The 142,864-nt window shown below is 45.2% G+C and overlaps 4 protein-coding genes, 1 long non-coding RNA gene and 1 pseudogene across 5 annotated transcripts in view; all 6 read left to right on the top strand.

The window, feature by feature from the left end:
- Window positions 1-2,060, top strand: part of LOC115318384 — a 9,923-nt gene extending 7,863 nt beyond the window's left edge. Inside the window, exons 4-5 of the mRNA XM_040219849.3 lie at window positions 347-424; window positions 1,933-2,060. Coding sequence (XP_040075783.2) covers window positions 347-424; window positions 1,933-2,060 — 206 coding nt within the window. The remainder of the gene's footprint in view (window positions 1-346; window positions 425-1,932) is intronic.
- Window positions 2,061-43,639: 41,579 nt separating this feature from the next.
- LOC115318409 lies at window positions 43,640-44,918 on the top strand (annotated as a pseudogene).
- Window positions 44,919-54,961: 10,043 nt separating this feature from the next.
- LOC115318431 lies at window positions 54,962-59,709 on the top strand. Its single transcript, XM_029978147.4, has 5 exons — window positions 54,962-55,078; window positions 55,243-55,400; window positions 57,300-57,373; window positions 58,057-58,134; window positions 59,582-59,709. The coding sequence occupies exons 1-5, from the start codon at window positions 54,965-54,967 to the stop codon at window positions 59,707-59,709; spliced, it is 552 nt and encodes a 183-aa protein (XP_029834007.3). The 5' UTR covers window positions 54,962-54,964.
- Window positions 59,710-81,070: 21,361 nt separating this feature from the next.
- LOC115318432 lies at window positions 81,071-95,324 on the top strand. Its single transcript, XM_029978148.4, has 5 exons — window positions 81,071-81,187; window positions 81,351-81,508; window positions 83,685-83,758; window positions 93,769-93,846; window positions 95,197-95,324. The coding sequence occupies exons 1-5, from the start codon at window positions 81,074-81,076 to the stop codon at window positions 95,322-95,324; spliced, it is 552 nt and encodes a 183-aa protein (XP_029834008.3). The 5' UTR covers window positions 81,071-81,073.
- A 5,119-nt stretch (window positions 95,325-100,443) lies between these two features.
- On the top strand, window positions 100,444-104,786 carry LOC121836161. Its single transcript, XR_006077808.1, has 3 exons — window positions 100,444-100,530; window positions 103,913-104,011; window positions 104,716-104,786. It is a non-coding gene; the product is annotated as an uncharacterized LOC121836161 (long non-coding RNA).
- Window positions 104,787-107,515: 2,729 nt separating this feature from the next.
- LOC121835842 lies at window positions 107,516-108,595 on the top strand. The gene has a single exon (XM_042290356.1). It carries the CDS (start codon window positions 107,516-107,518, stop codon window positions 108,593-108,595), a length of 1,080 nt encoding a protein of 359 aa, XP_042146290.1.
- Window positions 108,596-142,864: the final 34,269 nt, after the last annotated feature.

A 142,864-nucleotide genomic window follows, 5' to 3' on the forward strand; every position in this document is an offset into this window, starting at 1 on the left:
TTACTTTATTAAAATTATTCATGACGATTTAGCAAAATATTGATTGGGTAGTCCTCTCACTTCATTATGAATCGCCTGGCAAAAAATAAAACAAAATATTTGGGGGATGTCAGTGTCCCTTTAATGTCCATTCCTAACCTGGCAGAGGGCTGTCGAACGTTTACCTTGAAGTTTACGTAAATAAGAAAGATTGAATATCCAACTATAGTTATATATCACATAGTTTACTTGGCATGTTTCTAACAACATTTCCTTTCTTTATTTTATTCAGCGATCCAGGTGAATAGAAATACCTTATTAAGGGGAACTTGTGATGACATATTTCCTTTTTTTTGTAATTTCGCAGAGGATATCTCGGTGCCGGCTTACTCAGCGTACACAGACGTCAAGAAGTGCGAAATACTCCGTCTGCCATACGCAGGCGGTAAGACTCTTTCTTCCTTTCTTTTATTCAGCAGTACAAACCCCTGTTATAAATCTCCTTTTGCGCACGGCATTATGCTGCCAGCATAACACTGTCTTTCATCTTCATAGTCGTCCCTGCAGGGTGCTCAGATATCTGTAATACACTTTGCTTGCATAGTTCACATGATCAGTTGACGAAGTTTTGGGAATTTAGAAAATACAGAACGCGCTTGACGCAGCTCACAGTTTAATTCAGCGTGATTATTAAGCATTTTCTTGTACTAGTGCAATCCTGTGCTAATTATTGTGCACTTGAAGCGGTCATACGCCGCCAGGCTGTTGAGCCCGACTCGAAGCCGAACGAGTGACCAGATCAGCACCTACATATGAAAAGAACCAGCACAAGAGAGAAACTCAAATTTGATATTTCATACTAAACCAAAACCTGATGAAATCGCACCTGTAAATCGCGGTTACCGGTTCACACTGAAAATCGGTTCGAAAATAAGTGTTGACTGAGAAGTTACGGGCTACCAAAGTACAACGTACACAGTCAGATAACTATTCGCAAGTACACCTGTCTGCGTAGCGTTCAAAGGCGGCGGAAATATTTGGGAGATGTCGGAGGGGGAAAAGGGGGAGGGGGGGGGGGGGGGGGCAACGGGGTGGTAGGGGGTGAGAACGATTTTCCGCTCCCTTCACCTTATTGTTTGCATACCATTTTTGAAATACCTGGACGTAAAGGGCGGGCTGCCACGTCCCTCCCCCTCCCACTTTGTTCTGACGCTACTGCTAGCGGTACCTTTTAATTCATGTGCGGTCTCTTAATGGGTATTTAGCTTTAAAACCGCTCTGCTATTATTCGCTCAATGGACTTCTGTCTCCAAGATGAGGCGAACGCGCCACTTCAGGTAGACATGCGCATCTCTTGATGTGCTCTGATGCTTCGGCACCCAGACAGTTCTGATGGTTGATGCCGTGATGGCGGTATGAGATTTCAGGAGAAGACGAAAACAGACGTGAATGATGAACTTCATAAACCAATGAATGAATGTTGCCACTGGACATCCGCGTGTTCATTGGTATACCTTAGGTCCTACTGAGCGCAGTGCGCCTCTGATGGCTATGTTTCTCACTAAGGAAATCTCTCACACAACGCGATGGATGACTTCTTTCTAGGGCTATCAAGGAACCATTCTTTAAATATGAACTAACTAAAAACGACTCTGAATAATTGTACTATAATTAGTAGAAATGTATTGCGATTAATGAGACAAAGAGGTAATTGTGACAGGATTTGCTTCAGTTTCTACATTTGCTGACATTCCTATTTTTTGTGATGTGTAAATAAGCCTCATTATATTTTTTTTGCATTAAGTATAATTGATCAGATATCTTTCAGATGATGTACTTTAGAACTGTAAGGCTCGTTGATTCTAATATTTTTATTACGCATGATGGAATTTCATGCAACACAGTAGTGGTATACCGAACGTTCACAAGCTGACCCATTTTTGAACCCTGCAGATGGGGCATGTGCTCTCTTCGTCCCCAAAAGTCAACTGGGAAATCACGCGGTATGCTGTGATTTCATCTTTGATCTCCTCTGCGGTGCCACCCCGAAGTTCGACATCTCCGACACCAGCTGCCCTTAGAGGGCTTGGTGCCGCCTTATACACCTTCTAACAGTTCAGTTGAGCGCTGTTTATACGTGGGTATAACAAATGCTAATAAAAACGGTTATTAAAAAAAAAATCCACTCTTTTCTTTGTTTTCTTTGCTTTCTCGCTTTATGATCTTTTTTTTTTTTTTTTTTTTTGAAGAATCTGAGATAGAAAGTAGATCTTGGTAACAGCTACAACTTAGAACTCCTTGGGATTGTCTCGTCTTCGGTTAGCAGCCTAGACTCGCACAGGAGTTTTTTCACTTGCATAGCTATGATTAATGCAGAATTCAATGTTAGTTTTGGTTTATAAATAGACTCTGGCACATACTTGATGGTGCGTTTTACAGCGATAGCTGTTATCGGCTCTTTGGACCACTGAAAATGACGTTGCTTGTTGGTATTGCAGTTGTAGTTGTACAAGTAGTTGGTTGTGGATGTATTAGCTGGAGTTGTCGTTGCTGTTGTAGTTGGCGAGGTTGGGCGTCGGTCGCCGAGGGTGCCAACTCCTTGAAAAATATCACCCGCCGCCCGCGGGAGTAGAATCTGAGTCCACTGCGTGCGAAGCGGGGTCTTAACCACTAAGCTAGACCTGAGCTTTTCTTACTTTTTTATATCCGGTTGTTTTTCTATCTCAACACGTAACGTGGTAATTACAGAATGGCATAAAAAGGGGCTCTGGCCAAATGAGGGAATAAACTACCGATTAATCATTTAAAGCTTTAATCGCGATTAATTTTTAAAAGGTTAATCGGTAAAATCTTGACGAATCAGAATGATGTAAAAATTAAACGGTTTCACCACGCAGACGTGCACGAAAGCCTACACCCCTATGAAGGGCAAACGTTAGGTGAAATTTTAATCTAAAGTAAAGTGCAGGGGTGTGATTTGTAACTCCGGACAAGGGCAAAATGTTACGCGTGTCTCGGCTACTTCAACGCCGCGCGAGTGTTTGTTTAGAGCCGTAGCAGATATTGTGAAGAATCAAAGGAGATCACTCTTGGCCGGAGAACATCTAAGATCACCTTTGCCTCATGCAGATGAAGTAAGAATCTGTGAACGTGAGTATTTTGGAAAAGTTGTCAACTACACATCGATGCTGATTCATAATCGAAATTGTATATGGCGCCGTATATCAAAATTTCAGCAAAGGCAAAAAAAGAAAAAACGCTGCAAACAAATTATGCGTAGAAATTAACAAGAACCAATACTCGATTAATTAATCTTTTAAGTGACGGCGTATATACGGTTTAACATTTGTATTCGACGCTTAAAAAAGCAATTAGTTACTTTTAAAGAATAAGCTACGTAGTGCTTTTTAAAGGACTACATATACAGTGACCCCTAGCGAATTACTGGTGTTACGGGATCATTGTCAAGATATAGTTTTTTAATAGTGATGGGGCCGAACTTTTGCCGAATCGGAAGTCCGGCGCCGAATCTTGGGATTCGGCAAAGCCGAACCTTTGCCGAACTTTTTTAGAGATTCGGCAAAGATTCGGCAAAAATACATTGTTACCAGAATTAACGTTGAAATTTAGTTTTTTCTGGCGAAAAAAAGGTTTTATGTTGTGTTTTTTAACTTGAATGCAACATGTAATGCATGTTGACACAGTTATTACTAAATAAGGTGATATTCTATAATATAATTGTATCGGTGTCGTTTTTGTGTGTTTACTGTCAATTTGAGTGACACCTTGCAGAAGTGGTGTGGTTTGGTTGGGTAGAAGCGAGCGTGGCGCAGTCACAAATCACGCTACGAGAGTTTCGGTTTGGGGCATTATTAGAGCAAGCCTGCATGTGTGTGTACATTGTTAAAATGAGGGAAATAACGCTGCGTTCTTGCTTTCTCTGAGATTCACCGTTCTGTGTGCGAAAACGAATGCAACGGTTGCCGAGCCTTCACCAGAAGAGATAATAATATTATTGTAAATATGCACGCTTTTGCACTCTCTTGCTTCGGTGCAGCCTTGAAAAAGTCGTGCCCTCATACGTTTTCTGAGAGCTTCGGGACACAGGTGCAAAGGTTACGAGCAGCGGGGTTTCCACCGGCGTTACTGTCTGATGTTGCAAGCGCATTATTGAAGCGGACTAAAGGATCCCAGGTGGATAAGTCCAGCGTAGAAAAGAAAAGGCCTGTGGTGATCCCGTATATCCACAAAATCTCCCATAGGCTAAAGAAGGTCTGAAGCCGATATAACATACCGGTGGTGTTTTCAGCCCCCCTCAGACTTAGACAGGTCTGCTCTAGGATTGAAGCAAGAGCGGAAGGGCACCCAAAACAAGAGTGCAGAAAGAAACATGCGAAACCGTTCGTGAGATGCTGTGAGGGGGTTGTTTATAAGATCGCCCTGTCGTGTAATAAGTGTTACGTCGGACAGACAGGACCTTCTTTAAACGATCGGCTTACAGAGCATAATTACTCCCTTAGTGCCACGGTTGGAGGGCACCTCTCGTTGCACTGCAACGTATGCAAGTGTAAACCGTCCTTCCCTGACACTGCAGTATTAGGACGAAACAAAGATAGATTGGCGAGAGAAGTGCTCGAGGCCTTTCACATTGTCACTCTGGGGATCGGTGCGTGAGTGAGGCCTCAATAACGCTTTCACAAAAAGAATTTGAATTTATGCGCGAGAGGGTGAAAGTTGGCCACGCGGTGATGTGATGGTGCTGATAGGGGAAGAGGCTGACACGTACATGTTTGAGTGAGAGTGCTGATTTGGGGTCTTCCTGGTGTGTGTGTGTGTGTTTATCTTATTTTCTCCTTTTTCCTTTTTTAAGTACTAAAGTTTCTGTTGCGAGTCAGCGCTTGTCCCGTCTGCGTGTTTCTTCTCCTTCGCCCGTGTTTGTTTGCGCTCTTTTTACATTATGATCAAAGTTAGGAACGTCGGATGTGCAGCCTACGATCATTATTGATCTGTGTTTAGTTTTATGCAGCTAAAGGAAAATCGCGCAATAACGCTAATTGAAAAAGCAATATTATGTTGTTTTGGCACACACCACTTCTGAGCCGAAAACAGAATTGTCATGTTTGCGAGGAGTGCTTTAAAGTAATTGTCGGCCAATGTTTCAACTAACTCGTTGCATCACTAGAAATGTCAAATGAAAATCACGTCATCCAGAATGTACCGCATCATTTGTTACTTGCGGAGTGTACTGCGTAAATTACTGGTCGATCTACTACTCTTGAGGCAGAAGATACTGAAGAGAACCACGTTCGCTCACAAACGCAGTTACCGTGTTGCCTGCTCAGTCCACACCTCGCCGAAACCACTGGTTGTACTACGCTGCACCACCGTGCACTGCACGATAGCAACTGCACGACTGCACGGCGTCCATTTGCAATCCACGGCCCCGTCGCGTTCTCGCGCGCGCAGACATTTGCCGAATTTTAGCCGAATATTTGCCGAACTTTCCTTCAAAAGTTCGGCATCTGCTGAACTTTCCCGAATCTGAAGCTCGGCAGATTCGGCCCATCACTATTTTTTAAGGAACGGATTAATGTCCAAGACTAGTGCTAGGCCATTTACGGGCTCTACATTGCTTTAAATATTTACAACCTTTGGAGACGATCATCCTACCAAATACCGTTGAGAATAATACAGGAAACTCCGGGCTAAAATGGGAGACGGAAGTAGAAAGCGATCCTGGCGGTGTGGAGTGGACAACTCGCTACTTTCCCCGGAAATGAATCAAGTGGGTCTGACTCACTAGAGAAATTGATAGTCTATGAAATATTCCCATTTTTTGATGCAGCATAGACAGCATAAGCTCGTGATATTGGACCTCTTGGTATTTTGATGTCAAAATGCAGTGTGTTGTATAGACCAGTCAGGACTTGTATGGCGATTTTTTACAATCTAAATAATTATTAACCTTTTCTGAGCTTGTTGATTTATTAGTTTTATTCCAACCGAAACATGTCTTATTAGATGCCCATGGCACCAAGTGACCATAATTGGCAATAGGCATCAATTTTTGATGAGACCGACTTAAAAAGACTCCAAGTGACTAGAAGTGATCGTTATTGATAATTATGTGATTTTTTTTGTGCTTACTCTTATGACCGGCTTCAAGTAGCTTTTGTTGGCTATTAGCATCTTCTTTGACCAGATTGACCTTAAATGGCTGCCAATAGCTATTGATGAGATAATTGACAATTACCCATTTCGGCGTTCGTGAATGCACATGGTTTCAACTCGCTATTATTGGCTATCAGCCTCAACTTTTATATATATTTGATAGATATGGCTATAAATATTAATGAGTAATGAAAACTGAGCTATTTCTGTTTATAAACTGGAATGACTTCATGTGGCTATTGTTGGCGATTGGAATATATTTCTGACCAGATTGGCTCAATGGCTACTAATGGCTGTTAGTCAGTATAATAGCAATAATCTGCTGTCAAGGTGTTTATGTATGAGAATGGCTTCAAGTGGCTATTATTGGCTATAATCACCTATTTTCGAATAGATTGGCTGTAAATGGCGGCAAACCGCTATTAGTAAATAACTATTGCCTGAGCTATTTTTATATTTACAAAATGGAGTGGCTTCAAGTGGATAATGTTGGCTATTTGTAATTATTTTTGACCAGATTGAATTGAAATGACTGCTGATGGATATTGATGAGATCATTAAACAATTACGTGCTGTTTCGGCACTTAAAAATGAGTATGGCTTCAAGCGGCTATTATTGGCTTATGCATCAAATTTTAGATCCATTTGATTGAATTGGCTACAAATGGCTATTAGTGACTAGTGTTGATATTTATGGGTGTTTTAGTGTTTACTAACTGGAATGACTTTAAGGGGCCATTTTTGGCTATTAGCATATATTTCTGACCAGGTTGGCTTCAAATGGCTAGCAATGGCTATTTGTAAGTATAATTGACAATTATGGGCTATTTCAGTGTTTATGGATGAAAATGGCCACAAGTGGCTATTACTGGCTATAAACATTTATTTTTATTGCAATGGCTTAATTTGCCTACAAATGGCTATTAATGACTACTGTTGATAGTTATGAGTAATTTTTGTGTTCACCAACTGGACTGGGTTTAAGTGGCTATTGTTGGCTTTTATCATCTATTTCTGACCAGATTGGCTTTAAATGGCTATTAAAAACTATTTCTGGCCAGATTTGCCTCAACTGGCTTGCAATGGCTATTAGTGAGTATAATTGACAATTATGTGCCATTTCAGTGTTTTTTAATGAAACTGGCTTCAAGTGCTTATTGACTATAAGCATTTATTCTTTATCAAATTGGCTTGAAATAGCTACAAATGGTTATTAGTGGCTAGTCTTGATAGTTGTGAGCAATTTTAGTGTTTACTAACCGGACTTGCTTTTAGTAGCTGTTGTCTATTATCATTCATTTTAACCAGATTGGCTTCAATGGGCTAGCAATGGCTATAGCAAGTATAATTCTGGATATTCATGAATAACCATTCATAGCCATTCAATTGATATTCACAAATAGCCATGCATAGCCATTAAATAGATATTCACGAATAGCCATTCATAGCCATTTGAAGCCATTCTGGTAAATATAGATGGTAATAGCCAAAACTAGCCACATGAAGCCATACTCGTCACTTTAAGCCGTTTGTAGTCAATTCAAGCCAGCGAGGTCAGGAACAGATGATTATAGCCAATAATAGCCAATCCAAGCAACCAAGTCAAGAATAGATGCATATAGCCAATAATATCCAGTTGAAGTCATTCAAATCTATACACACTCCAATTGCATAAATTGTAAATAATAGTTGCTGATAGCCATGTATAGCCATTTCAAGCCAATCTAGTAAAAATAGATACTAATAGCCACTAATAGCCATTTGAAGTCAGTTTTCATCATAATCACCGAAATAGCAAGAATCATCAACTATACTCATCAATAGCCATTTGTAGCCATTTGAAGCCAATCTGGTAAAAAAATGATGATAATAGCCAAAACTAGCCGCATGAAGCTATTTCAGTTTGTAGACAAAGAAATAGTTGCTAATTATAAGTACTAGTCAATTTAAGCCATTTGTAGCCAATTCAAGCCGACCAGGTTATGAACAGATCATTTTAGCCAATAATAGCCAATACAAGCCAACCAAGTCTAGAATAGATGCCTATAGCCAATAATATCCAGTTGAAGTCACTCGAATCTATATAGACCAATTGCATAAATTGTAAATAATAGTTGCTGATAGCCATGTATAGCCATTTTAAGCAAATCTAACAAAAATACATGCTAATAGCCAATAATAGCCATTTTTAGTAATTTTCAGTCACAATCACTGAAATAGCATAGAATTGTCAACTATATCCACGAATAGCCATTCATAGCCATTTGAAGCCAGTCTGGTAAAAAATATGTGGTAATAGCCAAAACTAGCCATATGAAGCCATTTCAGTTTGTAGACGAAGAAATAGATGCTAATTATAAATACTAGTCACTTTAAGCCATTTGTAGCCAATTCAAGCCACCCAAGTGAAGAAGAGATGATTATAGCCAATAATAGCCAATCCAATCCAACCGTCTAGAATAGATGCCTATAGCCAATACTATCCAGTTGAAGTCATTCAAATCTAGACTCAATCCAATTGCAGAAATTGCCAATAATAGTCACTGATAGACATGTATAGCCATTTCAAGCCGATTTGGCCAAGAACTGCCCATAGCCAATAATAGCAGACATTTGAATCCATTCCTATTCAAAACATCATGAGTACTATGTCACTAAATGTCACTAATGTTCATTCTGAAGCAATTTAAGGTGATATATTGTTAAGATGATACACAATAGCTAAAATAGCCACTGGAAGCCATTTTCATTCATAAGTAGAGAACAGCAGAATATTGCGACCAATAAGCACTAATAGTCATTTTTTGGCAATTCGAGCCAACAAGGTCAATAACAGATGCCTATAGCCAATAATAGCCATTGGAAGCCAACTCAGCCTGCATAAAACCAAATAAGTCAAAATAGTGACTGATCATCATTGATAGTCAAAGTCATTTGGACCCCAAATCCGCCATATAATTTATTAACATGATAATATAGCCAATATTAGCCATATGAAGCCAAATCAGTCTGCACACAACCAGGTAAGTCGAAATCGTGACAAATGGTCATTGAAAGTCTCTAGAAGTCATTTAGACCCCGAATCTGCTGTATAAATAAAAAATTATGATTTTATAGCCAATAGTAGCCATTAGAAGTCAACTAGCCTGCATAAAATCAAATAAGTCGAATTAGTGACTGATAGTGATTGATAGTCACTAGAAGTCATTTGGACTCCAAGCCCACCTTATAATTTATAAACATAATCATATAGCAATAACAGCCATATTAGGCCAGCTCAGTCTGCACAAAACCAGGTAAGTCGAAATAGTGACTAATAGCCACTGGTAGTCAGTAGAAGTTATTTGAACCTCGAATCTGCCATATAAATAAAAAATATTATTGTATAGCCAATAATAGCCATTGGAAGCGAACTCAGCCCGCACACAATTAAATAACTCAAAATTGTGACCAATAGTAATTAATAGTCAGTATAAGTCATCTGAACTCCGAATCTGCCATATAATCTATAAATATAATCATATAGTCAATAATAGCCATATGAAGCCAACGTAGTATTTACACAATCAAATAACTCGAAATAGGGACTGATAATCATGGACAATCACTAGAAGTCATTTGAACCCTAAATCTGCCATATAATTATAAATATTAATGTATAGCCAATTGTAGCCATTGCAAGCCAAGTCAGTCTGCACACAACAAATAAGTTGAAAAAGTGACCGATAATGATCGATAGTCACTGAAGTAATTTGGACCCCAAATCTGCCATGTAATTTATAAGCATGATCACATAGCCAATAATAGCCATATGAAGCCAGCTCAGTCTGCACACAATCAAATAACTCAGAATAGTGGCCAAAGCTCGTTAAAGGTAACTAGAAGTCATTTGAAGTACATATCTATCATGTCAAATTTTGATTAAAAAGCCAAAATTAACCATTGAAAGCCAACTCAGTCTGCGCGCAATCAAATAACTCAAAATAGTTACAAATAGTCATTGCTAGTCATTAAATGTCAATTGGAACCGAAATCCGCCATGTAATCAGGAGATAAAATCAAATGCCAAATAATAGTCATGCAAATCCAATCTGAGACATAACCTCACAAATATCACGAAATGATCACTGATGGTCATTAAAGTCTATCAAAAGTGGAACTACCTAAAAACAGCTGCTTGGTTTATATGCCCCGAAATAGCTTAGGATATTGGCCCAGAGCCATTAATAGCCTTTGGAAGGCAATCTAGTTTATACTCGTTCAAATAACTTAGAAATATAATCAAATAGTAATTGCAGTCATTAGAGGCTAACCAGGCCCCCAAAACGACAGATAAACCTGAACCGGACACTATTTCTACTTCCTTATAAATACTGACTCTTCGTTAAACAGCCAGTGTAGCATTTACTGGCTGTAATAACTACGTCGTGTAGCATTTCCAGACTCATTGGAAGTGAATCTCATACAATTTAAGATAATGACCCATGGAGCAATTACATATTTGAATTGCTGTGCTTTATTTCTAACTGCAAAGAGCCAGTCACTGCAGCTCCAGAAACTGTCAATTTACTAGAAAGTCACTAATTGCCGGTAGGTCATTGCACCAGGTGTAATACATAGGTCTATATAATCTAAATACTTAGTGCCAATATGAAGCGCACCTCATTATCAGAAATACAGTGTATCAGCTCTTGCTCAATTGAAATCGGCACACCGATTTGCCATATGTTAACAATTCCTGATAGTGTGAAGAGAAGAAATAGTGTAGTGAATGACTGTTTCCCTTTAAGTTTCGAGCGCATAGTTTACCATCCCACACCGAGAGATGGCAGCACTTCTGCGTCTCCCGACAACCCCATGCATTTTGGCACGAGTTTCCAGTATAGGTAGTCAATGGTATTTGGTCCTACCTTGCAGTGCTTACACTAACGAGGTTCGATCAAGAATAATGCTAGGATCAGGTGAAGACTTGCACCTTTATTAACAATAGACTTATATTCCTCAAACCTCGATCTTAACACATAGTTTTAATACTGTGTTGCCGCCCTTATTTACGTAAGCCCAATATTGTGTATTTCTGGCGACCATCTCGAATATGCAAGTTCGCGTGCATATGTCGGCGAAGGTTTTATGGCAGGTAAATATTATTGAACGAAATTCAAAAAATATTCTAATGTCGTGATTATCTTGATAGCTTGTTGAAAAATATAATGCTTTTTTGACGCTTAATAGTTTTGTTTAAAACAGGTCATGAAGGTTACACTTATGCGGTTTGTGCAGGAGGGTAATACATCGAGTTGGACATAGTATAAAAGGCAAATTAATTATCAGTTTGTTAATTAAATTAAGTTTGCTTAGTAACTTTTCTATTAGTGAAAATAGACATATGTTTAAAATTAGAAACTTGGTGAGCGTCATGAAAAACCACTCAATCTGTAATTTTTAGAAAGAGTGAACCCATGAGAAACGCAGTAATGGGTTAAAATTTCACCTCATGCAGCAGGAGTAAAAGGCTATCTGTGCGATAACGCGCCGGCACTGTTTTTCCGTCTCTTATGAAAGGTCCAGCCTTGCAGCTGCTGCACGAGCGGTGCCTTCAGCGCAATACCACGCTTCCCTACCGGCTCCTAGTATTCCTAGAAAAATATCGATTTAGTGGTTTTGAAGCAAGTGTATAATGGACCTTTTCCGAGAAGCGTTCTGCGCACGCGCGAGCGCCCGATGCCAAGCGGTGGAAGTCGGCACGAAAAAATCGAGGAAATTCGGAATGAGGCTGTAAATCGACGAGTAAAACACGTAATTGCAGCATATATATAATTGTGTTACACAAAAAAAAGAAAGTGGACGGAAAGAAAAACACGACGTTTGGGTGGACGCTACGGATTTCCTTCTTTAAAGTCGCGCTAGGCCTACCTCGTTGCGTTGGGCACGCGACGCTGCTCAGAGAGCGAAGCAACTGGTAACGTAGCTCCCATTATCGATGGTAGCGCAGGTAGGTCACTTCCTTGATTTTTAGTTCGTGCAGCCACCGCCTGGTGCCGTCGGTATTTGGAAAAGGTCCATTGGAAGAAGATCACTATGTAGAAGTTAATGAATATATTCTACCTTATTAGCTGACAGATCGTTACGATTAGTCCCATCTACTGTATCTCCTGGCCGTATACCTCACCTGCAGAAACTGCATAAGTGTAGCCTTTCACCCTGTATTTTAATTACTATACTCACAATTTTTCGCACAATATTTTATAAATTCTCAGTGGGTTGTGCGGCCCTTATCAAGAAACCCGGTAAAAACGTCCAGTGACATATGGTGAAAACTGGTAAAATTTGACCCGTTTTCGTCCGAAACCAGCATAGTTTAGCAGTCTTTGCTGAAAGCTTGGCCGGCAGTCACTGGCGGTTAATAGATTTTGTTGGAAGTTTCATCAGCAACCACCCTCGTTCACAAGATTTCGCTGGAAGTTTGACCGGCTGTCACTCGTTTCCCCGTTTACCGAACTTCACTGTAAGCCTACACGAGGGGAACGACTAAATCCGAGACGAGCCGGGGACTGGGTGTGTAATTATACGGACGCGTCCCCACGCATTCTCTCCCTCGCGATGGGTGCGTGTGGAAAACGTGGGGGGTTCTTTCTGTTGTTTCTTTTGAAGAAAACAGTCTTTTCTTTTCGTCAATGAGCGCAAACTGAAAGCACGGCAACGAACGGACGCTCAGTGTCATCATCGCGTTTCATGTGTGCTACCTGTATCTTCCAGAAAAAAATGGGTGTGCGGATAAAAAAAAAAGAAGATATTTCAGTGCCCCGCTGCTTGTGACCCTTCGTCCGTCCGGCTTCAGAAGCATCCAGCGAGCGAAGAAGACACCGGAGACGCGGCTGTGACGGTATCAGGGTCGACACCGCGATTGTGCTCAGAATTTCTCAACGGCGGCAGATGTTGGTTGCGCATTCGTGGTTTTCGCCAAAGGTGCTACTGACAGTTTGTGAGTGTGAGTCCGTGCGGTGCACCTGGTAGGTTTTATTAGTTGAACTACCGTCCATCTAGGAATTTACCCAGACGGCATTTTGATTACCCTGGAAGATATTTTTCTTCTGCGATAAAGAACTTGGTTCTTCCTACTTTGTCTGGTTACTTTTGTCTACAGCTGTGCAAATTGTTTCACTGGTATCGATCCTGTGAAATAAAGACATGGAACTTTCAGGTCTATAAGACTAATCGTTTTAAGTGTTACCGAATCGACTAGCATCAGGTAAATATATTTTTCCCACGTTTCACAGGCTTCTTCCTAAATGTCTTCCGCTGACGTCCGAAAAAAAAAAGAAACACAGTAAGTTCCGGTGAAAATGCAATAACATATTTCTATGTTTGATATATAATGTGTCAAAAACACATAGTTACTTACGTCTGTTCCAAAATAAGAAATTTGTTTAAGGCTCTCCCAAATCACTTATACACGTCCATCAAGAATTAAAACGCCGTAGACGATTTGCAAACGGCATTTAAGATAATTTGTGGGTGCACTTACTTTGAATTTATACTTTTAAGGTGATCAGCCCTTTATTTATGTTGACAAATTTTCAGCCTGTTATTAAATATATCTTTTATTACCATCAATAAATTTGTCTGTGCGTAGTTCACATAACTACTTGACACCAACACAGAACTGCGATACTCGAAAATACGCCAGCTGTTGACATTGTCTGAGGAAACGTGCTTTTTTGTTTGCTGTTTGGCAGTGTGAAATCCGTGGTATGCCAAAATAAATGTGTCAAATTATACATCTGAAGGCAAATGCACAAAATGCGCAGAAAGAGAAAGGTAATGCATGGGGTATTCATCATTCATCATTAATTAAAACCTTGAAGGCCATTGCTGGCATTACACAAGGTGGGAGTAACTGCCGAAGAAACATTATGTAAAGGAACAAAAAAAAAAGTGGATTACATGCTGGAAAACATTGTTATATGAAGCAGCAAAAACAGGAAAAAAAACACTTAAAACATTTTTAGGGAAAAACAGCTGATGAAACAGAAAAATACCCAAATAAAACATTTCTATAAACACGAGTTGACTTTGCTATTAGTGCAAATGCAGATGGATGGTGAGTTGGGATATGAATGAATTATAATCTGTCTGGGTCACGATGCTGTTAGGCAGGCTATTCCAGTCCGTTATTGTGAATGGCAGGGTGGAGTTAAGAAACGAAACTGACGAGGCAAAAATTGGACGAACTTTACAGACGTTATCAATTCGAGGAAATATACGAGTGTCTGGGAATAATAGCTAAGTTCTGATGGCATGGTTATGACAGTAAATTTTGTGAAAAAGAGACACGCGTGATAATTTCCTTCTGGTTGAGGGGAGATCAAGGTTAGCTTTCATTCGTAAAGAAGTGATGCTGGTGTCTCGTGAGTAATCTGAAAAAATGAATCTGATTGCGCGGTTTTGAAGTGCCTCTATCTTTTTATCAATGAATGTTGCCAAGGGGACCAGATGGATGACGCGTATTCAAGTTGCGATCTTACGAGTGTAGTGTAGGCTAGTTGTTTAACTGATGATGGTGCTAGTTTCAGATTCCGTCGAAGATAGCCAAGAGAGCAGTTAGCATTAGACAGGACGCGTGTTATATGCGTGTTCAATGGGAAATCGTCAGATAAGTGAACACCCAGATATTTGTAAGATGGACACTTGGTAATTACCTGGCTGGACATGGTGTAAGTGAAAGAGAGAGGACTATGAGCACGCGTGAAGGAAACGAGATTTCTTTTAGAAAAGTTAATTGTCATTTTCCACTGTTTACACCAGTCGGCTATATGTTAAGGTCAGCTTGTAGGGTTATGTTATCGTTCAGGTTAGATACAGATCGGTAAATTATGCAGTCATCAGCAAAAAGTCAAATGCAGGATGTTATGCGATCTGGTAAGTCGTTTACAAATGTTAAAAAAGCAGAGGTCCGAGAACACTGCCCTGGGGGACTCTGGATGACAGATGAGAATAAGCTGACGACTGGTTGTTAATCACAGTATGCTGAGCACGATTGGTTAAAAATTGTCCTATCCATGATGTTACCAGTGGATGAATGTGAAGTTGGTTTATCTTGAGCATGAGTAAACTGTGGGATACCTTATCGAATGCTTTAGAAAAATCAATGAATATGGCGTCTGTCTGTATGTTATTATCGATGTTACTGTGTATTTCATGAACAAGTTGTACAAGTAGCGTTTCGCAACAATATGATTGTCTGAACCCGTGTTGGATTGGAAAGAGGATGAGGTTATTTTCGAAATGCTTCATGACATTTGAATATATTATGTGCTCAAGTAGCTTGCAGGGGACACTTTTTAAAGATATAGGACGATAATTTGATGGTGAAGTTCGATCCCCCGATTTGTGTATGGGAACCACTCTGCCAAGTTTTCAATCTGTAGCAAGCTCGCCGGAAGACAAAGATTGTTGGAAGATTATTAACAAAAAACGAGCTGAGTGTAATTTAGTGTTTTTCAGTAATTTAGAATTAATTTTGTCGTCCCCAGAACTCGACGACAACTGTAACCTTTCTATAGAGCTTATGATACCTTCATACGTTATTTCAATGGCAGCCATGAGAGTGTAATATGCGTTGTTAAGATGAGGCATGCTACTGTGGTCATCTGTGGTGAAGACTGAGGTGAAATAGTCGTTAAGACAGTTGGCGCTTTCTTCATCAGATAATGGCAACCGATCATCGCTCATTAGTTGTACAGGTCTAGACGTTTTTGGATTAATTACCTCCCAGAAATTTTACGTTTATTGCGAAGAATGTTTACTAAGTCATTGTTAAAGAATCTTGCCTTCGCCTCTGTAATAGATTTCTTATGAATTTTAGCAGTATCATTGTACTGTTTACAAGCGAGATCGGTAGTCAGTTGTTTGGCACTGCTAAATAGTCTTTTCTTTTTTCTGTTTAGTTGGTTAAGCGATTTTCTGAAACAGGGATTTGATTTGTCACATGTTATGTTTATTGATGGGATGTAAGTGTCGGCAAGGTGTGCAAGTCTATTTCTGAAGAGAATCCAGTTTTCATCGACTGTCCTGCTCATACAGCCATGCTGAAAACAATCGAAAAATATTTCAAGCTCATTGTTAATTGCGGAGTGATTAGCTTTATTATAGTCGTTAATGGTTTTAAAATATGGTGATTTCTGCTGAGCTTCAAATTCAATGTTGAAATGAATTACGTCATGGTCACTAATGGGTGGGTGGTATGTTATATTTTTAACAAGTGTAGTGTCAGTAGTGAGGCATAGATCTAAAATATGACTTGTTCTTTGGGTTGATCTGGTAGGTTGAGTAATCAGCTGCGATAGATTAAATGTAAAACATCTGTCTATGAGTTCTCCTGAAATATGAGTCGAGAACGAAAGAGTATCCCAAATGATGTCAGGACAATTGAGGTCGCCTAAAAGAATGCATGATGCGTTTCGGGATTGGTTGAAGATGAAAGAGAGCGCGTCATGAAGCTTATCAAAAAAACATTAACAAAGTCGGGCGGTCTATATCACACCCCAAGGAAGATACACGCGGAAGGGGGAATGTAGCTGTAGCTATACCATTTCAACGCAAGTAGGAATTTGAACAAAAGAAACTACAATATGATTCCGTACAGCAATTAGTACTCCACCCCCACCTCGGAACTCTCTATCACACCTATAAATATTGTAATTAAAATTCGTGGGAAACACTTCAGAATTCAAACGAATCCGATAAACAATGATTTACTGCAAAAAGCACTGCATAGCGATGTAATTATATTCCTACTCACACATAAATTACACGAAAAACAGGCGAAGATTCTTTTAATCCTTACATAAGTCACATTTGGGCATCAGCGTGCCTGAATTCGAAACTTCGCTAAGTACTGCCGCGGGAGGCTGATGGTATATTCGGTTTTACATGCCCTTGTTTCAAGACCTCAATTTACAACTCAGTGCTTGGTCGGTCATCCAGTTCAACATTTTATTAGGCTGTCGTATATTATCTCGAGACTGCTAATATATTATGCACAACCTTTCCTAGTGTTGCGAACATCGCATTTCACCAGAAAACTGAACTGCTTTACATAATTTGCACGTTAAGTGACTGCAGTATATGCCAGTGGTCATTTGGATCTTTTTTCTTTTTTTTTTTGCTGAAAGAATAAAATTTGGTGGTGAAAAATTCACGTTGCAGTAGATTGGCGCTTAGCGCAAACCATGTATTTGAGAGGTATGAATTATTCTTGGTTGGTGCACCGTCGTGAAGTAAGGCGTGAGCGTTTGGTACCGTGATAACGCGCTTTCTGGCCAGAGCATTTTTGCAAACGAAGTAGTTTCCGGAACCACGCTTGCTGGTCTGTGCTGAAGATGCGGGGAGTAGAGGAACATTTGCAACCCAATATGTTTCTTCAATAACCCCCCTCTCCCCCACTCTCCACACACACACACATTCTTTTTTTGTTGCTCCTCCAGATAGTACGTCTTAATCCCGAGGGAGTCCCTCGTGCATTTTGGGGTGTTAATTCGAAAACTGTGTTTAACTTAATAATAGTAATGTTCCGTTGATTTTATGTTGCACACAAAAACTGTGAAGTTTGAACAAAATACAGAGGCGGTCGAAGCGTGGGGAAAAACTTGAGAACGACACACCTGTGAGACCTAAATAGGCTGCCAACTTTTGGCGATCACTCTGAGGACACTGGGATCTTTCTTTTTCATATATCTTTCCCCTACACAATTGTAGTACTGTGTAACGCCAGATTCATAAGAGACATGTTTATCCTTTCAATGCTTTTATTACTGGAGAAAGCTTTGTGAGGCACTTAAGCAACATTGAAAACATGTTTGAGTGCCCCAACGGCGTGTAGATGTGAAATGGATCGCGCAACATTTTCTTAATTTCACTAAATACTGCTAATAACTAATCCCTACCGTCTATAACTTGCAAAAACACCGATTACGTTTCCTCTTCGTGCAAGGAGGGGAAAGCTGCAAATGAAACAACTTTCCCCTCCTTAACTCGCAATTAAGACAAGCGATCAGGTGATCTCATGCTAATTATATACCGTCACTGTTCATCCACGGGCGGGCTAGAGAGCGGCATTCCTTACGGCATTTGTTTTAAATTTAGAAGCAATGTCAGTCCTTCTACCCCGGGGAGGTGCGACAACGTCGCCCTTCTGAGTACAGCCTGAACCACCCTGAACAACTGCTCCGACCACCGTGAATGAAACTGGGTGTCAATGTACTGATACGAAAATCTGTAGTCCGCTGATAGAAACACGTCTGGCTTCACAATAAGTAGACGTTCTTTTGTGGACATTTCTTTTTGAGAAAACGAAGAATTGTTTTGCGTAAGTCCCTGCAGGCAGGCGACCTCGATGAGCGTAGCTCTAACTAGTCGTGAAATCTCTCCAATTCAACACCGGAGCCAAGCGGCCAACACAGTAAGATTATGGTGTCTTGTTAGAACGAATTAAAGCGCTGTGGGAGGGGTGAGGTCGTAGGGAATCTACCGAGCTGCGGTAGCAGAGACAAACTACCCCCGTTGTGAGGGCCGTAATAAAGCGTGCCTTTTCATTCTAGCCCTACTGCGGTTCATCATAATCACGCGCTGGACTAGCAAAGCATAAAACATGGGCAGAGGTTCAGACATCTCATCTTTGATTGAACACGAACCTTTACCGGAATGTTTGCCCATGCCGCTTGTCATGAACACGAGCGGTTGACTCGGGCTCGTGACAATAGAATACATCATGGTGTCATGTGACAGGCGGAGCAAAGTCGTGATGTCACGTGGCGTCAGGGTGTCAACAACGCTAATGAATCTGGTGACATTTTTAATTAAAATGGACGATGCAGTGAGTCCCGTGACTACGTGACGCGACGTGAAGGGGCCACGTGATGTTACATTACTTGACAGCATGTTCTGTCATCATGACGTCACGTGATCAAGCGACACATATTTAAATATATTGCATATTTAAATATATTTAAATAAGAAGCGCCGCGAAACCTAACAATTTATCGTATATTGCAATTCTGTGTATGACGGTTGGCTTAATGCGTACAGCAAGTAGTCTGCTTCTTGGGCAGGAGTTGCGGTAACCTCAGAATGACGCTGAGCTACGACCGGCTCTCATTGAAAGGAGAGTGGGTAGATCTCAAGGCATCCAGCGTTGAGGTCTACCAATATAGTTTGCAAACAAGCCATAAGAAAGAGCTCGGCGTCCTCACATCATAGCAACCCCTGTGCAAGAAACAGACGAACTTGCGTTGCGCATACACAGAAATACAGGTGTCTATTTTTTGTCCTCAAATATTAATTTTTTTTATACTGACAAAAGTGAAAAAAAAAAAAATACCTTGAACCGCTTTGAACTGGATATCGTTATATTTTTTTCCGGTTCAGTTCCGGTTCAGTTTGGAAATGGCGGCAATGATTTCGGTTCGCGCTTTCGACATTCCGCGCTTTCGACATACAGAATTCAGGATAAAAATAAAGTAATAATGAACTAGAATTAAAAAAAATAACAGCTATGATTAATCGATTACTAAAAAAACATACAGTGATAAGTAATTTCTTTGCATTTGAAAGTAATTGTTCTGGTTTTCCACTTTGATCTTAATTGTACATATCTTAAACACCCGACCTCAAAACCAAGGTCGTAACACATTATTTTTTCCCTGTTGCTACGCTTCTGAAAAGAACGAGTTTCTGAAAGGAAGAACGCGCATGTGCGGCGTGGTCATAACAAAAATAAACTTGTTATGTCCTGTTTCTACGCTACTGAAAAGAGATAGATACTGAAGTGAAGGTCGCCCATGTACTGCGCTGCGACAGCGAAAACAAGCTCATACCTACTGCAACTTTTTTTTTTATCAATTTGAACAGATCCCACGTGTGCTCAGTCTTACAAAACTGGAATACCGATATTTTCCACCGAACCATCTGTGTTCGGCTTGAGTGCAGCCTGCTCGACTACACAAGGCGTACGTCACCTGTTTGTTTTTCATACCCCGGGGGACTGGAGTTGTCTCCCTTATGTCGCCACTCTTTCAGAGCCGATCTTGGGCTAAGGAGGTTGTTAATTAAGAGCTGATTTCCTAATATGAAGTTAATTTGGGGACTTTTGTATCTGTAATACTTGTTTTTGCGGTGCTAGTTGACTTATTGAGTTTGAAAAATAACATTTAATTAACCTGAGCGTTTCACTTTTTTGTAGGGGTGTGCGAGTATTGAAATTTTCGAATACGAATCGAATACGAATAAGGCAAATAACAAGCTTCAAATATCGAATCGAATATCGAATATGTGTCTAGTAAGAAAAATACAGCAAAACACGAGGTAACAGCAGGTTTCCTTGCGTTTTTAAAATATATCAATGCAACTACATTTTACTAGGCAGCAGCAGGTTAAACTTACTTCTAGTAATGCACTCATTACAAACTATCGTGTAGGAAAATTAACTGCTGAATGTGTCCATTTCCGCCAGTAGAAAGCCCCTTTTACTCGGGAAACCTGCAAAATTTCACTGAAGTTCGAAGAAGTTCGACGTATGGACAGTGTTGCCCGGCTGCTACACGAATATTTCGAATTTTAATAAACAAATGATTGAGAAAGTACTTTATTTTATAATTCATAAAATGGTTACCAATGTTTACACCATATAAAAGCGAAATATGATATTTTAATGCTTTCATTAGTTATTAATGTGAATCAGTGATGCCAATAAACCGAACAAATATTGCACTTTTCCTCCGCCAGATGGACTCAACTAATTTCTTTTTTTATTGTTTCGCATGCGTACAAAAATCGGATTTCAGTCGAACCTTCGTCGAACATCCCGTTGAAATTTCGAAAAAGTTGAAATTAGTCAACCTCGAACCTGGACAGGTTCGTGACATCCCAAGTTTTGATTATGGTGCCTGGAGCGCATCTCCGACTGGTGTGTTTAGCGTCCTATCCCGCCCATACATCAAAAGTGGTCCCAAAGTGGCAACAAATGACGTCACAGAAGCCGGAGTGTCATGCTGCTGCATGTCGCGATCCTGGCGCTTGGTCGTAGAAATGCTGGCGAAAACCCCAGGCGAACGTGAGTGTCGCTGTCGTCTCGGCGTTCCAGGCGTCCCAACTTTCGGCTGCTTTAGCTTCCGTGGACTGCCGCATTGGAGAGCGACCTGCAGCAGAACTGGCGTCTGCCACATAGACCACAGCTATTGTGACACCGCCAGGATCGCGACCAGCGACACCATGACACTTTTATGACGTTATCAGGTAGAAATTCAGGGACTACTCTTTTGGACCCGGTAAACACACCAGTCGGAGACGCGTTCCAGGCACCGTAGTTTTCATTACACCGGTGTTGAAGAAGTTGTTGTCAATGGCGATGCAATGTTCTGCTCGCACCTACCCTCTTTTTTTTTGTTTTTACTTTCTAGACAGTTATTTTAGACAACACTCTCGAGATTTATTTTACGTTTATATTTCACTCTCGAGGTTTATTTTATTGTATCAATTTATAAAACATGTCGTTACATCACACATTGCTATAACAGTGCCACACAACGAAGGCCTTGGTGAAAAAGAAACCAAAACTGACTTTGTCTTGCTGCCATCGGACAGACAGAAACGAAGCAGACCGATAACGCACGCATCATACGCCTTTCTCAGTGAATATATATACTCATAGGGGAACGTGTGGGAGGCAGATTATTTGTTACTTGCACGAATATTCGCAGTTTGTGCGAATATTCGCCATTTTTCCCGAAAATGCAATTTTCGAATCGAATGCGTTTCCAATAAGGCAAATAGTCGATTCGTGTTCGAAATTTCGAATATTCGCCCACCCCTACTTTTTTTGCAATTTTTACTGTGGTTTTATTTCAAGTATTGAGAGCTCATTTCGTATTATGATTGGTTAAATATATATATATATATATATATATATATATATATTATTGCGTGTCTTATTACTTGTTACACCTTCCGTGTACATGCAGTTGCATATTACAGCTTTTTCTAGCTTTTTGCTTCTGACCTTATTCAATGATGCATTAATATAATGGCTTTGTCATGAATAAAGCAAAACGGCACGAGTAAAAATTGAGACTATTCCGGTGCTTTTATCAAACATATGATTACTTTTGTTCGTGGCGTATGTCAATGGTATGATAATGCGGGTTATTGTATTGGTGTTCCAAAACAACACTGGAGTCGGTCATCAACTCTCTGGGTATTACGCGTTGTGGACTTCATCGTTGCACGCCCTACAACAGTTTTCTAGTCCTCGGGTTTAGCACAAAATGGAACATTGTATTTATATCTTTAAGCCGATTACTCTTGCGCAGTAGCGCTTGAGTTGTACGGATCCAACCTATTTTCGACCTTAGATGCCAATTTGCTTATTCAAAGTGTGTAAGTTATTCAATTGCTTACAATTTATAGCACGAAATTATTTCTAAATCAGTGGACTTTTATTAACTCTAAGTGTAACCTAGCTAAGTTTTTCGAGTAAATTTTAACTTACGTTAGCTGCACTTGTCAAGATTGCATTCACAAATACAGAAGTTTATTATTTTTATCACAATATTACATCTACTTGTTGCCATTGCTTTAACAAGTAATACCAACAAGGGGTCCAATAAAAAACAAACCGGTCGATATCTTCTCGCTACATTCAATGGTCGGTCATCCCCAGCATTCCAGGACACGGTCTCCTTGCGCCCTCTCTTGGCTATTCTCAGCAAAACGCAGTAAAATTATAATTTCAACCAAACTGCTGCAGAAATCCTTAAGTTCCCCGGCATATATATAGAGCGCACTAATGCACTCTTATTTAATACCTACTTGAACATCACGATTGTATTCTTTTTATTCCTGGGCCCGATATTGTCACGGGTGGTGACCAAAAAAACAGGAAATAAAAAGGAAGAAATAAACGTTTAATATGGCGAACTTGTGCCAAAAATAAAAGGGTACAAAAGATAATAACAGAGCATCGCGGGCGTCGAAGTCGGCGTAGCAGCAGAGTCGAACGCTGGGCGAAAACTGACTCCGCTCGCCTGGCGGAATCCCTTATGTACCCTCGTGGGTTTCTAGATAGTTCGGCGTAGAAGGTTCGGCGAGTAGAACATTCTAACCTGGAATCAGCAAGATGGTTCTCGAATTCGCCAGAACATCACATTACAGCGTTAACAAAAATGTGTAGCCGCGGCCAGCATTTGAACCCTGGCCTTCCGCGTGGAAGGCAAGCGCGATAATCGTTAGGCCACGCACGCGCTGCCTACTTGACCAGCTGCGCGCGCGGCAATTTAATGTAGTGGCATTGGGTCCTATGGGGCCACTTTGACAAAATTTTAAATTTATTCTCGCTGAAATGAAGAATCGTAAAGGTCCCGAGGAATACAGTAGCTGCCGACGCATAGCACACACCACAGTTAAAATTTCGGTATTTCCATTAATACTTTTTATTCCTCGAGACTTTCAAAGTCGGCCCGCTTTTTGCCACTGTAAAGTTAGCACTCTGCCGTGCACCAAGAAGCTTACGGCCAAGCTACATTTACATAGGCTTATTAAAAAAAAAAAGAAAAAAAAAAAGATTTGTACGATGCGTTTGTGACAGCATATTGACTAAGAATGTTGCGGTTATAATATGGCTATATAATAATTAGATGTTTACAATCAAAATTTGTGCCCTGGATTTCAAATATAAGCAATTGTTACGTAGAGTCAGAAACACCTGCATTGTATATATTTTGCTTTGAATTTGCCTGTGTACGTAAAGTTCTAGCTCGGTTACAGACACAAACTGAACAAAATTCTTTCAGGCGTGTATAACTAGAAATAACTAGAAATTTAACTAGAACGGCGCGCCGCTGGCCCTTTGATTGTGTCTTTTTATCCATCTTATTTTATTTATACATATCTACGCGCATAAACAAAGAACAGAACGACGACGACGTTGAGAGGATGACGCACCGGGCGACGGCGGTGCCTCAATCTGAGCCCAGGTTGAGCCCAGGCGGCGACTTGATCGAGTCTCGATCTGGTCTTCGTTGGGTCCTCGGGAGCTTGGGTTCGGACTTGTACTGCGGGAACTCGGAGGGCTGCTCTGCACGTACATGCGGTACCCCGCACCTCCACCAAAATGTCACGGGTGGTGACCAAAAAAACAGGAAATAAAAAGGAAGAAATAAACTTTTAATGTGGCGAACTTGTGCCAAAAATAAAAGGGTACAAAAGATAATAACAGAGCGTCGCGGGCGTCGAAGTCGGCGTAGCAGCAGAGTCGAACGCTGGGCGAAAACTGACTCCGCTCGCCTGGCGGAATCCCTTATGTACCCTCGTGGGTTTCCAGATAGTTCGGCGTAGAAGGTTCGGCGAGTAGAACATTCTAACCTGGAATCAGCAAGATGGTTCTCGAATTCGCCAGAACATCACATTACAGTGTTAACAAAAATGTGTAGCCGCGGCCAGGATTCGAACCCTGGCCTTCCGCGGGGAAGGCAAGCGCGATAACCGTTAGGCCACGCGCGCGCTGCCTGCTTGACGAGCTGCGCGCGCGGCATTACTCCCCCCTTTAAAAAGTGCATCGTCCCGATGCAACCCAAAAACAAAACAAAGCAAATAAAAAGAACGGTAAACTAAAGAATCATTTGGAATACGTAAGGTCCACTGTCCTATCGAGCGTAGTACGGCTTCATGCGCACGACGTGGACGACTTCTGGTCGTGGAGGGCGGCGTGATGAAGTCCGTGTTCCGTGGGGCATCACCTCGTAGTTCAGATCCCCGAGTCGACGAAGCGCTTTGTAGGGTCCAAAGTAGCGCTTCAGGAGTTCCTCGCTGAGACCACGGCGGCGGATCGGTGTCCACACCCACACCCTGTCTCCGGGCTGGAAGTGGACGTCCCGGCGACGAAGGTTGTAACGGCCAGTGTCGATACGTTGTTGGGCTTGAATCCGGAGTCTGGCGAGCTGACGGACTTCTTCTGCCCGTTGGGCAACCACCTGCGCGTCGTCGCTTCCGTCGACAGTCGGTTTGTGGGGTAACATTGCGTCCAGCATTGTCGTCACTTTGCGACCATGAACCAGTTGAAAGGGTGTAACCCCGGTGGTTTCTTGCACGGCCGTATTGTAGGCAAAGGTGACGTACGGCAACACCTCGTCCCATGTCTTGTGCTCCACGTCGACGTACATGCAAATAATATCGGCGATGGTCTTGTTGAGTGTTTCCGTCAGCGCGTTGGTCTGAGGGTGGTACGCCGTGGTGCGACGGTGGCTGGTGTGGCCGAGACGAAGGACTTCTTGTGTCAGCTGGGCCATGAACGAGGATCCACGGTCGGAGATCAGGACTTCGGGAGCGCCGTGCCGGAGGACGATGGATTCAATGAAAAACTTGGCAACTTCCACAGCAATCCCGGAAGAAAGGGCTTTCGTTTCGGCGTACCGCGTGAGATAATCTGTGGCGACGATGATCCAGCGATTTCCCGATGTTGGCGGCGGAAAAGGGCCAAGTAGATCCATTCCGATCTGCTGGAAAGGTGCCGTTCGCGGAGGAATTGACTGCAAGAGTCCGGCCGGCCTCGTTGGAGGTTTCTTTCGTCGCTGGCATTCATGGCATGATCGTGTGTATAGGTGGACGGTTTTGGGGAGCTTGGGCCGGTAATACTTTTCACGAATACGGGCCAGTGTCCGGCTGTAACCAAGGTGTCCGGACGTCAGGTCGTCGTGGCACGCTTGGAAGATCTCCTCTCGAAGGTCGGTCGGGATTACCAGCAGCCACGTCGAGCTGTTGTTGCCGAAGTTCTCTTTGTAGAGAACTCCTTGTCTAATGGCGAAGGTCGGCAGGACTCGTGAAAAAACAGGTGGTATGGCACTCCCACGCCCTTCCAGGTGCTCTATTAGTGCGCGGAGCTCAAGATCGTCTCGTTGACGTCGGGCCATGTCGTCGGTGTTCACTGCGCCGAGTTTACACTCGTCGTCATCGTCGTCGCTGCTGTCGGAAGGTGTTTCGACGGGAGCTCTGGACAGGCAGTCGCCGTCGCTGTGCTTGCGGCCTGACTTGTAGACTACGGTCATGTTGAACTCATGTAGTCGGAGACTCCATCGCGCAAGGCGTCCTGACGGGTCCTTGATGTTCGCAAGCCAGCAGAGCGAATGGTGGTCCGTGACTACGCGGAACGGGCTTCCCTATAAGTACGGATGAAACTTCGTGATCACCCAGACGACCGCAAGGCATTCCTTTTCAGTCGTGGAGTAATTTCGCTCCGCCTTGGACAATGTCCGACTTGCGTAGGCGATGACTCGCTCGGTGCCTTCTTGTACTTGAACCAGTACCGCGCCAAGTCCTGTGTTACTTGCGTCCGTGTGAATCTCGGTTTCCGCATCCTGGTCGAAATGTCCAAGAACAGGAGGCGTGTGCAGTCGTCGCTTCAGCTCGTCGAATGCCTGCTGCTGCTCCTCGGCCCATTCGAACTTCTCGACGTCCTTCGTGAGGTTTGTGAGCGGTGCGGAAATCCTTGCGAAATCTCGAACGAAGCGCCGATAGTAGGCACATAGCCCAAGGAACCTTCGCACGGTCTTCTTGTCTCTTGGCACTGGAAATGCTGCGACGGCGCGAGTCTTCTCTGGGTCTGGACGAATGCCTTCGTTACTAACCACGTGACCTAAGAACTTCAGTTCGTCATATGCGAACCGACACTTTGACGGCTTGAGGGTGAGTCCGGCGGTCCGTATGGCTTGGAGAACAGCTCGGAGTCGTCGCAACTGCTCGTCGAAGTCGCCGGAAAACACTACGACGTCGTCGAGGTAGACGAGACAGCTCTGCCACTTCAGTCCTGCCAGTACGGTGTCCATGACACGCTGGAACGTTGCTGGCGCCGTGCACAGTCCGAAGGGCATCACCTTAAAATCGTACAGCCCATCCGGTGTGACGAAGGCTGTCTTCTCTCGGTCCCGTTCGTCGACTTCGATCTGCCAGTAGCCGCTCTTCAGGTCCATCGATGAAAAGTATCGAGAATGGCGCAGCCGGTCTAACGTGTCGTCGATGCGGGGGAGTGGATAGACGTCTTTCTTCGTCACTGCGTTTAGCTGCCGGTAGTCCACGCAGAACCTAAGCGTCTTGTCTTTCTTCTTAACCAGTACAACTGGGGAGGCCCAAGGACTGCTTGAAGGTTCGATTATGTTGTCGTTCAGCATCTTTTGAACTTGCTCCTGGATCACCTCCCTTTTTTTAACGGAGACTCTGTACGGCGATCGATGCACAGTGCGCGTCGTCCTCGGTAACGATGCGGTGTTTCGCGATGGCGGTTTGGCGCACCCTCGACGACGTCGCGAAGCAGTCACTGTATTCGGCGAGGAGGTCACTTAGCTGCCGTCGTTTCGGGCCTGGAAGCTTGGGGTCAATGTCGAGCTGCGCTGGCGCCGTAATGTGTTGCTGAGTTGGGAATGATTCTTCAGCAATCGCGGCGATTTCGGCGGAGTTCCGAATTTCCTCGAGGTGGCCCACAGCGGCACCTTTCGTGAGGTGTTGCGCTTCTTGTCGAAAGTTTGTCACGAAGACCACGGTGCGCCCATCCTGAAGTTCAGCCACTCTTCTTGCGACGCCTATTCCTCTTTCGAGGAGTAATTGAAAGTTGCCTTCAAGAGCAACTTCGCTGCAGGTAGCTGCATCAGCCACTACGGGTACGACAACACTTGATCGCGGCGGCAGGTTCACGTGGTCGGCAGCGACTCGGACGGCGGCTGACGCTGTTTGAGGTTTCTCTGAAGACGGAACAGGCTTGCGTAGCGTCAATCTGTTCTCACCAAGGTCGATAACGGCGCCGTATTCACACAGAAAGTCCATGCCGAGAATAACGTCTCTGGAACAGTCTTGTAGAACGATGAACTTCACAGGCCACGTCTCACCGCGGATCTCGACGCGAGCAGTGCATCTCCCGATGGGTGTGATGAGGTGCCCTCCGGCGGTTCGTATTTGAGGTCCATCCCACGGCGTCGTGACTTTTCGAAGGCGGCGGGAGAGCCTCCCACTCAAGACTGAGTAGTCTGCTCCGGTGTCCACGAGTGCAGATGCGTCGTGGCCGTCGATGACGACGTTTATGTTATTGGACACCACTGCAGCGGCGTCGTTTTGGTCTCTGGTAGCGTTCGAGTGGGGGCCCCCCGACGCTCGTGGAGGATCTTGGCGTCGGTCGTCTTCAGCAACTCCACCTCCAGGGGTTGCCGCGCCTAGTTTCCCCGTCGAGGAGCGAGGGGGGACAGGCTTTCACGTCGTGGTCGGTGCATCGGCGAAGCTGGACGTCGTGGCGAAGGCGACCGGAAGTCTCGGCGGAACGCAGGCTCGGGAGACTGAGGTCGTCGCAGGTACTCGTCGATTTCCTGAGGGCGTTCACCATGACGGGGGCGCGGGTCGTTCGGGTGGAACCCGCGTAGCCCGAGTCGTCGGTATGGGCATCGGCGGTAGGTATGGTCCGCTTCCCCGCAATGGAAGCACAGAGGGCGTCGGTCGGGCGTTCGCCACACGCCGGTCTTGCGGGGTGCGCGAGGCTCCGGGCAGGCGTATTGGACCTGGTCGTCGTGGCGTCGGTCGTGCTGCGGCGCAGGAGACTGACGTCGGGGCGGCGTGACATAGGTGCGAGTAGGAGGCGGTGGCCGTCGGGCCACTGCGGCGTAAGTTAGCGTGGGTTCTTCGGGGACTGCCCCGCAGATGGGAGCCCCTGGTTGGATGGCTCTCTGCACTTCTTCCCGCACGACCTCGGCGATGGAGATCGAGGCGGGGCGATCAGTGTCGGGTAGAATTTTTCGGAGCTCTTCCCGGGCGATGTCCCGGACAATTTCACGAAGGTTGTCAGCGCGGATGCGGCCCTTGTCGATTCGGGAAGATGCCAGCGTCGAAGCAACAGGTGTGTCAGCGAGTCGGTTGTAGTGGCTGGCTCGGGCTTGCAGGGCACGCTCGATGTTCGTTGCCTCGGCGACAAAATCTTCGGCAGTTGTCGGAGGGCTGCGGACAAGGCCACCAAAGATGTTTTCTCTCACGCCCAGCATGAGGATGCGTAGCTTCTTCTCTTCTGTAGCCCGAGGGTCGGCGCGGGCGCTCAGGCGCAGGACGTCATCTACGAAGCCGGTGACACTCTCGTTGGGGCCCTGGGTTCTGGTTCGCAGTAGGTCCTCGTCTCTCTCTCGGCGGTTGTGGTTGATGAAGGTAGCCTTGAGGTCGGTCTTGAAAATGTCCCACGACGTCAGGGAAGACTCATGATTCTCGTACCAGTGCTTCGCGGTCCCTTCAAGCGAAAAATAGACATTGTGCAGGCGCTGCTCGTCGGTCCAGCAATTGTGGCGGGCAACGCGTTCATACTGGTCAATCCAGTCTTCGACGTCTTCGTACTGCTCGCCGTGGAATGGAGCCGGTGTCCGAGGAGCGACGGGTAGGTAGACGACGGCAGGAGCGGCGGGGGTCTGCGACTGGTTTGCCATCGTCGGCTGCCTGGTCCTGGGTGGTAAAAGTCCGTATTCCGGGTGTAGCCCTTGGGTGCGGCGACTTGATCGAGTCTCGATCTGGTCTTCGTTGGGTCCTCGGGAGCTTGGGTTCGGACTTGTACTGCGGGAACTCGGAGGGCTGCTCTGCACATACATGCGGTACCCCGCACCTCCACCAAAATGACGCGGGTGGTGACCAAAAAAACAGGAAATAAAAAGGAAGAAATAAACGTTTAATGTGGCGAACTTGTGCCAAAAATAAAAGGGTACAAAAGATAATAACAGAGCGTCGCGGGCGTCGAAGTCGGCGTAGCAGCAGAGTCGAACGCTGGGCGAAAACTGACTCCGCTCGCCTGGCGGAATCCCTTATGTACCCTCGTGGGTTTCTAGATAGTTCGGCGTAGAAGGTTCGGCGAGTAGAACATTCTAACCTGGAATCAGCAAGATGGTTCTCGAATTCGCCAGAACATCACATTACAGCGTTAACAAAAATGTGTAGCCGCGGCCAGCATTTGAACCCTGGCCTTCCGCGTGGAAGGCAAGCGCGATAACCGTTAGGCCACGCACGCGCTGCCTACTTGACCAGCTGCGCGCGTGGCAATTTAATGTAGTTGCATTGGGTCCTATGGGGCCACTTTGACAAAATTTTAAATGTATTCTCGCTGAAATGAAGAATCGTAAAGGTCCCGAGGAATACAGTAGCTGCAGACGCATAGCACACACCACAGTTAAAATTTCGGTATTTCCATTAATACTTTTTATTCCTCGAGACTTTCAAAGTCGGCCCGCTTTTTGCCACTGTAAAGTTAGCACTCTGCCGTGCACCAAGAAGCTTACGGCCAAGCTACATTTACATAGGCTTATTAAAAAAAAAAGAAAAAAAAAGATTTGTACGATGCGTTTGTGACAGCATATTGACTAAGAATGTTGCGGTTATAATATGGCTATATAATATTTAGATGTTTACAATCAAAATTTGTGCCCTGGATTTCAAATATAAGCAATTGTTACGTAGAGTCAGAAACACCTGCATTGTATATATTTTGCTTTGAATTTGCCTGTGTACGTAAAGTTCTAGCTCGGTTACAGACACAAACTGAACAAAAATCTTTCAGGCGTGTATAACTAGAAATAACTAGAAATATAACTAGAACGGCGCGCCGCTGGCCCTTTGATTGTGTCGTTTTATCCATCTTATTTTATTTATACATATCTACGCGCATAAACAAAGAACAGAACGACGACGACGTTGAGAGGATGACGCACCGGGCGACGGCGGTGCCTCAATCTGAGCCCAGCTTCCTCGGAAGTGCCAGCTTCCATTTTGACTGGATACCTCCTTAGAGCCTGATGCTTCGACCCCAGTGGACCCCAGGTGAGCAACAGCGCCATCATGTTCCTGGGGCTCCTTCATGCACCGATCGAACGGCGTGCCAGATCCCCATGGCTCGCTGCTGAACCATCCAACCCACCTCAACGAAATCTGGACTTCTGCGAATCGAACTGCCATCCTTCCCAATACCAACAATCCATGTCGTCGTCATCGTGCATGTATATACTCATCACATTATAATGTTCACTAGACGCGGCACCGCGGGCCTCCATGGTACGGGCTGCTACCTTCACACGGTGCCGCGGCTCTCCAGAGCCAAATAAATAAAAACTAAAAAGTAAGGACTAAAGACAAAATGCTTTGCTGACCAACAGCCGGTAGCGCCTTAAAAGAAAGAACAATAGTGTTTCCTCGTTTAGAGGATACAAATTCCAAAACTACACCATACTAGTAGTAGATGCGCACATCACTGAAATAACATACGCAATACAGAAAATAAGATTGTCTCTTGAACGCAAAATGGCAAAATACACATAATTGTGGAGTTTTTTTTGTTTTTAAAAGCCAAATTCAGAAGCCTAGACTTAACTAATGTTTGCTGAAACTCGGGGTGTATCGTGTGCATCGTTTCGAAAAAGTATCAAACGAAAACACCACGCAACACATTTGACGTTGTTTCAGACCTCGAGACACTGGCTTGCACTGGCGGACCGACCGCCGGCGTAACATAGCGCGTAGTCGTGAAATGGTTGCGACTGATGATGATGATAGCTTATTTGCCAAATAAAAAAAATAAGAAAGAAGACTCGGCGCGGACCTTTACTCCGTCAGGGCTGGATTCGGCGCTGTAGGCGTTCTGTCTAATGCAAATGAGCGGAGTGGAATGTGTTCCCCCTAGTAAAGTATTTGGCCAGACGCAAACGAGGGAAAGGGTGAGAGGCCGAAGAGATGCATAGGACAGTATAGAGCCACTAAATAAGCTGTGCTTAGAGTATCGGCACTCCGTTCCTGGACATTGTTGTGGGCGCCGCCATTTTGTCTCGTATGCAGAACAGACGCAACGGCCGATCGTCATGATTCAAAAGTGCGACTTCCTCAGCATTAGATTCGGTGTTAGGAAGGTCACGTAATATTGCTTTGCTCTGTCGCGAACGGTTTAAACATTTGTGGAGGGCGGAAAAGCATTTCCTGTGATTTCAGATAAAGCTTCAGATAACTGGCAACCATGATTTTAAGCCACAATATGGCCAAGTGTCGTTACTCTGAAGCGTAGCTTATTTAGTGGCACTAGGACAGTAGGTTCAGATAGGCGGTCGCGCGCTTCGAATTCTCCGTTTATCTTGCTCTATACTCTGTTTCATACTTAGCCTGCAACGCTGTCAAAGCTACTGGCGCGAGCGTGGGGCTTGATCTTGTTGATCATTTGCACGCGTTCTCGTGCAAACGAAACCAGAGATGTAGTCACGCGCTTGCGCCAGTAGCTTTGACAGTGTTGCACGCTAAGTATAAAACAGAGTGTAGGGTGCCTACATGTCTGTCTGTCTGAGGGTGAAGACATACATTTTTTTCCCTGAATGCGCCAGCGCGTGACGCTCTCGGGCGCTTGGTGCTTGACCTGGTTGTTACAACGCCGTCTATGCATTAGCCAAAGCTACGCGCTCAAGCTGCGTGACAGCAGATTGCGCGCTTCAATATGCATGAAAAAACGATTGGGTGGAAAAATGGCTGAGATGTCACCACTCAAGCAAAAGCGCGCGTGTGTATGAAGGCATTCTATCTTGCTCCAGAGCCGTTTATTCAGAGTTTGGCCATACATTGGTTTGAATAGGCGAGCATCTCGGGGCCAACCACGGGCCGCGAAACAGCCCCTAGCGGTGATCGTGTGCTCTAAATATGTGACACGACTAATTTAAGCCGTTTTAGCGTCGCTAGAGTGAGAAAGTTTAGCTCTCGGTGACTGAAAACTTTGTGCATGTGAGGTTTTAGTCACGCCAATATTCAAGTGTAGAATAAACGAACGTGCGCTCCAAACCAGGGCCGACTAGCAAGAAACAGCGTCTCAGGTGAGACGGGGAAAGAAAGCACTGCCAAAGCCAGCGCACGAGCCGAGCGGGACTCCGCGTCTCAAGACGCTCACGCGCCCCACCCTTTGCACTGTTTTCTTTCAGCCAGTCTCAGGACGCTGTTCTAGCAAGCCGGCCCAGAGCGAACAAACATCAGCAGTGCAGACAAAGGCATAGGCACGAGCGCGTGGCTTTGGAAAGTGCCTCCTATGCACGAGTTCTCGTACAAACAAAAGCGTTTTGCTGAGATAGGCTCACGCGCCTGTACCTTTCTCTTCACTTCCGACATTTGTGACAAATACTTTACTAGGGGGAATACATTCCACTCTGCTCATTTGCATAAGACAGAACGCCTACAGCGCCGCTGACGGTGTGGAGGTCCGCGTCAGTCCACGCGCATGTGCACGTGGATGTTCGCGGCGGCGGCGGCGGTGTCGTCTCCGCGAGGTGCGTCGATGCACGAGGCACGTGCAACGTGCAACCCTTGGGAAGATTACGGCGGCACAGCGCAGCAAAGTATTTGGCGCAGCACTGAGCTATACTTCGATTCACCTTATCTGCGAGCGAAGGCAAAGCTAAAAGCGCGAGAGCAGCGCTTTTTGCGTTTCTGCCCAGCTCGCGCGCTCGAGCAAAGCCTGAACGCGCGGAGCTTTCGTGCTCGCGCTTCCAGCTTTGCCTTCGCTCGCACATAAGGTGAAACGAAGTATATTTACCGCCCGGTAGCCGAGACCTCCACGACGATAGATGGCTATCGCCAAGCCCGGAAAACCTCTCCGCGCTGAAGCTATTGTATTTGAGAGGAGTGGAATGTATTCCCCCTAGTAAAGTATTTGTTTGTGAGATGTGAGTGGAGAGGCCGAGATTGAACGCTTCTATTTCACGCTTTAAATGTCGTTTGCAACATTGTGACGTCGCAGTCTCCTGGTTGGTTGACGCTGTGTCACACATTTAGTTTACGCTGTAAGCGTGGGGGGAATATTCGGCGCTGGCGGCGGCCTTTGCTTCGCCTATTGGCCAAACTCTCCCAATACACGGCTCTGTCTTGCTCGAGGTTGATACGCCACGTGTTGCGAGAATCGGGAACTAAAACAGTGTGTCTCAGAAACCTGGCCATGTTTCTGCACGTATAAACGTAATGTGATGAATATCTTCAAAGTAATTGTAACATTAATTTGTCACTTTTTTTGAGAACCGTAGCTGCGATCAGGTACGTTTGAAAAAGCCTCACCGTGTAAATAACTGATATATATATATATACATATATATATATACATATATATATATATATATATATATATATATATATATATATATATATATATATATATGTATATTTCAGCTCAAGTAATTTTTACGTTTATTAGATGCCATACTTTTAATAAACCACAACAATTCGTTTTCGCATACATGGATACTGTACTGTCCAAGTAGATCGCGAGTATTTAATTGTCAAAATTTGTCAACAATTGACCGAGGGGACGTTTTTGACATTTTTACAGAAAAAAAGCAAAACGCCTAAAATTATTTCATGGCATCAGAGCCTTTTACCTGTGCTCACAGAGTGCTTTAAAAAAGTTGCAATACTGTGAACTGAAAATCTACGGCGGGAAATCGAGCGAAACATCCGACCCCCGACGGATGTGAAAAACACTGCTTACCGCCACGGCCTCTTATAAAATTCGTAAGTCGAGAACGAAAAATCCGACGAACTTGCGGTTTGTGGCTACTGCGTTTTTAAAGACGGCGCCATAACTTATTTTTTTTCAGCGAAATAAAAAATTTGACCCTTTTTGCCTGCACGATTTGAGGTGAACAAACTAATCTTGAGTCGAAAACACGACGTTTGGTATGCTAATCTAGATTTTTTACTGTTGTGTTGAACACAAATTGCGAAATTTCTAATTTTTGTTACCTGAAACTTTAAAAAATACCGCGATGTGTTGAACGGCCATCGGACACATGCTGTTTACATTTTATCCCAAGGTTGAGAACGACGATTTTGCGATCTAATAAAACAATGTGCTTAGTGATCAATTCTCTTCAAAGCTCGTACTATAAATATCCTGTTTTATTTTATATTTGGAGAACCTGAATCTCGGTTTTTGCCCTTGATTCGAAGCAGCCACAGGGAATATAACAATATTATTTTAAAAACAAGGTCGTTTTAGCCATCGTTCATAACAGTACTCAGTGCGACGTTGTTCTAAAAGCAGCTGGTTTCTGAAGGGAAGCAGGTTTTTGCGCTGCACAGTCAGTGTAGAAGCGCTGTCAGACCTCGACTTAATTTTTGTTCACTTGAGTCGATCACACGACATCAGACTAACAAAAACGCTATATCGAAATTGTCATTCCGAGCTCTCGAGCCGTATGCTCAACCGCTGGCTTTCACCAAACATTCTGCCACACGCAGTTTCAAACGAATCGGGTATGTGTGTTTATTTTAGAGCGCAGCTCTTAGGCGCCCGTTTCCGGCTTGAGCGGCGTCGGCGTGGCCGTCGGCGTCGCCGTCGGCGTAACCGCGTGGTAAATTATGGGACGCGTGACGTCACTGATGACGTCATCAGTGACGTCATCGACATTGGCATCGTCACTGATGACATCATCATTGACGCCACTGATGGCGTCATCGGTATCCGCATCGTCATCGTCATCGTCACTGATGGCGTCATCGGCATCCGCATCGTCATCGTCACGTGACCTCATAGGGGTCACGTGACCCCCGTGAAGTCGCGTGACCCCGGTGACGTCACGTGACCCCCGTAAGGTCACGTGACCCTCGTGAGACGACGGCGACGCTGCTCGAAGGGAGGAGTAGCAGACAGGATGAGGAGGTGAGGAGGAGGGAGGAAAGATATACGTTCCCCTCAGTACCCTTCCCCTCCTCTTCCTCAAGAGCTGCTCCCTAATCCGGCGTTATAGGGAGTTGTAAACGGCTTTCATTTTTAGAGCGCAGCTCTTAGGCGCCCGTTTCCGGCTTGAGCGGCGTCAGCGTCGGCGGCGCCGTCGCCGTCACATTATGGGTAAATATCCCCGATGAATTTAGCGGAAAAATTTCCCCGCTAAAGCTAGCGGAAAAATTTCCCCGCTAAACCTAGCGGAAAGATTTTCCCGCTAAATCTAGCAAAAAAATCTCCCCGCTAAATCTGGCGGAAAATATTTCCCCGCTAAATCTAGCGGAAAAATTTCCCCCTTAAAGTCAGAGGAAAAATTTCTCTGGGGGGTCACGTGACATCCCCCCCGAGGTCACGTGACACCCCCCTCACGTCACGTGACCCTCCCAAGGTCACGTGACCCCTCCGCCAGGTTACGTGACCCCCCCTCGAGAACACGTGACCCTCAGTACCCTTCCCTCCTCCTCCTCAAGAGCTGCGCTCTAATTCGGCGTTACAGGGAGTTGTAAACGGCTTTCATTTTTTTAAACAGATTGCTATTTTGCATTACCGCCGTGTAACAAGTCAAACAAACCCAATCTCATATAGGCGCAAATTCCCTTTCCAATGCTAGGACATTGTGATTAAATATAGAAGTACAATTCAAAAATACATTTTGTATGAGAAAATATCAAAATGAGTATCAATACTATGTTAAAAGTTTTGTACAATACCCAATGCCCCTTACAAAGGCTTCGGACTGTGCGTTTATTATTACTCATTAGAAATAGATAAACAAACATATGATAGAGAAAAAACGAGCACCGGACGAGAGTTTGAGTAACTTTCCGTGTCCATTTCAGGCTCTTTCATGACTTCCGTCACATGTCATACGTTGTTAGATATTTTTGTCGCTTATAGTAGATAAGCAGATTCAAGAACTGGCGCTGTTTCAACTTGCGATAATAAAACTTTCAATATAACCGTCGTTTATTGCATCATTTACCCACTTTAACTTAAAAAAAACTGTGTCCCTTAAAATACTCACAAGACACCTTGTAACACCTGCCTGGGTGCATTCAGCATTAAGACTAGGTACCATTGATGCTAAAATAATCTACCGCGACTCTGACTTCGGCTCTTCTACTCCCTGCGAGCCGTCTGCGGTCATGCTGCTTGGCAAGCCTTTTTCACTATTCCTCCCATTTCGTATAATTATTTGTTTATGTCAGTGATTCGTCGTTGGCTTCGTTTTAGTGCTCATGAGCCTGCTCCGGCGATGACCGTGGAACTCCAACGGACTCTCGGGGACAGCTGCGTCGCTCTCGCTTACACCGCATTCATGGCATTTTAAGTCGATCAGGCGAATCCCTGAAAATCAAGGGCAGGCTTCTTTCAGTTGCCAAGAACCGGGCGTTCTCGAAAGCAAAGAGTCGTGTTTATAGGCGCGCGTAAATAAACTAAGCATCGCAGAAATCTACAAAGCACTAAAATGAGACGCTAGCGGTTGGGATCAAACGCGAAAGTTCAAAAACATGGCGTCACCTGAATAAAAAAAATTACATTTTTTTGTGAGTTATCGTTTACCTAAGAGTAATAGTGTCAAAACAAGAAGTGACATCGTGGTGGCATGTGACGTTTATATCAGTACAAAAACAAGTAACATCAAGAAAGAGAATATCGTTTTCTTTCTTGTGAAGAAGTTTATCTTCGTCTTCACTGAAATATTGAAGGCACCCACTATTTCATGTCGTGTTTTCAAAACATTCGGCCTAAATGGACGTAGGCTCATTAAGAAAATGAACAGTCCTTCGTTAATCCAAAGTACAGTCACAGCGATAGCTGCGACTCGTCGCGACCAAATCGTTGGGCATCGGAGTAGCGTTCACACACTGCGGAGCATTGCCCGCGAGGTATGCACTAACTCATGTTTACAAACAAACCGGAGCGCCCCTAGCGGACGCCACCGGCGCCTCCCATGCGTGGTGGACGGTGGGCAAGAAGCTCGCCGTCGCCAATAAACAAACCATTGGATTGCGTTGACAGCGTCGGTGTGAGTCCCCTTGCCCTTTTTCGCGTTCAAATTGTTGATTCTACGTCTTCCTGACAATGCCTGACTACTTGAGCGGCTTCAGCAAAATTAACGAGGCTCATTACACCGCAAAACGTTGCGTGAATAATGTGACGTGCGGCGATTCATTTCACGTGGACGCCGCAGAATGGGCGCTAAAGCCTGACTCCCACGATGAGATTCATCTCGCTATTTTCAGTCGCGACGTCGCTCGGGCTGCAAAAGCGCGGACCGTAGCTGAGATGGTGGACGTCGATACTGAAAACCGCAAGTAGAATCGGGCATTACAAGTCGGTGACGGCCACTGGTCGTAATGATCAAAATCTTCTTGTATATACTGTTTACACTTAGCCTACTTACACCAACCAACCTTCAAAAGTGTGTTGAGGCCTGCACTTACTTCTTATCGCAATTACCGGGTCAACGTTTGTTTTACGGGCCACTGTCGTTTGAACGAGCTGACGACAAGAAGCAGACAAGTTTGAAAGAGCAGACGACAGTTTGAACGGATGCGCAATGGAGTGCGAGCAAGAAGCAACGCGTCCCGCGTCAACAAACCATTGAAATGTCACGTTGTCGGCGTCGGTGTGAGTCTGCATACTCTTTTTCGCTTTGGAATTGTCGATTCTACGTCCTCATAACAATGTCTTACCACTTTAATCGCCTGAGCGAAATTATCAAGGTTCGTTACGCCGCTAAGCTTTGCGTAAATAATTTGACGCGCGGCGATTCTTTCGCATGAACGCCGCAGAATGGACGCCAATACCATGATGAGATTCTTCTAGCTATTTTCGGTCGCAAGGTCGTTCGTGCTGCAAAAGTGTAGAACGTAGCGGCGATGATCGACGTCGATACTGAAAATTGGAAGCTGGAACAAACCAAGCGTAACAAGTCGGTGATGGCCACTGGTACCAATGATCAACATCTTGTATCTACTGTTTTCATCGAGCCACTTAAGTGTTTTGAGGCCTGCAATTAATTCTTATTGCAATCACCGGGTCAAAGTTAGGTTTACGGGCCGCGTTTGTTTGAACGAGCAGACGACAAAAAGCTGACTAGTTCGAAAGAGCAGACGAAAGTTCGAACGATCAGGCGGCCGTGTGAATTTGAAGACTCACTGAACCCGCAGGTGATCCGGACAACTCGGTGGTTTTCTCTCGTTCATGTTGAAACACAACAACTACATCTGTCGAGCAAAAAATGTTGCCCACACAAGCAATCGTAGTTCGACAGCGTCTGGTTTGCTCTTGTCACGGCTACTATCCATGTTCTCGGACGAACCGAGGGGCAGAAACACATGAAAACTGATCTTCCAACCTTTTCAAACTCTCTTGGTAAAGCCCCGTCGCAGAATTTTGACGAGAAGGCAGGTTTTTTGTCTGGTTTCTCCCAAAAGAACGCAAGAATGCATGTCTCGCACCGCGACTTCTGCCCACCACCGGAAGTGCGCCCATACGCGCCACCGCCGCGGCGTGACGTAGGAGAGTTGAGTTCGTGTATAGTGTCTTTGTTCTTGCGAACATGCACCTTATTGTTCTTCCGGTAGCGAACGACGAGACGGCGCCCGCCAGCGCATTTTTCAGCGTCTCACAACAAGCGCGGCGCTATGCGGAGCGCAATATCGCCTGCTTCTTGCGCAGGAGTTGCGGTGACGTCCGAACGCCCAGCTCAGATTGGCTCCATTGGAAGGATAGAAGGTAGACCTCAAGGCGTCAAGGCAGCGAGCATTGAAATCTGCCCAATATCCTTCCAATCGGAGCCAATCAGAACTCAGCGTCCTGAAGTCACCGCAACGCCCCTGCGCAAGAAGCAGACAAAATCGCGCTCCGCTTAGCACTCGGCGACGCCAAGACGAACGCGGCTGCCGCTTTGCACTGTACTCTTGCCACGCTGCAGCGCGTTCTTCGCGCGGGGTGGCTCAGGCATCCGCAAACGATGAAGTAATGTGCATGCCTTGTCTTCTAGGTGTTATTAAATGGATGGATACGTCTGAACCCGCTTGATTGGGTGGCGGCTTGCGCCACCTAGCCGAAGCTCCTAATTTCAACATTTAGGTTCGATTAAATTTGGAATTAATTAGGAATGGCAACAATTTTTTTACATCGACGCAAGGACGTTTAAATATGGCAGCACCCGGCATGACGTCATACCCAGCGACGCCGGAAAAATAACCCAATCCCAGACTGCCTCGGGCACCAACGCTCACTCATCCAAACTAAATCCAACCAAGCTCCAATCAAATACCGTTGAGAATAATACAGGAAACTCCGGGGTAAAATGGGAGACGGTCGTAGAAAGCGATCCTGGCGGTATGGAGTAGAAAACTCGCTATTTTTCCCGGAAATGAATCAAGTGGGTCTGGCTCACTAGAGAAATGAACCTTTTGCGAGAAGCGTTCTGCGCACGCGCGAGCGCCCGATGCCAAGCGGTGGAAGTCGGCACGAAAAATCGAGAAATTCGGACTGAGGCTCTAGATCGACGAGTAGAAGACGTAATTACAGCATATATATAATTGTGTTACACAAAAAAAGAAAGTGGACGGAAAGAAAAACACGACGTTTGGGTGGACGCTACGGATTTCCCTCTTTACAGTCGCGTTGGGCACGCGACGCTGCACAGAGAGCGAAGCAACTGGTAGCGTAGCTCCCATTATCAATTGGTAGCGCAGGTAGGTCACTTCCTCGATTTTTAGTTCGTGCAGCCACCGCCTGCTGCCGTCGGTATTTGGAAAAGGTCCATCGATAGTCTATGAAATATTCCCATTCTTTGATGGAGCATAAGGGTCATAAGCTCGTGATATTGGACCTCTTGGTATTTTGATGTCAAAACACAGCGTGTTGTATCGACCAGTCAGGATTTGTATAGCGATTTTGTACAATCTAAATAATTATTAACCTTTTCTGAGCTTGTTGATTTGTTTCTTTTATTCCTACCGAAACATGTCTCATTACATGCCCTTGGCTCCAAGTGACCAACATTTTTCATAGGCATCAATTTTTTATGAGACCGACTTGAAATGACTGAGTGACTAGAAGTGATTATTATTGATAATTATGTGATTGTTTGTTTGCTTACTCTTATGAACGGCTTCAAGTAGCTTTTGTTGGCTATTAGCATTTCTTTGTCCAGATTGACCTTAAATGACCGCCAAAGGCTATTGATGAGATAATTGACAATTATCTATTTCGGCGTTGGTGAATGCATGTGGTTTCAACTGGCAATTTTTGGCTATGAACCTCCACTTTTATATATATTTAATAGATATGGCTACGAATATTAATAATGAGTAATGAAAACTGAGCTATTTCTGTTCATAAACTGGAATGACTACAGGTGGCTATTGTTGGCTATTAGAATATATTTCTGACCACAGTGGCTCAATGGCTACTAGTAGCTGTTAGTCAGTATAATAGCAATTATCTGCTGTCTGAGTGTTTATGAATGAGAATGGCTTCAAGTGGCTATTATTAGCTATAAGCCCCTATTTTCGAATAGATCGGCTGCAAATGGCTACAAACCGCTATTAGTAGATAACTATTGCTTGAGCTATTTTTATATTTATGAAATGGAAGGGCTTCAAGTGGATAATGTTGGCTATTTGTATTTATTTTTGACAAATTGAGTTGAAATGGCTGCTGATGGATATTGATGCGATCATCAAACAATTATGTGATATTTCGGTGCTGAAAAATGAGTATGGCTTCAAGTGGCTATTAATGGCTTATGCATCAAATCTTAGATAAATTTGATTGAAATGGCTACAAATGGCTACAAATGGCTATTAGTGACTAGTGTTGATATTTATGGGCGTTTTAGTGTTTGCCACTGATCTCTATGACAATTGTTGGATCGCGTTTTCCCGCTCTGCCAAGGAGGTTCGAAGTACTAGGAGAGGGCACGTTGCAATATTGGTGAAACCTAGTCATGAAAAGTTTAAACGATGTTGTGGCCAACATGACCGTAGATCTCTCTGGCGATTGGTGCGCGTGACATGCCACGTGTGAAATGGATGGTTGATTGTAGAAGGACTCCTTGCAGGCTTGTGCGTGCTCCGTCCGGTAGGTTTAATCAGATCGAAGGCTAGACTGTGGTGTATTCTAGTACCCCACAGCTAGACGAAGGCTAGCTACGGCCACGTGATGTGGTCACGTTGGCGTGCGAAGTGAGGAGAGTAAGGAGGAAAATGAGAAAGAGGCGAGGCGTCAAGGGAGCATGCCTTGTGAAGGCTACGCGGCTGGCGTCATGCCCTCTCCTACCCTTCTATCCTCCTTGCGCTCCGCGAATGCGGCCACTGACGGCCATATTTTTGGTAGAGTTATATTACCTCTAGTCAATATAAGCTGCTGCAGCCACTATCATTCATTCAGGGAAGACAGCGTTCTGGTAGTTGTGGTGACAAGCTGCCATCAAAATAGCGCGGGTGATATTTCGTGCTTGATTGAAATTGTTTGACAAAACATATTCTTGAAACCCGGCGTGAACGGTGCCCGATCTTTGAGGAGCCGGTGAAAGTTTCACGAAATCGCAACACCGGGGAAAAGCAGCACAGCACGCATTGAAAGTAGCATCGAAAGAAGCATCGAAAGCAGACGCCGGTACGCCGTGAGTCTGCTTTCTATGCGAGCTGCGCTTATTTCCCCCGGTGCTGCGCTTTCGTAGAATTTTCGCCGGGTCCTCAAAGATGAGGCTGCCGTTCACGCCGGGTTTCAAGAATCTGCTTCGTCGAACAACTTCAATCAAGCACGAAATATCACCCACGGTACAGTGTACCGTGGGTGATCTGCACAACCAGCTGCTCTGGAAGAAACAGGTCGCATACATGGAACAAGAAGCCAAAACTGAGCGCCCGTTCCTGGCCGGCCGGTGCTCGTTGACGGACAAAGAATTCGGTTTTCTTCAGAAGAGTCAGCAAAACAACCCTCTCACATTTTCCCCACGAACCCAATGCGAGGGAGAGAGGGTGCGTGAAAACTCGTCCTTGGTGCGTTCTAGGCACCCTAATTACACATCCAGTCCCCAGCTCGTCTCGGCTTCTACCTCCCCTCACGTCGGCTTCGAGTGAAGTTCGGTAAACGGGAAAGCGAGTCACCCGTTTCGGGTAAGATTTCCAGCAAAACCGGGTCGTCTGGTAAACGAAAGTGGCTGCCGGTAACATTCCAGCGAAATCTGGAAACCCGCTGCCGGTGAAATCCCAGCGAAATTCGTTTGCCGGCAAATAATCCAGCAAATACTGGTAAACTACGCTGGTGTCAGATGAAAACGGGTGAAACTTGACCAGTTTTCACCGGATGTCACTGGAAGCTTTTGCCAGATTTTTCATAGAAGGCGACAAACTTTGGCGTTCCTCAGCTTGCAAGAAGGAAGACAAGCAGCCAAATGAAAAGAGATGTATGCCACAATAGAAGAGGATCATCTGATCGGGATAGTAAAAACCCTCCTTAAGAATGAGGAGGAACCGCCTGCATATGATAAACTAACGTGTGAAGACGAGAGCTGAAGAGGCGGAGAGCGAAGAGGGGGTGGTGTGGGCTTTCTGGAGACTAGTTCAGGCCAGTGAGAGAGGCAGAGAGAAGAGTGTCGAGAACCCCTGTAGATATAAAAATAATAATAATAATAAGAGGGAAGTCGAACTCGAAATAGTGTACATTAAGACAGGGAACATGTCTGATGCTACAAAGCCGAAAACACTGGGCTACCTAGAAAACGATATGGAGGCACTGAATCTTCCCACCACCATACTACCTGCTGACTTTAATACGGATATCGAGGAACTGGACGAGAAGACTGACAAGACCGGTCGGGATATGTTAAGTTGGGTAGGGAATATGGGTTATGCATGGCGAACGGAACAGCGAGATCTTTTTTCAGTGGATAACATTTAGTTTACCTGAACTTTTTTGTGTTGATTTCTCCTGGAGAGTTCGCCATCTCATCGCCATCGAAATCGTCGGAACCTTCACGCCCCATTCCCCTCTCTGGCACCGAAATCGCCAGGGTGCGAGGCAGCTTCGAGAGAATGCGGTCACAATCTAACCCTGTGGTATTTCTGCTGCAGGTGTGTAACCGTCAAATATTTAAAAAAATGCAATCTGATTATCGTTACCCTGTAGCGCTGCCTTGCTCAGAAGTGCTGTGTTGTTTTATAGCTGATTGCTTTGATGCATTGTGCGCTTTGGTTCTACATCTGAGCGGAGATATCGAGCTTAACCATGGTCCTCGCACGGCTTCCGTAACTGAAAACCAGTGTAAGCAAATGGACGAAATGCTACAAATACTTCAGGATGTTAAAACCCGAACTCTCAAGTGTGAGGCAGGTCAAGCCAACTTAATCAGCTTCATTGACGAAGTATGGAAAAACCAGCAGTTGATGGAAAATGAACTAGCTGACGTGTATAGAAAACTCGTCAATGTAGAAACATATGCGTTGGAGCTTGACAAATAGCAGAGCTAGACAACTTAATCTTTCACAAAATATAGGAGTCCGATCCTGAAACATCGGCTCAGTCGAAGGAGAAGGAAAGAACGGCGTTGTCTTGAACCATGAACTTGCAGGTTGGCGCGAAATGTATTGCTCGGGTGCACGGAACAGGTGCCTTCTCTGCTAGCCGTTGTCGTCCGCTAATTGTCAAATTGGCAAACTTGAAGGCTTGAGATATTATGTTGAATTCAAAAGCAGTACTAAAAATAGCTGTGTTTGGGAAAACGAGAATTTTTCGCTGGCAACCGACCATGCACGACGTAAGCTAATCAAATTTACGGAGGGTTCGTATCTCAATATTGCCTTTACTTTGCATCATAACAAGCTTGATGTCGACAAAATGTATTCGTTTATTGTTTGGAAACTGACACTGCCGTTGAGTTTGGGGTCATCAGGACGCCGTAGCGGGCGCTTGGGCTAATAGGTCCTCGTCTAGCCCTACACAAACATCTTCATCATAGCCTATTAAGAGGAAACAAGGGATCTGGTCTACAATTTGAACAAACTTCGAGTAGTTTTACTAATATATAGCGTCAAAAAACCGTGACGCTCTGAATGCCGTTTATCATCTGCTGGTTTACTTATTCGTACAGCAAAATAGCTCTCTCCTAAAATCCGTGACAGCAAACTTTTTGCGTGTGGTAGTCTGTATGAAAACTTCAACTAGTCTTGAGTTTCTTTGTGTGTGCGTTAGTGCAAACCATAGACGTATAGTTTTGTGTGTTTGTTATAGACCGCCGAAGTATTCTGCTACCCCCCCCCCCCCCCCCCCCCCGTGAGTATACGACGTTCTTAATTTGATTTTAACCAGGTGTCCTGACTCTCGCGTCTTTCTTGGGAGATTTTAACTATCCTAGCATTGTTTGGACTGGTGTGTGTCCTTCTGTGGTCCCCAATTCTTCAGAATGAGTCGATTTGCTAAGTGTATACGTCGATTTCTGCCTAACTCAACTTGACACAAAGTCAACACGTGTTACAGCCACAACTGCCAGTTAGCTTTACCTTGTGCTGAATTCCTCGGACGATCTTGTTTCTAAAATTTCTCACCTTCTTGAGCTCAGCAATCGTTGTACATTATACATCACCTTAAATTTACCTATATACTTCGTTTCAGCTTCGGTATGAGCGCGGCCGATGTTATGAGCAGAAGGGCCAATCAAACAGCGCAAAAAGCGAAACGTCATGGCGTGCTCTCTGCAGTTGATACACTGTTAGCAAGTACCGTGTATTTAGCGAATATTTGGGGTGAAAAACACGCTATTTACACAAATTACCATAAATTTACACGTTGAGTAACGGATAATTGGTTCAAAAATCATGCGAGGTTGTAAAAAACGTGTTTTGGTTCGGGTATACACGCGTATCCGTGTAGCCGACTTCGAAAACACGCTTCACCCCCGACGACGACCGCAGCACTGCCGGCTATCGAAGCACCGGAATGCTTGGGAACACACCTAGAAAGGACCGTGGAGACAAATGCCGCGGAAAGAAACATGTCTCGGAGACAAATATGCACCAAAAGCAATTACGCCATGTCGCGGGACGGGGCGAACCACGCACTTACCGCGCTCGCTGCCATTCCTGTCATTGATTCTGGTCGATGGCAATGCGGCTTTCCTCATGTCGTCCATATTTGTATTTATTTTAGCGGTCTTGATAATATTGATAATATTTTCTTACATACCACAATTAACGTTATGGGCTTAATTACTCGTTCTAAAAAGCTAAAATGGATATAAAAAGCGTGCCCTCGATCTGAACACGTGATATTGCAGTTGGTTTCGTTTTGGCTTCAACCCTTCAACTGCAAGCGAAGGTGCGGCCGCTTCTTATGCATCCTCCTCAGAATTTACGGCGCTCCGTGGTGGCCGCCGTATTGAAAATGTATGCCAGTTGCTGCATCTGTAGGTCACCTTTAAGTTAGATCTGACTGAGAAAATCTGGCCACGGCGCAACGCCGATGTACGCTGGAAGCTAGAGCCGGTTTGCTTTCGCGACTTTTGTTAAGTAGGTAAAAATCTGGCAACAACGCGCGTTTAGCATGGCTTTTTTTTAACGTATAGTGAACGTAGTGATTTTTCTTTATTTTGGGAAGAGACGTTGGTGCATTTATTATGGTACAATCACTTGAGAGTTGAGAAATTGGAGAGCGAGCGAGCTTTCTCAACTTTGTCTCTTTCTCTCTGGCACTGCCCTGTTTCAGTTTCAGTAGGCATATCTACTAGCAGGTACAAACTGCTCTAAAGCAGGTAAAAAACGGGAAGCTTAGGACGGTGCGGACTCCGTGTTTCGCGCTTTTCGCAAGGTGGCGGGGTAAATGCTTTTGTGAGGTATGCGGAATATGCAAGCAATTTTGTTATGCCCGTCGTTTGCGTCTCTCCAGCAAAACAAATAAGATGATCTACTACAAAGGCGGAGTCACAAACCGAGATTTACGATAGCAGTGCGTTTGCTTCGGTGATCTGTGTAGCTGTATTTTACCCTGCTCTCTGCAACACCGTGTCATGACGAAGAGCTAGAACGGTCACGGTTTGTGCTGGCCTCCCGGTTGACAGAAACCCGCGTCGCCCGCATTGGCACCGAGTGCGCTTGGGCTGTTGATGCTCAAGCCTTTCATCCGCGACTTGTCGCCAGCTCATCCTGCTGCTCAACGGTAAGGAAGCGACGAGAGTAACCTCGGAAGTGAATGTAAATCCTCGTTCAATCAGTTATCTGGTGTCAAAGTGTGGAATATGTCCAACGTGTACTGAGGGCGGGAACTACGAGCGTTTTGCCTTGCTTTTATAACCGAAACCAGACCAACGAGATAACTGCCTTGCGTACTCCAAAATGACGGAAGCAATAAGTTTCAACAGGTCGAGTACGTCACCGGGGATGTAAGCGAGACGGTGCACACTGTTTAAACGCTTGCAGCATCCACGAGTGGTACCAGGAAATTGACGTCAACAGAGAAGGAGCTCGCGATTCAGCATAATGCAGTGCTACGGGCCCGTGTATCTTCAAAGCTCGGGGTGGTGGCAGTATAAAAAAAGACGCACCAGCGCCCCACACCAGTGTTCACAAATAACACCGGTCACAAACTCCCAAGCCCTACCGCTTTACTCGACACCGACACGACATACGACAACAAACTGCAACAAAACGCCCCAAAAGTGAAGGCGTCTGCTCCCGTACTGCAACTAGCGGAAGTGAAGTGTTGGGCGGATGTCCTTCACAAAAAATATATAAAAAATGCTTTGCGCAAGGATCATTTTCATTTATTATTGTATACGTAATGACAAAATCCCAATAATTTGTTTTCCTATCTGATTGAAGCTAGTCGGACTACTCATAACTAGGGGTGTCGCGAACTTTTGTCGAACCAGATTTTTAGGTCAAACTTTCGGGGTTCGAATGGTTCGTCGAACCGGTTCAACGAACGTTCGACCTTTTCACCAGATTCGACCGGTTCGACTTTGTGGACAGTGTGGCCAGACCTTGATACAAGCATGTCTAAGTTTGGAGAATATTTTTTTTAAAAAAAGGGTTATTTTATTTTATAAACAGTTGCAATTAAAATGAACTAATTCTAATCACCGAAGAAGTTAATAACTTAATTATTTTGTACTGTATTAAGTGAAATAACCAATCAGCGCTGCCATTAATTAATTTCTTAGCCATCACCATCCAATCCGAAGCCAACTGGCCAGCCTGTCGCGCATGCGCACACGAGTCGAACCTTAATACAAGGTCGTCGAATTTTTCACTAAAAGTTGGAAAAAATCGAACCTGGTCGAACTCGCACCTCGGCCGGTTCGCGACACCCCTACTAGGGGTGTCGCGAACTTTTTCTCGAACCGGATTTTTAGGTCGAACTTTCGGGGTTCGACTGGGTCGAACCGGTTCGACGAACTTTCGAAACTTTTCACCAAATTCGACCGGTTCGACTTTGCGGACAGTGTGGCCAGACCTTGATACAAGCTTGTCTAGGTTTGGAGAATTTATTTTTATGCAGAAAGTTATTTTATTTTATAAACAGTTGCAATTAAAAGAAACTAATTTTAATCACCGAAGAAGATAATAACTTAATTATTTTGTACTGTATTAACTGAAATAACCAATCAGCGGTGCCCTTAATTCATCCCTTAGCCATCACCATCCAATCCGAAGCCAACTGGCCAGCCTGTCGCGCATGCGCAGATGAGTTGAACCTCAATACAAGGTTCGTCGAAATTTCCACAAGAAGTTCGAAAAAGTCGAACCTGGTCGACTCGAATCTCGGCCGGTTCGCGACACTCCTACTCTAAACCATCTAAACAACGCCCCCTTGGCCCATGTTTCCTATAAATATTTGGACGTTCACATTACTTGTAACATCTCCTGGAAACTGCATGTTGAATAAGTTATCAATAACGCTAACCGCATGCTAGGTTACCTGAAAAGAAACTTTGCTCTCGCACAGTGAGCCTTAAAATTAACACTGCATAAATATCTCGTTCGCTACAAATTAGAGTATGCTTCTTCTATCTGGGACCCCAGTCAGTCTTATCTAACTAATGTACTGGAAGAGGTCCAAAACCGTTGTGCCCGTTTTATTCTAGGTAACTATCACCGCACTGCAAGTATAAATAAGCTCCATGAAAATCACATGGTACCTGCCTTACTTCTCCCTCCGACGTAAAGTTGCTCGTTTATGCCTTTTTTCACAAAATCTACCATGCTAACGCGTACTTAAAGCAAAGTTTTTTTTTTCATTCCATCGTTCTACATCGATCATCACCTCAATGTTGGAATTTGCATATGTAACACTAACGCATTTTTACAGTCATTCGTCCCTAAAACTATTTTGCAATGAAACCACCTTCCGGCTTTCGTAATTTATATTGTTTATAGACTGTGGAGATTCCTGTGGTCTGCCTTCCCCGATGGCTGTGATAACGGTCACGGGTCAGAACGCTCGGCCTCCTTAGCCGTGAGTTCCGCCCTGTTCGTGAAGTGGCGAGTCCCCTGTCTTGGAGGATCCTCCTCTCACTCTCTCACGGGGGACCTTTATATCCGAGCGGGGGAAGGGAAAGAGGAAGTGAAAAGCCCACACAAAATGGCACCCAACGTAGGGCCACGACTTCCTTTATCGTGGTCGTGGCTCCTAACCTCCGTCCCCTTGTCCGGCCTTTGCCAGCAATTTCTTGCCTATGATCGCCCCGTACCACGAATGTCCTAATCTCACCACTTATGGTTGAGCGATTAATGCCGAGTCGGCAACCCGCAGTGCCACTCCTTTGAGCCAGCGAAGTGTAACTCGTACGCGCGTTCCTGCTTTGAATTGGCGTGCGTCAAGCTAAAATTCGTTGTTGCGGGAGACACTTTGTTCTCCGTGCTTGAGGCGAACCCTTCACTTTTGCGAAGTGTACGCAACCAACATCTTGTCCTGAAGGAAAAATCTATATAGAAGTTTCGATGACGTTTTGAGAACGGGTTGGACTTTTATGTTAGGCGAGGAGCGAGGCTTGGCAGAAAAGAGTAACGAAAGATCAGCAGTACAATCTGGGAATGTAAATATGCGCGTGTTTCTTTGACTCTGAGTAGTCGCGGACACTCAGTTAGGGTCACACGCTACGCCCGCCAATAACGTAGATAAGTAGCTGGTACTGCTACTGACGGGCTCAGGGAGCCGGGCCGCGCAACCGTCGGCGTCGAGAAGCAGTTTGCATACTGTTGACGCGCAAGCTGTATTCACGGTGGGTACTACACTGGGCGCGGAGGGTTTTCTTCGGAAAATATTTGTATCTGCTTGATTCCAACGTACTCCTGCAGCCTGTCGTTGTTTTCCATGAACGACACTAGTTTTTGCTTTCATGGTGGTCGGCGCTACGCGGTCTGAGGCGTACTGTGACAGTATCTGGGTAGACAAGTGACTCTAAGACTTTCGGAGGCTATATTGTTCTAAAACCCGGGCGCCATGTAGTCGGAGCGCCCTTTGGCGATATCTGTGAGACCCGCGTGATCCAGGAGAAAGAGTGACTCTAAGATACTCAGCAGTTATGTTGCTCTGAAACCTGGCGTAGCCTTTTGTGTCGTGGAATGAAAAAGAAAGTATATTGCACTCGGGGTTCAAATTTTAAAATACCAACTTCACTGTCTCACAGGATTTTAGCAAAGCACTTCAAGATAAAAGACTATGTTATGGGATTTTTTTTAAAGAAAAAAAGGTTAAAGAAGGCTAACAAAGTCTTTCTGTTGTATGATAAGCTGATCGTGAATAAGGAACCGTATATCTGGGATACTGAGCAAAAGAAGGCGGTCCTGGCGCTTGACAACAGACATGTAAGATCACAAGAATGGCATAGCCCTTTCGCTCATACGAGTTCTGATAATGTTTCAATATCTTCAAGTACTCGCCCGACAGTTATGTTGATAAACTGCCGGAGTCTTAAAAATAAAGTAGACGAGTTTTTCTGCTTAGTGGTGGCAATACAGCCATGCGTAGTTATGGGCACTGAGTCGTGGCTCGATGACTTTGTGCTTAATAGCAAAGTATTTCCTACGCACCTTGCAGTCTATCGTAATGATCGCAATGCGCATGGCGGTGGGGTATTTTTATTGATAGACTCACGGTGGGCAAGCAGTGAGCTTCTAGTTTCGCCAAAAGATAATGAATCTTTTTGCACTCTAAAAAAAGTTTGTGTGTCACCTTTCACGCACAATCCTCGGAGAGCCAATCACCGCAACTTACGGAGGCAGCTCAGCGAATGGCAATGCCGAAACATATGTTTAGACCAAAAAACGCAGTCTGAGTTGTGACATTAAGCAATGCAAAACGTCACGCTTGAATTGCTTAATGCCAGGACTCAGACTGCGTTTTTTGGTCTAAACATATGTTTCGGCATTCTCATTCGCTGAGTTCCCTCCGTAAGTTGCGGTGATTGGCTCCCCGAGTGTTGTGCGGGAAAGCAGACGCACAGGCTTTTTTTAGAGTGTGGTGCCGCGTCCAGTTGCCCAAAGAAGGCACCCTTGTATTAGGCACTTACTATCGTCCCCCAACAGTAAATAATATCGATGAATTTGGTCGAACACTATCCACTTTTTCTGATAGTTCTGTTGTTGCCAGGAGGGGACTTTAATCTTCCCAATATCAATTGGACAGGCACTACGTATACTTGTGATGACAGTTCTACCTTGTATAATTTTTTTAATAACCTCTTTATTTAATTTGCTCTAAACCAATTCGTACTCTCACCAACAAGAAAAAACTGTATTCTAGATTTGTTACTGACGAATAACCCTAGTATCATTTCAAATATCTTCATAATTCCTTTTATAAGTGATCACAGTGCAGTTGTATGTGAATTACCTTTGAATAAAGTAAACAGGACGTCAAAGCCTCCAAGCAATGTAATGATGTACGCACAGGGTAATTACGAAAAACAAACAGCGCAAGGACAAGGACAGAGTAGAAGGCGGTAGACACACACAGCGCTGTGTGTGTCTACCGCCTTCTACTCTGTCCTTGTCCTTGCGCTGTTTGTTTTCCGCTAATATGAATGACCAACTAGCCCAATCGTCAACAATAATTACGAAAGTATTTCGTTAGAGCTCTTGGCATATTGCCACGCGCGTTGCCTACTTGGCCAGCTGCGCGCCCTTACTTTTCAGATCTCAGTAAAGAGTGCGACGTTAAAGAATAATGAAAAACTTTTAAGCATAAACTTAAGGTGCTCGCTGATTCTCACATATCATCCAGGACTATTAGGGAAAAAAATAAACATAAACCAAAGATAAATGCTACAATTCGAAATAAAATAAAACGTAAAAGTCGGGTTTACTAATAATACAGAAAAAATCCGTCCGATATGTTAAAACAAAAACTTGAGGAGATAACCGCAAATCTTACATAAGATATCCAAGAAAGCAAACTAATTTTCTACAAGTCTTTTGAAAACAAATTAAGAAATGATCCTACTGAATTCTGGATATTCCTCAAGGTAAATAGTAAAGAAGATACTTCAATTCCTGGTTTACCGAAGGATGGCAACTTAGTCAACAGTTATATTGAAAACGCGGGATGTTTAGCACATACTTTAAAGAAGTTTTTCATCCCGCGCTCTTGGAATTATTCCTTCTGTGTCTGATAGAATAGCAAGAACCGTTATGCCAGAATTGATAATAGGAATGGACGGGATTATAGCACTTTTAAGAGACCTAGATACTTCAAAGGCATATGGACGAGATGAGCTCTCGCCCGTGATTTTTCACAAATGTAGGGAAGAAATTGCAAGATACTTACATATAATTTTTATAAAATCACTAAAAACTGGCATAATTCCCGATGGTTGGAAAAAAGCAAACGTAAATCTAATTTTTTCAGTTAGGGTCAAGACAGCTTGTTGAAAACTACCGTCCAGTGTCTCTGACATGTGTCGCGTGCAAACTCTTAGAGCATATAATATATAGCTCAATATTTCACTTTCTAAGTTCCAGTAATCTTTTTTCTCTTTCCCAACATGGTTTCCGTCGAGGTTATTCGTGTGTAACTCAGTTAGCTGTATTTACACATTACCTTTCAAATGCCATTGACAACAAAAAACGAGTAGATTGTATATTCTTGGATTTCTGTAAAGCTTCTAACACGGTGCCACATTATTTGTTATTGAATAAGCTTACATTAATTGGAATCAATGAAAATATTATAAATTGGGTTGCTGAGTATTTATCTGGGCGAGAACAAAGTGTTGTACTAAATGGTCAAAAATCTTCACCCGTGCTTGTAACTTCGGGGGTGCCCCAGGGAAGTGTACTGGGGCCCTTGTTATTTCTTATATTTATTAACGACATTTACAAGGGAATACAGTCAAATATCAAGTTATTTTCTGAGGATTGTGTATTATACAGAGTTATAGAAAATGACGCAGACGTCTGTATGATGCAAAAAAAAATTAGAAATGTTAGAACGCTGGTGCGATCATTGGGAAATGGGCTTGAATATAGAAAAGTGCAAATACATGTGTTTTACACGATCTATAGTTAGCACGGCTACATATAAGATAAAAATTGATGAACTTTAGCAGGTATATAGACACAGGTATTTGGAAATCAATTTTTCCATTGATCTAAAATGGAATGACCATATAGATAATATTGTAGCAAAGGCAAGTAGGATGTTTTTTTTCTATTCGGAGGAATTTTAAGAATAAATCTCGTAGAGTAAGACACACCTTATATTTTTCTTTTATTAGACCAATTTTGGAGTATGCCTGTGTTATCTGGGATCCGCCTCAGTGTTACCTAGCGAATAAGTTAGAGAATTCAAAATCAGACATTAAGGTTTGTCACATGCGAATATAGTCTGTACTCAAGCTGTACAGAATGAAGAACAGACTGGGTTGGGACTTTCGTGGACTTCGGAGAAAGTGTATGCGGTTAAAATGTTTCCACAATATAAATCATGGGGAAACAGGCATTGAAAAGGGTCTTTACCTTTTCGAACCACACCATGTATCTTCAAGGCGAAATCATTCTAAGATGGCGGCAGAGCATCGTTATCGTACTGACTGTTTTGGTTATCCATTTTTGTTCAAACCGCTCGGGAGTGGAATGCCCTTCCGGAAGAACTGATAACTGTTATCAATAATGACGTCTTTTATGACAGACTGCAGAGAAGCGTGCTCAAGTGAACATGTAGTACTGAATGATTGTCTATTGCATTACTAAAAATGTATTTTGAATGCATTTTTCTTTTGTTCCCCCTTGCATAATGCCTAACGCAGGTATTTGTGCAAATAAATAAATAAATAAATAAATAAATAAATACACCATTTTTCCTAACAGTGTGGAGACCGGTGTTTCAATCGCGAGGCTGGAGACGCGCCTTCTTTTTGTGGTCTTCTTTGTTTTTATCTTGGAATCCTCGAAATACCTCGAGCAGACGACGGAGGAATCGTAAGAATCACAAAGCAACAAAGCATCTCGTTCTTGTGAACTCAGAAAATATTGACAGCGCTACAATAATAAAATTAAAGACGTTTACAGAGCTCTGTGCTGCGAAGTCAAAGCGCAGCAATTGAGGTATTTTGATTTTGCGATATACCGTTCTAAAGAATTTGAGAAGGATGTATATATATATATATATATATGTACAAATAATATAGACGACTCACCTCTCCTCTTCCTTTCCTCCTCCTCCTGAGTACCCTCCCACTCTGCTCTGGTTACGCCGACGCCACAAAACACGCGAACGAGCGCGAAGAGCTGCGCTCTAAAAAAAGAACTCACGGTCGCCGCAACGGCATTGCCGTCATTACCGACGCCGATGTTGTTTACCCAAAGCCGACTTCCCGTCATGTGCGGGGGAGGAGCTTAGTCAAAATTGTCCCCCACCTGCTCTTCCGTCTTCGCTCCTCCTTTCCCATGCGCAGAAAACGAAAATGAGCCCACTAGCGAGGCGTATAAAATCCAGTGAGGTGAAAGCTGACACTTAACCGTTGTAAACAGAGATTCAAGTTCGGTAGAAGAATATCAACCATTCAGAACGATGGTTTTTGCTCTGCTCGCCATAACGGCTCTCCTCGTACCTCATAACACCTACGCAACCATTTCATACCCTGAACAAAACCCGGCGCTTGAAGAGTACCAGAATGAATCTCCGGTAAGTTAAGAGAAAGCAATGTAAGCAAGAATATATTTGGCAATATTCTCTAGTATGTCCACCTTTAGTTACTGTGCCCTAGACTTGGCCAGAAAAGTGCCTGTCCAAAACCATCACAAAGTGTACATAAGTCTTTTTATTTTGACCACGATTCCACATTGCAGTACTTTCCTCTCGAAGAGACATGGTACATGGTGTACAGAAACTACAAGACAGATCCGTTTTTTGGTGACATGGCTAAATGTGTCAGATTCCGAGAGACTGATCCCGGACAAAATGGCGCTTACCCAATCATTGTCGAGTATGATCCAAGCTTCTCAACGTGAGCATGCATCTTAAATTAACAACCTTCTTTCAAATTTGTTTTGATTTTTTGAAAATCGGTGTTGCTTTATAATGTGGAACCACAATGGCTAATACCAACTTGCAGTTTATTGAGAGATGTTTTTTTTTTCAGTCTCGCCTGCTGTGGTTTTAAAGTGAGGGTGATTACTGTAATACTAATGAAAGATGAAAAAAAATGATTTAATACAAAAACGACGTGTAAATGTTGATAACCGCTAGTAACAAAAAGATATTGCGGTCGTTCGTATTTCGCTCCCCACAACAACGGTAGCCGCGATTTAAGTGTTTTGTTTCCAGGTAATTGATTGAGGTCACGTGGTTCGTAGGCAGCGCTTGCAGTACAGGATACGAGGTGGACGTGATGGTGTCAATCGTCTGCCATAGAGAGACTGTATTACAGAGAGCGTCTAACTGCTCGATCAAGGTCACGGGGTTAATGGGCCGCGTTTGCAGTACGAGCCGCGGGGAGGTGACGAACGCGTTGATCGTCTGCGAGCGTCCCTGCCTTTCCGCCTGCCTTCCTCCTCGCCACACGACAACGCAGCTCAAAGCATTTGCGGCTAATCGGCGCGGAGGGAGGGTTGTCCGCCATTAAATTGCAAACAATCCCCATGGTTTGAGATGGACCTTCTGCACAGTCTAGGCTCTCCAGTCTACAAGCGTCTCCAAGCTTGGCTTAACCTCTCTGTCCGCTACCCTCGTCGCCACTCAGCAGTGCACGTTTGCGCATGAGAAGCCCATTTGTGCAGGAGCCGTCCGCCATTAAACTGCAATCGCGTTTCACGGTTCCGGCTACCCCACCTCTTTAATAGTAGCGCTCTAGCAGTTTTCAGCGACGTACTTGTCACTTCGGGTGTTTAGAGTGCACCAATTCAAGTGGACATCACTAACACGTGAGACGCAACAGGGGTTTGCGTTGCCTTCTTTCTTCCAGACCGACATATATGGGCTCCGGTGTAAAATCTATAACTCGTCTAAGATATCGTTTGTCTTAATGTTCGAACCTCAACCGAATGTGGGCACTCTCGTGTGCACAAAGCGTTCGACCAGGTTGCTCGCACGTGCCAAACCGTCTTTAGCCATTTTCAGCGCGAGGCGGCGAAGTGCAATCGCCAGGCGAGCGGCCCTCGGCCGCTGATTAAGGGCCGGCGCAAAAGTATGCGCGGAGAGTCGTGTGAGTTGCGGGAGTGCTGAACTGGTGCTCGTGACGTTATCCGGGGCAAGTAGGAACAACAAAAACCCGAGAAGTTGGGATAAAAGTCTAAATTTCTGCAACATTTTAGAGCGCAGCTCTTAGGCGCCCGTTTCCGGCTTCAGCGGCGGCGCCGTCGGCGTCGCCTTCGCCATCGGTGTAACCACGCGGTGCATTATGGGAAGCGTCCCATAATGCACCGCGCCGAATCTTCACGCGACGTTTCTTCGCGGTGCCGAAACGCCGCTCGCGAGGTTTCGGCACGGTGACGTTTCGGTTGAAGTCACGTGCCGAGACGCCACCGTGACTTCCACCAAAACTTCACGTGATATTTGGGCACCGCGCCGAATCGTAGCGCGACGACGCGCGTTTCGCGCGTGAAATAGGGAGAAGGAGAGGAAGAGAGGGTACGAATGAGGAGGAGGGGCATACCCTCTCCTCAATAGCCTCCTCTCCTCCTCAAGAGCTGCACTCTAAATCGGCGTTACAAAAAGTTGTAAACGTCTTTCAGTATTTAACTTATTCCTATTTTAGACACAACATTGGGTGTAGTTTGATTCTTTTTGGCTATGGGCAGTCCATTTGAAAGTGTGGTCTGAGTTAAAAAGCTAAAAAGAGAACGTCTGATTACTTCGCAAGATCAAGTTAAATTACTTACGAGAGCGTTGGTGCTTTATATTCCAGTAATATAACAGTGACTCTCAGCTTATCTCAGGGATATACACTCAAAAACATATTGAACTTTCAACCTCAAGATCGTGAGTATTATTTTCTTCAAGTCCCATCTTCAACGAGGACTATCATTGCGAACTAAAGGGCTAGTTGTTTGTATAAAAATGTTCATAGAAAGAAATCATTCTCTGAAAAGCAAACTTTTTAAAGAGAGCAAAACTTAGGACTCTTTGGGAAGTCACATCTAGTGCATGGAGTAGCGTTGGACTTGGGACTTTCGTCAGAAGTAGAAACAACTAAAATATAGAAGCCCCGTGTGTACGAGCCAAAATGTCATTGTTTTGATTGTAGGCTTGAAATTAATATATCTACACCATTGGACCTTAAACAAGACTCGATAGCCTGAATTAAAAAAAGAAAAAAATATATTCTTGTCCTTAAAGATCGCGCATGAAGTATTTAATGAATTTATGGGCAGAGACTAACCCTTGACATTCTTTCAAATAGAAGTGCATAATAAGCCCAGAAAATAACGCCGTAAATCATCCCAGAATACGAGATATTCTAATAAAGCATGTTTCAGTTATTCACTTAAGTTTACTTAAATAAAGAAGATTGAATATCCAACTGTGATTATATGTCACATACTTTACTTGGCATGTTCCTATCGACCTTTAATTTTTTTAATTTTTGTTCGGTGCTCCAGGTGAATAGAAATACATTATTAACGGGAACTTGCGATGACATTTCCTTTTGTGTAATTTCCCAGAGGATATCTCCGTGCCGACTTACTCAGCGTACAAAGACGTCGAGAAGTGCGATGTACTCCGCATGCCATACGCAGGAGGTAAGACCTTTTCTTTTCTTTTATTTAGTATTAGGTACCCGAGTTGTTATTCCTTTTTTGAACAGCATTACGCTGCCCGTATAACACTGTCTTTCATCTTCGTAGTCGTTCTGCAGGGTGCTCAGAGGTCTACAATACTTTTTGCGGGAATCATTGACATGATCAGTTACGAACTTTTAGAAAATTAAAAGAAAAAAATACAACTCGCTTGCTGCATTTAATAGTTTTATTCAACGTAAGTATTAAGAATTTTCTTGTACTAGTGCAATTCCGTGCTAATTATTGTGCACCTCAAGCGGTCATATCCTGCCGGGATGTTGAACCCGACCCGAAGTCGAAGGAATGACCGAATCAGAAGCTACATATGAAAAGAACAAGCACAAGAGAGAAACTGAAATTTGATATTTCATGCTGAACGAGTACCTGAGAAAATCGCACTTGTATATCACGGTTACCGGATCACACTGAAAAGCGGTTCGGAAATATCTGTGCTGACTGGGAAGTTACGGGCTACCAAAATTACAATGTATACATTCAGATAACTGTCCGCGTGTGCACCTGTCTGCATAGCGGTCAGAGGTGTCGGAAATATTTGGGAGATGGGGGAGGCGAAAAGGGGGGGGGGGGGGGGGGGGGGCGACTGCGCCGTATTGTTTGTATTACATTTTTTAAATACCTAGAGGTAGGGGGCGGCCTATCACCTCCCCCCTTTCCCGCCTTGTTCCTACGCTACTGATAGCGGTAACATTTACTTTAAGTGAGGTATCTTATGAGTATTTAAGTGAGGTATCTTATGAACCGCTCTGCTGTAATTCGCTCTCTGGACTTCTGTCTTCGACAGGGGGCGATCCCGCCACTTCAGGTAGACACGCCCATCTCTCGATGTGCTCCGAACGTTTCGGCTTCCAAACAGCTCTGACGTCAGTGGCATATTCATGGTTGATGCCGTGAGGAGAGTATAAGATTTCCGGAGAAGGCGAAAAACAGACGCCGATGATTAACTTCATAAACCAATGAATGAATGTTGCCGCTGGACATCCGCGTGTTCATTGGTATACCTTCGGTCCTACTGAGCGCAGTGCGCCTCTAATGGCCATGTTTCTCCCTAATGAAACCTCTCCCACAACGTGACGGATGACTTTTTACTAGAGCTATCAAGGGACCATGCTCTAAATATGAAGCTACTAAAAACGACCTTGATTAATTATATGTATGCATTGTGGAAACCTTTTGCGATTGATGGGACAAATAGTTAATTTAACGGGATTTTCTCCAGTTTCTACATTTCTTTACATTTCCTTTTTTGTGATATGTAAATAAGCCTGATTATATTTATATGGATTAACTATAACTGATCAGACATCTTTCAGGTGAGGTACTTTAGAACTGTAAGGGACGTTGTGGTATGCATAACGTTCACTAGCTGACCCATTTTTGAACCCTGCAGATGGGGCATGTGCCCTCCTGATCCCTAAAAGTCAACTGGGAAATCACGCGGTGTGCTGTGATTTCATCTTTGATCTCCTCTGCGGTGCAACCCCGAAGTTCAACATCTCCGACAGCAACTGCCCTTAGAGGGCTTGGTGCCGCCTTATACACCGTCTAACGGTTCGGCTGAGCGCTGTTTATACATGCGTATAACTAATGATAATAAAGGAGATTACAAAAAAAAAAATTGAATCCACTCTTTTTTTTTTTTGCTTTGCTTCCTCGCCTAATAATATTTTTGTTTTTTTAATGAATCTGATAGAAAGTAGATCTTGGTAACAGCCGCAACCTCTGAACTACTTGGGATTTTCTCGTCTTGGGTTAGCAGCTTAGACTCGCACAGAGCTTGTTTCACTTGGACGGCTATAATTAATACAGCGTTCAATGTTACTTTTCATGTGAGAAATAGCCTCTGGCACTTTCTTGATGCTGCGTTTTACAGCGATAGCTGTTATTGTCCCTTTCCACCACTGGAAATGATGTTAGTTGTTGGGATTGCAGTTACAGTGGTCCAAGTAGTTGGTTGTTGATGTGTTAGCTGGGACTGTCGTTTTTGATGTTGTAGTTGACGATGTAGGGCGTCCATCGTCGAGGTTGCCAACTCCTAGAAAAATATCGCCCGCCGCCCGCGGGAATGGAATCTGAGTTCACTGCGTGCGAAGTGGTCACGTAACCACTAAGCTAGACCTGATCTTTTCTTACATTTTTATATCCGGTTGTTTTACTACTTCAACACGTCACGTAGTATTTACAGAATGGCACAAAAAGTAGTTCTGGACCGTTGAGGGACTAAACTACTGATTAATCATTTAATGCTTTAATCGTGATTGATTTTTGTAAAAGGTTTTAATCTGTAAAATCTTGACGAACGAGAATGATGTAAAAATTAAACGCTTTCACTACGCAGGCGTGTACGAAAAAGTACACCCGTATGAAGGGCAAACGTTACGTAAAAATTTTAGTCTAAAGTAAACTGTAGGGGTGTGATTTGTAACTCCGGACAAGCGCAGAATGTTACACCTGTCCTTGCTACTTCAACGCCGCGCGAGTGTTCGTTCAGATCAGCAAAGAATATTGTGAAGAATCAAAGGAGACCACTCTTGCCGAAGAACATCTACAAACCCCTTTGGCTCATGCAGCTGAAATAAGGATCTGTAAAAGTGAGTATTTTTGAACAGTTGTCAACTACACATCGATACGGACTCATAAACGAAATTGTATATGGCACAAAGGCAAAAACAAAAGTAAATTTTGCGTTGTACACAAATGATGCATAGAAATGAACAAGAACCATTATATATTAATTAATTAATCGGTTAAGTAATGGCGTATATACGGTTTAACATTTGTATTCGACGCTCAAAAAAAGTAATTAGTTACTTTGAAAGGAGAACTCACGTAGTGCTTTCTAAAGGATTACTTATTCAGTAACCCCTTAGCAAATTACTGGTGTTACGGGATCATTGGCAAGATATCTTTTCCAAGTAACGGATTAGTGGCCATGTCTAGTACTAGAACATTGACGGGCTCTAAATTGCTTTAAATATTTACAACCTTTTGAGATGATCATCCTACTTTGCCGTGCTTACACTAACGAGGTTGGGTCAAGGATAATGCTAGGATCAGGTTAAGAATTGCACCTTTATTAACAATGGTCCTATATTCCTCACAACCTCGATCTTAGCACATAGTTTTAATACTGTGTGTCCGCCCTTAGTTACGTCAGCCCAATATTGTGCATTTATAGCCAACATCTCGAATATGAAAGCTTTCGTAGATATGTTGGCGAAGGTTTGATGGCAGTTAAATATTATTGAACGAGATTCAAAAAACATTTCAATGTCGTGATTACCTACATAGCTTGTTGAGAAATATACTGTTTTTTTAGGCTTAACATTTTGGTTTAAAAAAGGCCTTGACGGTTACAATTATGCGGTTTGTGCAAGTGATTAATGCATCGAGGGGGACATTGTATAAAAGGCTGATGGTAACGATCAGTTTGTTAATAAATAAAGTTTTTTTAGTAACTTTTCTGTTAGTGAAAATAGACATATGGTTAAAATTAGACGCTTGGTGAGCTTCATAAAAAACCTCTCAATCAGTAATTTTTAGAAAGATTGAACCCATGAGAAACGAAGTAATAGGTTAAAATTTAACATCATGCAGCAGGAGTATAAGGCTATCTGTGCGATAACGCGCCGGCGTGAGTTTTCCATCTCTTATTAAAGCTCCAGCCTTGGTGCTGCTGCACGAGCAGTACGTTTGGGGCAACACCACGCTCGCCACCGGCTCCTAGCATATCTAGAAAAATATCGATTTAATGGTTTAGGAGCAAGTTTATAATTGGAAGAACATCACAATGTAAGAGTGAATGAACAAATTTTACCTTATTAGCCGATAGATCGTTACGATTAGCCCCCTTTACCGTACCTCCTGGCCGTATACCTCACCTGCAGAAACTGCATAAGTGTAGCCTTTCACGGCTTTTGTTTTTAACAAATTTGTTATAGTTAGAAAACCCTGTGTTTTAATTACCATACTCACAATTGTTTGCACAATATTTTATAAATTCTCAGGGGCCTCTGCACCCCTCATTAAAAAAATCTGGGAAAAACTTCCAGTGACATCCGGTGAAAACTGGTAAAATTTGACCCGTTTTCGTCCGAAACCAGCGTAGTTTATCAGTCTTTGCTGAAAGCTTGGCCGGCAGCCACTCGCGGTTACCAGATTTTGTTGTAAGTTTCAACGGCAGCTACTCTCGGTTACCGAATTTCGCTGGAATTTTTACCGGCAACCACTCTCGTTTACCAGATTTCGCTGGAAGTTGGACTGGCTGTCACTCGTTTTCCCGTTTATCGAACTTCACTGTAAGCCTACACGAGAAGAACGACTAAAGCCGAGACGAGCCGGGGACTGGGCGTGTAATTACGGGCGCGTCCCCACGCATTCTCTCCCTCGCGATGGGTGCGTGTGGAAAACGTGAGGGGGTCTTTCTGTTGTTTCTTTTGAAGAAAACCATTTTTTGTTTCGTCAACGAGCGCCAACTGAACGCACGGCAACGAACGGACGCTCAGTGTCGTCTTCCCGTTCCATTTGTGCTACCTGTATCTTTCAGAGAAGCTGGGTGTGCGGATAAGGAAAAAATATATTTCAGTGCCCCGTTGCTTGTGACTCTTCGTCCGTCCGGCTTCAGAAGCATCCAGCGAGCGAAAAAGACGCCCGAGTCACCGCTGTGACCGCATCAGAGACGACACCCTGACTGTGCTCAGGATTTCTCAACGGCGGCAGATTTTGCTTGCGGATTCGCGATTTTCGCTAAACGTGCTACTGACAGTTTGTGTGCGTGTGTCCGTGCGGTGCACCTGCTAGACTTTATTAGTTGAACTACCGTCCATCTAGGAATTTACCCAGCGGAATTTTGATCACCATGAAAGATATTTTCTTTTGCGACAAAGAACTCGGTTCTTCCTATTTGGTCTGATTACTTTTGTTTACAGCTGTGCAAATTATTCCACTAGTATCGATCCTGTGAAATAAAGACATGGAACTTTCAGGTCTACTTGACTAATCGTTTTAATTGTTACCGAATCGACTAGCATCTGGTAACCACACACCTCCCACGTTTCACAGGCTTCTTCCTAAATGTCTTCCGTTGACGTCCGAAAAAGAAGAAAAAAAAACACAGTAAGTTCCGGTGGAAGTGCAATAACATATTTCAATGTTTGATATATAATGTGTTAGAAACACATAGTTACTTAAGTCTGTTCCAAAATAAAAAATTTGCTTAAGGCTCTCCCAAATCACCTAGACACGTCGATCAAGGATTAAAACGCGGTAGACGATTTGCAAACTACATTTGAGATAATTAGTGGGTGCACTTACTTTAGATGTATACTTTTAAGGTGATCAGCTCTTTATTCATGTTGACAAATTTTCAGCCTATAATTAAATATATTTTTATTACCATCAATAAATTTGTTTGCGCGTAGTTCACATAACTACTTGACAGCGACACAGGACTGCGATCCTCGAAAATACGCCAGCTGGTAACATTGTCTGAGGAAACAGGTTTTTTCGTTTGCTGTTTCGCGGTGTGAGACCCCGGGTATGCCAAAATAAATATATGTCAAATGAAATATCTGAAGGCAAATACACGAAATGCGCAGAAAGAGGAAGGTAATGCATGGGTATTCTTCAAACGAATCCGATAAACAATGATTTACTGCAAAAAGCACTGCATAGCGATGTAATTATATTCTTACTCACACATAACTTACACGAAAAACAGGCGAAGATTCTTGTAATCCTTACATAAATCACATTTGGGCACCACCGTGCATGAATTCGAAACTTCGCTAAGTACTGCCTCGGGAGGCTGATGGTATATTCGGTTTTACATGCCCTTGTTTCAAGACCTCAATTTACAACTCAGTGCTTGATGAGTCATTCGGTTCAACATTTTATTAGGCTGTCGTATATCATCTTCATACTGCTAATATATACTGCACAACCTTTTCTAGTGTTGCGAACATCGCATTTCACCAGAAAACTGAACTGCTTTACATAATTTGCACGTTAAGTGACTGAAGCATATGCTGGTGGTCATCGCGATTTTTTTTTGCTGAAAGAATAAAATTTGGTGGTGAAAAATGCACGCTGCAGGAGATTGTCGCTCAGCGCACGCCATTTATTTGAGAGGTATGAATTATTTTTGGTTGGTGCAGCGTCGTCAAGAAAGCCGCGAGCGTTTGGTACCATGACAACGCGCTTTCTGGCCAGAGTGTTTTTGCAAATGAAGCTTCCGGAGCCAGGCTTTCTGGTCTGTGCTGAAGATGCGGGCGGCACAGGAACCTTTGCAACAAAATATGTTTCTACAATATCCCCCCCCCCCCCCACACACACACACATACTCTCCACACACACACACATTCTTTTTTTGATTCTCCTCCAGATAATACGTCTTATTCCCGAGAAAGTGCTTCTTGCGTTTAGGGGTATTAATTCGAAAAATTATGTTTAACTTAATAATAGCAATGTTCCGTTGATTTCATTTTGCAGTTTGAGCAAAATACGGAGGCGGTCGGAGCTTGGGGAAAGACTTGAGAACGACACACCTGTGAGACCTGCATAGGCTGCCAAATTTCGACTATCACTCTCAGGCCACTAGGATTTTTTTCTTTTCAGGTATCTTTCCCCTACACAATTTTAGTGTTAGATAACGCCAGATTGATCCCAGGTAGCACACTTGCTTGGTTTAGATGGAGCCATGGTTGGCACTTAGTTGTGATGGCTTGGCCACGACTGCCCAGCCATTTACGTCTGTATGCCAGCCTGGCGTTTCACAGTCTTTCCTTGCCTTAGAAAGCCACGGAACTGCCAGGGAACGTCTTCCCTGGTTGACCAATCAATTTCCTTGGTCATTGATGGCCAGTGTAAACAGGCCGCGGCCAGTATATGATGTACCCTGGCTGTCTATTGACTTTCCTCGGTCAGAGATGGCCAGGGTAGCAATGCCTCTGCCAAGCTTTGGGGTTCCATGGTGGTTCGCAGGAATTCTTTGGTCCGCTCAACACAAGCAACAGCCAAAATTGGGGCATGTTGCCAGATCGAAGATAGGGTGAGCCAAGGATTGTCAGGGAATTGCCGCTATGCAATGTTCCGTCGCTCAAGCTCGTATTTTATCAGACCCAGAATGCCCGCTGAAAACCACTGTTACTCTATAGTTCGTTTAACTTTTTCCGTTTTTTTTAATTTGTATGAGCGTTATCTTAACATATTTTTGGTGCTTTCTGGCACGAGCCCTCGCAGAAGAAAGCGACGTTTGAGTGCAACAAGTCTGTTTTAGCTAGAGACATAAAAAAGAGCACGTTTTCCTCATTGAAAAAGAAAAAAAAGCTATTTGAAAACAGCTTGGACATGAACAGGCCACACCCGAAATGAACTGGTTGTAGTGGAATTGTACCGGACAAATTGGAAATCAAACTGTGGAAATTGGTCCCACTCGAACTTTATAATTTTCCCGCTTTTTACCGCGGCCTTTATCCACCCTGGCTTGCACGGAGAAGCCCCTTCAAGCGCAAGTGCCCGAGGCGGGGAGCGTCCCACGTGAGGTTGGAAAAGCGCGGGAAAACTCCCGCACCCTCCAGATGCTCCAGATGAATCACGCGCCTGGAATGCGCCAGTGCCCCGGGACCGGAGATGACGCAGTCTCCCCGCGCACAGCGCGGACGCCTTGAAAGAGAAGAGCTGCTCACGTGCAAGGACAGGGAGCGCGCGTGCCAATCAGCGCGGCCCTCGTGTCCGTTCGGAGCGCCAGTTTTGAAACAGCGGCGGCGCAATTCCGGAAACAAAAAAAAAAAAAGAAAGCCGGATCTGGCATTAGTCGCGCGGACTTGGGCAACTTGGGTCTTCGTTCGCGCTGCTGTTCTGCTTTGGGAGGTTACAAGTTGCTGTGTTTGAATATGATAGTTTCCCGGTGCCTTGAGTGCTGCCTCTGCCGATGGTTCCTGTGGCTGATGACGTCCTCCGCCTGAGTTCCACTCGCTCGTGGGCGAAATGGCTGCATCCCAGAAGGGCGTGTTCGAAATTCGCTCTGTCCTCATTGCAGCGCGGGCACTGGCTGTCTCTGTCTCGGCGCCAGCGAGCCAGGTAAGCAGGCTCGACCATTTGGATTCATTTTCATAACCCGGTAGATGTGAAACTGAACCTTTTTGCAACCCAATTTGGAACGGCCATGCTAGTAATACAACCGCCAGTGTATACATTCAGCTTTAGAGATCCTCTACCGCAATGGTTAACCACTGTGGTAGACGATCCTGCTGTTTTTGTCCCTTCCTGCCTTCCTAGTCTGTCGTCCGATATGCAACGTAAAGGCTGAACCGCATGTAAGCGATTAAGCGAGTGACGAGAGTCAGCGACGAGCGGCGGAGATTTCCCACGGTCGCTTGTCGCATCGCTCGGTTTTTGGATTTCTAGAAATCGTCGCTCATCGCCTTGGTCGCTTGCCACCGTCGCTTTCATGCGGTTTGCCGCGTCGCGCCAGTGACCGAACGACAGTGAACCGGATCGTCGTCGCTTGTCTCGAGGCTCGTCAAATCGCTTACATGCGGTTTCTACTTAATTGCCGCAAGACTGGCACCATATGTACGGTTGGCACACGCTTCCATATTCCCTCTCCTACTGTTTATGATAGTGCATATTTTAGAACAGACGGGCGCAAATAAATCTGCCATGGTTCTAATTACTGATGTTTATTCTTATTTCAGATGCCCTGGGGTACTATGTTAGCCACCACCGGAACCCCGACACTCATGAAGATGTGGATAATCTCGCCAACCGCCTGGGACACATGAATAATATCATGCCCATTTTTCTTTTTTTGCATTGTACATATGTTTTTATGTTCATTTTGGCGGCCTGCAGTATGTATTTTTTTGTGGAAATAAATTGAATTTTATTAATTTACGACGTGTGTTGTCAATATGACCAGTTAAACTGGTTTAACTGCATGGTGGATTTCTATTTTCTAGCCAAGCTTGGCTGACCACCCGGCCACTAACCTAGCCCATGCTGTATATACAATAAAGAGCCAAGCCTGGGGTACCTAGGAGCTTCCCGCCTGGCCCAGGCCATAATTCCAGTTGTGAGCCAGTCCATGGCTACACAGGGAACTGGCGGTTGTTGCCAGACTGGCATACCAGAATGGGGCTGCCTAGCGCCATGGTGCAAAACAATCTAGGCCCAGTGAAACTTCCCCGGCTACCCAGTCTGGCTCAAGCTTGAGCCGGTCGTAATGTGCTGCTTGGGATAAGTCACAGTTCGTCTTTTCAATGCTTCCATTACTGTGGAAAGCTTTCTGAGACAGTTCAGCAACAACAAAAACATGCTTGAGTGCCCCCACGATGTGTAGATGTGAAATGGATGGCGCAACATTTTCTTAATTTGACTAAATACTGCTAATAACTAATCCCTTACGACTATAACTTGCAAAAACACCGATTACGTTTCCTCTTCGTGCAATGGCAGACGCATAATAAAAACGAAACAGCTTTCCCCTCCTTAACTCGCAATTAAGAGAAGCGGTCAGGTGATCTGACGCTAATTATATACCGTCACTTTTCATCCACAGCCGGGCTAGAGAGCGGCATTCCTTGCGGCATTTGTTTTAAATTTAGAAGCAATGCGAGTCCTTTTCCCCCGGGGAGGTGCGACAACGTCACCCTTCCGAGTACAGCCTGAACCACCCTGAACAACTGCTCCGACCACCGTGAATGAAACTGGGTGTGAATGTACTCATACGAAAAAACTGCAGTGGGCTGATAGAAATACATTTGACTTCACAATCAGTAGACGTTCGTTTTTGGAAATTGTTTTTGAGACAACAAAGAATTGTTTTGCGTAAGTCCCTGAAGGCAGGCGATCTTTACGCACGCAGCTCTAACTAGTCGTGAAATCCCTCCAATTCAACACCGGGGCCAAGATGTCAACACAGTGAGATTATGATGTCTTGATAGAACATATTAAAGCGCTGTGAGAGGGATGAGGTCGCAGCGACTCTACCGAGCTGCGGTGGCAGAGACAAACTACCCCCGTTGTGAGGGCCTTAAGAAAGCGTGACTTTTTATTCTAGCCCGACTGTGGTTCATCATAGCCACGCGCTGGGGCTGACAAAGCATAAAGCATGGGCAGAGGTTCATACATCTCATCTTTGATTGAACAGGAACCTTTACAGGAATGTGTTGGCCATGCCGCTTGTCATGAACACAAGCATTGACTCAGGCTCATGACAATCGAATACGTCGTGGTGTCATGTGACATGTGGAGCAAAATCGTGATGTCACGTGGTGTCAGGGTTTCAACGACGCTAATGAATCTGGTGACATTTTTAATTAAAATGGACGACGCTGTGAGTCCCGTGACTACGTGACGTGACATCATAGGGCCACGTGATGTGACATTACTTGACAGCATGTTCTGACACCATGACGTCACGGAACCACGTGACACATATTTAATTATAGTGCCAATACAAAAGCGCATTCATATGTAACAATTTATCAGTCATTGCGGTTTTGTATATGACGATTCGCTTAATGCGTACAGCAAGTAGTCTGCTTCTTGGGCAGGAGTTGCGGTAACCTCAGAATGACGCTGAGCTACGACTGGCTTTCATTGAAAGGAGAGTCGGTAGACCTCAAGGCATCCAGCGTTGAGGTCTACCAATATAGTTTGCAAACAACCCATAAGAGCTCTGCGTCCTGGCATCATAGCAACCCCTGTGCAAGAAACACACGAACTTGCGTTGCGCATACATAGAAATACAGGTGCTAATATTTTATCCTCAAATATTCATTTCGGGGTTCTAACAAAACTGCAAAATAAAAAATGCCGTGAACTGCTCTGAACTGGATACCGTTATATTTTTTTCCGGTTCAGTTCCGGTTCAGTTTCGAGATGGCGACAAAGATTTGATTCGCGCTTTCGACATTCTGCGCTTTCGACGTACAAAATTTCGGTTAAAATTAAAGTGATAATGATTTAGAATTAAAAACAATATCAGGTAGGATTAATCGATTATAAAAAAAAACATACTGTGATAAGAAATTTCTTTGCATTTGAAAGTCATTGTTTTGATTACAATTTTGATTTTAATTATATAGATCATAAACACCCGAACTCAAAATCAAGGTCGTAAAATATTATTTTGGCCAGTTGCTGAGCTCCTGAAAAGAACGAGTTTCTGAAGGGAAGGTCGCCCATGTACTGCGCGGCGACAGCGAAAACAAACTCATAACTCCTGCTACTTTTTTAAATAAATTTTAACTGATCCCACGTGTGCTCAGTCTAACAAAGTTGGAATACTGATATTTTCCCCCTTAACCATCTGGGTGCGGCTTCAGTGGAGCCTGCTCCAGTACAGAGGCGTACGTCACCTGCTTGTTTTCCAAAACCGGGGGACTGGAATAGTCTTCCTTATGTCGTCACTCTTTCAAAGCCGATCTTGTGCAAATAAAGTTGTTAATTAAGAGCTGATTTCTTAATGGGAAGTTAATTTGGGAAATTTTGTATTTTTAATATTTGTTCTGTGGTACTATCTGACTTATTGAGTTAGAAAAATAACACTTAATTAACCTGAGTGTCTCACTTTTTTTAAATTTTTTCTGTAGTTTTATTTTTAGTATTGACAGTTCATTTGCATTATTGTTATATACATGTGAATATATATATATATATATATATTACGACGTGTCTTATTACTTCTTACACTTTTTGTGTGCATGCAGTTGTCAGTTGTGTATTACAGTTTTTTCGAGCTTCTTGCTTCTCACCTTATTCAATGGTGCATTAGTATAATCACTTTGTCATGAGTAAAGCGAAATGCAACGAGTAAAAAGTGAGACTACGCCGGTGCTTTTTATCAAACATATGACCACTTTCATTCGTGACGTATGTCAATGGTATGATAATGCGGGTTATTGTATTGGTCTTCCAAAACAACTCTGGATGCGGTCTTGGACTCTCTGGGGATCACGCGTGGAGGACTGCATCGTTGGACGCCCAACAACAGTTTGCTGGTCCTCGGACTCAGCAAAAAGATAAAACACTGTGTTTATATCTTTAAGCCGATTACTCGTACGCAGTACTGCTTAATTTTACGGATCTAACCTATTTTTAACCTTAGATGCCAATTTGTTCATTCAAAGTGTGTAAGTTATTCAATTGCTTCAACTTCTAGCACGATATCATTTCTAAATCAGTGAACTTTTAATAACTGTAAGTGTAACCTAGCTAACTTTTTCAAGTAAAATTTAACTTAGATTAACTACACTTTTCAAGATTGCATTCACAAAAATAAAAGCTCATTATTTTTATCGCCATCTTAGCTCTACTTGTTCCCATTGCTTTACAAAGTAATACCGGCATGCGGTCCAATATAAAAAAAAAAAATCGGTCGATATCTTATCGTCACTGCATTCAATGATCGGTCTGTATTTTCAGCACATATTAACGTCATGTGATACGTATTTTAATACTAATTGTAACATCACTTGGTCACTTTTCTCTAAAAAACCGTAACGGAAAAATCCTCACTGTGTCAATAACTGATATAAATATATATGTTTCAGCTGAAGTAATTTTAGCTGTTATTAAACGCTATACTTTTAATAAACCACAACAATCCGTTTGCGCATAAATGAATGCTGTCCTGTACTACAATCACTTGTGCGTCCTTGGTGCTGCATCTGTTTTGTAAAACAAATCTAAAGACATCAATCGAAGCTTACAAAAATGGTGCTTAGATCGCTGCTGTCCCTACGCTGATTCTCGACGAAGTGCGTTAGAATTTAACGTAGCCGTTCCGGAACAGAAATCCCTACCTCGCAACGGTCCGCATCCTGTTGTCTTCGAGAGCTAATTATTCGTTCCGGGTGTCGACGGTTTCGCGCAAACGGTGTCGAAGATCCTCGGAACCCAACCGTTATTTTTAGGCGAACCGGAACTGAACCGAACCCAACTCTTCACCGTCATCTTGGAATGGAATTAGAAAAGAACTGTAACAATATGTAGCGGTAACCGGTTCAAATCAGTTCACGGTATTTTTTGTTGTTAATATCACACACTGAATATTTGAGAATAAAAATTGGGCAGTCGTTTTTCTATGTATTGATCGAATGGTCTTTATACAAAATTGCAACGTATGAGAAATTGTGGGCTTTTGTGGAGCTTTCTTTATTGACACTGTGATTAACCATGTCTCATAACGTGTCACGTGGTCACGTGACATCACGGTTGTAAGGTATGGTGTTAAATAATGTCACGGAACGTGGCTTCGTGAGGTCACGTTACTAATTTTTATGATTTACATCTTGCAGACCAATATTTCTGGCCCAAGCAGGATTGTATGTTAAGTTCATACAGTCCAGAATACCAGATAACGTACACTACGACACAAGCATAAAAATAAAGTGGAATTGGTGAAAAATCTATATGATGTTTATAAGCCAAAAAAAAGTGCATCGAATATTATAACTAATAGATGTCACCATGCAAAATAAAGGGGTGGTGGAGGGCATATGAAAAACACAAAACAAAAGTTACACAACAAAAAATACGTTAAATCGATTCTAGTATATCAGTTCGATTCAAATTGAAGTCACTTTGTTTATTTGCGTTGCTAACACCGTGACGTCAAATGACATCATGACTTCGCACCACAAGTGATGTGATGTCGTTATGTACTTGATTGTCATGAGCAGGATTCGTGCCCTCGGGTTGAGGACAGTCAGCCTCTGCAAACATTCGGTTATTGGCTCGTTTTTAATTACAGATTAGAATAGCCGAGCTCTAACAATGCCTGTAGCTCAGTCCATATACTATTTTTTGCCATCCCCAGCGCATGACTATGATGAAGATTGACGATATTTAATAGCGTCAAATCACGATGCTGTTTTATCTAATTGCGAGTTGAGGAAGAAAAATATTTTTTTTAATATGCCTTTGTGCGGAGAGGGAACCTAATGGGTTTTCTTATTAACGTATGTTATTAACCACGCATACTTTTGCGTTTGCTGAAATACCCCAGAAAGTGGTCCCCGCTCTAACGTCTAACATGAGTGTCGTTCTCACCTTCTTCCCCAAGAATCCTCCACCTGCATATTTTATCTAAACTTCAGGGTTTTTGTGCATAATATGAGCTATGGAGGATTGCTCTTAACAGATGACATAAGAATAATTCAAGAATTAACGCCCCCAAACGAAGGAGGGTCAGGAGTTTCTCGGGCATAAAAAAACATTATCTGTAAAAACAAAGAATAAAAACAAATAGAGGGATGGTTTTAAATGCATTTTGTGTTGCAAAGATTCATCAGCCTCGCATCTACGACGCAGACCGGAGAGCGTGGCCCCGGAGACTACTTTTTTTGCGAGTCACAGCGGGCCACAACATTGTCCACACCAAAAATGGCTCTGCGGTGGCGCGCCAAAACTTCCCCATGGCTGAAATATAAGCCTTTTCAATGCTCTTCATCGGGGTGACAAATGCTGTGTCACTGAGGTGCGGGCTTATGCGCCGTGTCTGATATAACGCACAAAGCTGGAGCGCATGCTCAGAAGGCCTTCCAGGGTCCAGCCTACGAAGATGGCAGCGCGCAAAAGGCGATTTTCGGAAAGGTTCGTAGACAGCCCTGGTTAATTGGTAACGCCGATTGCTTTCGAACCCCGGTGCGACGATAGGGTGACGATGCGTGTGCGTCCTGAGCGTAAGAGCCATGAACTTAACCAACAGCCATTTGCCCAGCCCGTTCGGTCCAACCCTCCAAACATTGAATTTTGCAACTTCATGCACCGAGCGATAACTCTATGGTTGCATTTGTAATATCAATTTACCGGAGACTACCAAAATCATTAGATTTTTCGAAAGAACATTGTTCCAACGTATTTACACGTTTATTAGGTCTGTTTCGGCCAGCATTTCAAACCAGTTTAAATATTCTTGAGGTGCCCGTTAATATAATATTGTTAATTTGATTTGTGTTTGGAAGCGGACCAAAAAAAACGCAGAATGATATAAAATGAAGCAAGCAAAAAAGTGCTGGCCTGCACTTTGAGTGTGATACTTTCAACGTCGTTGTTGCGCGTGACTCGGTTTCACACTAGCTGCCTTAGATTTACTTACACCTCCAACACCGGTGCAGACAAGTGCAGGGCAGTCTACTTCCAATATGTGTATTGAGATACTACCGGAAGTACACCACCATGCACTTTTCTTCACCGGTGCAGAAGGTGCAAGTATGGTGCCTGGAACGCGTCACTGACTGGTGTGTTTACCGACTCCAAAAAAGTGGTCCATCGATTTCCACCTGATGACGTCATAGAAGTGTCATGCCGTCGCCGATCGCGAACCTGGCGGCGTCTCAACAGTTGTGGTGTAAATGGCAGACGCCTGTTCTGCTGTATGTCGCTCTCCACTCTGACAGTCCACGGAAGGTAAAGCAGCCAGAAGTTGGGACGCCTGGGACGCCGTGACGGCAGCGACACTCGCGCTCGCTCGTGCTTTTCGCCAGCATTTCTACAGCCAACCGCCAGGATCGCGACAGGCAACAGCATGACACCCCGGCTTCTGTGACACCATTTGTTGCCACTTTGGGACATCTTTTGATGTATGGGCGAGATAGGACGCTAAACACACCAGTCGAAGACGCGCTCCAGGCACCATAGTGCAAGTAAATCTAACGCAAGTAGTGTTTTCACCTTCTCAGATATTGCGGAAGCGAGCTCCACGGGAACGCGTTCGCGCGCTCGCGCACCTCGAGAGTCGATCAAAGCTGTGCACAAGCACTCTTCGCTTCCGAAATCCCACTGAAAGTAGACCCCGACGATTTTCACAAATCTCATATAACGCAGTTGCGCACTTCCATAACTAAGAACCACTGAACGCTCGAAGTCACCGCGTCGTTTGGTAGCACGGCAAACCCGACTGCGAAACTTTATTTCGGGATTTCGTCATCGCTTTATCGTACACAAATGATAGAAAATGTTTTTTTTTTTATTATTAGATATTGAGAAGAGACAATGCTTACAAAAACTTATTTATTTATTTGACCGATAATTTCTAACCTCACGTCTCGTCCCCATGCATTCATTTGTAACCACGGCACTACCAACGGTTTGTTTGGAGCGGAGCGTCATGTTGTGATGTCGTCACTTACAGGGACAATTACAAAAAGTGTAAATACGGTCAACGTGGTACCCTTGTTCATCACAGTTTTTCCCCATAAGTCCTCTGATCTCCTTATTGTGACTTCTGCTTTGAGGGTATCGGTAGCTTCACCGTACCACACTGTCCACAAGGTCTACCAGTCGTTTGCACGGTTGGTTCGTCACCACTGCATGATGTCGATTCCTCTCGCATCGGTTTGAAATCTCTCAGCCCCAGTGCAAAGGCATCGAAAGTCGCCTCGGGTGGCACTAGCGGCCTCATCTCGCAGCACACCATGGCGACATGAAGTGCTGTTTTCTCATGTTGGCCGCATAGCTGGCACGTTGTGTCCAGCACTCCCGTTTGCTTGACTCTGAGGTGGCGCGTTTGTAGTACTCCACTCCGCGCTTCGCCCAACAGGACGCTACACTGCGAGTCGTCAAAGAAATCCACTTTGTTGATGGTCATCTTTCCGCACTGCAGGCGGCAAGAGACGCATGCGTACAGGCGGCGGCAACCCATGTTTGTCTCGGTCGCTGCTACGCGTTCCCAGAATTGTTTGGTTATCGCTGATGCTGCAACCTCGCACAGCAGTACTCGTTGTACCTCATACCGCTCCGCGGGGTGTTGTACACTTTTTACCCATTGGGTGTGGATGCTTCGCAGGTGGATGTACTTGAACACTTGGCGCGCCCATCTTTCTACTGGCAGCGCGGATCAGCGCCTCTCGCAAATACATTTGCTGGGGGTCTCACGCGCTTCGTAGCCTGACCAGACCATGGCGCCTTATGCATACTCACTTGTTCTGTTTCGGTTTGTTTCAAGTGCCAGGCGGCCTATTTCTCGTTGCCTCACCACCGGTTGTTCTCGTGTGCGCGCCGACAGGAAGAGCACGGCATTGGCAGAAGTCAGCTCTTAATCACTACCATTTTCCAGAGCGCACACACAATCTCATTTGACTGAAGTTCCACTTGCCCCCGCAACTCAGGTAGCCCTTGTGTGTGTTCGCCGTGGCTCGTAGAGTGGTGTAATCTTGCTTGAGGTTACCGTTGTCCCGGCTGCAATGTCACCCACAGATTTTTATACGCTCTTCCATTCGATCTCCTGGCCCTAGACGGTCATTTTCTGTGTCAGTTCAGTTGTAGTATCCGTTGGTCCCTGAACAACCAGCGTCTTTACATCCATCCTGAACACTCCAGACTTACTGGGCTTGTAGGCCAGCCCAACCTGGTTCCCTATTCTCCACAAGTGTCGAGTAGTCCGCGAAGATCCACGAGGGATCCAGCCGTAAGCACTATGTCGTCTGCATGCATTAAGGCGGGAATTCTCTGTATTACCTGCTTCCCTTCTTTGCTTTAGTTAATGAAGAAACCTGTTCCAATGTTTTCAGAGCTTTTTCAACCCTATCATTGTGCAGCATTAACAATAGTGGAGAGAGTGAGCATCCCTGCCTAAGACCTTGTGTTGTCTTAATCGAACCGGTGCATCTATACACCTTTCCAAAAAAACACTCGACCCCAGGGGCAACAAACCGTTTTCGAGCCCAGTCACTGAGTTTGAGGCTAGACTCTCACCGGCGTCCCTTATAACCTTAACCAAGTGGACTGTGACTTCAATAGGCGCAGCCTGCGTAGGCGCAGTTTCAAACGCTGCTGGCGGCTAAACTCTCGTCTTTTCCCGCTATATTTTGTTTTTCATGGCACATGTATTTTCCCGATGACATTGAGAAAGCATTGTACCATATTAAAAAAAAAAGCAAAAACAAAACTAACTATTTTTGTTGGGTACGCGCGCGAGAGAACAAATGCGACTGGAATGTTAGTTTTCGTTTTTCTTTTTTACGATAAGTTTTGACGGCGTTGCGGTATTCGCCGCATGTAAAACAACAAAGCGCTTTGCAGTCAAAAGTGAATTGCAACAGAAGAGGGCCGAAAGGCATGCACTTTTACGCTCACAAATAACGTGTTTACCGATGGACAGGACACGGACATACAGTTTAGCAAGTGTTAACATTCGAACAATATATTGTAGGTACCACACGATGCAGCGTTATCCGAAAATAATTTATCTGAGAAAGATCTAAAATAACAGAGTCACAGCCGACGACAGTCACATCTTGACGATCGGACGGAATCCGAGATGACTTCGTCTTGGGGCACGTTTTGGGGAGAGCTTCCTTTTTTCACAACCGCACCAAGGCAAGGGAACGAACGCGAGTGACCCGTTTTGCACCCCAACCCGGAGAACTATTTTGGAGACGACTGAGGATTCTACGCGAATTATCTGTAAGAGGGGGAAGAACAGTGTTCGCAAAATCGCGTCGAGGGTCGTTCGACGTCCTTCACCTCCTTCGTTTCTCGTGAATGTAAAGCACGAAACACATGTACGACGAAACCGTCCGATACGACGTCTGACCACGCAACACGACGGTCGGAGGCGAGGGTTTTTAACGCTCTCCGATGCTACGAAAACCCTCGCCCCCCCCCCCCTCCCCCCCCCCCCCCCCCCCCCCCCCCCCCAAGGTCATTCCGGCAGTTCGCACATCGGATCGGAAGGTTTCGTCGTACATGTGTTTCGCGCTTCAAGCAGAAAAACTTGGATGGCAGGCACTTACCAGCTTTATTTCTCACAATGGAAGATAACAAAGAAAAAGGTACGCAGCACGCATAAGAAAAATTAAGTGGAAGCTTTCAAGAGGGGTGAGAAAACGTCGAATGCAAAACCGCAAAAACGTAGCTAGAGAACCGCGCAGTGCGGGTCTTCACAGTCGAAGAGAGTGGCAGAAAATTTCGAGCTGATAGAGGGCGCGAGAGTCGCACCAGCCGCATCAGCATCAGCAACATGGCGGCGGCCTAGGAGCGTTTTTTGCCGCATTGTGCCATAAACCTTTTGCCTTTTTAAATATGCTGCAGTATGTCCATCCACTCCCCCCCGCATTTGAAGCTGTTAAAGACTGACCCATGGAGGTTTATGATCAACCGAGTCGTAAACCTTAGAGGTGTTCAAAAAGCCCAGGTGTTCAAAAAGCCCAGGTCTCCGCTCTTGGTTGACAATTTTCACGGCCTGTGTGATCACGAATAAGTTGTCTTCTAGCCGCCTTCCTTTCCTGAATTCATTTTGGAGCTCCATTCGTATTATTTAATTATCTTTCCCATGCTGTAGTCGTTCCCTGAGCACATTCGGTAGATCACTGAGGTCAGAGTTATTTAACGATGGAACCATCGTCCAATAACTGTGACCTCATTGCTGTACCTGATTTTAATCCGGTAGAGAACTGGGGGATCGGGGGCCGAGTGGGCTAACGCACACCAGTTAGGGGAACGTGTAGCGAAAACTCACGCTCCAGACCCCAAGGATCCTGGGCCCAACACACACACCGCCGCCCGTTTAGATCTGGGCAAGTATCGTACCGGCGTGCGGTCGTGTATCACTACTCTGTGGTGTACGTTAAAGACCCCAGGCTAGCGGCTGTACCGCACTGGCTAAGTTCCCCCCCCTAGAGCTGAGAGACAAGTCGTCCGTTAAGGCAGTTTAAGTTTAGGCTGCGTAAATATATAAACAGTACACTCTGGACGATAGTTATTGAAGGTCAGCTGGTCTCATTTCCTCTTGTATAACATCCTGATATCAGATCTTCTCTAGTCCTCTGGTATTTCACGTGTTGTCATAACTTAGGATAACGCCTCTCGAAGCCGTTCTCTGGATTTCCATCCGATTTTCTTCAACAGGATTGCTGGGACGCTATCAAACTCAGTTGCAGTGTGGCTGTCTGTGCGCTGCAGGGCTCTGCTCAACTCACCCTGCGATATTACGTGCCGCTCTGTGACGTTTTCAATACTGTCCTTCTGTAGGTCTCTCAGGCTTTCGGCATTTAGTTCTGTGAAGATCTCCGCCATTGCTACAGCTACGGACTTGATACATTGCTGTTTAGTGAGGATTGACCTATTCCTTGGATCTTTTATTGTTGCTGGGGTGGCCTCCGCCCACATCACCTCATTTTACATCTCACATATTGCCAAACCTTTCTTAGAGTATCTCTGACGCGGCGCTGCAAGTTCAACAGCATTTCCTTGGAACAGTTTTTATTTTCTTCGTGCGACCGCTGTGAACTGTATTTTTTTCTGTATTCCTCCCGTGCCTTAAGAATCGATTTTGTTTTTTTTAATATCATTGTAAGTGCGTCATCATGCTTCTTGCATGCTTGTCTCCTCCGGTGTCTTGCCTCTGTCACTTCACCGTACCACCACCTTTTTTTTACCGTCGACCATGATTCTGGCGCTTACTCCTTTTTTTCTTTAATTTTGTCATTTTCCTATTGAATAGGTTCATCTTCAGCTCCCTTTTCCAGCTCCTCTCACTGTTCCATTTTATTATTGGTCAAGATCTTAGGTGGTTTGTGCCTCGGTGATTGTCTCACTGTAAGTTACCCAACATGCAATTTCAATCAAAGGTGATTACTTACAAGACTTGCTGTAACAGTCTCCTTTATTGACATGACCGCTAGGGTCTCACATGACAATGGGGACATGAAGCAGTGGTCTATGCGTTATGTGCGTTTTCCAATAGCTCATGTGATTTTCCTTTGATGTTTGACCGTTCCGTTCAGCATGCATAACCGCATTTTCCCTACCCAACTTAGCATATCCCGACCGGACTTGCGCGGTCTTGCCTGTCTTGTCCTCCAGTTTCTCGATATGCGTATTAAAGTAGCAAAGTAGGATGGTGGGAAGATTTAGTGGAACTATCTCGTTTTCTAGGCAGCCCAGTGGTTTTGTGTTTGTAGCATCAGACATGTTCTCTGTCCAAAGGAACCTTATTATGAGTGCGACTTTCCTCCTCCTTATTTTCCCTGTCATCTACTGGTGTTCTAGACAATATTTCCCCTACCTCTCTAACTTGCCTGAACATGTCCCCACGAATCCCACCCCTCCCCTCTTCGCTCTTCGCCCCTTCTGTTCTGGCCTTCTAACGTTAATTCATCTTTATCAAGCTGTGCCTCCTCATTCTATAGGTCGGTTTCTACCACTCCCAATCCGATTAGGTGCTCTCCTTTTAATGCAGCATATATATCTTCCCATTTTGCTGCTTGTCTTCGTTCTTGAATGTTGAAGAATGCAAAGTTTGTCGCCCGCACTTCCATTCCCTGCGTGTTCCCATAATTGACCGCAAATGACAACCGTACGCTATAGTTGTTGGGTCTCCAACCCTGGTTTACGTTTCCCGCAGGATCTGTAACAAAACTGCATCGGTGTTCGTAAGTCTTAGTTATCTGTGAAGTAATCAGCCCTCTCAGTCGTACCCCTGCCTATTCCCGTAACCTGACCCCCGCCTCATCATATTGAGCCTGTTCATGTTGCGATGTTCATAGGGGACGCCATTACTGGCCGCATAATGCTCGCATCCTACGACGTCGACGTCTGGGTTTGCAGTTACATCGGGTAAACCGGCACCGGCATATGAGAATGGAACACCCTATGTATACCCCCAAAAGAGAGTGTGTTGGTTTCTGTTTGCGGTGTAGATTCTCAAAAGACCAGAAGCCATCTTTTTTTGCTTTTGTAATCTTTGTTGCCCCATTTTCGACTCGCAAACCGAGCCCAGTCGCGACACATTGCTTTTGTAGTCATGAAATACTTGCATGACTTCCATGGAAAGTACATTTTGGTATCTCGTAGTTTCAATAGCGGGTTTCGAGCGTGACGATGTCCAGCTGACAATGTTCCTTCTTTTTCACCTTTCATCTGGTTCGCATGATCTTGCCTTTGGTGTCTGTGGGGTTGTGTTCGCTGTCTCTTGTCTGTGATGCCTCTTTTCCGGTGTATACCTAAAAAAACGGCAAGCCACTGTTCCTAGTTTTTTCTTCACGACTCGTACGCCTCGATCGCTGAATTGCAGGCCATCCTTCTCCATTCCGTCTTCTTTTAGGTCACGACTGAGATCTAAAAGCATTGCACTTATCTATATACCGATATTTTTCAGTTTGGCGTTTAACAGCATCATTAAAGCTTCATTGCCTTTACCTTTACCTGTGATCTGGGGGACTGTTCATATTACCAGTGCTTACCTATGGTTGATGTCGATGTGGATGAACTGCCGGAGAGTTTTTCAACAAGTTCTTCGGTGTTTTCGGGGTCTTTTGTGCGTAACGGCTTTTATTCATGGGCAAAACTACGTTATTACGACCTCAGGTGATATTGGGGACTCATTAATTCTTGCAGAGCGGGTATCGTTTTTAGAATTAGTGCAAATAAGGTTATTATACCCCCAAATATTAACCAAATACACCCTTTTCGATAGCAGTGTGGAGAGCGGGGTTTCAGTCGGGAGGCTGGAGAAGCGCCTTCTTTCCGATGATGTTTTTTGTCTTTATCTTGGAATGTACGAAACGCCTCGAACAGACCACAGAGGAGTCGTAAGGATCACAAAGCGGCTCGTTGTTGTTAAATATAAAAATATTAACAGCGCTACAAAAAAAAAATGTAAGGGAAACTCACAGTCGCCGTTACGGCACGACCGCCATTACCAACGACGATGTTGTTTACCGCAAGCCGACCTCCCGGCATGTGCGGGGGCGGAACTTAGTCAAACTTGCCATCAGCCTGCTTTTACGCCTTCGCTCCTCCTTTTTCAAGCGCAGGAAACAAAAGTGAGCCCACTTGCGAAGCTTATAAAAGCGAGTGACGTGAACGCTGACACGCTACCGTAGTCAACAGAGATTGAAATGCGATAAACGAATATCAACCATTCAGAACGATGATTTTTACTCTGCTCGCCATAACGGCTCTCCTGGTACCTCATAGCATCCACGCAAGCAAGCAATACCCAGAACAAAATCCATCGCTTCAAGAGTACCAGAATCAATCTCCGGTGAGTTTAGGGAAAGAAATATCAGCAAGATAATATTTGACAATATTCTGCAGTATGTCCAGCTTTGCTTACTGTGCTCAAGACTTTGCCAAAACGAGCCTGTCCAAAATCATCTCAAAGTGAACATAAGCTTTTGTATTTCGACCGCCATCCTACATTGCAGTACTTTCCTCTCGAAGAGACATGGTACATGGTGTACAGAAACTACGAGACAGATCCATTTTTCGGTGGCACTGCTAAGTGTGTCAGATTCAAAGCAACTGATCCCGGACAAAATGACTCATACCCAGTCATTCTCGAGTACGATCCAAGCTTTTCAACGTGAGCATGCATGTTAAATTAACAACCTTAATTTAAAATGTTTTTGAGAATCATTTTACTTTAGAATATGCCACCAGAACGGTAATTCACACAGAAATAATAAAAAAAAATACACTGAAGATAGACGAGGGACAGACACTCGCAGTCCTTTTAACGAGAAACGACATTTATATGATTCCCATCACACTGCGAAAAACAACTTTGGGCACCGAGCAATTTTAGGGTAGACGAAAATACTAGTATTTTGTACTATGTTCGTCTTCCCTAAATTTTCTCTGTGACCAAAGTGGTTTTTCGCAGTGTGATAGGCATCACATAATTTTCGTTGCTCGTTGAAAGAACTGTGAGAGTCTCTCCCTCGTCTATTTTCAGTGTTTTATTATTTCTGAGTGAACTGCATTCTATCGAACGCGCTCTGGTACGTATAGGTAATAACAACTTGCAGTTTTTTAAAAAAAATGTCTGTATATCGTTCTTTCTCGCCGGCTGCGATTTCAAAGAGTAAAGGACTACTATTTTAGCAAAGAACACGAAAATCTGCTTGGCTCCAGAAAACGACGTTTAGATGTTGAGAACCACTAAAAGCAAAAAGGATTTTGCGGTGGTTGGTATTTCGTTCATCACAGCAACAGTAGCCGCGACGGTGAGATTGTTCATTCACAAATTTTAGTGTTTATTTTCAAAGTAATTGATTGAGGTCACGTGGTTGGTGGACCGCGGTAGCAGTACACGATACGAGGTGGAGGCGATGGTGTCGATCGTCCACAATAGAGAACCTGTATTATAGAGAGTGTCGAACTGCTCGCTCGCGGTCACGTGGTTTACGGGCCGCGTTTGCAGTACGAGCCGCGGGGAGGTGACGAACGCGTTGATCCTTTGCGAGCGTCCCTGCCTTCCCGCCTGCCTTCCTCCTCGCCACGCAACAACGTAGCGCATGCGCATTTGCGGCTAATGGGCGCGGAGGAAGAGTTGTCCGCCATTAAATTTCAAATGATCTCCATGTTTTAAGATGGACTCCTGTACCATCTAGGCTTTCTAGTCTGCAAGCGTCCCCAAGCTTGGCTCAACCTCTCTGTCTGCTATCCTCGTCGCCACGCGGCAAGGCACGCGTGCGCATGAGCAACCCACTTGTGCAGGAGCCGTCCGCCATTAAGCAGCAATCGCGTTTTACGGTTCGGGCAACCCCACCTCTTGGATACTAGCGCTCTAGCAGTTTTTAGCGACGTACTTGTCACTTCTCGTGTTTAGAGTGCACCACTTCAAATGGACATCACAAACACCTGACGACGCAGCGGGGGTTTGCGTCGCCTTCTTTCTGCCAGACCGAAATATGGGCGGAAAGTAAAATCTATAACTTGTCTAAGATATGGTTTGCCTAAACGTTTGAACTTGAACAGTCTGTGGGCACTTTGGTGTTAACATAGCGCTCGGCTTTTTTTTTTTTTTTTTTTTTTTGCTCGCACGTGCGAAACCGTCTTTGGCCATCTCCACCGCGAGGTGGTCAAATGCAGTCGGCCAGGCGAGCGACAATCGGCCGCTGATAAAGGGCGGGTGCAGAAGTATGCGCGGAGTGTCGCGTGAATTGCAGGATACAATAACACTCAATAAATGACTAAGTATTAAACTGGTGCTCGTGACATTTTCCGGGGCAGGTGGCAGCAAGGGAAACCCAACAAGCTGCGATACAATTCTTAAGTTCTAAAACGTTTTAACTAATTCCCTTTGTGAGCGCAACATTCGGTGTAGTTTGATGCTTTTGGCAGTGAAATGTTCCATTTTAAAGTGCAAAAACATTTCTGAGTTTTTTTGTTTTTATAAGCACTATTTTACTCTTCGGTGTTACAATTGACTTAATTTATGCGCGAAGACACCCTTCCCGGGTGGTTGCGCTCCTTGTTTTGCTTACAATAACGTAAACAAAACAGATGAAATTGTTGAAGCAAGAAAGAGCCTAAAATACAAAAAAAGAGACACAAACAAAAGACAAGGGAGAGCGCCGATTACAACTTGACCGACCTATATATCCCTTAGCTAATTTTCAACTAGGTGGGGTTCCGTGGCAAGTGCTACCAAACTGAAAGTGTGGTCTGCATTAAAGAGCTAAAAAGAAAACGTTTGTTTACTCAGCAAGATCAAAATAAAGTGCCTATGAAAACGTTGGCGGTTTATATTCCAGTAATCTCACAGTGACTCTCGGCTTATCTCCCGGATATACACTCAAAAACATTTTGAGCTTTGAACCTCAAGGTCGTGAGTATTATTTTCATCAAGTTCCAACTTCAACGAGGACTATCATTCTGAACCTAAGGTCTAGTTGTTTGTATGAAACCTTTCAGAGAGGAAAATCTTTTTACGAAAGCAAACGTTTTAACAAATACAAAACTCGGGACTCCTTGAGAAGTAACGTCTATTGGACACTATGGCATTTGACTTAGGGCTTTCATCAGCAGTAGAAAAACTAAAATATAGAAGCACCTTGTCTACTTGCCCAAACGTCCTACTTTCTGACTGGATATTTGAAATTAACACAAATTATACAAATAGGGGGGCCTTAAATAAAACTTAATGGAATGTTTTCAAATAAGTTTGGCAGACCATGTACGGGGACTATTTTTAATTTTCACAAAAAAATGTTTTGACAAATCAATACTCATCAAAACAAAACCGAAACCTGTTTCGCGAAAACAAAAATTGTCTTTGAGGAAAAAAATTAGAAGCACACTCTCAGTGCGAAGGGCATTCTGCGAATTGCGCGAAGTTGGCATTTGATTCACCTCTCCAAAAAATCTGTTGTGCCTGCCGGTCTAAAAATATTTACTAAAAAACTAAATATAAGGGGGATTGACCCAAAATATATATTATTAAGTGTCGACATTGTGAATTTCGAGAAAAAAAATCGCGAACATGGTATATTCCGATAAATACTTACATTTTATTAATTTGTTTTTTCCGAGTCTATAAATACCTGAACTTTCGAACTTTACCAGCGTGTTGTTTTGCATCTTGTTAATATTGGCGCTATATATGGTTGTCCTGGGCAGCGAAACAAATTTTTGAGAAATGCTCAAATGGGGTCATTTTCACCAATTACGAGTTACTTTAAAACTTTATAAAAAAGTGAAAGCCGTTTACAACTCCCTGTAACACCGAATTAGAGCGCAGCTCTTGAGGAGGAGGAGGGAAGGGTACTGGGGGGGGGATGAAGTGACCTGGGGGGGTCACGTGACCTTGGGGAATCTCGTGACGATGCCCATGATGTCATCAGTGACGATGACAATGCGGACTCCGATGACGTTATCAGCGATGATGACGATGACGATGCGGATGTCGGTGACGTCATCAGTGACGTCACTGTTGACGTCATCCGTGATGATGACAATGACGATGCGGATGTCGGTGACGTCATCAGTGATGATGACGATGACGATGCGGATGCCGGTGAGGTCATCAGTGACGCCACTGATGACGTCATCAGTGATGATGACGATGCGGATGCCGGTGACGTCATCAGTGACGATGACGTCATCGGGGAGGTCACGTGACCTCGGTGGGGGGTCACGTGACCCTGGGGGTGGTCACGTGACCTCGGGGGGTATCACGTGACTTGGCGGGGTCACGTGACCTCGGGGGTCACGTGACCTTGGGTGTCACGCGACCTCTGGGGGTCGCGTGACCTTGGGGTGATCTTGGGGGTCACGTTACCTTGGGATGACCTTGGGTGCCGCGTGACCTTGGGGTGACCTTGGTTACGGCGACGCCGACGCCGCTCAAGCCGGGAACGGGCCCCTAAGAGCTGCGCTCTAAAATGAAAGCCGTTTACAACTCCCTGTAACGCCGAATTAGAGCGCAGCTCTTGAGGAGGAGGAGGGAAGGGTACTGAGGGGAGGGTATACCCCTCCTCCCTCTTCATTTTCTCATCCTGTCTGCTACTCCTTCCTCCGAGCAGCGTCGCCGTCGCCTCACGAGGGGCACGTGACCTCACGGGGGTCATCTGACGTCACCGGGGTCACGTGACTTCACAGGGGTCACGTGACGATAACGTTATCAGTGACGTCACCAGTGACGTCACTGTTGGCGTCATCATCACGAGTGACGACATCAGTGACTATGACAATGACGATACGAATGCCGATGATGTCATCAGTGACGTCACTGATGACGTCATCAGTGACGATGCCGATGGCGTCACCAGTGGCGCCACTGATGACGTCATCAGTGGCGATGACGATGCGAATGCCGATGACGTCACTGATGGCGTCATCAGTGACGATGACGATGGCGATGCCGATGCCGTCATCAGTGACAATGACGACGGCAATGCCGATGACGTCACTGATGACGTCATAAGTGACAATGACGATGTCGATGACGTCACTGATGACGCACTGATGACGTCATCAGTGACGTCACGTGTCCCATAATGCACCGCGCGGTTACGGCGACGCCGACGCCGCTCAAGCCGGAAACGGGCGCTTAAGAGCTGCACTCTAAAAAGGCCATCTTCGATTTTTTTTAACTCTCCCAGATTAAGGCTAATGATTAGGTACTAACAGAATCTTCAAAAACATGTTGCATTATTTCGTGTATTTGAAGTTATAAAACCTTTCTACACTGGTGAAGAAGGAAGACCAGCTAAGCTGTACTATGGTGGGACAACCCCAAGGACGACTTCTTGGACGACTTCATGGGTTACACTTGGAGAGCGCCATATAGCACGACGTCTAGGACGACCTCAAGAACGACGTCTAGGACGATCTCGAAGACGACGCTTAGGACGACCTCAGAGACGACGTCTAGGAACCTGAAGGAGGATGTTTAGGGCGACCTCAAGTATGGCCTCTAGGACGACCTCGAGGAAAACGTTTAGACTACCTGAAGGACGACGTCTAGGACGACATCAAGTATGACTTCTAGGACGACCTCAAGCACAAACTCTCGGACGACCTCTCGAACGATCTCAAGGACGACGTTAAGGGAGGCCTCGTGGACGACTTCTAGAACGACCTCGAGGACGACGCCTAGAGGACGACGCCTTTCCACTCTGGTAAAAACCAGAGTGGAAAGGCTGGAAAGGTTGCCGTCATCTATGAGCGAAGGCGGCAACCAAAGGCTGGCATGCTGCCGCCGTCGCTCATAGATGGCGGTAGCGGTCCAGAGTTTTGTGTCAACATTTATTTGGTGACGGACACGAAACTGGGGAAAGTAGCCTTTAAGAGCTCCGCTGTAAAATCTAGAAATATGACCAAATTAGGGCTACCGCAGCAGCGTAATAGGGGTGTTGATAAACAAAGATGACAAATTCCTTATTCTTAAAAAGTGTAAAAGTGTTAGAGGGTGGTAATACAGCAAGAAATTGACGGCAGAGAGGCGGACGTTGGCTTTAAAGTGAGAATTTTAGCGCGCTTCTGTATAAGAGTTGCAGAAAATCTTTGCTGTCAGGCCGATCGAGAGGCACTATCATGTCGCATGCTTCGCAGGGCCTGTTTTCAACAGCCGGCGTGTAGGGCCTCTGTATGCGTCACATAAAGGAAACAACCGGAGCGGCTCCGCTTAACGCATGTTTATCTCGACGTCGTGGCACCCTAGCGTGCTCCACCTGGCTCTCCGGCGCGAGTAAGTATAAACAGCGGAGCGCGCCGGCCGGGCCCGAGGGTCAGGTCTCTTCCCTCCGTGCGCAGTCGCCTTCAAACGGATAATAAAAAGTCAGAACCGTTTCACACCACGGAGTTGGACTGCGTTTTTGAAAAGGTTCCCACAGGTGGTAAAACGCGAAAAAAAAAAGATAAATGCTGAAGGTTACCCGGTGTGTAAAATTGTTTTTATTTCTTTATCATCAGATGTTTATTAGATTTGTGGTAGGCGCTTGGCACTACACTGCTCACAGACGCTGGTGGAAGCGAGTCTTATTTGTGAAATGGCTTCTTTGCACACGCTCTCGTTCTTGATACCAGCAATTCGTACCTTAGTGGGGTAACGCGCATGCGCTGCTAGAAGAACCAGGATTGAATTCCAGGCCCGGGCCGGACGGAATTCCAGTCTCTCGTTTTCATTTTCCTGAACACCTGCAGGTCAGGCCTTGGGAGGTGAAATAGTGCAACATTCGATAATTCTGTCTTGAGGACGTCCACCATACCTGACTCATACCTAATGACTGATGCGGAGATTGAAAAGAGTTGCATGGTGTTTGACAAGGCCTCCAATCCCATCGCAGGTGTTCTTGCCATGCCCAGTAGCTGAAAATACCCATTTGTCCGACTGGTAATTGCTTTTCGTGAGCTCATGGAGTTGATACCGGTTCTTAAATTGACTTGCCGCACCGTCACTGACGTACGTCACATGCGCGTACAGCGAAGCAACGTCCTCAAGCCACCCGCAAATTTTCGCAGCGGCGTAGCATGCATGGGCAGAATCGTGGCTCGTGTCATCACTGATGAGGGCGATGCTGCGCTCTCCTTTTTCTAGTTGTCACCGCGCACGTGAAGATCGCAACTTGCGTCTTTTGCCAGTGATGTGACTGACCATCTTCAGGCAGTACAACTGTCCAGTTTTCTGCGAAATGAAAATGGAGTAGGACATTACCTTTCTCTAGCAATTGTTTTGCTTCACTTATCGTTTTGCCCAGATAGCGTCAAATAAATTCCCGCTGAAAAAATTTTCTCAAGCAATCTCGAATGTCCTTTACAAACGTAACAGGACTCAGTTTTTTTTCTTATCAGCTCTCCTTTCTCCCAGGCTGCGTACAACACTTCATCACCATCTGGGACTCCCAGGCGAGGCGCAGTAAGAGTTTCAGCTGTTGGGCATCAGCGGCACTGGCCGAGGAAACACTTTGTAGATGGAATGTCGCATATAGTCAGTTCATGGATACCCTCAGCACTTCTTTTTATTCCAGTGGCTTTTTCTAAGGCACAAAAACTTGAATCCCTATCATTTCGTCGAAACTCGTTTCGTGGAATTACGTACGTTTCGTGGAAATATTTTCGTGGACACACTTTTCATGGACACACGTTTCGTCGACACTGTGACGTTTCGTTGAAAATCCTTTCGTGGACTGCACCACCCTACAACGTTTCGTCGGCAAACTTTATTTTTTTTTCGGCGGCTTTGAAAGGAGTGCCGGAAACTCAAGGTACAAGAGGTTGAAACATACGACAAGAGCATCCCTAGCGAAGTTGCTCTCCAAGGAGAGCAACTGCGCTACCTTCTCGCTCTCATTCGTGTCACATGGAATAAGCAAGAGCGCACAGGACTTCGCGCGCGGCCTATTCGGATATTTCTTTGCAAGTTCCGATGCCCGTTTATGGAAAGTTACTGGAAGAAGAAAAGTGGTGGAGAAAATATGCGTAGGCAGAAAAGAAAACTTCGATCCACTGGTGAGTTAGGAAAAGTCGTGGACACAGATTTTTTTATATTGGTTGTTTTTAAACAAAAACAGCTTGCAGTCTTTTATTGCTACATTACAACCCTAATATTTCAATTTAAATTAAACATGTACATTACCCTCAACTGTTCAAAAGGAAAAGTGATTCTGTGTTTTTATGGCTACTGCGACTTCTATGCGAAAAAAAAAACGGTTTCGTCGCACTCGTTTCATCGCCATTTGTCCCTATAGGCCGTTTAAAAAGGACATTAGATAAGAAGGGGGTGTTAAGAATGTCAAATAAAAATGCATAACAAAAGCCCAGAAAACATCGAAACTCGCATTCTCGCGAGCACGGTGCCCGCGAGTAAACCTAAAAAAAACGCTAAATCGCAATGCAAAAAAAAAAAAAAAAAAAAAAAACTACGGGAATTGGTAATAGATAAATAAAACATTACCCCAAGTTTAGTCTTATTACTTAAAGTAAACCATAGTTGACATCAAATGTGCAACTTAATGCATTATATAGCTTCTCTCGAGCAGCCGCCACATCCTAGGCCTTGAAGGCGGTAGTACCACCTACGGAGATCTGCCGGCAGCAGGTGACGGCATGGTCCTCACACGCGACATACAATTGTTTTTGATCGAAGCCGGCCGACAGATACCAGGGGCAAGTTCGGGACCCAGCTCTTTGCATAAAAGAGCGGCTTCCAAAGCTAATGTCCTTTGGTCACACATTGGTTTATGCTAATCTGCATGCAGCATTTCAGTACAGACATAACATATCTATTGTGTTGTTTAATATCCAGAAGCTAAATATGCTAAAGTATAAAAATCTTATGCGGTCCCGTATTTTTCAGTAGGTTGATTACTCGGTGTTTGGAGGAAAAAAATGAAAGCAGTTTACAACTTTCTGTAACGCCGGATTAGAGCGCAGCTCTTGAGGAGGAGGAGAGGAGGAGTACTGAGGGGAAGGTATATCCTTCCTCCCTCCTCCTCACCTCCTCATCCTGTCTGCTACTCCTCCCTCCGAGGGGCGTCGCCGTCGTCTCACGAGGGCCACGTGACCTCACGGGGGTCCTGTGACGTCACCGAGATCACGTGACCTCACGGGGGTCACGTGACCCCTATGAGGTCACGTGACGATGACAATGACCTTATCAGTGACGTCACTGATGACGTCATCAGTGACGATTACGATGCGGATGCCGATGACGTCATCAGTGACGTCACTGATGCCATCATCAGCGACGATGACGATGACGTCACTGATGACGTCATCAGTGACGTCACGCGTCCCATAATGCACTGCGCGGTTACGCCGACGCCGACGGCGACGGCGACACCGCTCAAGCTGGAAACGGGCGCCTAAGAGCTGTGCTCTAAATGAACCGTGTTTTATCACCGTAAAGTAAACTACGCGTAACCGAATTCTGTCGCCTTCAAGTTTTATTGCTAGCGGCTACGACCACATGCATATTAGCTTAAAAACCGATTTTATGCCGATTCCTAACATAGAATGACTGTGTGCACCGCTAACAGGCCTCGTTTTCTGCTATCCAATTTTTTTAAGAGCGTGAGTGTTTTGACGTGTGGATTATCTATGCTATGTTCAGGTGACTCTTGATGATTCTACCAAAGACGCGACGCGCGGAAAGATACACTTGCTCTGGAAACGACCCTGCCACTTCATTAAAACAGTCGGAGTGCCGTCGGCCAGCCCGCGAGGGGTTGCATTCGATGACGTACAGGCACCTCGATCACGTATACTGGCGAAAGCGTAGCCCTCAAGAGCAGCGCATATTTGTTGAAGGTTTTAAGAATCTCATTTCACAAAGGACAGTGGTCGAGAACAAAACTTTCCGGCTTCGACAACGCTTCCCCAAAGTTTCGGGCAAAGGCACGAGCTAAACCATACAAATCGTAAGTTCCGACAACAGTGCGATCAATGGCCCAAAAAGAAAAACAAATTAGCAGAAAAAGATAGTTTAAGTCGGCGAGGCAAGATGGCTGCGGACTCGTTTGCCCTACTTGGCCCAGTCGGCCATCTTTCATCCATTCATCCATCCATCCAGCACATGGCTGCGTGCCGCGCAGGCGCAGAGGTCGCGAGGAGGTGCAGCTGGCGGAGCTGGCAGAGCGAGCTGTCGGCGAAACGTCGCAACGTCTGTTGATGAAATGAGAGGGTGCTCGTTTCCCCAAAACAATCTGTCGATGAAACATCGCAGTGTTGACGAACCGATTTGTTCATGAAACGTCGTTCGACGAACTGATTGCCACCGCAAACACTTAGCTCGATTGATGTTAGCGCAGTACGTGCACACTCAAACTTTGTGCCAAGATGTATACTCCACCCACTTTGGCCTCAATGAGCAGAACTTGGTGAACCCAATGGCCGTGTCAGGGTGAGCCGCCAGAAAGTTTCACGAATAGACCTTGTCATAAATCGTTTTGACACATATTCTTTTTGTCCCTTTGAAATGATGCCAATAACCTCCTTGTTCGGGCTTTGTTGGGAGCAGTCGAGTTCATCTTTAGTTTATAATTCAGTGCCGCTTGAACGTCCACTTGGCTCAGCCTCATTCTTGTGTAGGGGTCAGGCATTGACCACACTCCGAGTGTCTCTTGGTTCTTCCTTGCTTTTTGGATCAGGTGGCGAGTTGCTCAAAGAATCACCTTTTCGATCTGTTGCTGGGAGATATTCCTCGGGAGCAAAGTCAGGAGACGGCATCGTTCTCGGTACGAATCAGAAGAATTGAACGCATATCTCAGGTTGCTGAACGACTCTGGACAAATGTTGCAGCTTTGTACCGAGGCTCCATGACTCCATATGCTGCAGTGAGGCTTGATCAAAGTTTCTTAACGAGAACGATCTCGATCTCCCTCGTCTTCCGCCTTGCGTAAGGGTTTCAACAATGGAATTTCAACCCAGTTCGTGCTTTCAGAGGGGATATTTCTGTTGACTGAATGAATCTGTTGAGATCGTTGACGGCTGCTTCTCGAGAAACCAATATTTCGTCAGGCTCAGATGTCTCTGGAGATTCTTTGGCGAGTTTCTTGAAGCGGCTGAAGCAGTTCTGACACAAAACGTCGGCATCTCGGATGAGGTGAGCTGCTTCTAGCATATGCTTCTTTAACAAAGCGATGTCTAAATCTTTCACATAGCGAAATTTTCATTGATATTTGATTTTTTTTCTTGTAACTGTTGAGATAGTCAGCGCAGAACACTCGCTTTAAGCTGTACGATTCAGCCATCGAAACGCGGGGAGCACTAGGCGTAGGCAATACTCATGGGTGATGCTAACGAAGCGTCTGCCGAATGGTCCACGAGAAAGGCAAGTGAAAGTGAATGCTACCTGTGGGGCCCTTATCACTGCTTTCACTTTCAAACAACCGGTACGCTTTTCTCCAGCGTTTGTCTTCTCTTCGCGTTTCGCGGTCCACCGGGGCGACGGCTTCAATGCTGTAAAGAGGCGCCGGTATTCGCCACGCCATATCATGTTACCGCCAGGCAAAAGGCTGAGATACGCATGTGTTAAGCGTTGCCGCATTCCTATATGCCGTGTACACAGAGACACTATACGCCTGCTATTGAAAACAGTCCCTACGAAGCATGCAAAATGAGAGTGCATCCCGATCGCTCCGGACCGCAAGCATTTTCTGCGACTCATACAAAAACACAAGAAGAATTTTCGCCTTAAAACCACCGTCTACCTCTGTGCCGTCAATTTGTTTCTTTTTGACCACCCTCGAGCATTTCTACACTTTGTAGAATTAATGAATTCGTCATCTATACGTATCTACACGTCCCGTTCACGGTGCTGCGGTAGCCTCAATTTGGTTATATTTCTAGCTTTACAACTTCAAATAAACAAAAATAATGCAACATAATTTTGCAGATATAGTTAGTACCTATCATTTGCCTTTATGCGGGAGAGTTTAAGAAAAATCAAAGATGAGATTTATTTTTATTGAGTTTCAAAATAACTCGTAATTATTGAAATGACCCCACCCCATTTGAGCGTTTCTCATAAATTTATTTCGCTGCGCAGGACAACTCTATTTCGCGCCAGTATTAACAAGATACAGGATAACACGCTGGAAAAGTGTGAAAGTTCTGGTATATATAGATCCGGAGGAAAAAATCAATAAAATGTAAGTTCTTCTGCAGAATGTTACATGCTTGCGATTTTTTTCTAGAAATTAATAACGTTGACACTTACCGATAAATTTATTTGAGTCAGTCCTCCTTATAAGTAGCTTTTCAGTAAATATTTCTCGAGCGGCAGGCCCAACAGCTGTTTTGAGAGAGCTGACTGAAATGCCAACTTCGCGCAATTCGCAGAAAGCGCTTCGCACTGAGAGTATGCTTCTAATTTTTCTCCGCAAGGACAATGTTATTTTTTTTTCGAAAAACTGATTTTGGTTTTGCTTTGAGGGGCATTGAGCCTACAAAATATTTCTTTTTGTAAAAGATTAAATGTTCACCGGACAGTTGTCGACCGAACTTATCTGAAAGCACCCAATAGCCTTATTTAAAAAAAAATGTATTATATTCTTGTCCGTAAACACTGCACTTGAAGCATTTTATGAATCTGTGGGCAGCGACTAACCCTTGACATCCTTTCAAATAGAACTGCATATTGAACCTAAAAAATAACGCCGTAAACCATTCTAGAGTTCAAGCTATCCTAATAAAGCAGGTTTCAGTAATCGTTCACTTAAGTTTACTTAAATAACTAAGATTGAATATCCAACTATTATTTTATGTTACACACTTTACTTGGCATGTTTCTGACAACGTATGCCTTTTTTATTTTGTACAGTAATCCAGGTGAAAAGAAATAGTTTATTAAGGGTAACTTGGGATAACACATTTTCATTTTTTGTAATTTCGCAGAGGATATCTCGGTGCCGGCATACTCAGCGTACAAAGACATCAAGACGTGCGATGTACTGCGTGTGCCATACGCAGGCGGTAAAACTCTTTCTTCCTGTCTTTTATTTAGCATTACGTACCCGTGTTGTCATTCTTCATTTTTCTACCGCATTATGCTGCCTGCATAACATAGTCTTTCATATCAATACTCGTCCTTCAGTGTGCTTAGAGTACTATAATCTATTTTGCGGGTATAGTTGACGTGATCAGTTGACGAATGTTTGGAGAGTTAAGAAAAGATACAACGTGCTTGACGTAGCTTATAGTTTTATTCAGCGTGACTATTACGAATTTTCTTGTACTGGTGCAATCTCGGGCTAATTATTGTGCACTTCAAAGCGGTCATACGCTGCCGGGCTGTTGAACCGAACTCGAAGCCGAACAAATGACCGGATTAGGACCTTTCGAATGAAAACAACCAGATAAAGAAAGAAACTGAAATTTGATATCCCATAGTGAACCCGAACCTGAGCCAAATCTTCCTTGTACACATCGCGGTTACCGCTTCAGACTGAAAAGCGGTTCCAAAATACCTGTGTTGACTGTAAATTTACGAGCTACCAAAATTACAATGTATACAGTCAGATAACTTTATGCGTGTACACCTGTCTGCACAGGGGTCGGAGGCGTCGGACATATTTGGGAGATGGCCTATGTTACTGCTAGCGGTAACTTTTACATTAAGCACGACCTCTTCATGGGTATCTGGCTCCCAAACCCGTCTGATATTATTCGCTCTATGGACTTTTGTCTCCGACAAGAGGCAAATGCTCCACTTCAGGTAGACATGCGCATCTCTTGATGTGCTCTGATGCTTGGGCACCCAGACAGTTCTGATGGTTGATGCCGTGATGGCGGTATGAGATTTCAGGAGAAGACGAAAAACAGACGTGAATGATGAACTTCATAAACCAGTGAGTGAATGTTGTCACTGGACATTCGTGCGTTCAGTGTTATACCTCAGGTCCTACTGAGCGCAATGTGCCTCTGATAGCCATGTTCCTTCCTAACGAAACTTGACGGACGAGTTCTTTCCTTGAGCTATCAAAAGTCTATGCACTAAGTATGAACTCACTAAAAACGAGCCTGAATAATTGTATGTATACCGAGGGGAAAATTTTGCAATTATTGGGACGCAAAGGTAATTGTGACAGGATTTGCTTCAGTTCCGACATTTTCTGACATTACAATCCTTTTTGTGATGTGTAAGTAATCCAGGCTATACTTATTTTCGTAAACTATAACTGATCATACATCTCTCGGGTGAGGTACTTTATAAATGTAAGGAACATTGATTCTAATAATTTTTGTTACGCATAAGGGAATTTTATGCGGCACAGTTGTGGTATATCCAACGTTCACTAACGAACTCGTTTTGGAACACTGCAGATGAAGCATGCGCCATCCTCGTCCCCAAAAGTCAGCTGGGAAATCACGGGGTGTGCTGTGATTTCATATTTGATCTGCTGTGCGGTGCCACCCCGAAGTTCAACATCTCCGACAGCAACTGCCCGTAGAGGGCTTGGCGCTGCCTTATACATTGTATTGCGGTTGAGTTGAGCGCTCTTTATAGATAGGTGTGACTGATGGTGATAGAGGCGGTTATAAAAAAAAGTTTATTACACTCTTTTTTTTCCTGCTCCACTTCGTTTTATAAACTCTGTTTATCAAGGAGTCTGATAGTAAGTAGATCCTGGTAGGAGCCGAAACATCAGAAATTTCTCGTCTTGGGTTAGCACGGGGCATGTTTTACTTTTATGGCTAATATTGATGCAGCCTTTAGGTTAGTTTTGATTTGAAAAATAAACTTTGGCACTTTCTTGTTGTTGTTTTTTACAGCAATAGCTGTTATTGGCTTTTCCACCGATAGAGCTGACGTTAGTGATTTATATTACAGTTCTAATACTACTAGTTGTTGGTTGTTGATGTAGTAGCTGTAGTTGTTGTCGTTGTTGATGTTGTAGCTGGCGATGTAGGGCGTGCGTCGTCGAAGTTGCCAACTCTGAAAAAAATCGCCCTCCGTTCCCGGGAATGGAACCTGAGTCCACTACGTGCTAAATGGAGGCGTTAAGAATAAGCTAGGCCACAGCGTTTCTTCTTTTTGCTGCCGCTTTGTACAAGTATAGAAAAAAAAGCTCGCACTGTAAAAATCACTTCGCGGAGATCACCAACGCGCGGTCGTAAAATTGAAAATTATTTTAAAATCTTAAGTACGTTGAGAATTGACACTGAATCGGGCGCACATTGTAAGGTTAAATATAAAATTTTAGCCTGTAGAAAAGGTTTATAAAACACATACGTACGGGTCGGGTACTCGCACCGGCATGCCTCCGAGTGATTCTACTTTACCAAATGGCGTGTAATCTCAGGAGCACGAATGGATCGACAAAGATTTTAACATATCCATCCACAGTAAGAAACCTAAAGCCATATGAGGTTAAAGGCAAGTCTCTGTTAATGGTTTGCTGGGGGACGTCTGGAAACAGAGATGCGTTCCAGGGTTCAAGAAAAAGATATCCTATAATTTTTAACTCTTTGCAACAACAACAACAAAAAAAATTTCACGGTACGTAAATATTTCTCCATCGAGCTAAGATTTGTAGTCTAACAGAAAAAAAAAAGTTTTAACAGAAGAGGCAACGGTCATCATTTGAACTCTAGATACCACATTACGCTCTGTGCCATGCATAGACTCATTGCTCTCGGCCAGGAGGCGCGAGTGTGCGTCAGCAAGACACGACCACGTTATGCTGGCTGAACCATACACGCGACACGTTCATAAAAGCAGCGCGGCAACGTCCGATTATGCACGTGCCACCTTAGTATACAAGCATCTGTCGGCATCTGTAAATGCAAAAACCAAGCGCAAAAAAAAAAAAAAAAAAATTATGCGGCTCGCAGCCTTAGCGTTTTATGAAATATTAAAGGAAAGCTGAAACGGTTTTGAATTGGATTAAAAACACTTGATTCTTGTTAATAGAACTTCAAACATCACGAACATCGCAAATAGTATTCTATTTCATGCCCGTGTTACCTAAAAAGACGCCTTTAAAGTTGCGTTGAAACCACGCCCCTCTGCGGCAGTGGGAGAGGGGAGTAAAAGGAGGAGGGAAAGGCATGACGTATGATGACGTCACAAAAGGACCTTCGCTCCTGCGGCTCCTCGCCTCGCGTGTGCTCCGCGGCTCCCCCGGCAAAGCTAGCGTCGTGCGTCGTTGTTGCTCAACTGTTTAGTTTCTTTTTGGGACTTAATTTTTTCTTGTATCGCGTTTGTTCAGTTTAGTTTCACCTTTTTGTGTTGACGTGGACTTTGTGGCAAGGTCGGCGGACGGGCTTGCTATTACCTCATGCCGAACTTCTGTGCGGCCGTCGGTTGCACAAACCGATATCGACGTGGTTGCTCGGTGCGCTTTCATAATATTCCCGCGGACTCCGAACTGTCGAAGCAACGGGTTCTTGCCATGCGAAGGGACAAGTTTGTTCCCAACAAGCACAGCGTTCTGTGTTCGGAGCATTTTTTTATTAGAGCCTACGACGACAAAGTGCGACTTACGAATAAGATGGGCATGGATGTCAAAACTGCTCGTCTGAAGCTCGACGCAGTTCCGAGCATCTTCCGACACAAGAGGCAGGCACGTCAGCGAGTCCGAGGAGCTTACGTGAAACGGGGACGAAACGAGGTAAGAATTGTCAGTTTATCGTTCTCCGAAAGCATGCATTTAGGTTCGTGGATTATTTTAAAAGGCCGGAGCGCGTAGCCTGCCAAAGAGCTTCGTTTGAGCTAGTGCCTGTGCCCCACGTAATAAAATGCTCGACCTCACCGATGTGACATTTGTAAACATCGAAATTACATGTGGAAAGAAGACTTGTAGGAAATCCAAGCCTTTTGGGCAAGCTTTGAATCCCCGAGTCAGCGAGTCGGAATTTTCAGGATTATAAACATTGGAGCTCCTCGTGGTGAAGCATTCATGCGAGATTTCCCCTTTATAAATGCGACAGCGTGCAAGTTACTTGGTACTACTGTAAACCCGTTTATTTTCGAGGCCCTGGTTTTTCGCGAATTGGTGAACGGGGTCATATTCGCGACCACTAAATTTCGCGAATTCTAAAGGCTGGAATTCGCCTCTACAGACAATAAAAAAATGCGCGCCCAATAAATTTCGCGAATTTTACAATTCGAGAAATTTTGCTAAAATTAGGAGCTCGCGAGCAGTAAGGGTTTTACGCTATACGCAATGGGAGTTTACTAGCGTGATAGCCAACGTCTGTTTATATTATTGTCACACCATTCGAATTGTCGTGATTCTCACGGTCAGGGGTTTGTCCAGAATCGTGAATCTGGAGGAAGGCTAAAACAATTTCTGGGAGGGCTTTGGGTGCCTGTATACCATAGTCTTGTGTATTTTGTGTTAAAAATTCTGGGCGGGGGGTATAAACTACTGTTTATGGTCTAAGAAACGAAATGTCAGTGTCGCAACATATGGTCCCATAGTCAAAAGCGTATATTCATCATTGGCCTACGGTTCTCCTCACGGTTGTCTAAGACGGTCGCAGGGCCAAAAGTATATATTATTCATTGGCCGACAGTTCTCATCTGTGTCTACAATGGAACACTTGTCATTTTTGCTTATCTGGACATACCCATACTAGACTTTATAATTTGATTCACATTAAAAATCCTACGCGAGAGCAGCAAATACAACACTAACAAATGCATGTAATGTAATTTGTCCAATTTCGAACTTTGTGGGGAAGTGGATTAACTGTATTAAATGGACTATAACACCCATTTCTATTCCCAGGTTGTCTATGAGCTCCTTTCTGCACCGTCAGCCGCCCCCAAACTCTTCAACTGCTGATGCAGACTTCACTCGTTCAGTGAATGAGACGCTGAACCGCATTGAGGCGGTGTGTAAAGAAGACGAAGAGCCTCAGTGCCAAGACCTGAGTGTTTCCCGTGCACATCAGCATGACGACGAACACCGCGGTCCACAAGTTGACACTTATGACAAGGGCATACAGGTGTCAGTGCGGCCCAAGATGACATCTCGGTCTACTTAAACTAAAGCTCCAGTCAAGTCCTTTGGTATGCCATTTTTGCTATGGTGATACTGTTCCTGCCTTGAGACAGACAAAATATTTTCTGTTAGCTCATTCAACCCTATACTCCATTTCACAAGCGTCTGCAGAAAAGACAATGGCATAGGTGCGCAAGCCTAGCTCGGTAATATGCTTTTGTTTGTACAACGACTTGTTTGTGAGAGGCACTTTCTAAAGTCACATGCTTGTGCCCATGCCTTTGTCTTCACTGCAGATATTTGTGAGATAGCGTATAGCCATGACACTGACTGAAAGCATGCAACTGCAATTCACCTTTGAAAAGGTGCATAACTGTAGAGTAAAGGTCATGCTCACTCCAGTGAGCTCTGCACGAGTAGGAAATGTGACTCCAATAACTCCAGTTGCCAACACATGAGATCAAGAAAGTGAAAAACGGCCGAACAATTATTTTAGTGCCTTAAAAATACCTCTCCCCTCTAACATTTTAGGGGTATTGCATAAGGAGTAGGCAGCAATCAAAACTATAATTGCCTAAAAAAAGCTCACAAAACAAACATCAAAAAGGCAAGGTAAGACCAATCCGATCAGTGATAGTGCATAAAAACAAAAATTCTTCGGAAAGTCTGAGAAGAGAAATACAGGCAAGCTGATCAGGAAACATTATAATTGAAATCCCGAGACTAAAATAAACGATGCACCACAATATTTTTTCTATTGCTTTGTAGGTTGCGATGTCTGTGAAATGACAGTCCATGCTTGGGTCATCATAATGCAACCAATATTGGTGCACATTGGACACGGCACGTCCGGCGAACGATAGGGAAGATTACACCAGAGGGTTTGAGAACAGTGTTTCTTCACCGCAACTAAAACCTAAGCGTCCCACACTTGCAATGTTATGTAAAAAGAATCACCACCTCAATTGGGACCGTGGAATCCCGGCTGCAACTAAAAAAATTGTTTTTCCGAATAGCATTTATTTTTAATTTGCAGGACACTAGCGGGTGCATGCATACTGAGAGATCTATTTGTTATTTGCTTCCCAATAGCAAATCGAGTATACTCTTTGGGGCAAGTTTAAGTACCTACGGTATTCCCAAAGAATAGCCTGTGCACCCCATTGTGGCTCGGGTTCACAACTGGTTGAGTGCGCAATTTTATACTTGGTTTCAGCTTGATTCCAGACGCAGCCGACACTACGAACTAAATAGACGAATTAAGCAGCATCAAGAGCAGAAGTCACTGAACCTTTTCTGTTTACGATAGGTTCATTGATGATAGAACACATACAGGAACAGTATGAGCACCACGATGGTGCAATTTTGACGCTGTCTGATATGTCATATTACCTTGTAGTGTCAGCTGCGTCCACGCCACAGAAAAACTGATCTATAACAATGAACCCCTGTGTGTGTGTAAGAGGTTCAAAATGTTAGATTTACTATATCTTCATAAAGGTTTTTATTCTTTTTCATAAGTGCAAGCCAGTCCACTGTGTGCTGATGCAAGCACAAAGACGGAGAGCAGCTTACGTGCTACTCATCCCTCAATCAATGATGATGACATGACAAGCGACGAAGACCCTGACGAAACAGGGGAGTCCAGTGGGGAGGGCTATGACTCCAGTGATGACTACGACCCTTTTGAGGGTTGTGAAGACAGGTATGAACCAAAGGCATCCAGTTCAAGCAAGGCGAAATCATTTCAGACATAAGCCTACAGTTTTGTGGAGAATGTTCTCAAGAGACCAGTCGGTATACATAATGCAAGACTGCTAGCACAAACAACTGATTGCCAGTACTTTCTGTTTATGATTTCCTGTACAGCTAAAAGGCTGTCATCAAAACTACTGCAGTTGTAAACGGCAACAATAATACCACTCCGCTGTTTTTCATTTATCTGCGCTGGCATATGGCTCTACCAAGGACTTGTGTGTTTGAAGATCTGGAATCACTTTTGGACGACATTCACTAGTGTCAGTGATCGAAAAGATCTACATGGAACTTATTTTTTGCTTATCTTATTATCAGGTTGCTCTTAGCTCGCTGGCGGGCCAAGTAGATTTTCTGGAATTGTTATGATCACAGCTGTTTTCGCCAGTGAAATGAGGGAATCCATGTAGTCAATTTCTATCTCTAGTCTAAAAGAAGTAAATGGCAACTGTGGCTCCACACGTTTTGTATAGCACTATGCACACGTAAGCTTACATTGATTAGAAACTAAGTTCGGCTATAACATACAGTGCTTATGCAAAATGCTTCTGCTAGGAGCCACACTGGCTCCACTGTCTCGTTGCACACTTTTAATAAAGCAGTTCATAAACAGACTTCATAAATAACTGGTGGAGGTTTCGCTCATAGTTATGCATTAATAGGTGACTTATATTTTCTGAAATGCCAAGGTTTGGCGTTTCTCTGGTCCGCCAGAGGAGCGCCAAAGTTGGTGCCATACTTCCGCCATAACTGCCAGAGAAACGCCTAATTTCGGTTTTTGGGACGTGCCAAAGTTTGGCTTTTCTCAGGTCCGCCAGAGGAGCGCCAAAGTTGGTGCCATACTTGAGCAATAACTGCAATAGTAAATCCTAATCTGGGAATTCGGGGCATATCAAGGTTTGGCGTTTCTCTGGTCCGCCAGAGGAGCGCCCAAGTTGGTGCCATACTTCAGCCATAACTGCCAGGGCAACGTCTAATTTCGGTATCTGGGACGTGCCAAAGTTTGGCTTTTCTCTGGTCCGCCAGAGGAGCGCCAAAGTTGGTGCCATACTTCAGCCATAACTGCCATAGTAAATCCTTATCTGGGAATTCGGGGCATGCCAAGGTTTGACGTTTCTCTGGTCCGCCAGAGGAGCGCCAAAGTTGGTGCCATACTTCAGCCATAACTGCCAGAGCAACGCCTAGTTTCGGTATTTGTGACGTGCCAAAGTTTGGCTTTTCTCTGGTCCTCCAGAAGAGCGCCAAAGTTGGTGCCATACTTTAGCCATAAGTGCCAGAGCAACGCCTAATTTGGGTATTTTAGACATGCCAAAGTTTGAATTTTCTATTGTCCGCCACAGGAGTGCCAAAGTAGTGCCATACTTGAGCCATAATTGCCGCAGTAAACCTTAATTTGGCGATTCGGGGCATGCCGAAGTGTGGATCTTCTCTGGCTATCCACTGAAGTGCCAAATAAGCGCCAAAAGTGGCAAAGAAAGCCAAGAGGCCTGCCCAAGTTTGGAATATCTCTGGTGTGTCACAGAAGTGCTCTTTCACGCGCCCCAAAAGAGAAATAAATTAAGTAAGCGTTGAAAACATGATGGTCAGGTGCCATCACCTCCGTTCCCAAGCAGCACGGCAATACTTTGCAGTATCGTGACAGTACCGGCCGAAACTTGATTCCAATATCACTCAAACGTCCAGTTTTGCACCACCGTTTGATATCCGGCAAGCATTGCTGTGCAGCCGTTTTGCCCCGGCCTAGCGTTCGCGCAATATTGTCCGAATACTCTACGATGTCTCTGCTCCGTATTGGCCGAACGTCGTGCAAGTATGTGTACGTTGCACATCATTTGTTGCATATCCAGTCACATATACGGACAAACAAAATTTTTTCGATCGCTCCCAGAAGTTTATTAAACCACTATCATTACACACAGTGTATTCTCGACATATTTACAAAGGTCACACTTCTCTGTAAAACGAAAAGCAAATTATAAAACAGAATTGACACTGTCCTCGCGCGAATCAAAACTCATCACACAAAAAGCGCGGAGATTGAGAGGAAAGCAGGTCTACTATCAGAAGCATGCTTGCAGTGTACTTACTAATAAAAGAGCGATACCATGTAGTCCTTGATAGATGCATACTCAAACTCACGCACCCCACAAACACACTCGAGAAAGAAAGTGGCGCACATTCAACTGACGTCTCGTCGTCGGCGAAGAGCAGTTTTTGTCGAAGCGTGTCCAACAAACACATCACAAAAATTCCACAAACTGCGGTGAAAAAAGGCCTGTTACCAAAAAATTGGCATGGACGTATTCCGGCCGTTTACGACGAAAAAACGCGACCGCGTCTGCAACGCACGAAAGCAACAAAACACTGAAGAGCGCATTTTAAAAACCGGACCTACGTGGCCCGCCTATTTGTATAACTAGGAAAACGGCGAAAACAACAGCCCCAGAGATCCCATCAGCGTGACAGAGAGAGTCACGTGACAAATTTTCGTCCAAACATTTTTGTCCTACGCGTCCTACATAGAGAGGTCACGCGTCTCGCTCCACCCTTTTGATTTGCGTCAAGCGGGTGTCGCTTTCGCTGACAGCCACACGAAGACAAAAAAGCAGGTGGGGAGGATTTGCAAAAGGCGAGGTCGAATGGGCATCAACAACGCAACTAAGCTTTCTCTGCATTTTCGACGCTTTAGAGTAAACAAAAAAAAAAAAAAAAACACGAAAACAACTTATAAAAAAACAAAAGACAAAAGCAAAAACTCTGCTGTTCAGCCAAAGCTACAGGGGAGAGAGTGTATCCCGACCTGTTAAACAGTAGGGAAATAAGGGACGGGGGAATCCCAGCCCTTCTCTGGAATGAAATGGAACGGAATGAAAGGAAAGACCGCTTCTGCGGGTGAACTTGTTGCCTTGCCTATTGGGGAGGAGATCGAAATATAGGGGGCGCTCGTGATCTTCGCCATCGACATCATCATCAAAATAAACATTGCGCTGTGGGGACAACAAGCCCGCCATCGCGTTGAGTGTTGTGTGTGTACTGCGTGATCGCCACGATTACTTCCCGCAATGGTCCGTTATTGTTCCGTGCCACAATGCACAACGTACGCTTTCGAACAAGGTGTCAGTTTTCACCATTATCCGCGCGACAAAAAGCTAAGGGCACGCTGGGTGTGGAAGTTAAAAATGGGGAAGAAGTTGACGGCCCATGTCATGGTGTGCAGTCGGCATTTCTCGGCCGATGCTTTTAAAGTGAAAAAAGCCGACGTAAAAGGTATGTGTTCGAAGACAAGGCTAGCAATGATTCCCGTTTTAAAATCGCTTTGCATTTTTCCATAGACAGGAAGAACAGGTATCTGAAGCCATCATCCGTTCCGTCGGAGAACCTTCCAAAAGGCTCACACGATCGTGTGGTGAAGACCCGGAAGCCGCCTAAAGGTACGCTGTTGTCAAATGAAGGGCACGATTATTACCGCAACGTGTGCTGTCGATATCTTCATATGCCAGTGGTCGTCCTTACATGTTCGTGATTATTGAAGCGTGACTAAGTGCGTCCTCAGTCGATATTTTGATCACAGTGCGCGGGGCCAGCCTCGTACGCCAGACGTAGCTTACGGCGGTCGTGTACGTCTAATGTCACATAAAATGATCGAGCCAATGATCGTAGTGTCTAGAGTACCGTCCGAGAGCGTCCAAGTGTCGTCCGACAGCCCTCTACCCACACGATCAAGTGCCGTCGGAAAGTCTTGTATAAATTGTGTTCTCAAAACGAGTTTTCCGAAGTGGGCGGTGGCGTAGTGGTAAGATGCCCGTCTCATAAATAAGCGGTCCCGGGTTCGATCCTCCATGGGGCCGTACTCTTTGCTTTTGTTTTTCCGAACATCTTATTTTGCCGACGTATTTGGCGATATTTGCTTTTATTTTTTTTACAATTAATGTTGGAAAAAACCGAATGTTGTCGCCGAAATTTCGCTGAACGAAATGGTATGGGACTCTGTGATGGGGCACTCTCTTCATACTTAGCAGATGATACTATATGTTTATGGTTGCTGTGATAACAAACTTATGCTTACTGTGCACGCCTAATGCTCTAGTCATTATGGGCAGTGGTCAAGAAAAGGCTAAGTGAGAATTTATTTCAGGTGACAGAGAGAACCCATCCCTCGATGAGTACAGCCCCAGCACTCTCAGCCAGGTTGACCATGAAAGCTGCAACGGTGCACGCCTGAGGGCCGAGCACGTCATTGTTCAAGGAGACTGTGAGTACGGTCGAGAGAAGTGTGCACATAAACAAACTAAACAACTTATTAAAAGCATATGTAGTTTCTTGTGACATAGCATGCCACATCAAAAATAGTTGTTTCCTCCTATTGCAGTGCTTAGTTGGTGCAACAGTAACAAATAAATAACCACTGGAATAACATTTTTGTTAAGAAAGCTTGTAAAATATTGTAATCGCTTACACAAGTGATTACAGTCATGGAGTACCAGTTTGTAAAGGTAACGGCAGGTAGCTCCACCGTATCATGATGTCGCAGAAATGCCTGGGCCTGCATCTGTTGAGGTCTAGCATCACGCAAGTCAATTTGAACAATGGCTAGGCTGCTTATAGAAAGGCGACACGATTTATTAAAATTCAAACGGGGCGTGGTAGAGGGTACAAAAAGGATAGGACATTTATTTTCCGCAGTTATGTGGATATTTAGCATTCCTCATTCTATGGAGTCACGTGTACCAGTGGCATCTAGCTAGTCATAGTACCAAGGAAATGCTGGTACTTCTGGCGATTATGTTTAACGTAATTGCTATCGTTTAGGTCAACAATATGGTGCAGTGGCACTTTACAATTGCAGAATCAATTTTAAACTGGTTTTGCAATTCAAATCAATCGTAGGATTGTTTTGTGGGCCATTTGCATTTCTCAGCACTTTTATTGCATTACATGGTAGGCTTGTTTGATTTAACCAGCACGTTATACACCAGTTCCACTTGGTTACACTCAGCGCATTCGATTAACAAGAGCAGCCTATCTTAAAACACGTTGAGGAAATACATTGACCTGCAATAAAATGCTTAGGTGGGTCAGTTGGTACATCATGGGAAATAAGCGCTAAAAGAACAGGGACAAAGAGTAGAATAACGACGACACAGGGCGCACTCTCAACTGAATTTATTAGGAAAAAACACAAACTTAAATACCAACGGGAGCACACCATCAGACACCACACGTCACGTTCGTCACCACCCAGACCATGTTTCTTCTGCACTGCTGGAGGCTGGTACACATAAACTGAACGAGCTCAGTGTTGCTTCAGTCTTGCTATTTGCAGAAAGTCAAGGCAATGCAGGACTGGTTCAGCCCTTTTTAATTTATTTCGGCGTTCCATCTTCAGCAAACGTTTTATTGCACTGGCCATTCAACAAAAATCTTTGACTGCAATGTAATTACAATGTGATCCTTAAACATTGTTGGAACAAAAGAACTAAAAACAAATATTGGATGACATGCATGTCGCAGCTCAGTTCGAGACCGTTCTGTGCGTTTTCTTATTTTTGTTCCTATGCGTTTCTACGGTGTTGAAGAGCTAGTCTTAGCCTTTTGTGTTATTTTATGTGAAGCTCGTTTAAACCGTATTCACTCATTCCAGTGAGTGAGCACTGTATATAAATCATTACTGCAACTGCTGTATGGAGTGTGTTCGAGATAATCCCTTCATTCATGTGGATAACCATTTGCACGCATACGAAACACATTCAACGTTTTGCTCATTTACTCGCAACACATTCAGGTGACCATGGTGTCTCCTCCTGTGGAGCTGACAGCGAGGCAACAGTGAGCTGTGGGGATGACAGCGAAGCAACTCTGACCTGTGAGGATGACAGCGAAGCAACACTGACCGGTGATGATCAGAATGAAGCGACAATGTCCAGTGAAGAGTGGAGCGAAGCAGCGGAGTCGTGCGAGGAGCTCAGCGACAGTGACTACGATGCAGAGTGTAGGTTTTGAATTTACACTGATATAATGTAGTTGTTCCATCCTTCAAGTTTATTTTGATATCTGACTGCCTTAAAACATATAACTTGTTTCATTTGTTTGTACTTAAAAGCAAGTTTAAGTTGAGCGATAACATTTGTCACATTGTGCCTTTTATGAAGTACACTCAAACAAAATTATTGTTCATGTCGGCAAAGCAAACTTTCTTTTACACTTGCCATTGTGCAAAATTCAGTCTAAAATTGTTAAAATAAATCGGGTTACGACAGTCATTTGATCTGGTTACGACAGACATTTGAAATTTGGGAACTTTTACTATCCGTGCCATTGATTCACTTTCGTATCTCCACACTACATATACTTTTACGACAAACTGCAATTTTGATAACTATCAAGGTCTCTTATAACTAGTTTAGACTGCACTTCTGTTCAAACTTCGGCTTTGATGCAAGAATGGGCGACATAGCTTGTCTTTCGTCAGTAAAGATTCGACTATGCGTTTGCCAGCAATTCCACTGGTAATCGAAATGCACCATTTTGAATCTCATTGCATCTCACAACAGTGTGTGATATTGAACCAAAGTGTCCCAAAACCAGTGACTAAGAGTTATGTCATACTTTTTGGCCACTTTCTGTTAGGCGAGGCTACCAAGCATAGGTTTGGCTACAACAAAACGGACACCTCGATTCTGTGCCAAGGGCCTCTATCAATATAATTTATTTATTTGAATACGCAGACATATTTTCTCGGCATTGCTTTTTTTTTTTTAGTTGAACCTGGCCTCTAACAACGAGTAAAATTTCCTAGCCCATCAAGCAAACCGAAATGCACTGCCGCACCCGCTGTTTCTCCGAGCACACCGGTGCTATGCGCTGAAGCTTGACCCAGGAACACTGTTGATAAATGTGCTCTCCGGCCATTCCATCCTATATCATCAGTTTTCAGTATGTTTTGTGATCAAATGTGTACTTTCAAAACCGTCACGAGTCGAGATGGCCAGTTTGTGGTTTCCATGCTAACGTCATATTTGCTCTCATTTTATTTAGGGACCGAGAAGTCGCTGCTTACCACAGGATCACCCTTCCAAGTAGATTCGTGCATTCAAGTGGACACCCTACTGAAGCAGAAGCAAGGGCCCCGAATTTCGTTGTCGATGGTAAAGTCCGACAAAGAGCTTGTTATTCTTTCTGGTGTTGGTTCACTACAGTTGATGAAAAACATTGTAACGGAATTCGATAATGTGAGAAAGCAGATGACTTTGAAGGCTCGTTTTCTGTGTTCGGGTGACCTTGTTTTGATGGTTATGGTGAAGCTCTACCACAACGTCTCTATTGGCTTCTTGGCTTTTTTGTTTGGTGTTCACAGAACAACTGCATCCGAAAACCTGAAAACGGCAATCTGTATCCTGAGTCACGTGCTTGGTGCTGCCGTCTTCATTCCATCCGACGAGTCAATCAAGGAAAACCTTACAGTGTATTTTAGAAAATTTCCTCACACTAAGATCATCCTTGACTGTACAGAGATAGCCATACAGAGGCCAGCTGACCTGACATCACGAATAATCACTTACAGCCACTACAAAAAGACATACACTGCAAAAGTGCTGATTGGGTGTGCCCCAAGTGGCATGATAACCTTTGTAAGCAACGCTTATGGAGGAAGAACTTCCGACTGCTTCATCACAAAGGAATCGAAAGTTCTCGAAAAGTGCTCCCCACTTGAGCAAGTCATGGTGGACAAAGGGTTCTTAATTGACAAGCTGTGCGATGATGCCAGAGTAGAACTCGTTCGACCACCTTTCCTGAGGAACAAACAACGAATGTCGCGCACAGATGCAGTGCTGAATCAAGACATAGCCCGCGCAAGGGTACACGTTGAACGTGCTATTCAACGCTTGAAAGTGTTCAGAATACTTCAGCAGCGCTTTCCAACGCACCTGATGCCCCTCTTTGACGATGTAATGAAATTGGTGGCAGGAATTGTGAACCTTTCGCCTCCAATTTTTGCCCATGACAAGTTTTTGTAATTTTACAAGAAATAAGGGGATGTAAACACTAAATAGCACCCTTGTTTGTCATAAAAAAATAAAGAGATAACACTAACCAAATCCGTAAATAAGGAAGCCCTTTCTTTCACAACCAACTCGGTTCCTTCGTCAGTGGTGGACTGCGGCTATGGCCGCCGAGGAGCATACTTTTTTTGTTTTCTTGAACCACCGTACCAGAAGAAAACAAAAATGCTGCTCCTCGACGACCACAACCGCAGTCTAACCCTGGCGAAGGAACCGAGTTTGTTCTGAAACTTAGGGTTTTCCTATTTACGGATTTGGTTAGTGTTATCGCTTTATTTATTGTAGCACCCCAATCAGAGACTTCTCTCAAAATGTTCACTTTTAATGTCATGCCATGGCTAGCTAATGAAAGAACATACTAAAAACTAAAAGTCCCATTGTTTCTCCTGTTGTCATGTACCTATTTGTTTTATTAAACTACCTGTTACACTTGCGAAAATGATTATGTGTGAGCTCTTCTTGCTTAATGCCTCAAAAGTGAACACAAAAACACGGCCCTTATCATACCACTCCTTTCAGAGCACGGAACAAGTACTCCAAGTAAATGAAGCGGACCGCCTCGACACATTCATCGAAATATTTTTGGCTCAACTTGATGTTTACCAGCTTCCAGACCGTATCCGACTCATAGACGAAGTAGTCACAGCTGTCGGTACCCGTGACTCCCATACCGATCTGTGTCTGGGTGTAATTGGATGATTTGGGGTCCTTTCCATTTTTAAGAAAAGAGTTGCTCAATAGATTTGGGCATTTCACCTCTAATAGATTTCTTCTGCCTGGGCAGCACTGGCATTTATACGTGACTATGCCGTCAGGGGAACATCCTAGGAAGGGCATCTCCTCCCATACCATGAAACCCATGTTGTCAATCATGGCGCAGTGACCATCCTTAGTTAGTACATTAAGGTACTTCAACTTGGCTTTTCCTTCGTTTTCCTGACCCCACTTCATGGAGGCGGATTGATAAGTGTTCAACCTGAGCACTAGATTGAGCAGACCGCCGACATTGTGTGGTCTAGGATGTATCGCCGGTTTTTTTACAGACGCCACCCATGTGCGGAATGAGTAGCAGATTGATGCCGTGGCCATGCCCTTACTGTACAGCATCCACTCGGGCTCTGCAGATTGTGCTTTTGTTCTGCGCTCAATTTCTGCAATGACGTCCTTGGTTAGTACACGCTTCAGCACTGTCAGGACGTTCTGGAGCTCTTCTTCTGGCATTCGCCGCAGTACTTCCAGCAGGTTAGGTGGACGAGATGCCACCACAGAAGAGCATGATGCTCCACTCGCCTGTCCTGAAATGCTGTATACACTTTTATTTGTGCCAAGCCATTTATTCAAGGACATTATCTAGGTCTTGGCAGATTCTTTTCAAGAATCTGGATGTCCTAGTTCTATCCGCCTTAATGGTTTCCAGGAATATGGGTAAAACATATCAGGAAGGTGCACTAAATGCATGACCCGATGCAAACCAACACATGTTGCGCTCACATTATGAGATGTCAACAGGCTTTACATCAGGTGTGTACCCAGGTTTAGTTTTATGTGGAAAAGCTCTGCAATGATGCAGCATCGTTTGGCACTGCACCATGGTTATGTCATGCCATTGCAAAATTCCCCGAGGTTGAAGGAATAAAGGTTGCCCTCAAGAATTCGACAAGTAAACCATATCTTACCTGCGTGTGGCCGTTTCCGCTCGTGGATTGCAATCGAGCACACATATGGGAGGTCTTTCTTCAGTCGCCCAAGAATATTAGGTTCCACAGGGGGCAGTGCAGGGCGTTGAAACTGAATTTATTTAAATTCAGATCTGCAGGTCACGACACTACAAGGGAAAAAGGTTGTTCACGTACACAAACTGCAAGAGGCTCTTATGTGCCACAACTATGCACCAACCACAAGACTTGAGGCAGTGATTAAAGTAACCGGAACCGACAACATTTTTGGAACAAAAGAGCGTAATGTATCCTTTTTGCAACTAGTCCATGGGACATTAAAAGTTGGTCACTATTTGCATTAAAATATTGACTAGTGATCTGTATTTGCCATTCAGCCCACATTATTTTACCGTGATATGAGAAGCCAAAATTCGACGTGCTCCTGGATGTTGACAAGTAAATTAATGCTGGATTGAGTCAGACACCGCAGCTTATGACAACGACCACTTAACACTTTCTCAACAAGTGGTCCTTGGATCAACAAAACTAGCGATTAAAATGCCACAGATGACATACTTGGAAACTGGGCTTTGCGCCGAGATGACAGAGGAAGATTGGTGAGTTTTTTTGTTCACAATGTCATGAGAGCTGGAACTTACCTTTGGACAGAAAGGAACCTTTTTCAGCGTCGTTGGGGCATACTTGACTTTCACAACCTCTTTGGCGTGCTGACCCCACGCCTGTGGTAAATCAGTACTTGAGAGCTGCGGTAGTTCACGCATCCGGTTTGCGTTAAGCAGCACAGCTACACAATGCTTGCACCGGCTTGAGTTCCTGGGAGCAACACCAAAGTAAACAGCCAATTGTTCAATCCCAGGTTTAAATTTCAGTAACAGGCACACCATATGACAACCCAAAAGCCACCCATTATCAATAAGACACCACTGAAATGTGGTGAACCTGAATTAGAGAGGACTCCCCCCCCCCCCCCCCCAAAGCAAACTGAAAACAAAAGAATTCTTCTAATCTAGTTTGAGCAAATAATCAGTAACAAATGACCACTTACCCTGCCACGCATGAACAGGAAATGCTTAGGATCTCTCCGTGATTAAGATCCAAATTCACGGTGTGTGGCTCGCCGTGGAGCGCTGACGATTGCAGCACGTAGCCTACGACGCGAAGGACACCCAAAGCTGGCACGGGCGCGACGCTGCATTCTGTTACGTGCTCGCAATTTAGAACATCTTCGTCTTCAATGAGACCCCTCTTACTGTCTCCCACATACTCCAGGATCGTTGCAAGGGAGATGGGTACTGAAAAGCAGTAAATAATGCATACCTTACTTCGAGCATCTAATAGGACGTCAAAACAACGGGGCTTGTACATAGTAGGTGCAACACTGCCAGCAATGGTTTCCTTCCTTTTCGCTGGGACGCTTTGCCCACATTTGATGCGATAGACCGTTCGTGTGTTTCGCAAGCACCAAGAGGCATGCTCCGAGTTTAGCTACTCTTCACTGGCGCTACACACTCCCCTTGTATGTAGGAGAGATCCGCGGTAAACAGTCCAAATAAAGTGACGACGGACAGGCGTGCGACCCGCCCCGCGCTGCGCGTGTACGTGCAAATCTACCAAGCTCTTTGGTGCTTCGGCAGTTCTGCAGAATGTCTTTTACATCATGCAATAAGTGCAAGCGAAGCCAAAGTTTGAAGCGCGAACACCTAGCGATTAACGACGCGCCCAGCGCACGGGCGGCCACGCCGGCAGTCGCAATCGAAGCTCCGGCGTTGCTCCGAGCGTTGCTCCGAGCTAGCCCCGCGGGCTCTTCTTTCAGCTACAACACACGCATTTATGATAAGACAGAGAATAATATGTACGTTCTAGTAAAAAGATACCGATGACATACCTTTCACGAGGCGAATATCGCCTTCGTCCATGGCTGTAATCCTTTGAAAATGGCTGAGGCGGGTTTTTGTTGTACCCATCGCTTCAGTTCCCCACTTGGCCGCTAACGGCGTGACGGTCGGCCTCCCTCCCTAATACTCCGTTTCACCTTCAGTCCGAGCGCAGTGGACGCCACGAGCCATCTCAGCCGATCCAGCGCCGGGAGAAAGTCGCGTGACCTGCCGGTGAGGCGGGGCGACACAGGGAGCTCAAGGTCGCATGACACTCCCTCAACGCCGCATTGGCTGGGATGGCTCCTAGCGTCCGCTGTGCTCGGACGGAAGGTGAAACGGAGTATAGTCTGTCAGCGTTCCGCTTCCATTGTGGGCCTCAGAAAGATAATCTCCTTACTTGAGAGCGAAATGGAAGGGGTGGCTTATGTTTTGCGGGCTTGTCGCCATCCGATACGCCTCAATTATTTCTCTCCCGACTCGCTCGAAGTGGCCTCCCATGGCTTTTGTGCCGGTGAAATTAGGAGCGCAGCCGGGACATTTCCTACAGTGAATGACGATCGGGTGCTGAGAAGCAGCCCTTTCGGCGTCCATTTGACGTTCTCGGAGTCGGTCGTTGAGGCATCGCCCCGTTTGCCCGATGTACCTGGCCCCTCAGAACAGGGGGATCGCGTACACTTCCTCCGCCTCTTCTCCTTCCCTCGAGAATTCACTTTTCCGTGCTCCCACGGAGCGGGCGGGCTTTGAGCTTGAAGCCGAAAATAAATATTGTTGAGGTTGAAAGACCGTCCCTTATGTGTCTCCACTTTCTAAATGTTTAAAAAGTACCAACACGCTAAAATAGTACAAGTTCCGGAATTTCATTTTAATTCCCCAAGTGTGATGCGGGAGCGGCGCCACGGAGCCCCGGTCGTTTCCGCTCTTTGTTATCGCTAGGATTTGACAGTGCTCAATCACAATACCAGACACGCGCAGAGCCACGCTCGCTTTTGCAATCTGCCACCTAATAATAATGTCTGTTGAGGAGACGTGCGCACATCAGTCTCGCGCAGCGCTAGCTCGATGGCAGCACTTTCCGTAAAGGCGCATTCTCACCGGGGATGTAAGCAGTCGCGCGGTGCGACTAAATCGCATCGCAAAAAAAAAAGTAATTATATGGTCACTCTGGCATGCGCGATGAGCGAGTCCAACGTCTTCGTTGGCAAGTCGCTTCTCAAGAACTCTCGCTCTGAATGCCGTTGATTGGCTCAGCCTCTCCGCGACTAGGTCGCATCGCAAAAAGTCGGGTCAGCAAAATAAGATAAAGTGGCCAGCCAAATAAAACTTGATTTATATTTAGTTAAGATAAAGACCACCCGCGTACATCAAATACCTCATCAGCCGAACTCCAATGCAGGATGCCTAGTTCTGGCACTTGTTTGGCAACTTTGGCCCGTAGCTGCCAGATGACAGCCGAACTATCGGGAAGCGAAGCCTAACTTTGGCACTTGTTTGGCGATTTTGGCCCTTAGCTGCCAGATGACGGCCGAACTATCAGGAAGCGAGGCCAGACTTTGGCACTTGTTTGGCGACTTTGGAGCGTAGCTGCCAGATGACAGCCGAACTATCGGGAGGCGAAGCCTAACTTTGGCACTTGTTTGTCAACTTTGGCCCGTAGCTGCCAGATGACAGCCGAACTATCGGGAAGCGAAGCCTAACTTTGGCACTTGTTTGGCAACTTTGGCCGTAGCTGCCAGATGACAGCCGAACTATCGGGAAGCGAAGCCTAACTTTGGCACTTGTTTGACGACTTTGGCCCGTAGCTGCCAGATGACAGCCGAACTATCGGGGAGCGAAGCCTAACTTTGGCACTTGTTTGGCGACTTTGGCCCGTAGCTGCCAGATGACAGCCGAACTATCGGGAAGCGAAGCCTAACTTTGGCACTTGTTTGGCGACTTTGGCCCGTAGCTGCCAGATGACAGCCGAACTATCGGGAAGCGTAGCCTAACTTTGGCACTTGTTTGGCGACTTTGGCCCGTAGCTGCCAGATGACAGCCGAACTATCGGGAAGCGAAGCCTAACTTTGGCACTTGTTTGGCGACTTTGGCCCGCAGCCGCCAGATGACAGCCGAACTATCGGGAAGCGAAGCCTAACTTTGGCACTTGTTTGGCGACTTTGGCCCGTAGCCGCCAGATGACAGCCGAACTATCGGGAAGCGAAGCCTAACTTTGGCACTTGTTTGGCGACTTTGGCCCGTAGCTGCCAGATGACAGCCGAACTATCGGGAAGCGAAGCCTAACTTTGGCACTTGTTTGGCGACTTTGGCCCGTAGCTGCCAGATGACAGCCGAACTATCGGGAAGCGAAGCCTAACTTTGGCACTTGTTTGGCGACTTTGGCCCGTAGCTGCCAGATGACAGCCGAACTATCGGGAAGCGAAGCCTAACTTTGGCACTTGTTTGGCGACTTTGGCCCGCAGCCGCCAGATGACAGCGGAACTATCGGCAAGCGAAGCCTAACTTTGGCACTTGTTTGGCGACTTTGGCCCGTAGCCGCCAGATGACAGCCGAACTATCGGGAAGCGAAGCCTAACTTTGGCACTTGTTTGGCGACTTTGGCCCGTAGCTGCCAGATGACAGCCGAACTATCGGGAAGCGAAGCCTAACTTTGGCACTTGTTTGGCGACTTTGGCCCGTAGCTGCCAGATGACAGCCGAACTATCGGGAAGCGAAGCCTAACTTTGGCACTTGTTTGGCGACTTTGGCCCGTAGCTGCCAGATGACAGCCGAACTATCGGGAAGCGAAGCCTAACTTTGGCACTTGTTTGGCGACTTTGGCCCGTAGCTGCCAGATGACAGCCGAACTATCGGGAAGCGAAGCCTAACTTTGGCACTTGTTTGGCGACTTTGGCCCGTAGCTGCCAGATGACAGCCGAACTATCGGGAAGCGAAGCCTAACTTTGGCACTTGTTTGGCGACTTTGGCCCGTAGCTGCCAGATGACAGCCGAACTATCGGGAAGCGAAGCCTAACTTTGGCACTTGTTTAGCGACTTTGGCCCGTAGCTGCCAGATGACAGCCGAACTATCGGGAAGCGAAGCCTAACTTTGGCACTTGTTTGGCGACTTTGGCCCGTAGCTGCCAGATGACAGCCGAACTATCGGGAAGCGAAGCCTAACTTTGGCACTTGTTTGGCGACTTTGGCCCGTAGCTGCCAGATGACAGCCGAACTATCGGGAAGCGAAGCCTAACTTTGGCACTTGTTTAGCGACTTTGGCCCGTAGCCGCCAGATGACAGCCGAACTATCGGGAAGCGAAGCCTAACTTTGGCACTTGTTTGGCGACTTTGGCCCGTAGCTGCCAGATGACAGCCGAACTATCGGGAAGCGAAGCCTAACTTTGGCACTTGTTTGGCGACTTTGGCCCGTACCTGCCAGATGACAGCCGAACTATCGGGAAGCGAAGCCTAACTTTGGCACTTGTTTGGCGACTTTGGCCCGTAGCTGCCAGATGACAGCCGAACTATCGGGAAGCGAAGCCTAACTTTGGCACTTGTTTGGCGGCTTTGGCCCGTAGCTGCCAGATGACAGCCGAACTATCGGGAAGCGAAGCCTAACTTTGGCACTTGTTTAGCGACTTTGGCCCGTAGCTGCCAGATGACAGCCGAACTATCGGGAAGCGAAGCGTAACTTTGGCACTTGTTTGGCGACTTTGGCCCGTAGCTGCCAGATGACAGCCGAACTATCGGGAAGCGAAGCCTAACTTTGGCACTTGTTTAGCGACTTTGGCCCGTAGCCGCCAGATGACAGCCGAACTATCGGGAAGCGAAGCCTAACTTTGGCACTTGTTTGGCGACTTTGGCCCGTAGCTGCCAGATGACAGCCGAACTATCGGGAAGCGAAGCCTAACTTTGGCACTTGTTTGGCGACTTTGGCACGTAGCTGCCAGATGACAGCCGAACTATCGGGAAGCGAAGACTAACTTTGGCACTTGTTTGGCGACTTTGGCCCGTAGCCGCCAGATGACAATCGAACTATCGGGAAGCGAAGCCTAACTTTGGCACTTGTTTGGCGACTTTGGCCCGTAGCTGCCAGATGACAGCCGAACTATCGGGAAGCGAAGCCTAACTTTGGCACTTGTTTGGCGACTTTGGCCCGTAGCTGCCAGATGACAGCCGAACTATCGGGAAGCGAAGCCTAACTTTGGCACTTGTTTGGCGACTTTGGCCCGTAGCTGCCAGATGACAGCCGAACTATCGGGAAGCGAAGCCTAACTTTGGCACTTGTTTGGCGACTTTGGCCCGTAGCTGCCAGATGACAGCCGAACTATCAGGAAGCGAAGCCTAACTTTGGCACTTGTTTGGCGACTTTGGCCCGTAGCTGCCAGATGACAGCCGAACTATCGGGAAGCGAAGCCTAACTTTGGCACTTGTTTGGCGACTTTGGCCCGTAGCTGCCAGATGACAGCCGAACTATCGGGAAGCGAAGCCTAACTTTGGCACTTGTTTAGCGACTTTGGCCCGTAGCTGCCAGATGACAGCCGAACTATCGGGAAGCGAAGCCTAACTTTGGCACTTGTTTGGCGGCTTTGGCCCGTAGCTGCCAGATGACAGCCGAACTATCGGGAAGCGAAGCCTAACTTTGGCACTTGTTTAGCGACTTTGGCCCGTAGCCGCCAGATGACAGCCGAACTATCGGGAAGCGAAGCCTAACTTTGGCACTTGTTTGGCGACTTTGGCCCGTAGCTGCCAGATGACAGCCGAACTATCGGGAAGCGAAGCCTAACTTTGGCACTTGTTTGGCGACTTTGGCCCGTAGCTGCCAGATGACAGCCGAACTATCAGGAAGCGAAGCCTAACTTTGGCACTTGTTTGGCGACTTTGGCCCGTAGCTGCCAGATGACAGCCGAACTATCGGGAAGCGAAGCCTAACTTTGGCACTTGTTTGGCGACTTTGGCCCGTAGCTGCCAGATGACAGCCGAACTATCGGGAAGCGAAGCCTAACTTTGGCACTTGTTTAGCGACTTTGGCCCGTAGCTGCCAGATGACAGCCGAACTATCGGGAAGCGAAGCCTAACTTTGGCGCTTGTTTGGCGACTTTGGCCCGTAGCTGCCAGATGACAGCCGAACTATCGGGAAGCGAAGCCTAACTTTGGCACTTGTTTAGCGACTTTGGCCCGTAGCAGCCAGATGACAGCCGAACTATCGGGAAGCGAAGCCTAACTTTGGCACTTGTTTGGCGACTTTGGCCCGTAGCTGCCAGATGACAGCCGAACTATCGGGAAGCGAAGCCTAACTTTGGCACTTGTTTGGCGACTTTGGCCCGTAGCTGCCAGATGACAGCCGAACTATCGGGAAGCGAAGCCTAACTTTGGCACTTGTTTGGCAACTTTGGCCCGTAGCTGCCAGATGACAGCCGAACTATAGGGAAGCGAAGCCTAACTTTGGCACTTGTTTGGCGACTTTGGCCCGTAGCAGCCAGATGACAGCCGAACTATCGGGAAGCGAAGCCTAACTTTGGCACTTGTTTGGCGACTTTGGCCCGTAGCTGCCAGATGACAGCCGAACTATCGGGAAGCGAAGCCTAACTTTGGCACTTGTTTGGCGACTTTGGCCCGTAGCTGCCAGATGACAGCCGAACTATCGGGAAGCGAAGCCTAACTTTGGCACTTGTTTGGCAACTTTGGCCCGTAGCTGCCAGATGACAGCCGAACTATAGGGAAGCGAAGCCTAACTTTGGCACTTGTTTGGCGACTTTGGCCCGTAGCCGCCAGATGCAGCCGAACTATCGGGAAGCGAAGCCTAACTTTGGCACTTGTTTGGCGACTTGGGCCCGAAGATGCCAGATGACAGCCGAACTACAATTTAGTATGCTTAACTCTGGCACATCTGTGGCGATTTTTGCCCGAAGGTGCCAGATGACAGCCGAACTATGAAAAAGTGAAGCCTAACTTTGGCATTAGTTTGGCGATTTTGGCCCGAAAATGCCAAATATCTAGCAAACTACTGGGCAGTAAGCCTAAATCTGGTATTTGTTAGGCGATTTAGGCCCGCAGATGCCAGATGACAGCCGAACTACCAGGCAGTGAAGCCTAAGTTTGGCATTTGTTTGGCGAATTAGGGCCAAAATACCCAGACTGTTGCCAAGGGAGGTGAGGTTTGGCTCTACTTTGGCTTCTTCGGGCTTTTCAATGCCCTAAACTCCCAGACAAAAGCCAAGTTTTGGCCCAGAACTCGGTGCTACCTGGGCAGTTTCAGTTTCAAATAATGTTTTCACACCTCACTGGTTTTCACAAAATCAGGTTGATAGATGAATGCCTTTTCTTGGATCATCTTATACAATGCCGCATCCACCTCGAATATAAAAGTCTGCGTCCCGCTGAAACGATCCAGAAAGACGGACCTGACGGTGAGCCGCTCCTGGGTAATCTCCATGCTGTTCTGCTCTTTCAACTTTAGAAAGGCTGTCTCACGGGTGACCGAAGGGTCAACCCCTGTGACGCGAAAATGCGGCCTGAAGCGTACCGAGAACTTCGGCGTCAGGATATCTCTGACCGCTTCGTCACTCTCAATGGCCGACTGCAGTCTATCAGGGCCCTCCCTGTTGGATGCCTGGACACTGACACCATCCGAGGCTATGTTCCTGACCGACACATTTTGAAAGTTTAACGAAACCGGATTAAAAACCGCGTGGTCAGAGCTGCCCGGGTGTTCACATCCGGCTTGCCAGAAACCAGAAGTGTGTCCCTGTGATCCTGAACCGGTTCCGGAATCACACGCGTTTCAGCCGCTCCTACAGGGGGGGAAGGGGGGCACGCTAGTGCCAGCGAGAGCGCCCGCGGCGGCCAGCACCGAGGCGCATGTGGCCGGCACCTTCGGCCCTTCTCGCTCCTGCAGCTGATCCACCTTTCCCTGGAGGTGGGCCACCTCCATGGAAACAAGGGTCAACGCGTCTCCAATTTCATTTACATTTTTGTTTAGTTCCGTCCACGTTTCGTGTGACAAGCTTTTGGCGTGTCGCTTCATTAATGTGACGATGGAATGTTTCATCGCAGCTTAATGTCTCAGCGCGGACGCCACGACCGGGTTTAAACCCGGTCCGGCGTCCAACAACGAAGGCAAGGCCTCCGACTCGTTCAGGGATTCGCGCACTGCTGAGGCTGATGCGGCTTCTATTATTTCAAAATATTAAATTTGTCTCTTATTCTAAAAAGCAATGCTTACCCCAATAAAAAAAAAAAAAAAAAAAAAAAAACTACGAAAATTTGTTTAACTGGTTAATTTGATACTTGACTGTTCTCTGTGTACACTACGCTTCGGTTCCTCAAGAAGGGAAAGACGAAGTGCACTGTTTCGATGGAAATTCTTCAATCTAAATTAATTTTATATTTTCAAATATTGATCACGATGGTATAAGCTAAGAATAATTTTGTTTCGTTGTTATTTACCTCAGTTTAATGTTTTATAACCTATTTTTTACGTCAATGAGGTGAAGAACATTCGGTATATCCGCGTCTATGCCAGCAATCGAAAATGCAAAATTATAAAATTATGCCTATAACCCTGCATATCCGCAGATTATCCGCGGATATCCGCAGATATCCGCAGTAAACGGGCGGATACGGATAAAAATTAGACATATTTTGGCGGATTGCGGATCGGATGCGGATTTCAAGGGCTGCGGATGCGGATATCCGCAGATCCGGATTTAAATTTTTGCCCGGTGGCATTCAGTTCGACTGACGTATCCTCTACAGATCGTTTCGTCGACATGCGACGTTTGATCAAAAGGCTCCCCGTGTTTGTTTTATCGAAAGGTTTCTCGTGTTCGTTTTATCGAAAAACCTGAGACCCGGCTATTTTCGTAACAAACTTTTTGCGTCTAGGCTGGATTACAGGGGGAGGGGGGTACGGTTTGGTTAAGCTCGCCTTAGTGAATTGCGCGCTCGCTTTTAGCGGCTTAGTGAAGAGATACGTTTTTGACAAAACGTTGCAGGGGCATGTCCCCACAAAACGTACAGTTTGACGAACTCTGTGTCCATGAAATATATGTTCATGAAACGCTGTCCACAAAACGTATAGGGATGCTAAGAAAGATCACATTCTGACTGAAGATCGCTTCAGTTTGTGCGTTTCCTCTCGTCAAAACTCCCATCTATAGAAACAGTAAATATTTCCCTGGGTATCAATCGTTCCGAGAAAGCTAGTACATTGGGCTAGTACATTGGCAGGGAAAGAGCGGAATCTTTCTCCAGGCAAAGAAAACCTCAAATGTGCAAGTCACAAGAAAGTAAAAGAAACGTCCCCTTTCCCCCGCGAAGAGTGGTGTAATCATGATTAAAAAAAAAGAAAAGAAGTGCCTCGGCAGGCAGCGCGACCCTGTCACGCCACGGTTTGTAAAGTTTCAGAATCAACAGCGCACTCACATAGGCAGCCCGTAAACGGCCTCTGCGTTTCTTTTTTGTATGCTTAGAGACCTAGACAAAAAGTCTGGTAGTTCATATTCGTCCAACTACGACGCCAGGGCGTCGTAGCCGGATGATTCTGAACCTTTCTTACTTTTTAATTGTTTGATGGAACTAAAATGTCATAATTTAGTATGCCCTTTTTTAACTTTTATGTTTCAAAAGTACACGTCTACATAAAATAAATGTTACGAAGCAAAAGAAAAAAAAAATCTATATACGCATATACAGGATGTTTTTTTTTTAAGCTTAAGAGATTTGTTTTAAAAAAGCCGTAAAAGTTACACTTATGCCGCTTGTGGAGGTGAGTTAGACGGCCAGGGGGACATATTATAGGGGGCTAATCGTAACGATCAGTCGAATAATTAATTAAAATTTGTTAATTAACTTTTTAATTAATGAAAATAGACATATGGTTCCAATTAGAAACTTGCTCAGCGTCATCGAAAACCACAAAATCAGTAATTTTCAGAAAGACTTTGAGCGCGTGAGAAGCGTAGTAGTGCACTAAAGTTACCACTCGTGGAGCAGGTACAAGCCACGTGCAAGCCACGTATACGTGGCTTGCACATGACGTCATTTCCGATGCCCTCCAGAGAAAAGGGGAAAAAGGAGCTCCCCTTTTATTATGATCCTCCTTTGTGCCTCCCGGATATGCACAGACGTCGCTATTCTCCTCCCAGAAGATTATAAAAGATTAACCTGTCACTCAAAATTCTTACAAAAGCGGCTTCTCTCTCCTCCTTTTACTTGGTGTTCAAATGTGTGCGATATGACGTCAGTGAAAGGAGCATATATTTTTTGCAATTTTTTGGGTAGAGTGGGGGTCGCGGACTCCTAGGAGGATCTCATAACTGAGATCATTTTTCCTTCAACGCGCAGTGTCTAGAAAAGGCTGATCGCTTTTAATATAAATACGATGAAACTGATAATGATAAAATGGCATCCCCTTTGAATGGTGACCCGACGATTTCTTTGTACAAAAATACGCAAACAGCTGAAAAAGTGCTATTTTTTTATTTTCTTAAATTCATGCTTGGAGTTACGATATACAAATATGCCTGGATTGTGAGTCGGATGCAATTCCACATTTTGTGGATGCGGTTCGGATACGGATACAAAGTATGTAGATGCGGATCGGATACGGATACAATAATGTAAAAAAGTTTGCGGATGCGGTTCGGGTGTGGATACAAAGTCTGCGGATGCGGATCGGATGCGAATAATCAAACTGTTATCCGCGCAGGGCTCCATATGCCCTTCCTCTTCGTGAAAGAAAGGTATCTTCGGAATCGCTAACGATTCCGCTACATGCTAAGGTAGCTTAATTTTAATTCCAGCCAGAATAATAGAATCTACATTTAGAAATTCGGACGAGCCGTTTGCTTACTTACTGCGGGTCACAACTTCTTCCTCCTTTTTTTCCTAAAGTATTCAGTAAGAACTTTGAATCTACACGTCCTGGCAAGGCAGTGCACTCTAGCAAGGCTTCGCAAAGTTGCGACGTGTACCCAACATTAAAACCCTGGGGCCACGTTGCGCCATCTATCAGTGGGCTTGTACCCTCTAAAAGTTTCGATTGGAAAACTATTATTAAAAAAAAATATAATGAATACTAGCCCATCGGCCATTAAAGTGACTTCCGATATAACCTCTTTATGGTGGCTGAAATTGTGTTCACGCAAAAAGGAGGCTCCCATACAGAGTGGAACGTTATTACAAATGCAATATGTCTTCAGCATATTTTCTATGGGAAAAAAAGGAAAAGAGATGTACTTTTTGATCTAGTCTTACGCACATTTGATTCGTGGAAAAAGTAAAACTCTAAATAGAAAGATGGCACTATGGGCCAGCTCTTTTGTCAGGTGAGGAATCGGCACCAGCCGGAAGAAAACTTCGTGGATGCATTTCTTGTAACACACCAATGTGAGCGGTCCTCAAAAGCTGTACACAGGCTTACCATTACACTTTTTGGCGAGCAATGCAGATAAGAAAGGTCAACGACACGGGGCTCCATAAGTCGGGCAATCTGTCCTCCAGACGCTGCAGGCGTTCGGTGAGAGATTCGTTCAGTTTCCGAAAGGATAAGGTTGCGCTTTGCAGAAGATTGCTCTCCCTCCGTGCGTAGGAGGCTTCGGCAGGCTAGAGGTGGTTCGTTATAAGAGCCACCAGTTGGAAAGCTGGCGGGTCCGAGACGGCCAGATTTCTCGTGTTAAAACGTGTAGTGTCTTTTTCCTTAGGGGTGGGTGTGGAGTGGGTGTGTTTCCCTTCAAGAGTGTATGTGGACTCCATACTCCTGGGAAAACATCGGCCATAATGGAGCTCCACTTCTGACAAGAAAATGTGGCGTTTCCCGCTTAAAGCCGTTCATTTACTGGACGTCTGCTTGTTTTACACGTAAGCTAGCTTCTAACTGCTTTTCCAAGCACTCCGTCGTTTGGTCCTCGTCATCTTATTTCCCGCGGCCCCACCTTTGCTACAATAAAATACTATTTAAAACATGATCTACACACAAATCAACTCACATCGACCACTCAACCCTACATCACCATTGATTTGTCATTGTTTAACTGATGTATCTGAATCCGTAGATATCCTACTAATAAATAAAGTATGAGTTTTGTAGGCTTAAGTAGACGGCTTTCGTATGACATCATGTCATTTAGGCGGAAGGGCTAGTAAGTACTGGGGGAGTATCTTTCCTTGCTTGTAGTCAGTACTCAACCTGCATACGGTGGAAGAAGTTGTTAATGTTTGCTAGTTTTTGAGCGGAGGCCTCTTTTTTTGTTCTGTTCCTATCTCAGCAGAATTTGAAATTGTCAAGAGACCATTATGTGGGAATAGGTGGCTCTCATACTCAGCGATATAAAAAACGCTTATTCAGAGGGAAGCGTCTCAGAAAAACAGAGAGAATGGAGGCAAGAGAGCAGAAAGCTCTACCTACAACTAAAGGTGTAAATTAAAACACAATTATTTAGAGACACAATTGCTTTCCCCGCATAAAAAGGAGAATTCCTTTGCGGTAATGTGTACTTACGGGGCACTTGCGCTGCTTTCCTCTCCTGCCAGCCTTATGTTGTAAACTTCGAGTACCTCTGACTTTGTTTTATTCTAAAGTTTCCCAACAATGTTTGTTCTCTGCAGATTTTAGTTATAGTAATCAGCATGATGGCCAGCGGAACATTTCTTGATCAATAAAGCGTTTTCGAGCGCCCAATCGTTAATCTGATACCCCGTCTACCCCTTTGTCATCTTTTCGAATGTCATTGGTATCTCGTAAGCCACTGACATGGCACAGTCAACAAACTTTGTAGCATGTTTTTTTTTTCACATGGTACTTTCGCCTTCTTCTTGTTGATTTTTGAGCACAGTCCTGACAGTTCGTACGGAGCAGAGAAAACAAGCACATCAAACTTTGTTACAACTCTCTTTAGGTGTTCAGATAAGGTCGTTTCGTCAACACAGTCAACGAACAACTACAAAGTTGTTCGTTGACAGCGCCACGTTAGTGGTCTACGAAATACCAATGACATGCGGAAAGGTGTACGTGGGGCAGACGGGGTGTTGCATTAACGATAGGGCACGAGAACACGCTTTTTACAGCACAGATGTTTATGGTTAGGTTCCTGTGGACTTTTCGTGTGCGTCAACAAAACCTCAGACCGGACTCTTTGTCGTCGTTTCAAGTGCTTGCGTGCCTAGTTCCCTTTCTTCCCCCGGGTGGCGGTCCCGCAGCGCGTGTCTAGTTTCCTCCGACTCAGAGAGGGTTCGCACGACCTTCTCTTTGTCTTCGTTCCAAGCGCTTGCGTGCATACTTTCCCTTTCTTCCGCCGGGCGGTGGTCCCGTCGCGCGTGTCTAGTTTCCTCGGGATCCATAGTCTTCGACACGTGTGTGCGTACCTTTCGTCACGACGGCCGCCTATCAAAAACAATAAATGCTTTAGTACCTTTGTTCAAAATTCTGTGTCACGTCTGTGTCGTGTGCTAAACAGCTTCGATGGTCATATACCTTAACAGAGTGAAATGGCTCATGACTTTCAGTGAGAAATTCTCAATCGGGAAATCTTGCTGTTTGCGTAAACAGATGTCCATGCGCACCAAATCTGCAAAAGACAAAAAAATATATTGTAAAACGTAAAAAAGATGGAAAGAAAGCTATTCAAAGTGGCAGGATAGGAGGAGGAGGAAAAACTTTATTCAAGGAAAAGGCATGAGTGTCTTCTCTCTGGTCGGGAGCCCCTAGTCCAGGGCCCCGTTGGCCTCTGCTATCCGCTTAGCCCGAGAGATCAGCATTCGCTGGTCCTCGGGCTTTGCGCTAGACAGCGCAGCCTCCCAGGAGGTAAAGGATGGGTCAGGGATGGGAAGGATGCCTTGCCCCGGTGGAGAGGGGCAGGCCCAGGTAGAGTGGAAAAGGGAAGGTTCGGGGGATTGGCAGCCGGGACAGGTGCCCCGGTATCTGTTTGGGAAAAATAGATGCTTGTGGTATAAATTTGGGAAAGTGTGTGTTTGTATCTGTCGCCACTCAATCCCTTCCTGCCTAGATAGGTCCCTGTGCGGAGGGGGTAGTGTTCTACGCTGTGATCTGTAAAATGCCGTGATTTGATTGTACGTATGAAGCGGTGTTGGCTCTGTGCGTAAGTTCGATGTGGTCATGTTGTGATTCTCCGGTGCCTCCCCTTCCCCATGCAACGCCCGGCCGGCTATTTCTCGGGCGAGTGCATCCGCACTCTCGTTGCCAGAAAGGGAGGTATGTCCAGGAGTCCAGACTATCTGGATTGCGGGTAGTGTGCTTTGATTAACTGTGTTTAGAATGTGTCCACTTCGTTGTGAGACGATGCATCGCGCGAACGCCCTGCACGCTGGCTGTGAATCAGTGATTATGGTACAGGTCTTGTCTGTGTTCTCAGTTTTACGCGAAATCTGTGCTACGGCTAATGCTATTGCCGCTTCTTCGGCCTCCGCGATCGATGTGGGAGCGGCGAGAGACGCTATCGCTTCACCTCGTCCAAGCGAGTCGCAGACGACTATGCACTTTGCCTCACGTGGGGAAGTGTACTCCCCAGCGTCAGTGTAACAGACGTCTGGGTCGTTTTGATATTTGAGCCTTAGGTAGCGGGTACGCGCGAGGCGTCTACCTGCATTAAGAGTGGGATGCATGTTCTTTGGTAGGGGCAAAACTCGTATTTTAGCCGCAATGCTCGGTGGGACAGATTTTAGCTGTATGCAGCCCTGTTCTTTATTAAGCGGTTTGTAGCCCAGCCTGGCTAAGAGATTTCTTCCAGGCTGTGTGTAGCTGAGTCTTGTACGCTGTCCAACAGCCTGAGCCTCAATCAGTTCTTCTATAGTATTGTGAATACCAAGTCGAAGTAGGCGCTGCGTGGATGTATGCTGAGGCAATCCAACCGCCGTTTTTATAGCAGTTCGGAGGATCGTATTGAGAGTGTCTATCTCTCTGCGTTTAAAGTTATGGAAAGGACAATGGTAGATAACTCTACTTACTAGAAGAGCCTGGACAATTCTCACGGTGTCGGCTTCTTTAAGCCCGCCACGTCCATTGCCCACCCTTCGTATGAGGTGGGCAATCTGCTGGCATTGCCTGCGAAGCATTTGCACGGTGAAGGATGCCTTGCCGTTGGACTGAATATGTAGGCCGAGTACCCTGAGTCTGTCGACTGTGGGTATCTTCTCTCCATTTAGATTTAAACAAATTTCATCTGCTTTAGTGCAAGGTTTGCTTCTAATGAGTAGAAGCTCCGACTTGTCGGCGGCGCAAGTTAGTCCTGCTGCTTCTGCAACCTTCTGAGTGATTTCAACCGCCTCCTGAAGTCCATCCTGTATCTCACCATCCGAACCCTTGCTTGTCCAGATGGTGATGTCGTCTGCATACAGAGCATGCCTGACGTTAGGGATGGCCCCCAGCAGGGTCGGGAGACTTGAAATGGCTATATTAAAAAGAGTCGGTGAAAGGACGGAACCCTGTGGCGTTCCCCTCCGCGAGAGCTTGATGGGCTGGGAGCGAAGATCTCCCAGCCCTAGAGTAGCGGTCCTGTCCGTCAGAAACGCACGGACATAGTCGTAAGTTCTTTTGCCGCAGTGTGCTCTGGTCAAGCCCTCGAGAATGGCGTCGTGAGACACGTTGTCAAAAGCTCCTCTAAGGTCCAGTGCGAGTACCGCTCTCGTCTGCGTTCTTCCAGGAAAGTCTAGGATGTCCTCTTTGAGCTGTAGGAGGACGTCCTGTGCTGACAGATTTTGTCGAAACCCGAACATTGTGTCCCCAAGAAATCCGTTAGCTTCGAGATGGGATTGAAGGCGTCTGAGAGCTATGTGTTCCAGAAGCTTACCTATACACGATGTTAGTGAAATGGGACGAAGGTTTTCTAGCGTGAGAGCCTTCCCAGGTTTCGGGATGAATGTGATCTCGGCGTGTTTCCATTCCGGTGGGAGGACACCGGTACTCCATACCCTGTTAAAGTATGATGTGAGTGCCGAAACGGAGGCATCGTCCAGATTCCTGAGAATCCTGTACGTGACTCCGTCCTCTCCGGGAGCGCTATTGCGGGTTAGGCCAGTGAGTATTCCCCTAACTTCGTATTCAGATATGTCCTGATCCAGCGGATGGTTTGCTTCTTCGTGGGGATATGGGCGGTAGTTTGGTCTGGGGCCGGATGCGATGTAAAGTTCCTTTAGAAACTCCCACAAGGCGTTCTCCCCGTTGTGTGCCGTTTGATGAACAAGTTTTATTATAGCCTTGTTGGTTTCGGTCCTACTCTTTGTGGGGTCAAGCAGACTCTTGAGCAGACTCCAGGTCTGCCTGGTTCCTAGGGTACCTTGTAGTTTGTCCCATAGTTTATGCCAATTAGATTGGGTGAGCTCCTCTGCATAACGCTCGGCTTCTTGGGTAATTTTGGCTATGCGAATTTTTAGTTTCCGATTATGTTTCTGTCTTCTCCATCTTTTAGTTAGGCCACGACGGGCTTCCCATAGATGGAGAAGATGCGGGTCAACGACGGGCGCCTTGTCCGTCGTCTGAACTGTCTTGGTTACTCTGTGAATGTCGGCGTGGAGTTTTCTTACCCATTGTGCCAATGGTACGTTTTCATCTATCTCTTCGGCGTTTGTCTGAGCCCTGAGCTGGCGGAACGAGTCCCAGTTGACCAACCGCAGGGCCTTCTTGTGTCTACGATGAGCCTGCACTGGAACTTGAATTTGAATGATAAAATGATCGCTGCCCAGACTCTCCTGGAGGTTGGTCCACGTGCACGGGCCTCTCGCTCTGGCGAGGGAGAGGTCCGGGCACGTGTCGCGGCTCGCGCTGTTTCCTACCCTCGTGGGCTGATCCGGCTCGTTGAGGAGCGTAAGCTGATTTCTGTCTATGGCCGTGGCTAGTTTTCGTCCCTTCACCGACTCTTGATAATATCCCCATGCCGGGTGGGCCGCGTTCAAATCCCCTACTATGAGAAGCGTATTCTCGCTCGGTTTGGTTAAGGCGATAGCGTCTCTAAAAATCGCGTCAAAGGTGTCTTTTCTCGCCCTCGGTGAACTGTACAAATTAAGGACGAAAAGACTGCTCTGTCCGCTTTTCTGCGGGAGCAACTCGAGAAAGACATATGGTATGCCAGTGACCCTTTCTAACTGATGTGGAACGAACGGTAGATGTTTGGCTACGAGAGTGGCTACCCTCGGAGGTACGCCCTCGTGTTCCGGTTTTGAAGCACAAGTCACGTATCCCGAGAGTGCCGGTGTACACGCGGTTTCCTGCATCGCGATAACTTCAGGTTTTTCGTCGAGTGTGGCGAGGAACTGCGTGAGCGCCCCGCGCTTGCGCCGATAGCCCCTGCAGTTCCACTGCCAAACGCGTATGTTACTGGGTGGGCGTTTGCGGAGGACCAGGTGGTCCGCCGCTCTGACCCTGTTACTGTCCCGTTCCATTGTGTTGTTCCTGAGTAAAGTTCTGGGGATGGTTCTGGGATAAGCTTAAGTGCGTAACTGGGGGAGACCCTGTTCCGGACGAGCGGTGTCCCGCTGCCTTGAGGCTCTTTACCCCGAGCCTGTGTCGAGGCATCGCGGAGAGAATGTCTCGAACCAGCTCAGGGAGTTGGGCTCTATTTTCTTTAAGGATTTGTCTACGGGCGTTATCCATGCCAGTCTGCATGTCCCCTTTGAGTGTAGCGGTCATGTGATCCAGTTCCTTGCTAATACCAAGTCTGGCCTCGGCGATCTGTTTGGCTACTTCGCGTTTAAGGTCTTCGCTGAGACCGAGTGGCTCAAGTCTAGATTTTTTAAGCTCCTCCCTAGATCTCTGCATCTCCTCCCTAATCATGCGGAGTTCATCTCGATAGCTCTGCATTTCCTCCCTGAGTTCACGCCTCAAGGTATCCAGGAAGGAAGTGTCGGTGGCACAGGGATTGCTTTCAATGAACGTGTGCTGAGTGTTTTGTTTGTGTGTGTGGTGTTGTGTCCTAACGCTGGATCTAGGAGCGGGAGAAGGGGGGCATGCGGGGAATTGGGAGGGAGTGGGAGGCTGCTGCCCTGTCCAGCTCACCTTCGGGGCCTCTGGACCGGGGCTCCTTGATTTTCGGGTTTCAGCTTCCTGCGCCGACCGTTGTTGCTGCATCCTCCGTCTCGACCGGGATCGGGCTCGGCTGCGGGAGCGAGATCTCGCCTTGGATCTGCTCCGGGCCCGCTTGGATCCGGAGCGGGTGTCTGAACCTTGAGGGCCCGTCGACGTTGGGCTGCTGTCGAGTGTTTCAGAGGCCAGCAGAGCGTACGGGTTTTGGTTCGCCCATCTCCTCGTTGGTAGTCGTGGCCACTGCTCCTCGGGGAGTACAGCCTGGGTCGCTTGCCCGGGTTGAAGCGGTGAAGCCACGTGCTGGGGCCGTTGACTTCCCTGCTGATGGCGGCCATGTTGTTGTTGCTGCAGGTACTTCTGAACGCGTGACTTGTTGTACGGAGCTCGCTGCCTTGCGGGGCATCGAGGGTCCGTAGCCGGGTGAGCCCCGCAACAATTCACGCACTTCGCTTCGCATTCGTGCGAATCCATGGCACTGCCTTCAGTCCCACACTTCGGGCATCGTTGCTTTTCAGGCTGAGGGCACACGTCCTCTCGGTGTCCTAGTCCTAGGCACTTAGTGCAGACTTGTTTTTTGGGTCTGTAGACCCTGCACTCAAATTCGCCGCCATCGATATACACTAGGCGGGGAACCCTGAGTCCGTGAAAAGTGATGATGGCTGAGGTCGTACTACTCATCATTCGAGCGTTCAGGACTATGTAGTTGGTGTTCCGTGCGTTGAGTTCTTCAGTGAGCCACTCGGACGAGGGCCGAGATGTGAGGCCCGAGATGACCCCCTTACAGGAGTCGTCCGGCATGGCGGCGTAAGGTTTTACTCGGAACTGCTTTTCTCCGAGTGCGATGGAGGAGATATTGCAAAGCCGCTCCAACGTCTCGACACTTGGAGTGCTCACAACGGCCAAGTTCTGGTCCTTACGGAGCCTCGTCTTGATTTCCGCAGTCTCGAGAGGAGTGAGCTTCGCCGCCAACTTGATGGCTCGGTAGACTTGATCGGGGCCCCAAGCTCCGAGGTTCAGACCATCCAAGGGGCGGACGACCACTTTGTAATCCTCAATCGGTAGCGGTGGGAGCTGTCGCTTCTGCGGTTTCGACGTCTGGCGGGTTTTTGCGCCCGTTGGCATCTTGCCGGGGGGTAGTTGCTCGTCGTTCCGTCTAGATTCTTCTAGAGTCTTCCGGTAGGCCTGGTTTTGAAGTCTTTGTTGTTTCCGGCTAAGTATCTTGATCCAGGGCGGAAAGTTTGTCTCCTCTGCTGACTGCTGCTCGTCATTACCGGGGGTATTATTGGTATGGACTTCGCCCTGCACCTCGTCCATATCCTCGAGTTCGGGCATGGTGTTTCCATCAGTCTCTTGATTTCCGATTGCCTGTCCAGTCGGCTCCATGTTTGGGTAGCCCGGGGGGTGCGGGAGGGACCCCCGGACGCCCACTCGACAGCGAAGAGCGCCGCCGGCGCGCCGGTGAAGTAGGCTTCGCTGGGTATAGCTACTTTTCCCCGCGTTCTAGTGGTTTTGGTCAAAACTGGTGAAAATTTGGCTCACCCAGTCAAAGGTTGCTTCCGGGGGACCGCAGCGGTGAGGACTTTCGGTGGAAGTAGTTTTTGCCCGGTCCTCCGGGTATCTGCAAACCGGCACTTCTTCCAGTGCAGGCGCCGCTATCACTTTGATAATAAAATGATAGGCGGGCGGGAGCTCGGCGCAGCACGTCTATCTCCCTCGAGCTGCCGGAGCGAAAAAAACGGCAGGATAGGAAAGCTGCGTAAGTGCACCATCAGTGAACATTACCGATAACAAATTCAGCTCCTTATGTGGGGAGGGCGATTTTGTGTATACATAATTGTGCGTTTTCGATAAAGCTTTCAGTTATAAGTAGCGTCCTGTGCTGTCTCGTCTTCCCTCTACGCGTTTTTCTGAGGCGCTTCATCTGAATGAACATAAACCAACAAGCCAAATTACCATATTTTGTCAAAATGTTGTACTGTCGTGAGCAAAAGTCTGGATAACACGGGAGCGCCGACCGAATTGCATCGCCGCGCGCCCTGACGGCGTGGCGCCTGGTGCCGAGACCCGCGCAATGCGCACGCGCGTCCTTTCTTATCTGCTGGCCCACTCGTTCGCTCGCTTCAACGCGATGCGCTCTTGAGCGATTAAATGGGCGCTAGGTGCCGCCCCAGGAACCAAGATTCCGAAAGCCTCGCTCACCGCTCTGGACGAGCTCGGGTGCTCCGCGGCACGCGCCGTTCGCGCATATCTTTCCCGCGACTCGGCGGCGCGTTAAAAACTGTCCGTTGATGCAGCCGCAATGAATTGTAGAACTTGTATTCGCGTACTCGAGGCAGCCTTGGGCTTCCTTTCGAGTTATCATGCACGCGTGGTAAAGTGGTGAATGACGAGCGAAAAGAAAACGCCAAATAAGAAAGAAATCTTTATTGAACCCCCCTGCCAAGAAAACACAAGAAACATAACGGAAAGAAAAAGAGGCACTGGTTGAGTTTGGGTGGCTTGTAATTTTTATATTGTTGATAGCGTCAGAAACAATCGAAAAAGCATCACTTTTCTGCAAAATGTTGCAATTCTGTTGTGTAATCGCAAAGCAGAAATGGAAATATTTCCCCCTCTGCAGCCGTGCGCGGCGGCCACGGGAAACGCGCCGTGACGGCAACGCGGGGATCGCTGCAGCTCAATGCCTCACGAAAAGCAGTAGCGAGAGAAAGAGTAAACATCCTTGGGGGAGAGCGCACGGAAACCGGTGCATCCTTACGTCGGCGTCACTGAGCACGTCACTGAGCACGTCATTTAGAGAGTTGAGGGGTGCCGGAAACTTGAATCTTTGCTATTGTTTAATATTATAATTTGGGGCACACAGACTTTACTTTAGAAGTGTCGGAGAACAACTCCTATAATTATTTGGCCATTGTCCGGAAATCGTTGCATAGCCGCTTTATTTTATGGCTTCCGGTACAAGTCATCACAGCTGATGTCAAGCTGACTTCGCGAACAACTATGCTGAGAATTTGTGGCCAGTACCATGTATTTTTTTCTCGTTGTTTTATTGACTTCTTGACCCTTTACAACGCGTGCATAATAAATTGAGCAGCAGCTGTTTGCATTGTAGCCGGGGCAAATTTAGGATGAGAAGCTTAAAAATAACGAATGGAGGGAAGCGACAGTTTTTAACACGTCGCCGAGTCGCGGGAAAGATATCCGCGAACGGCGCGTGGCGCGGAGCACGCGAGCTCGTCCAGAGCGGTGAGCGAGGCTTTCGAAATCTTGGTTCCCGGGGCGGCACCTAGCGCCCATTTAATCGCTCAAGAGCGCATCGCGTTGAAGCGAGCAAACGAGTGGGCCAGCAGATAAGAAAGGACGCGCGTGCGCATTGCGCGGGTCTCGGCACCAGGCGCCACGCCGTCAGGGAGCGCGGCGATGCAATTCGGTTGGCGCTCCCGTGTTATCCAGACTTTTGCTCACGACAGTACGTGTTTGTCTTCTCTCGATATGCAGAAGATATTGAGCTGTAGGGTGGCAAGGACCTGCAGCTGTCTTGTCCCGGTGAAACTGACGAGTGGCAATCTATATATGATAATGCATGACGTGGATATCAGAGGCTTCTTGTTGCAACAGAACAGACCGTTGAAATACATACCGGTGATTCTACGAGCTGTAGCATTCCTTGTTAAATTGAAGCAGATCTCCTCGCATGTCTTTTTAGAGCGCAGCTCTTAGGCGTCCGCTTCCGGCTTGAGCGGCGTCGGCGTCGCCGTCGGCGTAACCGAGCGGTGCATTATGCGTAACCTTACCCGCTAAATCTAGCGGAAAGATTTCCCCGCTAAATCTAGCGGAAAAAATTTCCACGCTAAATCTAGAGGAAAAATTTCCCCGCTACATCTAGCGGAAAAATTTCCCCGCTAAATCGAGTGGAAAAATTTCCCCGCTAAATTTAGCGAAAACATTTCCCCGCTAAATCTAGCGGAAAAGTTTCCCTGCTAAATCTAGCGGAAAAAAATGTCCCCGCTAAATCTAGCGGAAAAATTTCCCCGCTTAGTCTAGCAGAAAAATTTCCCCGCTAAATCTAGCGGAAAAATTTCCCCGCTAAATTTAGTGGGAAAATTTCCCCGCTAAATCTAGCGGAAAAATTTCCCCGCTAAATTTAGTGGAAATATTTCCCCCGCTAAATCTAGCGGAAAAATTTCTCTGGGGGTCACATGACACCCCCAGGTCACGTGACCCCCCCCCCCCCCCCGAGGTCACGTGACCCCCACGTGATTTTGGGGAAAGGGTCACGTGACCTTGGGGGTGACCTGAACCCACCAAGGTCACGTGACCTCAGGGGGGGGGTCACGTGACCTTTGTGGCCTTAGCGCCACCTCCTCAATAGCTGCGCTCTAATTCGGCGTTACAGGGAGTTGTAAACGGCTTTTTTATGTGGACCATTAATATACAAATTTCTAATCTAAATTTTAGGATTTCAGGACCAGTTTTTTTTTTATTTCCCGTTGTAAATTTCAGAGTGCGTTGGTATCAATGGTGTAACAGGCTGCATCTTGGTGCAAGCCGGAGGTGATTTGGTTTGTTTATTGTGCTAGTATCCAGGTTCATAGTTAATTGGAGATTATGTACTTCTTTCACATAAACACAACACTTGGTGGTGCGTGCATACACTCTATCCAGTGAGTACAATGATTCACGAGGGCTTTTGGGTCTGACACATAAGTGCACCTTCACAGTCAAGTGGTCTACACATAATTCTTTCATTTTATTGGTGTAGGGTTTTGTTGTTTCGAATCCATCACGGAATTATAGTTCGTTTTAACATTTTTGTGAGATGTTCAGAGTACAGTAACATACTCCAGTGCATGTATTTTCAAATGACAAATTATCTTTTGTGCCCCATTGTTTCCTGTCAAATCGACAACCGTTATTTACTATCGGTATTGTCATTCTGTTTTCCAATGAATCATGGATGGCTTGAGGGCATGATATCGTCAGGCCTATCACTTCTTTATGAATGAAAAGAAAAAAGAAATGATAAACGCAACCTTTCTTTTTATAGCCACCAGCTATCAAAATCTGTTAACTTCTGCGGTCAATTGGCAGCTCGCCGAGTTACGGTAAACACCTTGTAGTGCCCGTGTTTTCACTTTAAATATATATATATATTTTTGCAGGCATGGGAGACAAGTGCAAGTACGCGTGCCAGTTAAAAAGAGTGATAGCATGTCTTTAAACAATAGGTCAAAGCGAGAAAAAAACAATCAATCAGTAGCAAGGCAGGTCGTGATGTTGGGAAACAACATATAGTGCTACAATTATGAGATAAGGGTGCATAACATTCATAAAAAATTGAAAAACTTTCGTTTCATGAAATGAATGTTTTACCCACCAATAAGCAACACCGTGGCAATATAAAACGAAAATTTTGGCATCGACGTGCGCAAGTAATGAATTTATCATTATTTTTAAAACACAGTAGCGTTTAAATTATAATATTGTACTACGAAGATATCCCACACGTAAAAAAGGAGAATAATGGAAGAAAAGTATTCAGTTCTGTAGAAGCGTAGAAATATGGGCGAGTTGGTGATGCACCGGAATGAAAAAAAAACCGCGCAAACAAAACGACGGACAGTAGAAGAATATACACACAGACAAGGCACTGACTTACAACTGAAATTTAATAAGAAAATATCAAGGCCGCGAAAAAACCCGAACAATCCACCGCACCCACGTCACCACACACCACGTTCCCATTAGCCGAGATCACCACACACGCGCCCTCCCCACATCGTGATATGTAAAATGCCTCCATTATTTCCCTCGTCCTTTTGTTGCTGTGCCGCATCATTAGTGTTGTATATTCAAACTTAAGGGCGATTCATTGCGACAGGTGTGGGTGCCACACCTGTCGCAATGAATCGCCAAATGACCGGCAGGGGACGATCTCACAGATAATGCATGCTCTCTCAGTCTATCGTCGACACATCTACCGGACTGTCCGATATACTGCTTACCACACGATAGCGGGTATGCTATACACAATTCCCACTTCGCACGCTACAAACTGCTTTTTATGCTTCTTCTCGCATCGCGTTGCGTGTGCTGCTCCCCTATCAATTCTACCACACAACTTCTCTACTTTCTTGGGAGCGGAGAAAAGAACCGGGACTTGGTGTATCCGCCACCTTCTTAATCCTGTGGCTGACCTTGTGTATGTAGGGCACCACTACCGGTCTCACTCTCGGCTTGCACTTCTTTGGGACCGCAGTTGTGCTTCTGAGCCTTTGCAGCAATGATTCACCCACCCCTGCAAGGAGGGCTGATGGACAACCCCCCTATCTTCAGCCTGTTCACCTGGAATGTAAAACCCTCCACCACCTTGTGTGGACAAGACTTCGCCAAGGATGCGCGGAGACAGGTAAAGACTGTAGGGTTCGGTGCTACTGCTTACCCGTAAGAAGGACCAACGAGGCAGATATCAGAAAAATACACCTTTACTTTCTGTTGGCAGCCAACGGACTGCCGAGCCCCGACCCTCGAGCGTGTAACCTCTTTTAACCACTTTAGAATAGTTGGAACTATAAGGGAGCAGACACTTCTTTGATCTGGGAGCATAACACCAGCATACATGTGATGGCTGAAGCGACAACGTAAGGTCCAGAAATTGCAAGTTACCATTTACAGGATCCTCCTTTGTAAAGTCTAACCCTGTGGAGCTGGTCCTAAATAATCCTAACATTTTTTAAACAAAACCAGCTTTTTGGGACGCTTCCCGTGGGCGAAATAGTACCACATAATCGTCAACATATTTGAAAATAGCGATAACATTGTTTTTTAATATTTGTTCAATCCCTCTGTCAGACTTTGACAGATAGATATCACTTAAGACTGGCGCCACGCTTGGACCAATGCAGATACCTTCTTTCTGCAAGTGAACCGCATCATGAAAAACAAAATACGTGGAGCAGAGGTAGAGGCATAGTAACTCTAAAAATCTTTCCTCATCAATGCCGCCATCATTCTGAAAGGTGACGACCCCACTTTTTTCTATACTCTCCGGAACCGCAAGCAACCATTCTTTATGCGGAATCGAATAAAATAAGTCGACTAGGTCGAATGACACCCCATCACACGAGCCAGGGTTTGTGTCTTTTAGATACTGTGCCACGCATTCCGCACTCTCCACTCTGAAGGGATCTAGAAGGATTAGCCGAGAAAGGTGACGCTGCAGGTACGACCCCAACTGTGCCTGCCACGATCCTATTTGCGTCTCAATCGCCTTAAACGGGCTGCCCTCATGTGTTTTTACGGAGAAAAACACCTCTAGATTAAGAGAATCGGCTCCAGTTACCGATGCTCTTAACCGATCAAGACCCACAGATTCACACATATTCACCGCCCTCTCTTTGACCTTGATAAGTGACACCCGACCAGTCTTGTACACGTTACTGAAAAAAAGTAATCGATTACAATTACTATTACTTTTGGCTAAAAAGTTTTCGATTAGATTACTTGATTACTCGACGGCAAAAGTAATTGGACATTACTTAGAGAAGTAATCGTTACTTTTCCGATTACTTTATTGTGTGAAGACATCTTTAGCGCTCGTAACAATGAACTACTTCCAACCTATATTTCACATTTGCACAAGTATTGAAGAAGAAAAACTGGCTCCCTCTTCGTTGTCGTTGCACCTTCACAATGCGGACACGAGCATAGAATTCGTTTGAAGACGTTTAATGATTTGGGCTTTCGCCAGTGTGTTTGTGTGTGTGTGGGGGGGGGGGGGGGGGGGGCGGGAGAAGGGGGTTCTAGATTTTGTTAAGCTTGAGCAAGGGTTGTCGCTCAAAGTTTGCACCGCTCATTTTATTATTCACATGTGGATGAGCTCGCATGTTATACAAAAGAGCAGCAGCTGCAGGATTTGAAACGGATCATGTGTAGTATCCATTAGCGGAAGAGATCGCCCCGACCACTTCTCAACTCGAAACCTTGCTTGTCACAAAGACCACGTAGGGGAAATGGGGAAATATTTCAACTGCCTTTGTTATATTTTGCATCCGCTTTAGGCATTCTTCGGTTCTGGTTCTCCTACGGGCTGCGAGTAGGTACCCTAAGCAGGATTTTTTTTTTATTTCTGATTTATGTGTGTGTGTGCGTGAGGGGGCTAGTTTGAACGAAGGACTCACAAAGCTACATTCTGTTTCCTCAAACTTCGCCCTGAATGACCATTGTCACGCACTGTGGCTTCCCTGGGGCATCCCACACCCAGTCTCAGCTCGAAAAAAAAACAAACGGACATTTTACAGAAATTGTACATAGAAAGAAATTGACCTCGTTTCCTACAGCTCCGCAAAAATCGTTCGTTTTTCCGCTCGAAAAAAAAGATTGAATTTTATTTTTGTCATTTTATAAAAAAAGAGGTGTGTTCCGGCCCGGGGGGGGGGGGGGGGGGGGGGGGGGTTGCCGTGGACAAATTGTAACGGTTACAAGTAATTTTATTACTTCAAAAAGTAATCAGATTACTCTTGTGATTACTGCCTAATAAAAGTAATCAACTGATTACAAAATTACTCCAAAAAGTAATCTATTACAAGTAATTTGATTACTTGTAATGCGTACGGTACAAGTTTGCACCCGACCGACTTTTTAAATTTTTTTTACACCGTTTGCTTAGCCTTCACGAGAAAATAACTTCTCGCACTAACACGACCCCCCCCCCCCCCCCCTCCTTATCTGCCACAAGCAGTTTAATCCGGTCTTCCAGGCAAAAGGTTACTACATAATTGGGATCATTGCGCCTAAAAGATTTTGCTGTATTGACCTTCGTAGGAAGTGATTCCACACCTTGCAAAATGTATCTCTTTTTATCCTCCTCCTTCACACCATCCCCCGCATTCCTAACAATTGTCAGAAGTTCCTGTGGCTTGACCACCACTTCACAAGCAAACTTGGGGCCCTCTTTCAAAACGCGCTACACATTTTTCGGTGCGGAGACGTCACCCAGCTGTACCTCGTTCCCAGAATCTATTTTCACAGCCTTGTTTGGACGACCCAAAGTCAACCTGAGAGTTTGCCACAAGAAGTCAGCGCTCTGCGTAACTTGGCGTCTACACTCCCAAAACTTCCGCTCCGTCGCTCTGTTGTCCCTGGACGTTGAAAAGCACCATATCTTGAGACACTCCCGTAGAAATCAAGCCCGTCGCCAGGCCTCGGACCGCAGAATCTTCGTAATCCTTCAGTTCTGAAGTGTCTTGAAACTCGCAACACCCCACGCCAAAAGAATAATATGTTGCGTTAGAGACCCTGACCATTAAAATGCGCCCATCCACCACATACAACAGGTCTTCAGACAGGCTTCAGGTGGTTTTTATTTTCGTGTTTTTTTTTATTTGGTACGATCGTTTCCTGCTTGAACATTGTACGCCAGTCACACAGGTGTGAATTATTTCACCTGTATTCCTAAACTTCCCTTTTTTTACTGTGAGCAGAATGACAATTTTGTACTAAAACAAGAGTTAAAACAGCTACTGAACAATCATAATTAAGAAATCAAACCTTGAAACAAGAAACCAAAAGGGACATACATGTATGTCCCTTTTGGTTTATCTGTCCCTGCTTCCCTTGAATCAGGGACTCATCTGTTCCTGCTTCCAAGGGAAGCAGGGACGGATGAGTGGAAGAGGTGGGGCAGGAGAGGTAACACAACTTTTGCACTGGCTGTAATTCCATTTCTTAAGCTACGTGAGGTATGCATGCGCATGCGCAGAACACTTTTTGGAAAAGGTTCATTCAGAGGACTTGGTACAAGACAAAAATGATAAAAGTATTCTTTTACATGGGCTGCTGATATATATCTCAAGATTACCATTGTTCGGGCTTTTTGCTTTTTGACATAATAGAATCATGTGCTTCCATACAATGTTTGCTTTATCGCGATAGCAATAGAGCAAACACTGCTCTTTCGCTATAGCGAAAGCAAGTGACGTCGGTACTGTGACGCTACGCAAAAACGGAGACTGTCACATCCCTGTGGCACTTTTCTAAATTTGTTTCTGTTTGAGGAAGCCTGGGGAACTGAAATAATTTGGCGACGGTAGCGCCCAAATTCGTACATGTTTATTACAGATTACAACTGGAGCAAACAGCCCGGAGTTTGGGCATGAATTTTGAACCTGAAATATGCCCTCTAAAGCTGTTAATTAAAAAGTCAATTAAATGCCTCGAAGTTTTTTTTTTATCTTGTTTTTATTATTTACCTTCCCAAAATTTGCGTTTCATCGAATACAGAGAACATGCGCACCTGTCACAATGAACGGCCAAGAATCCCGAATGTGACCGCCTTAGAGAAAGATCATGCTCCCCTGCCCTGTCGTTTGCGCATCACCCCGTCTGCCCAAGGTTTACACCCTCCCGCACATGTTGGTATCTCGTAAACCACCGATGTCTTGCAATCTACATATTTATTTACATGTTTTTAGAGCGCAGCGCTTAGGCGCCCGTTTCCGGCTTGAGCGGCGTCGCCGTCGGCGTAACCGCGCGGTGCATTATGGGTAAATTTCCTTGCTAAACTAGCGGAAAAATTTCCACGCTAAATCTAGTGGAAACGTTTCCACGCTAAATCTAGCGGAAAAATTTCCCCGCTAATCTAGCGGAAAAATTTCCCCGCTAAATCTAGCGGAAAACTCCCTCTGGGGGGTCACGTGACCACACCCCGCATCACATGACCCCCCCCCCAGGTCACGTGACCCTCAGTACCCTTCCCTCCTCCTCCTCAAGAGTTGCGCTCTAATTCGGCGTTACGGGGAGTTGTAAACGGCTTTCCATTTTTTCGTTTTGTTTTCTTCTTTAGTGGATTCAGTTTTAGTGAATTCAGCTTCGTTATACTTTGAGTAGGGTCTTGACTTTAGAATCACAGTCAGACCGTGTGATGAGCTAGAAGAGGTGCTGATGGTTTCACAGCTAGAGTTCGATTGTATTGATCTCGGCCTTTTTCTTGATTTCTGTGATTTTCGTCAATTTTCAATCCGAGCTTTCGCTACTTACCCGCAGCTCGGTATCAAATCACAGCGCGATCCGTTGAGAAACCAGTGTTCGCGGACCGCCTAAAACGGGTTCGAAGTATTAGCGTACATGGTGTAACGAAATAAACTGAAGTTGCAAAAAAAAGAAAGCAGAGCCAGGCATATCCACAAGAAACATCTGCGGTTATTTACTTAAGCATATACATAACCTACATTCGAGTAGATTTATTTCAGCACTCTGCTTTACACGAGCTTGCCAATGAATTCGTTTCTTGCTTCAAAAAGGGAAACATATATTTTTTACCCCGAAATAAATTATACGCGTCGCTATTTAATTTCATTTTAAAAACCGTCTAGTCCTCCACTCACCGTCTGATAATTAAGCTGGGGGAATTCTTTAGAAAATTACAATAAGGTGGCACAACATATGACAACTTCATAAAAACAAATAGAGCATACCGTTCTGCGTCGGGTGTTTTAAACTATTTTCTCAAATATAATTTTAAAAAAAACACTCCAGTGACGGTTATATTTCTATTAAGATATTTATTTCCTTCACTGCAGCGCGTCTGCAGTAGTGTGACATCATATTGCACCTCAATCCACGAAATCACGAACGTATAACACCCTGAATAATACAAAAAGGCGACCGAGTAACCTCGTAAAATTATTTATTTCTGGATTATTTGGCCTGGCATTTCTTAAAAGTGGAAGCACATAGGTCAACCCCCTCAGAAACGCAAGAAAAAAAAAAGAAATTATTAGATTGTAGGAGTGGATTGGAGTGGGAGGCAATTTCGCTTAAATACAAACAAAAAAGTACCTTTTTTAAGGCAGATTTTTTTTATATTACGGATTTAGAGCAGAATGCACTATGTCTAGCGGTTTTTTAAAAATCTGATTTCGACCCTTTGGACGCGCAAGTTAATGTGCAAAAATGCCGAAGTTCCAAACAACAGCACAATGTTCTTTTGGTATAAACCGCGAATCGCAGAATTATAAAGGGGCGATGAACCAACGTTGTCACATAGACATGAACCATTGCGTTTAATTTATGGGGACGAAATGATCGCTTCCGCTCTCAATTCAGGACGTGAACAGAACCACGACGTAAAAGGGCAGTTGGGTCTAAGCACTAAGATCGAGAGTTCAGATAACCATTGTGGTGCCCACGGAAGAGCAGCAGGTTAACGAACTCCTCTTTCAAAAACAGCTGCATTTCCTGCAGCATGGCACTGCCTGACTCCTCAACAGTGATATGAGAACCGAGAGCCATGCTCTTTAAATATACAGTAAGAGATGACATGTTTGGTATTTGTTCCGGAAATAATCTGTGAAGGTTAGCTGGGTTAAAATTTAACCAAGGGTGTCATTTTTTTCGTTTAGATGTGCATCTAATGCGGAATACGTTATATGGGTTAAAAGATGTCAAAAGTTTTGCTTTTGTTTGTGTTCAGTTTGTGTCGCTAAACATAGTACATTTAATTTAATAAGTGGATAAACTAAGCTATGTAATGCTTTCTTCAAATAAAATTGGTGTTAGATATTAGGAGGTCGTGAAATATTTTGAAGCGAATATTGCATTACTGATTTAATTTCCAGCACTATCTATCTTCTGCTAGATTCTTAGCCTAAAACATAGCACGAATATCTCCTGCTATTTATAGGTTATCCCATCCTCCTATATTTTTGTGTGTAGAAACAACTTTACCAAAAAATTCTAAAAACAATTGCGAAGTATATTTTCAACCTATAACCTTAAAAAAGCTCGATGATTTCCGTCACTGCTTTTCGAATGCCGATTGGAGTGCGGTGTCCCTTAAAAATGATGCTGATGATGCTTATGACGCGTTCATGAATGTATCCAAACATATATATGATTCTCACTTCCCGTCTAAACATCTGAAGGCATCATAAATGCGCAAAAAGCGTGGGTAACAAAAGATCTTTTATGTCAAATTAACCACAAGGTTATATTATATAAGCGGTTTTCAAGAACAAGAGAGCCGGAAAAGCTTCGGATATTTAAAGCGTACCGCAACAATTTTACAAAAAAATTACATCGTGCGAGGACGCGCTATTACAATGTATTGTTTAAGTCATCTGAGGGGCGTTCGATATCACGTGGAAAAAACTAAACATGTTGCTACATCGTAGTCACTCACCAGGTTCTGTGGACGAGTTGACTCTAAATGGAGAAAAGTGAACGGGAGGCCTCTTGGCAGATGTGTTTAATGAATTCTTTATTAAATTTGGCAACACTCCAACCAATATTAATTAATACAGACACATTGATCAAAGCATTGCTAACTCTATATTTTTTGACCGAGTTGTTCCGATGGAAGTAATATCTATAACAATGCTATTAAAAAAATAGTGGTTCAACTGACGCCGACAATATTCAGATTCGCCCGGTGAAGTATGTTATAGATCTTATTGCTCCCTTGCTAACACATATTTTCAAGGTTGCTATTGCTACGAGTGTTTTTTTTTCAAAAAGGAATGCAATAGGCCAAAGTGTTAGTGCTGCATAAGAAGGTGCGAAAGATGACGTAGGAAACTACCGCCCTATTTCGATACTTCCAGTTTTTTCAAAGGCTCTTTTGAAAGTGCTACATCACCGGTTTAGCCAATTTTCTGACAGG

This window comes from Ixodes scapularis, unplaced genomic scaffold, assembly GCF_016920785.2.
Source record: "Ixodes scapularis isolate PalLabHiFi unplaced genomic scaffold, ASM1692078v2 PGA_scaffold1__304_contigs__length_218370807, whole genome shotgun sequence".
NCBI lineage: Eukaryota > Metazoa > Arthropoda > Arachnida > Ixodida > Ixodidae > Ixodes > Ixodes scapularis.

Excerpts from the sequence above, each read along its gene's own strand:
- LOC121835842 (XM_042290356.1), top strand. The coding sequence starts at position 107,516 with ATGTTTTGTGATCAAATGTGTACTTTCAAAACCGTCACGAGTCGAGAT.
- LOC115318432 (XM_029978148.4), top strand. The coding sequence starts at position 81,074 with ATGATTTTTACTCTGCTCGCCATAACGGCTCTCCTGGTACCTCATAGC. Across the intron at positions 81,188-81,350 it reads AGTACCAGAATCAATCTCCG|TACTTTCCTCTCGAAGAGAC; the intron begins GTGAGTTTAGGG and ends CCTACATTGCAG. Across the intron at positions 93,847-95,196 it reads GCGTGTGCCATACGCAGGCG|ATGAAGCATGCGCCATCCTC; the intron begins GTAAAACTCTTT and ends GGAACACTGCAG.
- LOC115318431 (XM_029978147.4), top strand. The coding sequence starts at position 54,965 with ATGGTTTTTGCTCTGCTCGCCATAACGGCTCTCCTCGTACCTCATAAC. Across the intron at positions 55,401-57,299 it reads TATGATCCAAGCTTCTCAAC|TAATATAACAGTGACTCTCA; the intron begins GTGAGCATGCAT and ends TTTATATTCCAG. Across the intron at positions 57,374-58,056 it reads GAACTTTCAACCTCAAGATC|AGGATATCTCCGTGCCGACT; the intron begins GTGAGTATTATT and ends GTAATTTCCCAG.